This window comes from Thalassophryne amazonica, chromosome 2 (genome assembly GCF_902500255.1).
Source record: "Thalassophryne amazonica chromosome 2, fThaAma1.1, whole genome shotgun sequence".
Lineage (NCBI taxonomy): Eukaryota > Metazoa > Chordata > Actinopteri > Batrachoidiformes > Batrachoididae > Thalassophryne > Thalassophryne amazonica.
Genome location: NC_047104.1, coordinates 24,175,049 through 24,319,227, shown reverse-complemented (window position 1 = coordinate 24,319,227; position 144,179 = coordinate 24,175,049). Strand labels below are relative to the sequence as shown.

General features: G+C 40.3%; 2 protein-coding genes across 3 annotated transcripts; one reads left to right on the top strand and one right to left on the bottom strand.

The window, feature by feature from the left end:
* Nucleotides 1-44,137: 44,137 nt before the first annotated feature.
* On the bottom strand, nt 44,138-82,465 carry pdcd7 (programmed cell death 7). Of its 2 annotated transcripts, none has more exons than XM_034184409.1 (6): nt 74,077-74,081; nt 69,473-70,354; nt 57,659-57,797; nt 51,159-51,389; nt 50,937-51,024; nt 44,138-44,645 (listed from the first exon to the last, which is right to left on the bottom strand). In XM_034184409.1, exons 2-6 carry the CDS (start codon nt 70,319-70,321, stop codon nt 44,513-44,515), a joined length of 1,440 nt encoding a protein of 479 aa, XP_034040300.1. In that variant the 5' UTR covers nt 70,322-70,354; nt 74,077-74,081; the 3' UTR covers nt 44,138-44,512. The 2 variants fall into 2 exon arrangements, with proteins under 2 accessions (XP_034040300.1, XP_034040294.1); XM_034184403.1 differs by lacking the exon at nt 74,077-74,081 and adding an exon at nt 82,457-82,465 and having other exon boundaries at nt 44,139-44,645.
* Nucleotides 74,311-131,984, top strand: spg21 (SPG21 abhydrolase domain containing, maspardin). Its single transcript, XM_034184417.1, has 9 exons — nt 74,311-74,444; nt 74,599-74,663; nt 107,597-107,758; nt 113,997-114,077; nt 118,522-118,667; nt 125,749-125,857; nt 127,179-127,286; nt 127,728-127,868; nt 130,825-131,984. Exons 2-9 carry the CDS (start codon nt 74,601-74,603, stop codon nt 130,948-130,950), a joined length of 936 nt encoding a protein of 311 aa, XP_034040308.1. The 5' UTR covers nt 74,311-74,444; nt 74,599-74,600; the 3' UTR covers nt 130,951-131,984.
* Nucleotides 131,985-144,179: the final 12,195 nt, after the last annotated feature.

Genomic DNA, 144,179 nt, shown 5'->3' with positions numbered 1-144,179 from the left:
GCTTGGTGGTTAAATAGTTTAGCCGTGTAACTGTTCCGAGCGAAAACCAGCGTGGGCACATTTGGGTATGTACGCATTCAAATGTTTTTTTTATTATTATTAATGTTTTTTTGTTGATGGTGGAACTAGAGATGAGCTTCTTAACAAGCCCCCGACTGTGTTCAGTATTTGTCAATAAACGCTTGTAATGTTAATGTCACACACTGTCAGCCGCCGTGCACCAAATACCTTTTCACTTCAGTGTCCCCACGGTGCTCTGGCCTCAGCATTTACACACACACACACACACACACATTTCATTTTACATTGCAGCGATCTGCATGAGAGACCGGCAACGTAACCACAGCTTTCATTGTTTTTGCACGTCGTCTCTGAAAAATTAAAATTTTTTTACACACAACAGACAATGGCGGAAGTCATCAAACACACAGCACCCCATACTTATGGTATCGTCAGCACGACAAACAAACGATCTGAATAAATGTGCATATTCAGATGGAAGCATGGCTAGGGAGGAGTTTTATGTGTGTGCACGTGTGCTCGATTCCACGTTCAGTGGGATGTACAAACCAAACGTGCATGTAACCATGACTACATACATTTTGGTAGATTGAATTTTTTTTGTGCTTACGCCAATTTCTGGGTTTTGGCATACGCCATGTTTCAGCAGGAAATCCATGCATGTTTTTTGTACATGAGGCCCCTGGTGAGATTCACTTCTGCCTGTCAACAAAATAACTTTCCTGGTCATAATTGTGCTTTTTTTTCCCTACAAATTTGGCACGAATGTTGTGAATGGCCTTGCCCATAAGCCATTACCTGGGACAAGCATTCAACCTTGACCTTCAGGGTTTGCCTTAAATTAAAGATGACCTACAAGTAGGTTTAAATTTCATATTTGAATAAAACATGTTGTGTAATACACTGAATGAAAGGGCTTGCTAAGAGGGTTCAGAATATAAACTGTTTTTCATTGCGATGTCATTTAGTGACGTTATGAGAAAAAGGTGAAAATTTTGATTTTTAAGGGTATTATAAAGCATGCAAATCATCTTGGATAGTCTTCAAAGCAGACAAGCAGACACTTGAGGAAGACTTCTTTTGGCGTGCGAAAAATGTAAGGTCAAGTTCAAGGTCACAAGAAGGACACATGCTAAAATCACTCAAAAAAAACAAAACAAAAAAAACCCTTTCCTGGTAGCAATTTGTCTTTTTTTTTTTTTTTTTTGCCTCCACATTTCTCATGAATGTGGTGAATGGCCTTGCCCATAAGTTATTACCTGGGATAAGAGATTCACCTTTACCTTCAGGGTTTACCTGGAGGTCAAAGAAGGACCTACAAGTAGGTCAAATTTCATATGTGAGTAAAACATATTGTGTAATACACCAAATTATAGGGCTTGATGGGAGGATTCAGAACATATCAAAGGTTCTGCGTTATGTGATTTAGTGAAGATACAACATGAAAATGCGCAGAAGTTTGATATTTAAGGGCGTGAAAAAGCATGAAAATCAAAGTTAGTCTTAAAAATGGGCTTGTAAAAACTTAAAGACAACTTCTCTTGACATGCAAAAAAAATTGAGGTCAAGGTCAAAGATCAACGTCACAATATGATCAAAGAAAAGTCAAAGAACAAACTCAGTAAATTAACATTTCTGACAGGATTTTATTTAGTTTTGGCATCGAAATATCAGGGAATTATAGGAGCTGGCCTTGCAAAAGTGCCGTTGCCTCAGAAAAGAAAATGACCTTCACCTTCAGGGCTTGTCATGAGGTCGAATGTGACCTACACGTAGGTCAAATTTCATTTCTGAGTTAAACATGTCATGTGGTACAACAAATGAAAGGCCTTGGTGAGTGCTTTCCAAAGATATGATTGTTCAGGTGTGACATCACTGAGTGACGTTATGATGGAAAGACTGGGTCAAATTAGGACATTAAAATATGTGGTGCGGGCAGTTCTTTTCACGGTATTGTCTTCAAAATGCACCTGTGGACACTTGGTGAATATCTTCTCGACACACAATGTGACTGTCTAATAAACTTGTCATACCCTCTTCATGGTGGTTGTTCCTCGTGGTAGTCTCTTTTGCTCAGCTTTTGGCAAGATACCTGTCCCTTTCAGGGGGAGTTTTCATTTTGGTTGTTGGTGGGACAAACCTCTGTCGTACCGTATTTTACGCTGAGAAACTCACCCGAAACACACAAATACCAAGGGACTTCTTTTATACTTTTTGCTGTTGTCTTGATGGATCAAATGAGATTTATTTTCATCACGAGCAGAACGCTGAAGATATGTCAGATGGCTTAACGCTAGCTGGAACAGCTTTCACCTTTTAAAATATATTTAGCAGCATGGTTGCTTAACAGCAAGAAGGCCATGGGATTGACTCCCACCTGTGGCCTTTCTGTGTGGCGTGTGCTTGTTCTCCCTATTTGCGTGGGTTCTCTCTGAATACTCTGGCTTCCTCAAACATCCAGACATGCAGGTTAGGTGAATTGGAAACTTTTAATTGTCTAGGTCTCCCTTGTAAAAAAGATCTCTATCTCAATGGGGCTAACCTGGTTAAATAAAGGTTAAATGACATTTCTTGTTGACGGGATAAAGCACTGGATTTCTCTGGTTCAGACTGTGAAACACACCCAGACCAGACAGAGGGACTTCTTTAAAAACACTGCATATATTCACGTCATTATTATGCTTTTTTTTTGTCTTGGTGGATCAAATGGGACTTTCATCGCGAGCAGAACACTGAAGATACGACATGATGGCTTAACGCTGGCAGGAATATATTTCAGCTTTTAAAAAACAATTCTTCTTGTTGACAGGACAAAGTGCTGGAGTTCTCTGGATGAGGCTAATGCACCTGGAGCAGGAAAATATTGAGCTGATCAATTTATTGGCAGCAGATTGCAGCAGATCTCTGCAACGCGGAGAACAACACAGGACCATGTCCATTAAAAAAAAAAAAAAAAATTGAAGTGGACATTCTTCTGTGAGCGGAAGAGGACTTACTTTGGCTATTTGTCCGGAAGATGCTGTAACTGGAGCATGAGAGAGTGCTGCGGCGGGGGGGGGGGGGGGGGGGGGGGGGTTTACAATTAGCAAAATTTGAAAAAAACGTGTCACGAAAATATTAAAAACTGAAGTGAGCCACATGATGAAGACATCACGATTGACCCAATTACAGCATGTTCCTGGACCAATCAGAGCGTGTCCTGGACAAATATCCAAAGTAAGTCCTCTTCCGGTCACAGAAGAATATCCACCTGCCTTTAAAAATACAAGAAACACATCGTTTTCACTTTAAATACACAATAAGTCTATTTCAGGTGATCAGCATGGAGCCATTTTCTCTTAAAGGCTTTAATTTACTCACTATCCCATTTTGAAAAGTTCTAGCTTCTGCTGCCTGTTAATGTATGCTCTATTGTCTTCTCTGTTTTTCGTGGGAGGGTTACAGCGCCACATACAGGTCTGGCATATACAGTGTTTTCAGTGTCCCACAGTTGGCATGGAACGTTCTTAACCAGTTAGGGAACAATGATATTTTGCTGGTTTGGGAACACCAACTTTGGGAAGAACCCAAAACCGGAAACAATAAAATACTGTTTGTTTGGAACGAACCAGTTGGGAAAAAATTCTGGTTCAAAGCCCTGGTCTGTACAAATCCTTTACATTTCCTGAATAAAGTTCAATTCACGCCCTACTGGCCGTCAAGCTTCACTACACTTCATGCACCAACTGTACATTCATCCAAATCCAAGTGTGCTGCTTCGTCACCAGCAGGACATGTCAGTGCACGTTTGTGCAATAGCACATACAACACCTGCTGGAAGTCATTCATCTGCTGCACATGAAGTGCAGCAGGCATCCCTCAGGAACCCTTCAGACATGGAGACAAAACAACACTTAAAAAAAAGGAAAAAAAAATGCAAAAAAAAAAAAAATTCACACTGAGGTGAACAATAAATGAAGTGTTATGGATAATAGTAAGAGTGAGATGAACAAGAAGACAGATGATTTTCTGTTGACAGCAAATGAGATTGAACAGAGGAATCTCTGAACTTGATGTCGGCAGGCGTGTCACGAGGCCAGCAGCTTTTCTGATCCGCCTCAGTAAGTCAATCAGAATCACAGATGGTCCACGGTTTAGCAATGCAAGAGGTCAGATGCTCAGTAAGCTTACCGTATGTTCTCACAAAGTGGAACAACATGAATTAGAACAGACCTACCTGTACATCATGTCATAGGTTCCAGTCCCACGTTTACACAGTAGGAATTCTACAATGATACTCACTTGTCCATAATTTGGCAACTTAACAAAAATTGTTGACTAACAAAAATCCTCTCCTGATAACATGGTAAATAAAAAAAATATATATATATATATCCTACAATCATTTAAACATGCAGTGAAACAATTTACACTCATAAAACACTGATATTTCTGTCAAAAGTAACTGTTTGACAAACCACCTCCTCCTTTTTAAATGTTATTTTTTAAAAATAAGACTTTGCTTCCAAAATTATTTCTTTGTGTAAGGCTCATCAGAAGAATAAATGACTTTTTCGTTTATATATAAGGTTTTTGTAAGGATAGAAAATATAATCAAAATATATCTTGTTATCCAGTGGGAGGTTTGTGTTTTATAGAGTCACAAATCAAAAACATCTGATTTGAACTCCACTGCAACGCAATGAACTGCTTGTGTTATGAAACATTAGGAAGCGTATAAAGCTACAGCAGTGCCAACAGAGGCTGTGTACAATTTTAGGAAACATAACTACTGTAATGCTTACAAACATGTAATGCATATTTCAAAGCACATAATTTAGCAGTAATGCTAGCAAACACCATATTAGAATGTTATGAAGTGTATATGTATTGTAAAGAGTGCAAAGTGTGCATAATGTTAGAAAGTGCCTATGTTTGAATGCAAAGTGTGGCGTGTTTGTGAATCCCAATCATTCTGCGCAAACAGGAGCTTCAATCTGCATATGACCACGCCTGTACGCCTGTGAGTCTGGGGTTCATGATGAGAGCCACTGTGTGGAAGAAAACTGAAAGGCCGCTGGTTATAAATATGAGATGGCTCCAAAAGGTGAACACAAAAATAATTCACAGGAGTGAAAAGTGAAATAACTGCGTCTGAGGTGGAAACCATTTGAAAGTGGTTTTCCATAGAGTTTGCTCTGTGAAAGTCTGGACTGACACAGTGAACGCTGAATGTTCTGTCCTCTGAAGTTTGTCTAGATTTTTCAAAATTGCTGCCAAAAAAAAACAAAAAACAAAAAAATGGAATTGCAGAGCAGGGTAAAAATAAGTACGAGGAACAGAAGATATCAAGAAGTGCCATTTGTTGAAGGAACATATAAATGGTCTGAGAAAGTTCTGAAGTAGCGCGTTGTCCTTGGCGATCCACAGATTCAAGATGCGTATTGTTTATAAAATAGGTAGCTGACATTTTTCAAGGGTGGCATAAATTATGCAAAGTTTCTGTAACGATTTAAACTGAAAATGCAGGAAATTAAAATGAATAGGTTTTGTGAATAATTGTATTTATTATTTGGCACATTCATTGAAGTCATGTTTTACAACTAGCAAGGTTGAGACACTTCCTTTGTTCAGAACTTGTCTGGTTACCAGGGACTGACTAATGGTGATAACAATGTCCATTGTGAGTGTTGTTCACTAATATCCCTAATTTCTCCAAAAATATTAGTCTTAACTTTCCATTTTCACGGCATTCATCCTTGACTCAAAATACATAAGCATACGAAACAGCAAATGTCAGCTCTCCCCAGTTTCTCTGTGATCGAAGGTGCACGCACACGCACACACACACACACACAACTTGGTTTTTAATATACAGATTGCTCGCAGGGTATAAACAAATTTAAAACATTTATGCCTATGCATGGTTTAAGCAGATGTGCACATATGGTCCATGAATAAGGCGCACTGCATAAAAAATGTTCGAAAGTGTGTATACACATATACACACACACACCACACACACACACCGAATGCAAATTGTGTAGAACGTAAAAAAAAAAGTGCATTCCCTTAATTCCTTAATGCATACAAAAGTGTAGAATGTTGAAACATCTACACCTATATGTTGAATGCAAACAAACTGTGAAGTTGAGTGCACCGTTACCTATATTTTGTTGAGATGCGAGTAGTTCCTCTGCGTCCTCACAGATGAAGCCAGGAAACAACACTGATGGAGGACTTTCAGTTTGACGTCCACAATCCCTAATCTGCGAATTACACTGCGTCACAGCAACTGAGCTCACATGCGCACATTACCCGAGAGAGGCCCACAAACATATCATCACACTCACAAGAGACCCCCAAAACGCATTATCACACACACACACAGACAGACACACACGGGAATGACACCCCCAATGTGTCTAGAAGCCTATGTGTTTGTTTGTTTTTTCTTTTTTTTTTTTTTTTGAGTGGTTCCAATGATATTTACCATTAATAACTGGGTCTAAACTTCACAGATTTTGCGGAAAATAAATGAAAGGCCACCTGGTGGCAGACATCGGAAGTACAGCTGCTGTGGTGGTCTTGGGGCAACTGTTGTTGTGATTTGGTGCTATATAAATAAAATTGATTTGATTTGAGTCGTTCAAGCAGGTGCACGTCAGGCTTCGGGGAGAGTTCGCATCCACGCAGAAAGGGGGCCTTGGTTCATCACGCCGTGTTGGGAAATTCTGCAGACTTTTCTGCCAAATGTATTTGATCCATGACCGAAATGTAATCAGTGTGCGGACTGCGAAAACTTATAACTTAAATATGACGGGAGAGGAAGGAGGGAAAACTTAAGTGACAACCACATCCTTTGCATATAGTAAGTCAAGAATTCCACAAATACACCACATTCAGTCACTTATCACCAAAAAAAAAAGTTTTATTAGTTATTGCGGCACGTTTTTTGCACCACTGACAGACAGTAGAAAGTGTCAAGACCCTCTGCGGGGCCGCTGGGTCTGTGAAACAGAAATATTCTTCTAGCTGTTTGTGACTTAAACAGCTTTTAAAAAAATGCATATTGTGTGGTAAAAAGCGGCGGCAGCGGCAGGCGAGCGGACATCACCGTTATCTCCATTGGGTCCCTCGCAGCCCTGACACGGACTGAGGGGGACAGCAAAGAGCAGATGTATTCCAGAGGACAGCAACGGCTTTACAGGTAGAGGGGCTTCTGCGCATCCTTCATTCAAATGCTTCAAGCAAAAGAACTTTCTCCACAAGATTGTAACAGAAAACAGAACAGTACCAGTGGCACTGTGTGCACTCTTCTTAGCTGCACCTGTACTCCAATCACCTGTGTTTTCACTGTCCCACTCCATAATTTGGTTAGCACTGTTACCTCACAGCAAGATAGTCATGGGTTCGATTCCCACCTGTGGCCTTTCTGTGTAGAGTTTGCATGTTCTCCCGTGTTTGCGTGGGTTTCTTCCGGGTGCTCCGGTTTCCTCCCACATTTAAAGACATGCAGGTTAGGTGAATTGGAAACTTTATCACTGTCCAGGTCTCCTTTGCAAAAGAGGTCTCGATCTCAGGGACTAACCTGGTTAAATAAAATTATGCTGGATTTATTTAAGTGAATTGTGGCGCTTTTTCACCGTAATTAGATAGCGCTGTTAAATGTGCCATAAATATGCAGTTTTTCATGCCGACTTGTCAGTGTACCACTAACTTCACATTTTGTATTTCACTCGACTGTCAACCTGACAATCTGAATATCCACAATTTCGAACCATGTGAGTACATTTGTCTGGTGCTGTTGTCTGGAAAATATTACTGTTGAACACCACCATGTTTAAAGAAAGTTAAATCTTCAACTCTCTGAATAATGTCAGTTCTCATGTGTTTGTTTGTTTTTTTAAACAGACTTTTAAAACAGCTTCCTGTGTGCGTTTGTATTATTATTATTATATATATATATATATATATATATATATATATATATATATATATATATATATATATATATATATATATATATATATATATATATATATATATATATATATATATTATATATATCTATACACACACATACATACACACACACACACACACACAGGAAGCACATAACCTTGATTTTACAAAGAATTCCTCTTCAGAAAACTGCCAGCAAAAGTGGGGGAGAAAAGGACAAGGCTATTTCAAAAATGTATTTAAATATTAGGAAAAAAATAAAAACAAAATAACAGGTTTAACAATACAATCTCAATGCCATTTCTACCATACTTTAGAAAATATACTTTTTTATAATTTCTGTGAAAATAAAAAATGTAATAAACTACATAAAAAAAACAATAATAAATCAACCCTAAAAAATAAGCTCTCTGTGAAAAATAATGTCCAGATCCTTCTTGGGTATAAAGTCAACTGTTTTGTACCAAAGCCTACTGATGTGTTTTCTGTGGCGTTAGCTTTGTTACCTGAACAGCATAAACCAACATAGTTAACACTTCATTTTCATGGAAGATGTTTGAATTGAGTCGCGGGGCTGCAGATCACCGGCGTTTAGCAGCACACCAACAGATGTCAAACAACTGAAACAAAACTGGGCTGAAAAAACATCCTGTGTGTTGATTTAACCACATTTGTTGCATCTCAGTCACTGCATGTTCATGAGCTACAAAGAGTTCTGAGAAGTGTGACACCCAAAAAGCATTTACAAATAAAAACAATTACATCACAGTGTCTCAGAGGCTTGCAGAGCAGATGCCCACACCTGGTCCGATGGAGCATCTGGCAGAACCCAACTGTCTGGAACCTCAGTACCATCAGGATGGTCTGCAGGAACCAGGAAGAAATCCCACTCCTCCTGAAAAGGACACACAGAAGACCAAAGGTTACGATGATAAACTTCAGCACAAAGGTCACTGACACATTCTGGATATTCATTTGGAAACCAATTAAAAATGTGTTATGTATATGCAAATTCTGGCACAAAAATCAATTAATCAATCAATTAATCAGCAATCGATTTCATACGGACGAAGTGACATTCTGTCACCCTGTTACAACCTCCTGTGGAACATGCAGTACTGTTCAGAATAATAGTAGTGCTATGTGACTAAAAAGATTAATCCAGGTTTTGAGTATATTTCTGATTGTTACATGGGAAACAAGGTACCAGTAGATTCTCACAAATCCAACAAGACCAAGCATTCATGATATGCACACTCTTAACGTTATGACATTGGGCTATTAGTTTAAAAAAAAAAAAGTAAAAAAAGGGGGTGTTCACAATAATAGTAGTGTGGCATTCAGTCAGTGAGTTTGTAATTTTGTGGAACAAACAGGTGTGACATCAGGTGTTCCCTATTTAAGGATGAAGCCAGCACCTGTTGAACATGATTTTCTCTTTGAAAGCCTGAGGAAAATGGGACCTTCAAGACATTGCTCAGAAGAACAGCATAGTTTGATTAAAAAGTGATTGAAGAGGGGAAAACTTGTACGCAGGTGCAAAAAATTATAGGCTGTTCATCTACAATTATCTCCAATGCTTTTAAAATGGGAGAAAAAAAAAAAAAACAAAGAGATGCGTGGAAGAAAACGGAAAACCATCAAATGGATAGAAGAATAACCAGAATGGCAAAGGCTCACCCATTGATCAGCTCCAGGATGATCAAAGACAGTCTGGAGTTACCTGTAAGTGCTGTGACAGTTAGAAGACGCCTGTGTGAAGCTAAGTTATTTGCAAGAATCCCCCGCAAGTCCCTCTGTTAAATAAAAGACGTGCAGAAGAGGTTACAATTTGCCAAAGAACACATCAACTAGCCTAAAGAGAAATGGAGGAATATTTTGTGGATGATGAGAGTAAATTGTTCTTTTTGGGTCCAAGGGCCCCAGACAGTTTGTGAGACGACCCCCAAACTCTGAATTCAAGCCACAGTTCACAGTTGAAGACAGTGAAGCATGGTGGTGCAAGCATCATGATATGGGCATGTTTCTCCTACTATGGTGTTGGGCCTATATATCGCATACCAGGTATCATGGATCAGTTTGGATATGTCAAAATACTTGAAGAGGTCATGTTGCCTTATGCTGAAGAGGACATGACCTTGAAATGGGTGTTTCAACAAGACAATGACCCCAAGCACACTAGTAAACAAGCAAATCTTGGTTCCAACCAACAAAGTTAATGCCTCGCAGATGTGAAGAAATCATGAAAAACTGTGGTTATACAACTAAATACTAGTTTAGTGATTCACAGGATTGCTAAAAAAGCAGTTTGAACATAGTTTTGTGTTTGTAGCGTCAACAGCAGAGGCTACTATTATTGTGAAAACCCCCTTTTCTACTTTTTTTTTTTTTTTTTTACTAATAGCCCAATTTCATAGCCTTAAAAGTGTGCATATCATGAATGCTTGGTCTGTTGGATTTGTGAGAATCTACTGGTACCTTGTTTCCCATGTAATAAGAAATATACTCAGAACCTGGATTAATTTTTTTTGTCAGATAGTACTATTATTCTGAACACTACTGTATCAAATGCAGCAATGTACAGACATTCTGGATGAAAACCTGCTCCAGAGCGCTCTTGACCTCAGACTGGGTCGATGGTCCATCTTTCAGCAGAACAACGTCCTTAAGCACACAGCCAAGATATCAAAGGAGTGGCTTCAGGACAACTCTGTGAGTGTCTTTGAGTGGCCCAGCCAGAGCCCAGACCTGAATCTGATTGAACATCTCTGGAGAGATCTGAAATGGCTGTGCACAGATGCTCCCCATCCAACGTGATGGAGCTTGAGAGGTGTTGCAAAGACGAATGGACAAAACTACCCAGAGATAGGTGCACCAAGGATGTGGCATCATATTCAAGAAGACTTGAGGCTATAATTGCTGCCAAAGATGCATCAACACAGTACTGAGCAAAGGGTGTGAATACTTATGTACACGTGATTTCTTTTTTTGGGGGGGGGGGGGGTTATACATAAATTACAAAAAATTCAAAACTTTTTCATGTTGTCATTATGGGGTGTTGGGAATAGTATTTTGAGGGGAAAAAATGAATTTACTCCATTTTGGAATAAGGCTGTAACATAAAATGTGGAAAACATGAAGTGCTGTGAATAGTTTCCAGATGCACTGTATGGTGAATTGTTTCACAGACATTAAAGTGCATTCAAAGTCAGTGTGATATTCCTCATTATAACACTAAGCATATTCGAGAGGGTTGAACGAAAAGTTGCTCCCGGTGTGCAGCTGAGCGCCTTGTTTGGCAGCATGCCAATATCAGAGCGAGTGTGTGTGCGCGCACGTACACCCAACAGGCAAGATGACGAGACAGAAATGTAGCATACCAATTGTAACCTGGCAAAACATTCTGTAACATCAGGTGTCCAGATGCGAGTTACAGCCAAATCCGTATCATATCACCTGTTGCACACCAGGACCAACAAACTGCAGTGCAGTGTGCTTTGAACCCTTGTTTGGAAAGAGGGTCAGCAGGCATGTTAGAGGCAAATAAAGCAGTTGGTAGAGCGGGCCGTCTATGACCGAAGGGTCGGCGTTTCAAATCCAGACTCCCAACCAGTCAAATATCTGCATATTGCCATTGTATCCTTGGGCAAGACACTTAACCCACCTTGGCTGCAGCTGAATGAGGTGGTGGTCCGAGGGGCACAGAATGGCAGCCACACTTGTCAGTTTGCCCCAGCGCAGCTGTGGCTACACCAGTAGCTTACCACCACCAATGTGTGAATGTATAATGCAACATTTGAAGCACTTTAGGTGTCTTCAAAGGTGCTCTATAATCCAAGTCATCATTATTATTAAAGAAAAAAAACGCCTTAAAATAGCCAGGGGTCAAGAACATTTTCTGCAGTGAATTGCAAGGAGAGATAGGGAGGATGGAGGCAGATGTTTATTCAACTCTTTACAGCCTGGACAAATCTATCTTCATATGCCAGCAACCTTCTGTGCTGTGTGAGAGGGTCTTCTCCCACACTGGAGAGGCAGCAACAAAGAAAAGGAACAGACTCAAACCTAACACCACTGAAATGACTTTGTGTTTAAATAAAAACCTTTGAAGTGCTCAAACCCCCATCATTTTGTGCAACTGTTTTCATAAGTCCCTAGTTACACAAGCATTTCTCAATTTATACCACTATTACATACAGTATTTTATGACGGCACAATCACTTTATAGTCACTGTAGTCAAAAATGTCAAGATGCCCATAGAACCTTTTTTTTTTTTTTTTAATTAAACATACATAACAGTGCCAGTTTCATGACATCTTGCTATGTTAAAGATTGGCCAGCAGATGCCACCATATTTATCATATCAAATGCTTTGAAACAATTGCTTCATATTGATTCAAAGGCTTCGGTTCTCCATTACTAATACATCAGCAAACACTAATTACTTCTACATGTGCACAGATAGACTTACAGTCATGAATACTTTGATGTTGTGTTGCTAAGCAGGACGTTAAATAACGTGTGACGTGCTTTGCACATGAAGAAGCAGAGAGCCACGCACCTGGATCTCACACAGGTCCAATCCCACAGGAGAGGGATGAAAGTGGTGCATAAAGATGAAACCCAAAATTAATAGGGGAGTCTGGCGGGAGTCTGGGGGCATTTCCCCCCCGAGAAAATGTTTGAATTCGAGAAACTCTCAGATGCAATCTGGGACTATTCCAGACAATAAATTAAAGTGAGTGCAGCATCCATTTTGGTGAGAGAAAAAAAATAAAAATTTCCTTCTTCAAAATCACTCCTCTTGCAGTGTTCTCACAAGAATTTACAAATATATATTTTCAACATAAAGTAAACAGAAACTAATTATACTTATAACGTAATGCACAACCACTTTACTCACCTACAGTAAAATAAATAAAACAGAATACAATGATTTGCAATATTCAATTGAATACACCAGAAAGACCAAGATATTTAATGTTCAAACTGATAAACTTTATTGGGTTTTTTTTTGCAAATATTTGCTCATTTTGAAATGAATGCCTGCAACACGATCAAAAAAGCTGGGACAGTGGTATGTTTACCACTGTGTTACATCACCTTTCCTTCTAACAACACTCAATAAGCGTTTGGGAACTGAGGACACTAATTGCTGAAGCTTTGTAGGTGGAATTCTTTCCCATTCTTGCTTGATGTACGACTTCAGTTGTTCAACAGTCCGGGGTCTCCGTTGTCATATTTTGTACTTCATAATGTGCCACACATTTTCAATGGGTGACAGGTCTGGACTGCAGGCAGGCCAGTCTAGTACCCGCACTCTGTTGTAACACGTGCAGAATGTGGCTTGGCATTGTCTGCTGAAATAAGCAGGGACGTCCCTGGAAAAGATGTTGCTTGGATGGCAGCATGTGTTGCTCCAAAACTGGATGTACCTTTCAGCATTGATGGTGCCATCACAGATATGCAAGTTGCCCATGCCATGGGCACAAACACACCCCCATACCATCACAGATGCTGGCTTGTTGAACTTTGCACTGGTAACAATCTGGATGGTCTTTTTCCTCTTTTGTCCAGAGGACACGACGTCCATGATTTCCAAAAACAATTTGAAATGTGGACTCATCTGACCACAGCACACTTTTCCACGTTGCGTCTGTCCATTTCAAATGAGTTCGGGCCCAGAGAAGGCAGCGGGTGGCGTCTTCTGGATGTTGTTGATGTATGGCTTTCACTTTGCATGGTAGAGTTTTAACTTGCACTTGTAGATGTAGCGACAAACTGTGTTAACTGACGATGGTTTTCTGAAGTGTTCCTGAGCCCACACAGTAAGATCCTTTACACAATGATGTCGGTTTTTTAATGCAGTGCCGCCTGAGGAATCAAAGGTCACGGGCATTCAATGTTGGCTTTCAGCCTTGCCGCTTACATGTAGAAAGTTCTCCAGATTCTCTGAATCTTCTGATTATATATTATGGACTGTAGATGATGGAATCTGTAAATTCCTTGGCAACCTGAACATTGAGAAACATTGTTCTTAAACTGTTGGGTTATGTTTTTCATGCAGTTGTTCACAAAGTGGTGATCCTGACTCCATCTTTGCTTGTGAAAGGCTGAGCCTTTTGGTGATGCTCCTTTTATACCCAACCATGACACTCACCTGTTTCCAATTAACATGTTCACCTGTGGAATGTTCCAAACAGGTGTTCTTTGAACATTCATCAGCTTTTTCCCATCTTTTGTTGCTCCTGTCCCAGCTTTTTTGAAATATGTTGCAGGCATCAATTCAAAAAAGTCTTTATATGCAGATTTATCCTAATAGATGAACTTGAATGGTTCAGCTTAACATGCAGGGTACACAGTAGCTGGAATGAAACATCCATAAACCACTGAAAGGTCTGAATAAATAGTTGGGATGAATGGATGAATAATGGTTTCTGCAAGACAGAAACACAGCAAATGCATAACTCACCCCCTTCACAAAGGTATTCTATTTTAAAAGCAGCGGTGTTGGTGCCAAAAATAACTCTGCTTCTCCTCCAACGTGACCGAAGCTAAATGCACACTGGTATGCTCAAATCGATGCCCTGACCTAAATAACATAATACAACAACTAAAGGAATTACAGCACCAACAGAATTGCACTGATCTCAAAAATGACCCAGGCAACTGGCAAAAAGTGGAAATGCGCCAGAAAGCGGAGATTTTTCATCTCTGCACAGTAGCTGATGCTTGCTTTTGTGTCAATGTTCCTGGAATCCAAATCACAGTTTTGTCCCTTTCTATTTTGACTCATTTTGTTTGGCTGTAGTTCGTATCATTACAAAGCAAGTGGGGTTTTTTTTTGGTTTGTTCTTAATTTGACCACTTTACGGCAATTTGTGCCCATTTATGTTAGTATTGTATAAGCATACGTCTAACGTGCGCCTTCAAAACAGACTGAGTTACATAGCAAAACACGCAAAACACTTTGGCAGAAATTTAAAAATGTGCAGTTCTTACATGCCTGGCTCAAGGGAAAAAATAAAACGTCTCATTTGGCAACAAACCAGATGACCCTCGGGTTTATGAGTTCCAGTCAAATGGTACCTCTTTCATTCCTCATGGGGACGATGTCTTTTATGTCTGACTACTGCTGTTAAGCAACAAAGACTAAAGTAGTAAACAAACCTGATGTGTACTAAAGCGTGCACTGAGCAGTCAGCCTGGGTGTAGTATTCCTTAAAGGGCTGCATTAGAGGATCGGCAGGCATCTCATCTATGAAAAGAGAGAAAATTCAACTCATTATTTACTCCAGACACCTGTAGCAATGAAATAACGTGTGAACTTGTTTAGTAGTTAAAGTGATCTCATGGGGTCACGATGACGCCGCAAAGGGTGGAAGGTGTTACCTCCAAACAGCATGGCGTCCACTTTTTGTTTCCTGTGCAGGTATCGCTCCTCTCCTTCTTCTGTTGTTTCTCCAGGTCTCTCCTGCGTTCTTCCTTGCCTCTTCCAGCATGACCATCAAGGCTTTCTCCTCTGCAGAGTACACGGCTGTCCTCCTCCTCATCAGACACCGCAGCTCCTCCAGCCTGCTGCTGAAGGCCTGGTCTGATTCTTGATCCACAGAGATACCTGTACGCAGGCTTCACATAATTGTTTTGCATTTGTATACTAACAGCTGACTGGTGGGAGAAAACGGAAAGCCAGCAAAAGTTAACCAAACATCCATCACCAAGCCCAATGCTGAACCAGCCCGAGGTCTTACTGTGGTGATCTTGTGTAGAAAATTTCACCATAATAAACTTAATATTTGTCAAGATATAACATACACAAGCTTTCAAAGACTCTGACTTGTGCTGCCCATAATTAGAATAGAAACACAGCCAACATCTATCTCTTCAGAGGTCACAGGGAGGTGATCTAATGTACTATATTCATTGAAATAAATATCATCTTTGTGACACACACACATAGTCCTGAAACTTGATCTGTAGTGGTGCAACTTAAAATTAACATAACAACTGAGCATTTTGTAATTAAAAGCATGAATTGGTACACACATAGGCAAAACAAACAAAACTGAGTTGGCCATCATGAATGTTGCATATGGTACCCATAGCAGCCATTTTTCAAAATTAAAATTGAAAAATACTCCAATTGTATTGAAAAATATACCACATTATGAGTCTGATTATAGCAGCCAGTCTGCTCCCGTCATACCTCAGAAGCTAAACAGTGTGGGGCCTGGTTAGTACTTGGATAGGAGACCTCTTCAGAATACCAGGGGCTGTGTGTGTTTCGTTTCTCCAGGTAGAACTGTAGTTGTGTCAGGAAGGGCGTATGGTGTCAAATACCAACACAGATCTAGCTGTATCTACTGTGACCATCCCAGAAGGATGACAAACATTAGCCTGATCATAAAGATTCTAAATAAAACCAAGTTAGTCCCACTGAGCTCAAGATCTCTTTACAAGGGAGACCTGGCAATGATAAAGTTTCCAATTCACCTAACCTGCATGTCTTTAGAGGTATAGTTTGGCTATACAAGCGAATGTTATGGATTTATGGGGTAAAAACAGCAAAAAGGATGATAAAAGTCAATTTCAGTTTGTACAGGCATCAAATGTTGAAGTTGCTCCAAATCTGGTTAAAAAAAAAAGGATGCAAATTATTGGTTGAGCAAATGGGGTTAATTGATAGAATAGTTTTGACTGTGCTGAATGTTTGATCTCCAAAACAAATGTCAAACGAGGCTGACATCCATAAGACTGACCAACTGACGGCATTGCTTTTTAAAACCCTATTAACTAAAACAATAATTTGCATCAGCTTTTAACAAAATTGGAACAATTTCAACAGTACCTGTACAAACTGAAATGGACTTTTGTCGCCCTTTTTGCCATTTGTAACCCCATAAAATTTACTCATACAGTTCAAAATGTACCTTTTTGGAATCTTTATGATCAGACTCATAATGTGGTATATTTTTTCAATATGACTGGAGCATTTTTCAATTTTCATTTTGTAAAATGCTGCCATGGGTGACATATTGAAAATTCATGATGGCTCAATATTCAGTTTTGTTTGGAAAACATTTGGCTATATGTGTACCAAATTTCATGATTTTAATCACAAAAATGCACAATTATTTTGCCTATCTGCTGCACTACTGTGCTTGGTGGTGAAGGCAAAAATACAAAGAATACAGCACAGTTCTGTGAAAATGATGCACATGTCAAAATCTCTAATTGGTCAATTCTGTTCATCTTGTATGAGAGATTTTTTTATTTTACATTTCACAATGACTACGTTTACATGCCGTTAATATTCGGGTTAAGGTCAATATTCCGGTTTCTGAATCATTAGGAATAACCCATTTACATGCTTAAGCAGACAGAGTTACTGCTGTATACATGGTCACTGGTATCATTTGGAATATCCCATCCAAAGAGACGACATGTACAACGTCCAGATGCACGGAGAGCGTCATGACGCAAATATGCGTCATTTCCGTTTTCTTTCTTTCTACCGTCAATAAGACATTATATTCATTCATTTCTTTGACGATACTAATGAAGTACTCGGTTCAAGAATCAGACCATATTTTGTCATGTTCCAGCCTTATTCCAAAATGGAGTAAATAAACTTTTCCACTCAAAATTCTACTCCATAACGAATTTATTTAACACAGTTAGCACAGTTTAGACGGGCGTCCAGCTCTTGGAAGAGTCTTGGCAGATCAGAACTTCTTCCATTGACGGATGGAAGCCACTGTGTTCATTGGGACCTTCAAAGCAGTAGCAGAATTGGTTCTGTACCCTTCCCCAGCTTTGTGCTTCGTAACAATCCTGTCTCGGAGGTCAACAGACAATTCCTTTGACTACATGCTTGGTTGGTGCTCTGACTGTCAAATTTATTAAAAAAACAAACAAACTAAGAAATCACATGTACTTAAGTATTCACACCCTTTGCTCAATACTTTGTTGATGCACCTTTAGCAGCAATTACAGCCTCAAGTCTTCTTGAAAACGATACCACAAGTAGTGGGGTGACATAGCTAAACAATTGTTCATTTTGTGATAAAAGCATGGAATCTGGAACACGCTCTAAATTAACTAATGTTCATTTTCAGATATGGAGGCATCCTGGAGCTAACATCCAATGAGCTACAGGGGTCAAAATTTAAAAATGCTCCAATCATGTTGAAAACTATACCACATTTGTCTGATCATAATGATTCCTAAAAATGTATAGTTTGGACAATCTATGACAATGTTCTGGAGTTATGGGGTAAAAACAGCAAAAATGTATAAAATAAAAGGATTAATAAATGGAATAGTTTTCACTGTGACAAATGCTTGGTCTCCAAAGTAAAGGTCAAACAAGGTCGACATCCAATGGATTCTATGACTTATGACATATGTTACCCCGTAACATGATAACTAAGCATGACAGATGGTGCAAACTATTCCTTTTTAAAATGCTATTAACTCAACCAATAACTTGCATCATTTTTTTAACCAAAATTGGAGAAATTTTAACTTCTGACCCCTGTACACACTGAAACTGACCTTTGTCACCATTTTTGCTATTTTTTACCCCATAACACCATGGAATTCAGTCATAGATACTCCCAACTATACCTTTTTGGAATCATGATCAGACAAAAATGTGGTATACTTTTCAACATGATTGAAACATTTATAAATTTTGATCCCTGTGTAATTCTTTACTGACCCCTGTAGCTCAAAGGTCAGCGCCAGGATGGCTCCATATCTGAAAATAAAGATTAGTTCATTTAAAATATGTGTGCCAAATTCCATGCTTTTATCACAAAATGAACAATTTTTATGGAAATTTTAACTAAGCTGCACCACTAAAGCTTGGTGCCCATATCTTTGGTCAGTTTTGTCCATTCCTCTTTGTAGCACATCTTAAGCTCCATCAGGTTTGATGGAGAGCATCGGTGCAGTGATTTTCAGAGCTCTCCAGAGATGTTTAGTCAGATTCAGGTCTGGGCTCTTGCTGGGCCACTCAAGGACATTCACAGAGTTGTCCTGAAGCCACTCCTTTGATATCTTGGCTGTGTGCTCAGGGTCATTGTCCTGCTGAAAGATGAACCATCATCCCAGTCTGAGGTCAAGAGCGCTCTGGAGCAGTTTTTCATCCAGGATGTCTCATTGCTCCATTCATCTTTCCCTCTATCTTGACAAGTCTCCCAGTTCCTGCTGCTGAAAGTCATCGCCACAGCATGATGCTGCCACCACCATGCTTCACTGTAGGGATGGTGCCTGGTTTCCTCCAAACAGGACTCCTGGCATTCACACCAAAGTTCAATCGTTGTCTCATCAAACTAGAGAATTATGTTTCTCATGATCTGAGAGTCCTTCCTTGCCTTTTGGCAAACTCCAGGTGGGCTGTCATGTGCCTTTTACTAAGGAGTGACTTCCATCTGCCCACTCTACCACACAGGCCTGATTGGTGGACTGCCGCAGAGATGGTTGTCCTTATGGAAGGTTCTTCTCTCTCCACAGAGGTATCCTGGGGGTCTGACAGACTGACCTTCGGATTCTTGGTCACCTCCCAGACTAACGTTCCCCCAATTGCACAGTTCAGACGGGCGTCCAGCTCTTGGAAGAGTCTTGGCAGATCAGAACTTCTTCCATTGACGGATGATGGAAGCCACTGTGTTCATTGGGACCTTCAAAGCAGCAGCAGAATTGTTTCTGTACCCTTCCCCAGCTTTGTGCTTCGTAGCAATCCTGTCTCGGAGGTCAACAGACAATTCCTTTGACTACATGCTTGGTTGGTGCTTTGACTGTCAACTGTGGGGCCTTATACAGTGAGGAAAATAAGTATTTGAACACCCTGCGATTTTACAAGTTCTCCCACTTAGAAATCATGGAGGGGTCTGAAATTTTCATCTTAGGTGCATGTCCACTGTGAGAGACAACCTTAAAAAAAAAAAAAAAAAAAAAAAAATGGAAATCACAATGTATGATTTTTTTTTATAATTTATTTGTATGTTATTGCTGCAAATAAGTATTTGAACACCTGTGAAAATCAATGTTAATATTTGGTACAGTAGCCTTTGTTTGCAATTACAGAGGTCAAACATTTCCTGTAGTTTTTCACCAGGTTTGCACACACTGCAGCAGGGATTTTGGCCCATTCCTCCACACAGATCTTCTCTAGATCAGCCAGGTTACTGGGCTGTCGCTGAGAAACACGGAGTTTGAGCTCCCTCCAAAGATTTTCTATTGGGTTTAGGTATGGAGACGGGCTAGGCCACTCCAGAATCTTGATATGCTTCTTACGGAGCCACTCCTTGGTTATCCTGGCTGTGTGCTTTGGGTCATTGTCATGTTGGAAGACCCATCCACGACCCATCTTCAATGCTCTAACTGAGGGAAGGAGGTTGTTCCCCAAAATCTCGCAATACATGGCCCCGGTCATCCTCTCCTTAATACAGTGCAGTCGTCCTGTCCCATGTGCAGAAAAACACCCCCAAAGCATGATGCTTCCACCCCCATGCTTCACAGTAGGGATGGTGTTTTTGGGATAGTACTCAGCATTCTTCTTCCTCCAAACACGGCGAGTGGAATTAAGACCAAAAAGTTCTATTTTGGTCTCATCTAACCCTAACCACCTTTCTCCCATGACTCCTCTGGATCATCCAAATGGTCATGGGCAAACTTAAGACGGGCCTGGACGTGTGCCGATTTAAGCAGGGCAACACTCCGTGCCATGCATGATTTTAATCCATGACGTCTTAGTGTATTACCCACAGTAACCTTGGAAACAGTGGTGCTAGCTCTCTTCAGGACACTGACCAGCTCCTCCCATGCAGTTCTGGGCTGATTCCTCACCTTTCTTAGGATCATTAATACGCCACAAGGTGGGATCTTGCATGGAGCCCCAGTCCGAGGGAGATTGACAGTCATGTTTAGCTTCTTCCATTTTCTAATAATTGCTCCAACAGTTGATCTTTTTCACCAAGCTGCTTGGCAATTGCCCTGTAGCCCTTTCCAGCCTTGGGGAGGTTTACAATTTTGTCTCTGGTGTCTTTGGACAGCTCTCTGGTCTTAGTCATGTTAGTAGTTGGAATCTTACTGATTGTGTGGGGTGGACAGGTGTCTATGCAGCTCAAGACCTCAAATAGGTGCTTCTAATTTGGAAAAATAAATGGAGTGGAGGTGGGCTTTTTAGAGGTGGACTAACAGGTCTTTGAAGGCCAGAATTTTTGCCGATAGGCAGGTGTTGAAATACTTATTTGCAGCAGTAACATGCAAATAAATTATTTAAAAAAATATATATCATACATTGCGATTTCCGGATTTTTTTGGGGGGGGGGATTATGTTTCTCACAGTGGACATGCATCTAAGATGAAAATTTCAGACCCCTCCATGATTTCTACTTGCAAAATCGCAGGGTGTTCAAATACTTATTTTCCTCAATGTATGTAGACAGGGGTGTGCCTTTCTACATCATGTCCAATCAACTGAATTTACCCCAGGTGGACTCCAACTAAGCTGTAGAAACAACTCAAGGATGATCAGTGGAAACAGAATGCACGTGAGCAAATTTGAGCTTTATGGCAAAGGCTGTGAATATTTATGTACGTTTTTTTTAAGATTTTGCAATTTATTAAGAATAAAAAACTAACTTTTTTCATGTTTTCATTATGGGGTATTGTGTGTAGAGTTTTGAGGGGAAAAATGAATTTCATCCATTTTGGAATAAGACTAAAAATGTAGAAATAGCGAGGCATTGAATACTTTCCAGATGCACTGTAAAAACAAAACACTTGCGCTTGCACCGTTAGTTCATCCAACGCAAATGACAAGAGACATAAACCAATTGAATGACTGTTACCTTTCCTGGAAGCTGCCTCTTTCCTCAGTTTGCGGAGTTTCTCCAGAGACTGAGGATGTCCTGCATGCGCTTCACGTCTGCCTGCTCTCCGCACCTCACAGAGAACAGAGTCTGCAGCCAGCTTTAGCTCCCGTTCCTGCAGGACACAAAATAAAAGTAATGACGCTGTGTTTACCATCTTGTCCTTCTGTAGTATTTCTCTCAGCACTCCAGCCTTATAGCATCATAAAGTAACTTCAGGAGTCTTGGACACTTCAACTCTCAGTTGTCCGTGGAGGTTTGTCTAACATTAACTGTTTAACCCTACTGGAGATTTGCCCCCACAGCTTGAAACCCAGGTTCCCTGGAACAAGGACAGTATTGTGACCGTGTGAATCCAGTTCAAAAAGTCTAGGATTTAGTTCTCTATTCAAATACACACAAGAACTCATACCTCAGTCTCTTGCAGTATCAAGAGGTAGTCAGGGACAACAACACATCTACATCTTGCTTAACTTCTGGTGAAGGGCTAATGAGTATCTTCAGCAGGATGTCCTCCATCACTTACTGAAAAAGGGCAAACACAAAATGTTTGATTCACAACAAAAATTACTTTAATGAATATCTGTTACTGTCTGCATTAGTGTACACCCACAGACCAGCACACCACTGACAGTAAAAACATTGTTTAGTTTCTCTGAACTGGAACTTTCCATTGGACAAGGATGACGTTCCAGCTTTATTTCCAGACTGATTTTCCGGTTTCCTTTTGAAAATTGGCAGCTTGTAAATGTATAAAGAATGCTTTGGTAATGATATATTTAAATATCTGAGAAAAATGAAAGTTAAATTATAAAACTCAAGTAAAACAAAGTCAAAACTAATCTCCATTGAAAGCGCTGTTAACACATTCTGATGAGTCAGTTTGTTTTTTTAATGGAGTAAAGGACATTTTTGTGACATGGAAGTTAGGAAGTTAGTTAGGAAGTTAGGGTTTTTTCAAACATTTATGGATATATTAAAGGGACAAGACATCTAGTTGGAACTGGTGGATTATTTAAATTTACAATACAGTCTTTTGACATACCAGGTTTCTATCTTGCAATTCCTAGCTGGTGGCACTGCTGCACTGCACAAAACATTTATTTGTATTTATTGATATATCGTTTTGAAAATTTTCATACATTGCACAACTTTTGTGACCTAAAATCTTTGGTAAATCCATTACTAACACCAATACATTTTGTCCACATGAATCTTAATATACAGTGAGGAAAATAAGTATTTGAACACCCTGCGATTTGCAAGTTCTCCCACTCAGAAATCATGGAGGGGTCTGACATTTTCATCTTAGGTGCATGTCCACTGTGAGAGACATAATCCAAAAAAGAAATCCAGAAATCACAATGTATGATTTTTTTTTAATATTTTATTTGCATGTTACTGCTGCAAATAAGTATTTCAGCACCTGCCAATCAGCAAAAATTCTGGCCCTCAAAGACCTGTTAGTCCGCCTCTAAAAGGTCCACCTCCACTCCACTTATTATTCCAAATTAGAAGCACCTATTTGAGGTCGTTAGCTGCATAAAGACACCTGTCCACCCCACACAATCAGTAAGACTCCAACTACTAACATGGCTAAGACGAAAGATGTCCAAAGACACCAGAGACAAAATTGTAGACCTCCACAAGCTGGAAAGGGCTACGGGGCAATTGCCAAGCAGCTTGGTGAAAAAGATCAACTGTTGGAGCAATTATTAGAAAATGGAAGAAGCTAAACATGACTGTCAATCTCCCTCGGACTGGGGCTCCATGCAAGATCCCACCTCGTGGCGTATCAATGTTCCTAAGAAAGGTGAGGAATCAGCCCAGAACCGCATGGGAGGAGCTGGTCAATGACCTGAAGAGAGCTGGTACCACTGTTTCCAAGGTTACTGTGGGTAATACACTACGACGTCATGGTTAAAATCATGCATGGCACGGAAGGTTCCCCTGCTTAAATCCACATGTCCAGGCCCGTCTTAAGTTTGCCCATGACCATTTGGATGATCCAGAGAGTCATGGGAGAAAGTTATGTGGTCAGAGTAGACCAAATAGAACTTTTTGGTTTTTTCCACTCGCCGTGTTTGGAAGAAAATGCTTAGTACCTTCCCAAAACACTGTCCCTACTGTGAAGCATGAGGGTGGAAGCATCATGCATTGGGGGGTTTTCCTGCACATGGGACAGGATGACTGCACTGTATTAAGGAGAGGATGACCGGGCCATGTATTGCGAGATTTTGGGGAACAACCTCCTTCCCTCATTTAGAGCATTGAAGATGGGTCGTGGATGGGTCTTCCAATATGACAATGCCCCGAAGCACACAGCCAGGATAACCAAGGAGTGGCTCCGTAAGACATATCAAGATTCTGGAGTGGTTTCAGACTCCTCCATGATTTCTAAGTGGGAGAACTTGCAAATCACAGGGTGTTCAAATGCTTATTTTCCTCACTGTATATTCAGAAAAAAATCTGAAGATTTTCTAAAAACATTTGATATTTTCAGATTTAGAGCCAATGTATATCTTTTACACAGTGTTTGAGACAAATGAATGTCTCACATTCAGAACCTGAAATTGTTCTGAACATTTTGATATGGAACACATGGGCATTACACTGTATGCACATACCTTAAAAGGAGAATTACTGAAGGTAAAAATCAAAAAAATGCCCTTAAACATCAAGATAATTCAATTAACACAATCCATTTTAAAGTGTTAGCTTGTAATTTTAGAACACTTACACTATGATAGTTCTGATATATCACCCATCAATATCACCAATAATCACCTTTTCCTTCCCAAGTGCAGGACCAACAGACTGAAAAACTGCTTTGTCCCTCAGGCCATCACACTGTACAACTTCTCAGTCCAGAGGGGTACAGGAACAGGAGATTGGGAATGAGAATACAGGAACACTTGCAGCCACTTTTGATACTCTGTGTGCTTCTTACCCTGTGTGCTGTTATACAAACTGCTGGAACCTCAATTTCCCTGAGGAGTCCCCAAGGAATCAGTAGAGTCTATCTAATCTAATAGTGCTAAATCAACTCTGTATTAAATTTAGACACCTTAGATAGTTGTAATCTTACCTCTCAAGTGTTAAATTACAGTGCATGTACAAAGTATTCACAGCACTTAACTTTTTCCACATTTTTTATGTTACAGCCTTATTTGACAATGGAGTAATTCATTTTCTTCCTCTCAAAATTCCACTCACATCCCCATAATGGCAACATGAAAAAAAGTTTGTTTTTTGCAAACAAGACATCACATGTACATCTATTCACACTTTGGTCAATACTTTGTTGATGCACCTTTGGCAGCAATTTCAGCTCAAGTCTTCTTGAATATCATCACCTTCCTAAAATAATGGCTTGTCTATTTCCCAAAACATGACTTAGGCCATTATTTTAAGAAGGTGATGATATGATGCCACAAGCTTGCTGCACCTATCTTTGGGAAGTTTTGTCCATTCCTCTTTGCAGCACCTCTCAACCTCCATCAGGTTGGATGGGCATCCAGGAGCTGTACAACCAACGCTCCCCATCCTCATCCATGGCTTCTGTCTGGCCACTCTACCACACAGGCCTGATGGTGGATTGCTGCAGATGGTTTCCTCTGGAAGGTTGTCCTCTCTCCACAAAGGAATGCTGGAGATCTGCAGAGTGACCATCGGGTTCTTGGTCACCTCCCTGACTAAGGCCCTGTTAACCCCAAAAACATGAATCATTGCAAATTGTGAATCCGCAAACTGTTAATTGCAAAACCTGAATACTGAAAAATATCCCCAAACGTAAACGCAGTCTTGCAAAACGTGAATATCATTCATAATGTATAGTTCATATAAGATTCAGTTTATCTCAATTACTGCAGGAAATCTGATCGGAACCCTATACTGCATAAATGATTTTTATGGGGGGGGGGGCTACAGAGGTGAGCCCAGAGCACGCTCTCACTTCTGGTGTCAAGAGCCCGGTCCCGCGGGCATGTTGCGCTCTGGGGACAGGTGTGGAGTTTGAATTGTGAATTTTATTGGTCATTTATTACTTATTTTAATGATTATAAAAAATAAAAAATCACCAAATTTTTCCATTCCATTTTTCAAACTGAGTGCTGTAGTATAACCAGCAGAACCCCTGATGTGTATAGTACATTTGTGTAACTACAACTTGATGCTATTGAAAATTTAAATAATGAAAAATTCTCTAAAGTTTTCACAACATTTTTCCAATTGAGTGCTGTATCAAACCACAGAGGACCAGTGATGGCGTGCGTGAATTTGGTGACACCCACACCTGAATTTTATTGGAATATTTTTCTGGTGTCTCGCTTTTCGTTTTTACACTTGTAACGGTCCCTACACTTCTGTATCTCAGCTGCTCAGCTGCGCGTTCAGATCAGTGGTTTTTTTCCAGCTCAGGGATGGCTCATATGGATAAAATAAGGTTGTAGCGTTTGTCTATGTTCCTGATGTTAGAAACGAGTGTTGTGTTTTTCTACATGTTTCTCGTAAGGTTGAGCCGTGAACGTTGGATCTGTGGTCTCTTTTAACTGGAGAATGGATGGGTATGATAAGATTTAAATCGCCAATACCATCATCAATTCTACTTATCGATCCGCCCCTTATCGATACCTCTTTGTAATTTGTGTACTAAAAGTAGGCTTTACAGGTTTACTATGTCACAGCATTTTATTTAGTCTTAGTAAAAAATATTAAAGGTCACTGGGTTCTTGATCTCTGACTTATAAAATCTACATGGTGGATCATGATCGATGGACATAATAGAAATAAATAAAATCTGTAGTTTTTGTCAAAAGCATTTCCTTTCAGACATTCTGGCATGAATGTCTCTCTATACCTCTGAGCTGAGCTCAGCCGGCTGCTGCATGTCAGCGCAGGATGTCTCATTTTGGGAGGGAAAAAAAAACGTTTTGATCGATTGCAGGTTATTGTTTGTATCACGTTTGGAAAGAGGTGTCATTTGATTTAAACGGTGATTCACTTTGAAGTTATTAATTCCGACCAGACGCTATCTTTCGAACTTGACTCAGCAGAGAGCCGCGCAGCGTTTGGAGCTGTGTGAACGGAAAGGAGGACAGTACTCGTTTCTTGCCTGCAACAAGACAAGAGTCGCAGTTAGTGACTTTAATCCGCACAAAAGTGACTCACAATAGACACATTTTAATGGCTTTCAGAGGGATTAAGAAGTGGATTTGTCACTTCTGAAAAGCAGCGAAGCAACAAAGAACAACAAAGCAGCGTGTCGGAGCACTGCTTCACTGCTTTAAGCTTCAAAGCAGAGCCGCGCGCAGAAGCGGTTGATTACAGACCTGCTGCAATGTCTGCAATCAACGTAGAGAAATTACATTTTCCTGACAAACACCCTTAAAAACAATGACCGCTCTAAAGGCTGATAAGAGAATCGTTAAGCAAAAAGGCTATTGATGTCAGTAGATCAAATAATTCTTAACGATTCTCAAGAAGAACCAGTTCCTGATACCCAACCCTAAACTTGAGTCTCCAGAGAGGTTTCTCTACTCTGGAGATGTGTCCCGCTCCGGGGACAGTGACAGGTGGACTGTTCCAGTCAAACTCCACACTGTCCCCAGAGCAGGACACGCCCAGCGTGACCGGCTCTTGACACCAGAAGTGAGAGCTGCTTGGGGCTCACCTCCCCACTTCACCTGCTGTAGTGACTCCCCCCACCCTGCAAAAACAAAAACAAAAATCATTTTTCCAGTGATAGGGTTTGCAATCAAGATTTCTGCAGTAATTGTTGCATAAATGAAATCCGTAAACTACTTAACTCACTCACTCACTCATCTTCAACCGCTTATGCCAATCAAGGGTAACTACTTAACTGAATATATTATGAATGATATTCATGTTCTTCAAGACCTGCATTCACGTTTTGGGAGATATTTTCAGTATTCACAGTTTGAAATTAATGGCTTAAGGATATTCACGATTTGCAGCTGATTCACGTTTTTGGGGTTAACAGGCCCTTCTCCCCGATCGCTCAGTTTAGATGGGCAGCCAGATCTAGTTAGAGTCTTGGTGGATCTGAACTTCTTCCATTTAATGGATGATGGAGGCCACTGTGCTCATTGGGGCCTTCAAAGCAGCAGAAACATTTGTGTCCTTCTCCAGATTTGTGCTTCAAGACAATTCTGTCTCATAGGTCTTAAAACAATTCCTTTGACAGGTGTGTGGCTTTACAAAATTCTGTCCAATCAGCCGAATTTACCCCAGGTGGACTCCAATTAAGGTGTAGAACATCTCAAGGATGATCAGTGGAAACAGGATGCACCAGACCTCAATTTTAAGCTTCATGGCAAAGGCTGTGAATACTTGTACGTAATTTCTTAGGGTTTTATTTTTTGTATTTTAAAATAATTTGCAAAAATGTAAGAAAAACTGGTTTTACATTGTCATTATGGGGTATTGTGTTTAGCATTTTAAGGAAAAAAAATTAACTTCACCCATTGTGGAATAAGGTTGTAATGAAATAAAATGTGGAAAACGTGAAGCGCTGTGAATACTTTCCGGATGATGATAACTCTCCCAGAGAACATTTGCACTATGAGTTTGATTTTTCACTTAATAGTGTTAAATCAGTACTATCAGTGTTAAATCAAATAGACCAGTTAGATTTACCACTCTAGAAGTGTTAATTCTATCAGTGTTAAATCTAACCTACAACATTTACACAATGGTTCTGATTTAACATATGCAATCCTTTTGGTGTTAATTTAAACACACAGTACCCCTGTAGTTTGTGGTTCCTTTTCGATTTTATTTTTGATGTAGAGATTGGCTTTCATGATTTAAAAAAAAAAAAAAAAAAAAAACCTCTTCTTGTGCATGACCACGGTATATTTACACAAGCAGCGCCGCCATGGGAACAGTGCAGCGAAGTATCGGACTAAACAAAACAAACCTTTCTTTCCATTGTTTCTAAATCTGGCATTGTGGAGTGACTTTTGTGGCTCTCTCACACAGCAAGAAGATTCTGTGGAACTTTTCCAAATATCAGAAAATACGCAGAGGTCATTTTGATTTTAAACACTTCCAAGTCATAGAGGCTGGTGCTCAGTATTGCCCAGCCACCACAGGTTAAAGATAAATTCTGCTTCATCATCTGCATTAATTTCTCTTTCATAAAATACAGTAAACTTCATAAATCTTAGGATGCTGACATGTTCACTTTCACAGCATAATAGAGTGTAAAACAAGAGCAATCAGAGATTTCTGATTCAGTGGAGTCTTCCATGCCCTAATATCTATGTGGTGAGAATCTGAAGTAGTTTTGATGTAAATCCTTCAAAGCATATTATATATACGAGGCCGTCGATAAAGTATAGGTCCTTTTTATTTTTTTCAAAAACTATATGGATTTCATTCATATGTTTTTACATCAGACATGCTTGAACCCTCGTGCGCATGCGTGAGTTTTTCCACGCCTGTCAGTGACATCATTCGCCTGTGAGCACTCCTTGTGGGAGGAGTCATCCAGCCCCTCGTCGGAATTCCTTTGTCTGAGAAGTTGCTGAGAGACTGGCGCTTTGTTTGATCAAAATTTTTTCTAAACCTGCGAGACACATCGAAGTGGACACGGTTCAAAAAATTAAGCTGGTTTTCTGTGAAAATTTTAGCGGCTGATGAGAGATTTTGAGGTGATACTGTCATTTTAAGGACTTCCCACGGAGCGAGACGTCGTGCAGCGCTCTCAGGCGCCGTCGTCAGCCTGTTTCAAGCTGAAAACCTTCACATTTCAGGCTCTATGATCCAGGACGTCATGAGAGAACAGAGAAGTTTCAGAAGAAGTTGGTTTCAGCATTTTATCCGGATATTCCACTGTTAAAGGAGATTTTTTTTAATGAAAGACGGGACGCAGCCGGCGCGGTGCGGCAGCACAGGAAAAACACCTCCGTGTTGATAACCATTTTTAAAATCCAGGCGGCTTTTGATGGCTTTCAGTGGAGTGAGTATATGAGAAATTGTTTAACAGCTGGACATGTTCCAACTTGTCCTTAAGGCTTCCAACAGAGGTGTTTTTCCTGTGACGGAGCGTCGCAGCGGCTGCGAGCCGACGCTGCAATCCGCCCGCACGTCTTTCATTAAAAAAAATCTCCTTTAACAGTGGAATATCCGGATAAAATGCTGAAACCGACTTCTTCTGAAACTTCCTGTTCTCTCACGATGTCCTGGATCAATAGAGCCTGAAATGTGAAGGTTTTCAGCTTGAAACAGGCTGACGACGCGCCTGAGAGCGCTGCGCGACGTCTCACACCGTGGGAAGTCCTTAAAGCGACAGTATCACCTCAAAATCTCTCAGCTGTTAAAATTTTCACCGAAAACCAGCTTAATTTTTCGAACCATGTCCACTTCGATGTGTCTCACAGGTTTAGAAAAAATTTTGATCAAACAAAGCGCCAGTCTCTCAGCAACTTCTCAGACAAAGGATTCCGACGAGGGCTGGACGACTCCTCCCACAAGGAGTGCTCAAAGGCGAATGACGTCACCGACAGGCGTGGAAAAACTCACGCATGCGCACGAGGGTTCAAGCATGTCTGACGTAAAAACATATGAATGAAATCCATATAGTTTTTGAAAAAAATAAAAAGGACCTATACTTTATTGACAGACCTCGTATACACACACACACACACACACAGTGGTGGGCACACTTCCACTAATTATCAAAGATAAGTTTTCATTATCAGATTAGCTTTTCAGATAACTTTGAAAACCATCATAGACCAATTATCTTCCGATAACTTGTGGTCCGCCATTTTGGTCCGCTAACATTTTTGCTGATGTAGCTTTTGTAGCTGATGCACAGTTCTTCCTCTATAAACAGAGAAGAGCTAGTTCTAGAATAAACCACTCTATTCTCTGCAAGGAAAGGAGAACTGGTCATACAAAAAAAAAAAGCTCATTTCTTTTGACCCCATAATAATACACTGGCAATATCACCTATGTCATCCAGAGGCATACAGTTTTAACTTATGGTTAAAATTTTAACCAAACTAATTTCGGACAAATTATTTAAATTAATGTCACGTCTGAAGTTTAGTAAATTGAAAATATCAGATATATGTTTTAGTTTTAAAGTACTGCACTACTAATTTTAAAGGTTTTAGTGTGGACGTGTGCACAGTGCATTCTGGGTAAAAGTTCATGACAGGATTAATGCATTTGAGACACTCTGATCAGGCTCCACACAGACAATAGCATCAACTCTTTGTATATTGCCTAAAACTCTTGTGAATATATTCTCTAGGTTTATAGATGTTGTTATTGTGTTTGTTTTATGTAAAAATGCCAGAAGAGGCCCAGGTTGCTTCCTCCAAAAGCTGAAAATTCTGTTAAATTGTGATTCAGGCCGTGTGATATAACCGGCATCAAAATGCATAGAACACTGCTATCTACTGGTGACCGGTTATATCACAGTGTTGTCGACCACAGGATTTTAAAATTATCTGTAGGTTTCCAAAACCTGAGAGACCCACACGTGACGATAAAAAAAAAAAAAAAATCATAGATCTAACAGGTTTAGTTGTACAGTGTGTGGTGTCAGCCACACGGTAAAAACAACACACACAAACAGATTTCACACACGAACATCCCAGGTCAGACACCTCGCTTTCTGATTGGCTGCATGTCACATTAACTCCTCACATCCTTCTGAGCAGATCAGAGCGCTCTTACAAACCACACACGGCAGGAATATCTGATAAGATTATATTTAATGTCATCACGATTGTCGGGGTGTCCTTAAGATTGTCGGAAGGGGAAGATTGGCTCCGATATCGGCCTAATTATCTTGCCATGTGAACCAGGTTTGATGTTATGACGCCTCGCGGAGCGACTGATTGATGCATTATGACACCGCACCGAACATGTTTTCACTATTATTTAATTTCTTTGTGCGACTGACATTGTTATTCAAGCATTCAAAAGGTGATTCCTATCGACACACAATTCCAACCACACACGAGAAAGTTTTTTGACAGTTCTTGCTATTGAAAGAAACCTTGTCTCCCTAACCGGATAGAGTTGTGATGTCATCATGCGTGCGCTTAGGTGCTATCTAGCGGGATCTTGAAATTTTCCATTCAACCTCTTCTACCCCATTTTTTACATAGAATGAATGAATCAACCAATCAGTATGAGCGGAGGCTTAGTTTACCCACAATCCCCTCTGGGCATCTGTGTGTTAATGTTCAAATCTTCAGAATTAGTGCATTATTTTAAAATTAACAGATATGTGTTATATATCAATTTGTACATTTTAAGAGTTTACTTTAATGTAGTTATTCTATCTGGTATAATTTTATTTTTAAAGCAAAACCATAATTCAAACCTGCTTTCCATTTCAAGACCTCTGCCTCATCGCAGAACCACTGTATCCTGTCAGGGTAAATAATGCTTCTCTACAGCAGGGGGCAGAGTGCACAAAGACAGAAGCACTGGCTTGTTGGCTGTTTGGGTTTGTGATCGCCATCTGGTTAAGTGCTGATGTAATGCATCATGTGATAAATCTGTTTCCAGGTCCAAAGAGCTCCAAGTTTACAATTGAAGTTACATCTGTTTGATCCTTTTAAGGATTTACAGTTTAAGTTTAGTTTGTGTTTACATTGTGCGCAAACCTCCCTACCTCCTTTCTCCGCCTCCACCTCTGTTACCCGCATTTGTCTGGTTCTATGGTCAGAACACTTAATAAAATTTTTTTTCTTTTACTTTACATATTTTATTATGCACAGGTAAAATATACATGTCTGTTTCTTAATAAAAAAAAAAAATTATTACAATAAACAGGACGTTAAAGTGCAAACTTCACTTTCTCCCCGAACCACATGAACAGGAAGCGATCGCAGCAACTCCCTTTGAAAATAACGGAGAAACAACCTGAGCGTCTGACATTTTTACATAAAACAAACGCAGTAACAATGTCTAAAAACCCAGTTAATATATCCAGGAGAGTTTTAGGCACAATATACAAAGAGTTTTATGTTGCGATGTTAATGCTGTTGTCCCGGTTTAAGTGCAGCCTGATCAGATCGTCTCAGTGCAGTTCTCAATGTTAATGACAGCGCACCTTTTTTGTTTGGAGCCGGAAGTTGAAAAATCACATGATGCGTTACGTCACACTTAACAACAGGATTGGTTCTATTAGAAGCTTTAGTGGTGTTTAAACTCCAAATCAGCTTTTTAGTAGCTGAGAGCGTATGGGAGTCAGAATTTAAAGTTATTGGTTATCTGTAGCTTCTGATATGCTTTTAGGTCTGTTAGTGTTAAAAAAAAGATAACTTTTCAGTTAGCTGATTACCAGTTTGAAGCTAACTTTTTGCTTAGCTGTGCCCACCACTGTGTGTGGTGTGTGAATATATATATATAATATATATATATATATATATATATATATATATATAATCACGCAAAATCACGCTGCGATTTTGCAAGTTCTCCCACTTAGAAATCATGGAGGAGTCTCAAATTTTCATCTAAGGTGCATGTCAACTGTGAGAGACATAATCTAAAAAAAAAAAAAAATCTGGAAATCACAATGTATGATTTTTTAATAATTTATTTGTATGTTACTGCTGCAAATAAGTATTTCAACACCTGAAACCTGAAAATCATTGTTAATATTTGGTAGAGTAGCCTTTGTTTGCAATTACAGAGGTCAAACATTTCCTGTAGTTTTTCACCAGGTTTGAACACGCTACAGCAGAGATTTTGGTCCACTCGTCCATACAGATCTTCTCCAAATCTTTCAGGTTTGAAGTTTCAGCTCCCTCCAAAGATTTTCTATTGAGTTCAGGTCTGGAGACTGGCCAGGCCACTCCAGGACCTTTAAATGCTTCTTACGGAGCCCCTTCTTAGTTGCTCTGGCTGTGTGTTTGGGGTCATTGTCATGCTGGAAGACCCAGCCATGACCCATCTTCAATGCTCTTATTGAGGAAAGGAGGTTGTTTGCCAAAATCTCGCAATACATGACTCCATCCATCCTTGACACTGGTTATATCAGATGGTTAACTAATTACAACTTGCCTTTTTTTTTTTTTTTTTCGAAAGTGCCTGTTTTTACAAATAAAAAAAATGGAATATTTTACAAAAGCACATTTATCTGTAAACACCAACACACAACACACGTCACATTAACATGTTGGTTTACATAATGAATGACTCAACCAAATCAGTGTTAGCGGAGGCACATTTTACCCAGAATCCTTTGCGATCTGTCTGTGTTTGTTACAAAACTTCAGAATTAGTGCATTATTCAACATTAAAATATATATATATGTTATATTTTAACTTTGTACAAATGACAGAATTGACATTAATGGAGTTATTCTAATAGTAGTGCTATGTGACTGAAAAGATTAATCTAGGTTTTGAGTATATTTCTTATTGTTACATGGGAAACAAGATACCAGTAGATTCAGTAGATTCTCACAAATCCAACAAGACCAAGCATTCATGATATGCACACTCTTAAGGCTATGAAATTGGGCTATTAGTTAAAAAAAAAAAAAAAAAAAGCAGAAAAGGGGGTGTTCACAATAATAGTAGTGTGGCATTCAGTCAGTGACTCTGTCAATTTTGTGGAACAAACAGGTGTGAATCAGGTGTCCCCTATTTAAGGATGAAGCCAGCACCTGTTGAATATGCTTTTCTCTTTGAAAGCCTGAGGAAAATGGGATGTTCAAGACATTGTACAGAAGAAGAGCGTAGTTTGATTAAAAAGTTGATTGGAGAGGGGAAAACTTATATGCAGGTGCAAAAAATTATAGGCTGTTCATCTGCAATGATCTCCAATGCTTTAAAATGGACAAAAAAAAAAAAAAAGACGCGTGGAAAAAAAAAACGGAAAACGACCATCAAAATGGATAGAAGAATAACCAGAATGGCAAAGGCTCACCCATTGATCAGCTCCAGGATGATCAAAGACAGTCTGGAGTTACCTGTAAGTGCTGTGACAGAAGACGCCTGTGTGAAGCTAATTTATTTGCAAGAATCCCCGTAAAGTCCCTCTGTTAAATAAAAGACGTACAGAAGAGGCTACAATTTGCCAAAGAACACATCAACTAGCCTAAAGAGAAATGGAGGAATATTTTGTGGACTGATGAGAGTAAAATTGTTTTTTTGGGTCCAAGGGCCCCAGACAGTTTGTGAGACGACCCCCAAACTCTGAATTCAAGCCACAGTTCACAGTGAAGACAGTGAAGCATGGTGGTGCAAGCATCATGATATGGGCATGTTTCTCCTACTATGGTGTTGGGCCTATATATCGCATACCAGGTATCATGGATCAGTTTGGATATGTCAGAATACTTGAAGAGGTCATGTTGCCTTATGCTGAAGAGGACATGCCCTTGAAATGGGTGTTTCAACAAGACAATGACCCCAAGCACACTAATAAACAAGCAAAATCTTGGTTCCAAACCAACAAAATTAATGCCTCGCAGATGTGAAAAAATCATGAAAAACTGTGGTTATACAACTAAATACTAGTTTAGTGATTCACAGGATTGCTAAAAAAGCAGTTTGAACATAATAGTTTTGAGTTTGTAGCGTCAACAGCAGATACTGCTATTATTGTGAACAACCCCTTTTCTACTTTTTTTTTACTAACAGCCCAATTTCATAGCCTTAAGAGTGTGCATATCATGAATGCTTGGTCTTGTTGGATTTGTGAGAATCTACTGGTATCTTCTTTCCCATGTAACAATAAGAAATATACTCAAAACCTGGATTAATCTTTTCAGTCACATAGCACTACTGTTATTCTAAACACTACTGTACATGCTATAAAGACACCATCACATGATGAGTTTGTTTTTAATAGGGAACATTTTCATTCCATCAATATTCAAATCTTATGTGATGCGCAAATGAGCATCAGTCTGGAGGCTGGCACGGTGCACGAGTGGCTGCTTGGTGGTTAAATAGTTTAGCCGTGTAACTGTTCCGAGCGAAAACCAGCGTGGGCACATTTGGGTATGTACGCATTCAAATGTTTTTTTTATTATTATTAATGTTTTTTTGTTGATGGTGGAACTAGAGATGAGCTTCTTAACAAGCCCCCGACTGTGTTCAGTATTTGTCAATAAACGCTTGTAATGTTAATGTCACACACTGTCAGCCGCCTGCACCAAATACCTTTTCACTTCAGTGTCCCCACGGTGCTCTGGCCTCAGCATTTACACACACACACACACACACACATTTCATTTTACATTGCAGCGATCTGCATGAGAGACCGGCAACGTAACCACAGCTTTCATTGTTTTTGCACGTCTCTGAAAAATTAAAATTTTTTTACACACAACAGACAATGGCGGAAGTCATCAAACACACAGCACCCCATACTTATGGTATCGTCAGCACGACAAACAAACGATCTGAATAAATGTGCATATTCAGATGGAAGCATGGCTAGGGAGGAGTTTTATGTGTGTGCACGTGTGCTCGATTCCACGTTCAGTGGGATGTACAAACCAAACGTGCATGTAACCATGACTACATACATTTTGGTAGATTTGAATTTTTTTTGTGCTTACGCCAATTTCTGGGTTTTGGCATACGCCATGTTTCAGCAGGAAATCCATGCATGTTTTTTGTACATGAGGCCCCTGGTGAGATTCACTTCTGCCTGTCAACAAAATAACTTTCCTGGTCATAATTGTGCTTTTTTTTCCCTACAAATTTGGCACGAATGTTGTGAATGGCCTTGCCCATAAGCCATTACCTGGGACAAGCATTCAACCTTGACCTTCAGGGTTTGCCTTAAATTAAAGATGACCTACAAGTAGGTTTAAATTTCATATTTGAATAAAACATGTTGTGTAATACACTGAATGAAAGGGCTTGCTAAGAGGGTTCAGAATATAAACTGTTTTTCATTGCGATGTCATTTAGTGACGTTATGAGAAAAAGGTGAAAATTTTGATTTTTAAGGGTATTATAAAGCATGCAAATCATCTTGGATAGTCTTCAAAGCAGACAAGCAGACACTTGAGGAAGACTTCTTTTGGCGTGCGAAAATGTAAGGTCAAGTTCAAGGTCACAAGAAGGACACATGCTAAAATCACTCAAAAAAAACAAAACAAAAAAAACCCTTTCCTGGTAGCAATTTGTCTTTTTTTTTTTTTTTTGCCTCCACATTTCTCATGAATGTGGTGAATGGCCTTGCCCATAAGTTATTACCTGGGATAAGAGATTCACCTTTACCTTCAGGGTTTACCTGGAGGTCAAAGAAGGACCTACAAGTAGGTCAAATTTCATATGTGAGTAAACATATTGTGTAATACACCAAATTATAGGGCTTGATGGGAGGATTCAGAACATATCAAAGGTTCTGCGTTATGTGATTTAGTGAAGATACAACATGAAAATGCGCAGAAGTTTGATATTTAAGGGCGTGAAAAAGCATGAAAATCAAAGTTAGTCTTAAAAATGGGCTTGTAAAAACTTAAAGACAACTTCTCTTGACATGCAAAAAAAATTGAGGTCAAGGTCAAAGATCAACGTCACAATATGATCAAAGAAAAGTCAAAGAACAAACTCAGTAAATTAACATTTCTGACAGGATTTTATTTAGTTTTGGCATCGAAATATCAGGGAATTATAGGAGCTGGCCTTGCAAAAGTGCCGTTGCCTCAGAAAAGAAAATGACCTTCACCTTCAGGGCTTGTCATGAGGTCGAATGTGACCTACACGTAGGTCAAATTTCATTTCTGAGTTAAACATGTCATGTGGTACAACAAATGAAAGGCCTTGGTGAGTGCTTTCCAAAGATATGATTGTTCAGGTGTGACATCACTGAGTGACGTTATGATGGAAAGACTGGGTCAAATTAGGACATTAAAATAGTGGTGCGGGCAGTTCTTTTCACGGTATTGTCTTCAAAATGCACCTGTGGACACTTGGTGAATATCTTCTCGACACACAATGTGACTGTCTAATAAACTTGTCATACCCTCTTCATGGTGGTTGTTCCTCGTGGTAGTCTCTTTTGCTCAGCTTTTGGCAAGATACCTGTCCCTTTCAGGGGGAGTTTTCATTTTGGTTGTTGGTGGGACAAACCTCTGTCGTACCGTATTTTACGCTGAGAAACTCACCCGAAACACACAAATACCAAGGGACTTCTTTTATACTTTTTGCTGTTGTCTTGATGGATCAAATGAGATTTATTTTCATCACGAGCAGAACGCTGAAGATATGTCAGATGGCTTAACGCTAGCTGGAACAGCTTTCACCTTTTAAAATATATTTAGCAGCATGGTTGCTTAACAGCAAGAAGGCCATGGGATTGACTCCCACCTGTGGCCTTTCTGTGTGGCGTGTGCTTGTTCTCCCTATTTGCGTGGGTTCTCTCTGAATACTCTGGCTTCCTCAAACATCCAGACATGCAGGTTAGGTGAATTGGAAACTTTTAATTGTCTAGGTCTCCCTTGTAAAAAAGATCTCTATCTCAATGGGGCTAACCTGGTTAAATAAAGGTTAAATGACATTTCTTGTTGACGGGATAAAGCACTGGATTTCTCTGGTTCAGACTGTGAAACACACCCAGACCAGACAGAGGGACTTCTTTAAAACACGCATATATTCACGTCATTATTATGCTTTTTTTTTGTCTTGGTGGATCAAATGGGACTTTCATCGCGAGCAGAACACTGAAGATACGACATGATGGCTTAACGCTGGCAGGAATATATTTCAGCTTTTAAAAAACAATTCTTCTTGTTGACAGGACAAAGTGCTGGAGTTCTCTGGATGAGGCTAATGCACCTGGAGCAGGAAAATATTGAGCTGATCAATTTATTGGCAGCAGATTGCAGCAGATCTCTGCAACGCGGAGAACAACACAGGACCATGTCCATTAAAAAAAAAAAAAAAATTGAAGTGGACATTCTTCTGTGAGCGGAAGAGGACTTACTTTGGCTATTTGTCCGGAAGATGCTGTAACTGGAGCATGAGAGAGTGCTGCGGCGGGGGGGGGGGGGGGGGGGGGGGTTTACAATTAGCAAAATTTGAAAAAAACGTGTCACGAAAATATTAAAAACTGAAGTGAGCCACATGATGAAGACATCACGCTTGACCAATTACAGCATGTTCCTGACCAATCAGAGCGTGTCCTGGACAAATATCCAAAGTAAGTCCTCTTCCGGTCACAGAAGAATATCCACTGCCTTTAAAAATACAAGAAACACATCGTTTCACTTTAAATACACAATAAGTCTATTTCAGGTGATCAGCATGGAGCCATTTTCTCTTAAAAGGCTTTAATTTACTCACTATCCCATTTTGAAAAGTTCTAGCTTCTGCTGCCTGTTAATGTATGCTCTATTGTCTTCTCTGTTTTTCGTGGGAGGGTTACAGCGCCACATACAGGTCTGGCATATACAGTGTTTTCAGTGTCCCACAGTTGGCATGGAACGTTCTTAACCAGTTAGGGAACAATGATATTTTGCTGGTTTGGGAACACCAACTTTGGGAAGAACCCAAAACCGGAAACAATAAAATACTGTTTGTTTGGAACGAACCAGTTGGGAAAAAATTCTGGTTCAAAGCCCTGGTCTGTACAAATCCTTTACATTTCCTGAATAAAGTTCAATTCACGCCCTACTGGCCGTCAAGCTTCACTACACTTCATGCACCAACTGTACATTCATCCAAATCCAAGTGTGCTGCTTCGTCACAGCAGGACATGTCAGTGCACGTTTGTGCAATAGCACATACAACACCTGCTGGAAGTCATTCATCTGCTGCACATGAAGTGCAGCAGGCATCCCTCAGGAACCCTTCAGACATGGAGACAAAACAACACTTAAAAAAAAGGAAAAAAAAATGCAAAAAAAAAAAATTCACACTGAGTGAACAATAAATGAAGTGTTATGGATAATAGTAAGAGTGAGATGAACAAGAAGACAGATGATTTTCTGTTGACAGCAAATGAGATTGAACAGAGAATCTCTGAACTTTGATGTCGGCAGGCGTGTCACGAGGCCAGCAGCTTTTCTGATCCGCCTCAGTAAGTCAATCAGAATCACAGATGGTCCACGGTTTAGCAAATGCAAGAGGTCAGATGCTCAGTAAGCTTACCGTATGTTCTCACAAAGTGGAACAACATGAATTAGAACAGACCTACCTGTACATCATGTCATAGGTTCCAGTCCCACGTTTACACAGTAGGAATTCTACAATGATACTCACTTGTCCATAATTTGGCAACTTAACAAAAATTGTTGACTAACAAAAATCCTCTCCTGATAACATGGTAAATAAAAAAATATATATATATATATATCCTACAATCATTTAAACATGCAGTGAAACAATTTACACTCATAAAAACACTGATATTTCTGTCAAAAGTAACTGTTTGACAAAACCACCTCCTCCTTTTTAAATGTTATTTTTTAAAAATAAGACTTTGCTTCCAAAATTATTTCTTTGTGTAAGGCTCATCAGAAGAATAAATGACTTTTTCGTTTATATATAAGGTTTTTGTAAGGATAGAAAATATAATCAAAATATATCTTGTTATCCAGTGGGAGGTTTGTGTTTTATAGAGTCACAAATCAAAAACATCTGATTTGAACTCCACTGCAACGCAATGAACTGCTGTGTTATGAAACATTAGGAAGCGTATAAAGCTACAGCAGTGCCAACAGAGGCTGTGTACAATTTTAGGAAACATAACTACTGTAATGCTTACAAACATGTAATGCATATTTCAAAGCACATAATTTAGCAGTAATGCTAGCAAACACCATATTTAGAATGTTATGAAGTGTATATGTATTGTAAAGAGTGCAAAGTGTGCATAATGTTAGAAAGTGCCTATGTTTGAATGCAAAGTGTGGCGTGTTTGTGAATCCCAATCATTCTGCGCAAACAGGAGCTTCAATCTGCATATGACCACGCCTGTACGCCTGTGAGTCTGGGGTTTCATGATGAGAGCACTGTGTGGAAGAAAACTGAAAGGCCGCTGGTTATAAATATGAGATGGCTCCAAAAGGTGAACACAAAAATAATTTCACAGGAGTGAAAAGTGAAATAACTGCGTCTGAGGTGGAAACCATTGAAAGTGGTTTTCCATAGAGTTTGCTCTGTGAAAGTCTGGACTGACACAGTGAACGCTGAATGTTCTGTCCTCTGAAGTTTGTCTAGATTTTTCAAAATTGCTGCCAAAAAAAAACAAAAAACAAAAAAATGGAATTGCAGAGCAGGGTAAAAATAAGTACGAGGAACAGAAGATATCAAGAAGTGCCATTTGTTGAAGGAACATATAAATGGTCTGAGAAAGTTCTGAAGTAGCGCGTTGTCCTTGGCGATCCACAGATTCAAGATTGCGTATTGTTTATAAAATAGGTAGCTGACATTTTTCAAGGGTGGCAATAAATTATGCAAAGTTTCTGTAACGATTTAAACTGAAAATGCAGGAAATTAAAATGAATAGGTTTTGTGAATAATTGTATTTATTATTTGGCACATTTCATTGAAGTCATGTTTTACAACTAGCAAGGTTGAGACACTTCCTTTGTTCAGAACTTGTCTGGTTACCAGGGACTGACTAATGGTGATATCAATGTCCATTGTTGAGTGTTGTTCACTAATATCCCTAATTTCTCCAAAAATATTAGTCTTAACTTTCCATTTTCACGGCATTCATCCTTGACTCAAAATACATAAGCATACGAAACAGCAAATGTCAGCTCTCCCCAGTTTCTCTGTGATCGAAGGTGCACGCACACGCACACACACACACACACAACTTGGTTTTTAATATACAGATTTGCTCGCAGGGTATAAACAAATTTAAACATTTATGCCTATGCATGGTTAAAGCAGATGTGCACATATGGTCCATGAATAAGGCGCACTGCATAAAAAATGTTCGAAAGTGTGTATACACATATACACACACACACACACACACACACACGAATGCAAATTGTGTAGAACGTAAAAAAAAAAGTGCATTCCCTTAATTCCTTAATGCATACAAACGTGTAGAATGTTGAAACATCTACACCTATATGTGAATGCAAACAAACTGTGAAGTTGAGTGCACCGTTTACCTATATTTTGTTGAGATGCTGAGTAGTTCCTCTGCGTCCTCACAGATGAAGCCAGGAAACAACACTGATGGAGGACCTTTCAGTTTGACGTCCACAATCCCTAATCTGCTGAATTACACTGCGTCACAGCAACTGAGCTCACATGCGCACATACACGAGAGAGGCCCACAAAACATATCATCACACTCACAAGAGACCCCCAAAACGCATTATCACACACACACACAGACAGACACACACGGGAATGACACCCCCAATGTGTCTAGAAGCCTATGGGTTTGTTTGTTTTTTCTTTTTTTTTTTTTTTTGAGTGGTTCCAATGATATTTACCATTAATAACTGGGTCAAACTTCACAGATTTTGGGAAAATAAATGAAAGGCCACCTGGTGGCAGACATCGGAAGTACAGCTGCTGTGTGAGTCTTGGGGCAACTGTTGTTGTGATTTGGTGCTATATAAATAAATTGATTTGATTTGAGTCGTTCAAGCAGGTGCACGTCAGGCTTCGGGGAGAGTTCGCATCCACGCAGAAAGGGGCCTTGGTTCATCACGCCGTGTTGGGAAATTCTGCAGACTTTTCTGCCAAATGTATTTGATCCATGACCGAAATGTAATCAGTGTGCGGACTGCGAAAACTTATAACTTAAATATGACGGGAGAGGAAGGAGGGAAAACTTAAGTGACAACCACATCCTTTGCATATAGTAAGTCAAGAATTCCACAAATACACCACATTCAGTCACTTATCACCAAAAAAAAAGTTTTATTAGTTATTGCGGCACGTTTTTTGCACCACTGACAGACAGTAGAAAGTGTCAAGACCCTCTGCGGGGCCGCTGGGTCTGTGAAACAGAAATATTCTTCTAGCTGTTTGTGACTTAAACAGCTTTTAAAAAAATGCATATTGTGTGGTAAAAAGCGGCGGCAGCGGCAGGCGAGCGGACATCACCGTTATCTCCATTGGGTCCCTCGCAGCCCTGACACGGACTGAGGGGACAGCAAAGAGCAGATGTATTCCAGAGGACAGCAACGGCTTTACAGGTAGAGGGGCTTCTGCGCATCCTTCATTCAAATGCTTCAAGCAAAAGAACTTTCTCCACAAGATTGTAACAGAAAACAGAACAGTACCAGTGGCACTGTGTGCACTCTTCTTAGCTGCACCTGTACTCCAATCACCTGTGTTTTCACTGTCCCACTCCATAATTTGGTTAGCACTGTTACCTCACAGCAAGATAGTCATGGGTTCGATTCCCACCTGTGGCCTTTCTGTGTAGAGTTTGCATGTTCTCCCGTGTTTGCGTGGGTTTCTTCCGGGTGCTCCGGTTTCCTCCCACATTTAAAGACATGCAGGTTAGGTGAATTGGAAACTTTATCACTGTCCAGGTCTCCTTTGCAAAAGAGGTCTCGATCTCAGGGACTAACCTGGTTAAATAAAATTATGCTGGATTTATTAAGTGAATTGTGGCGCTTTTTCACCGTAATTAGATAGCGCTGTTAAATGTGCCATAAATATGCAGTTTTCATGCCGACTTGTCAGTGTACCACTAACTTCACATTTTGTATTTCACTCGACTGTCAACCTGACAATCTGAATATCCACAATTTCGAACCATGTGAGTACATTTGTCTGGTGCTGTTGTCTGGAAAATATTACTGTTGAACACCACCATGTTTAAAGAAAGTTAAATCTTCAACTCTCTGAATAATGTCAGTTCTCATGTGTTTGTTTGTTTTTTTAAACAGACTTTTAAAACAGCTTCCTGTGTGCGTTTGTATTATTATTATTATATATATATATATATATATATATATATATATATATATATATATATATATATATATATATATATATATATATATATATATATATATATATATATATATATATATATATATATATATATATACACACACATACATACACACACACACACACACACAGGAAGCACATAACCTTGATTTTTACAAAGAATTCCTCTTCAGAAAACTGCCAGCAAAAGTGGGGGAGAAAAGGACAAGGCTATTTCAAAAAATGTATTTAAATATTAGGAAAAAAATAAAAACAAAATAACAGGTTTAACAATACAATCTCAATGCCATTTCTACCATACTTTAGAAAATATACTTTTTTATAATTTCTGTGAAAATAAAAAATGTAATAAACTACATAAAAAAACAATAATAAATCAACCCTAAAAAATAAGCTCTCTGTGAAAAATAATGTCCAGATCCTTCTTGGGTATAAAGTCAACTGTTTTGTACCCAAAGCCTACTGATGTGTTTTCTGTGGCGTTAGCTTTGTTACCTGAACAGCATAAACCAACATAGTTAACACTTCATTTTCATGGAAGATGTTTGAATTGAGTCGCGGGGCTGCAGATCACCGGCGTTTAGCAGCACACCAACAGATGTCAAACAACTGAAAACAAAAACTGGGCTGAAAAAACATCCTGTGTGTTGATTTAACCACATTTGTTGCATCTCAGTCACTGCATGTTCATGAGCTACAAAGAGTTCTGAGAAGTGTGACACCCAAAAAGCATTTACAAATAAAAACAATTACATCACAGTGTCTCAGAGGCTTGCAGAGCAGATGCCCACACCTGGTCCGATGGAGCATCTGGCAGAACCCAACTGTCTGGAACCTCAGTACCATCAGGATGGTCTGCAGGAACCAGGAAGAAATCCCACTCCCTCCTGAAAAGGACACACAGAAGACCAAAGGTTACGATGATAAACTTCAGCACAAAGGTCACTGACACATTCTGGATATTCATTTGGAAACCAATTAAAAATGTGTTATGTATATGCAAATTCTGGCACAAAAATCAATTAATCAATCAATTAATCAGCAATCGATTTCATACGGACGAAGTGACATTCTGTCACCCTGTTACAACCTCCTGTGGAACATGCAGTACTGTTCAGAATAATAGTAGTGCTATGTGACTAAAAAGATTAATCCAGGTTTTGAGTATATTTCTGATTGTTACATGGGAAACAAGGTACCAGTAGATTCTCACAAATCCAACAAGACCAAGCATTCATGATATGCACACTCTTAAAGTTATGAAATTGGGCTATTAGTTAAAAAAAAAAAAGTAAAAAAAGGGGGTGTTCACAATAATAGTAGTGTGGCATTCAGTCAGTGAGTTTGTCAATTTTGTGGAACAAACAGGTGTGAATCAGGTGTTCCCTATTTAAGGATGAAGCCAGCACCTGTTGAACATGATTTTCTCTTTGAAAGCCTGAGGAAAATGGGACCTTCAAGACATTGCTCAGAAGAACAGCATAGTTTGATTAAAAAGTTGATTGAAGAGGGGAAAACTTGTACGCAGGTGCAAAAAATTATAGGCTGTTCATCTACAATTATCTCCAATGCTTTAAAATGGGAGAAAAAAAAAAAAAAAAAAGAGATGCGTGGAAGAAAACGGAAAACCATCAAAATGGATAGAAGAATAACCAGAATGGCAAAGGCTCACCCATTGATCAGCTCCAGGATTATCAAAGACAGTCTGGAGTTACCTGTAAGTGCTGTGACAGTTAGAAGACGCCTGTGTGAAGCTAATTTATTTGCAAGAATCCCCCGCAAAGTCCCTCTGTTAAATAAAAGACGTGCAGAAGAGGTTACAATTTGCCAAAGAACACATCAACTAGCCTAAAGAGAAATGGAGGAATATTTTGTGGACTGATGAGAGTAAAATTGTTCTTTTTGGGTCCAAGGGCCCCAGACAGTTTGTGAGACGACCCCCAAACTCTGAATTCAAGCCACAGTTCACAGTGAAGACAGTGAAGCATGGTGGTGCAAGCATCATGATATGGGCATGTTTCTCCTACTATGGTGTTGGGCCTATATATCGCATACCAGGTATCATGGATCAGTTTGGATATGTCAAAATACTTGAAGAGGTCATGTTGCCTTATGCTGAAGAGGACATGACCTTGAAATGGGTGTTTCAACAAGACAATGACCCCAAGCACACTAGTAAACAAGCAAAATCTTGGTTCCAAACCAACAAAATTAATGCCTCGCAGATGTGAAGAAATCATGAAAAACTGTGGTTATACAACTAAATACTAGTTTAGTGATTCACAGGATTGCTAAAAAAGCAGTTTGAACATAGTTTTGTGTTTGTAGCGTCAACAGCAGAGGCTACTATTATTGTGAAAACCCCCTTTTCTACTTTTTTTTTTTTTTTTTTTTTTTTTTACTAATAGCCCAATTTCATAGCCTTAAAAGTGTGCATATCATGAATGCTTGGTCTTGTTGGATTTGTGAGAATCTACTGGTACCTTGTTTCCCATGTAATAAGAAATATACTCAGAACCTGGATTAATTTTTTTTGTCAGATAGTACTATTATTCTGAACACTACTGTATCAAATGCAGCAATGTACAGACATTCTGGATGAAAACCTGCTCCAGAGCGCTCTTGACCTCAGACTGGGTCGATGGTCCATCTTTCAGCAGAACAACGTCCTTAAGCACACAGCCAAGATATCAAAGGAGTGGCTTCAGGACAACTCTGTGAGTGTCTTTGAGTGGCCCAGCCAGAGCCCAGACCTGAATCTGATTGAACATCTCTGGAGAGATCTGAAAATGGCTGTGCACAGATGCTCCCCATCCAACGTGATGGAGCTTGAGAGGTGTTGCAAAGACGAATGGACAAAACTACCCAGAGATAGGTGCACCAAGGATGTGGCATCATATTCAAGAAGACTTGAGGCTATAATTGCTGCCAAAGATGCATCAACACAGTACTGAGCAAAGGGTGTGAATACTTATGTACACGTGATTTCTTTTTTTGGGGGGGGGGGGGTTATACATAAATTTACAAAAAATTCAAAAACTTTTTTCATGTTGTCATTATGGGGTGTTGGGAATAGTATTTTGAGGGGAAAAAAATGAATTTACTCCATTTTGGAATAAGGCTGTAACATAAAATGTGGAAAACATGAAGTGCTGTGAATAGTTTCCAGATGCACTGTATGGTGAATTGTTTCACAGACATTAAAGTGCATTCAAAGTCAGTGTGATATTCCTCATTATAACACTAAGCATATTCGAGAGGGTTGAACGAAAAGTTGCTCCCGGTGTGCAGCTGAGCGCCTTGTTTGGCAGCATGCCAATATCAGAGCGAGTGTGTGTGCGCGCACGTACACCCAACAGGCAAGATGACGAGACAGAAATGTAGCATACCAATTGTAACCTGGCAAAACATTCTGTAACATCAGGTGTCCAGATGCGAGTTACAGCCAAATCCGTATCATATCACCTGTTGCACACCAGGACCAACAAACTGCAGTGCAGTGTGCTTTGAACCCTTGTTTGGAAAGAGGGTCAGCAGGCATGTTAGAGGCAAATAAAGCAGTTGGTAGAGCGGGCCGTCCTATGACCGAAGGGTCGGCGTTTCAAATCCAGACTCCCAACCAGTCAAATATCTGCATATTGCCATTGTATCCTTGGGCAAGACACTTAACCCACCTTGGCTGCAGCTGAATGAGGTGGTGGTCCGAGGGGCACAGAATGGCAGCCACACTTGTCAGTTTGCCCCAGCGCAGCTGTGGCTACACCAGTAGCTTACCACCACCAATGTGTGAATGTATAATGCAACATTTGAAGCACTTTAGGTGTCTTCAAAGGTGCTCTATAAATCCAAGTCATCATTATTATTAAAGAAAAAAAACGCTTAAAATAGCCAGGGGTCAAGAACCATTTTCTGCAGTGAATTTGCAAGGAGAGATAGGGAGGATGGAGGCAGATGTTTATTCAACTCTTTACAGCCTGGACAAAATCTATCTTCATATGCCAGCAACTTCTGTGCTGTGTGAGAGGGTCTTCTCCCACACTGGAGAGGCAGCAACAAAGAAAAGGAACAGACTCAAACCTAACACCACTGAAATGACTTTGTGTTTAAATAAAAACCTTTGAAGTGCTCAAACCCCCATCATTTTGTGCAACTGTTTTCATAAGTCCCTAGTTACACAAGCATTTCTCAATTTATACCACTATTACATACAGTATTTTATGACGGCACAATCACTTTATAGTCACTGTAGTCAAAAATGTCAAGATGCCCATAGAACCTTTTTTTTTTTTTTAATTAAACATACATAACAGTGCCAGTTTCATGACATCTTGCTATGTTAAAGATTGGCCAGCAGATGCCACCATATTTATCATATCAAATGCTTTGAAACAATTGCTTCATATTGATTCAAAGGCTTCGGTTTCTCCATTACTAATACATCAGCAAACACTAATTACTTCTACATGTGCACAGATAGACTTACAGTCATGAATACTTTGATGTTGTGTTGCTAAGCAGGACGTTAAATAACGTGTGACGTGCTTTGCACATGAAGAAGCAGAGAGCCACGCACCTGGATCTCACACAGGTCCAATCCCACAGGAGAGGGATGAAAGTGGTGCATAAAGATGAAACCCAAAATTAATAGGGGAGTCTGGCGGGAGTCTGGGGGCATTTCCCCCCCGAGAAAATGTTTGAATTCGAGAAACTCTCAGATGCAATCTGGGACTATTCCAGACAATAAATTAAAGTGAGTGCAGCATCCATTTTGGTGAGAGAAAAAAAATAAAAATTTCCTTCTTCAAAATCACTCCTCTTGCAGTGTTCTCACAAGAATTTACAAATATATATTTTCAACATAAAGTAAACAGAAACTAATTATACTTATAAAGTAATGCACAACCACTTTACATCACCTACAGTAAAATAAATAAAAACAGAATACAATGATTTGCAATATTCAATTGAATACACCAGAAAGACAAGATATTTAATGTTCAAACTGATAAACTTTATTGGGTTTTTTTTTGCAAATATTTGCTCATTTTGAAATGAATGCCTGCAACACGATTCAAAAAAGCTGGGACAGTGGTATGTTTACCACTGTGTTACATCACCTTTCCTTCTAACAACACTCAATAAGCGTTTGGGAACTGAGGACACTAATTGCTGAAGCTTTGTAGGTGGAATTCTTTCCCATTCTTGCTTGATGTACGACTTCAGTTGTTCAACAGTCCGGGGTCTCCGTTGTCATATTTTGTACTTCATAATGTGCCACACATTTTCAATGGGTGACAGGTCTGGACTGCAGGCAGGCCAGTCTAGTACCCGCACTCTGTTGTAACACGTGCAGAATGTGGCTTGGCATTGTCTTGCTGAAATAAGCAGGGACGTCCCTGGAAAAGATGTTGCTTGGATGGCAGCATGTGTTGCTCCAAAACCTGGATGTACCTTTCAGCATTGATGGTGCCATCACAGATATGCAAGTTGCCCATGCCATGGGCACAAACACACCCCCATACCATCACAGATGCTGGCTTTTGAACTTTGCACTGGTAACAATCTGGATGGTCTTTTTCCTCTTTTGTCCAGAGGACACGACGTCCATGATTTCCAAAAACAATTTGAAATGTGGACTCATCTGACCACAGCACACTTTTCCACTTTGCGTCTGTCCATTTCAAATGAGTTCGGGCCCAGAGAAGGCGGTGGCGTTTCTGGATGTTGTTGATGTATGGCTTTCACTTTGCATGGTAGAGTTTTAACTTGCACTTGTAGATGTAGCGACAAACTGTGTTAACTGACGATGGTTTTCTGAAGTGTTCCTGAGCCCACACAGTAAGATCCTTTACACAATGATGTCGGTTTTTAATGCAGTGCCGCCTGAGGAATCAAAGGTCACGGGCATTCAATGTTGGCTTTCAGCCTTGCCGCTTACATGTAGAAAGTTCTCCAGATTCTCTGAATCTTCTGATTATATTATGGACTGTAGATGATGGAATCTGTAAATTCCTTGCAACTGAACATTGAGAAACATTGTTCTTAAACTGTTGGGTTATGTTTTCATGCAGTTGTTCACAAAGTGGTGATCCTGACTCCATCTTTGCTTGTGAAAGGCTGAGCCTTTTGGTGATGCTCCTTTTATACCCAACCATGACACTCACCTGTTTCCAATTAACATGTTCACCTGTGGAATGTTCCAAACAGGTGTTCTTTGAACATTCATCAGCTTTTCCCATCTTTTGTTGCTCCTGTCCCAGCTTTTTTGAAATATGTTGCAGGCATCAATTTCAAAAAAGTCTTTATATGCAGATTTATTCCCTAATAGATGAACTTGAATGGTTCAGCTTAACATGCAGGGTACACAGTAGCTGGAATGAAACATCCATAAACCACTGAAAGGTCTGAATAAATAGTTGGGATGAATGGATGAATTAATGGTTTCTGCAAGACAGAAACACAGCAAATGCATAACTCACCCCCTTCACAAAGGTATTCTATTTTAAAAGCAGCGGTGTTGGTGCCAAAAATAACTCTGCTTCTCCTCCAACGTGACCGAAGCTAAATGCACACTGGTATGCTCAAATCGATGCCTGACCTAAATAACATAATACAACAACTAAAGGGAATTTACAGCACAACAGAATTGCACTGATCTCAAAAATGACCCAGGCAACTGGCAAAAAGTGGAAATGCGCCAGAAAGCGGAGATTTTTCATCTCTGCACAGTAGCTGATGCTTGCTTTTGTGTCAATGTTCCTGGAATCCAAATCACAGTTTTGTCCCTTTCTATTTTGACTCATTTTGTTTGGCTGTAGTTCGTATCATTACAAAGCAAGTGGGGTTTTTTTTTTGGTTTGTTCTTAATTTGACCACTTTACGGCAATTTGTGCCCATTTATGTTAGTATTGTATAAGCATACGTCTAACGTGCGCCTTCAAAACAGACTGAGTTACATAGCAAAACACGCAAAACACTTTGGCAGAAATTTAAAAATGTGCAGTTCTTACATGCCTGGCTCAAGGGAAAAAATAAAACGTCTCATTTGGCAACAAACCAGATGACCCTCGGGTTTATGAGTTCCAGTCAAATGGTACCTCTTTCATTCCTCATGGGGACGATGTCTTTTATGTCTGACTACTGCTGTTAAGCAACAAAGACTAAAGTAGTAAACAAACCTGATGTGTACTAAAGCGTGCACTGAGCAGTCAGCCTGGGTGTAGTATTCCTTAAAGGGCTGCATTAGAGGATCGGCAGGCATCTCATCTATGAAAAGAGAGAAAATTCAACTCATTATTTACTCCAGACACCTGTAGCAATGAAATAACGTGTGAACTTGTTTAGTAGTTAAAGTGATCTCATGGGGTCACGATGACGCCGCAAAGGGTGGAAGGTGTTACCTCCAAACAGCATGGCGTCCACTTTTTGTTTCCTGTGCAGGTATCGCTCCCTCTCCTTCTTCTGTTGTTTCTCCAGGTCTCTCCTGCGTTCTTCCTCCTGCTCTCCTTCCAGCATGACCATCAAGGCTTTCTCCTCTGCAGAGTACACGGCTGTCCTCCTCCTCATCAGACACCGCAGCTCCTCCAGCCTGCTGCTGAAGGCCTGGTCTGATTCTTGATCCACAGAGATACCTGTACGCAGGCTTCACATAATTGTTTTGCATTTGTATACTAACAGCTGACTGGTGGGAGAAAACGGAAAGCCAGCAAAAGTTAACCAAACATCCATCACCAAGCCCAATGCTGAACCAGCCCGAGGTCTTACTGTGGTGATCTTGTGTAGAAAATTTCACCATAATAAACTTAATATTTGTCAAGATATAACATACACAAGCTTTCAAAGACTCTGACTTGTGCTGCCCATAATTAGAATAGAAACACAGCCAACATCTATCTCTTCAGAGGTCACAGGGAGGTGATCTAATGTACTATATTTCATTGAAATAAATATCATCTTTGTGACTACACACACACATAGTCCTGAAACTTGATCTGTAGTGGTGCAACTTACCTAAAATTAACATAACAACTGAGCATTTTGTAATTAAAAGCATGAATTGGTACACACATAGGCAAAACAAACAAAACTGAGTTGGCCATCATGAATGTTGCATATGGTACCCATAGCAGCCATTTTTCAAAATTAAAATTGAAAAATACTCCAATTGTATTGAAAAATATACCACATTATGAGTCTGATTATAGCAGCCAGTCTGCTCCCGTCATACCTCAGAAGCTAAACAGTGTGGGGCCTGGTTAGTACTTGGATAGGAGACCTCTTCAGAATACCAGGGGCTGTGTGTGTTTCGTTTCTCCAGGTAGAACTGTAGTTGTGTCAGGAAGGGCGTATGGTGTCAAATACCAACACAGATCTAGCTGTATCTACTGTGACCATCCCAGAAGGATGACAAACATTAGCCTGATCATAAAGATTCTAAATAAATTAACCAAGTTAGTCCCACTGAGCTCAAGATCTCTTTTACAAGGGAGACCTGGGCAATGATAAAGTTTCCAATTCACCTAACCTGCATGTCTTTAGAGGTATAGTTTTGGCTATACAAGCGAATGTTATGGATTTATGGGGTAAAAACAGCAAAAAGGATGATAAAAGTCAATTTCAGTTTGTACAGGCATCAAATGTTGAAGTTGCTCCAAATCTGGTTAAAAAAAAAGGATGCAAATTATTGGTTGAGCAAATGGGGTTAATTGATAGAATAGTTTTGACTGTGCTGAATGTTTGATCTCCAAAACAAATGTCAAACGAGGCTGACATCCATAAGACTGACCAACTGACGGCATTGCTTTTTAAAACCCTATTAACTAAAACAATAATTTGCATCAGCTTTTAACAAAATTGGAACAATTTCAACAGTACCTGTACAAACTGAAATGGACTTTTGTCGCCCTTTTTGCCATTTGTAACCCCATAAAATTTACTCATACAGTTCAAAATGTACCTTTTTGGAATCTTTATGATCAGACTCATAATGTGGTATATTTTTTCAATATGACTGGAGCATTTTTCAATTTTCATTTTGTAAAATGGCTGCCATGGGTGACATATTGAAAATTCATGATGGCTCAATATTCAGTTTTGTTTGGAAAACATTTGGCTATATGTGTACCAAATTTCATGATTTTAATCACAAAAATGCACAATTATTTTGCCTATCTGCTGCACTACTGTGCTTGGTGGTGAAGGCAAAATACAAAGAATACAGCACAGTTCTGTGAAAATGATGCACATGTCAAAATCTCTAATTGGTCAATTCTGTTCATCTTGTATGAGAGATTTTTTTATTTTACATTTCACAATGACTACGTTTACATGCCGTTAATATTCGGGTTAAGGTCAATATTCCGGTTTCTGAATCATTAGGAATAACCCATTTACATGCTTAAGCAGACAGAGTTACTGCTGTATACATGGTCACTGGTATCATTTGGAATATCCCCATCCAAAGAGCGACACATGTACAACGTCCAGATGCACGGAGAGCGTCATGACGCAAATATGCGTCATTTCCGTTTCTTCTTCCTCTTTCTACCGTCAATAAGACATTATATTCATTCATTTCTTTGACGATACTAATGAAGTACTCGGTTCAAGAATCAGACCATATTTTGTCATGTTCCAGCCTTATTCCAAATGGAAGGTAAATAAACTTTTCCCCTCAAAATTCTACTCCATAACGAATTTATTTAACACAGTTAGCACAGTTTAGACGGGCGTCCAGCTCTTGGAAGAGTCTTGGCAGATCAGAACTTCTTCCATTGACGGATGGAAGCCACTGTGTTCATTGGGACCTTCAAAGCAGTAGCAGAATTGGTTCTGTACCCTTCCCCAGCTTTGTGCTTCGTAACAATCCTGTCTCGGAGGTCAACAGACAATTCCTTTGACTACATGCTTGGTTGGTGCTCTGACTGTCAAATTTATTAAAAAAACAAACAAACTAAGAAATCACTGTACTTAAGTATTCACACCCTTTGCTCAATACTTTGTTGATGCACCTTTAGCAGCAATTACAGCCTCAAGTCTTCTTGAAAACGATACCACAAGTAGTGGGGTGACATAGCTAAACAATTGTTCATTTTGTGATAAAAGCATGGAATCTGGAACACCGCTCTAAATTAACTAATGTTCATTTTCAGATATGGAGGCATCCTGGAGCTAACATCCAATGAGCTACAGGGGTCAAATTTAAAAATGCTCCAATCATGTTGAAAACTATACCACATTTGTCTGATCATAATGATTCCTAAAAATGTATAGTTTGGACAATCTATGACAATGTTCTGGAGTATGGGGTAAAAACAGCAAAATGTATAAAAATAAAAGGATTAATAAATGGAATAGTTTTCACTGTGACAAATGCTTGGTCTCCAAAGTTAAAGGTCAAACAAGGTCGACATCCAATGGATCTATGACTTATGACATATGTTACCCCGTAACATGATAACTAAGCATGACAGATGGTGCAAACTATTCCTTTTAAAATGCTATTAACTCAACCAATAACTTGCATCATTTTTTTAACCAAAATTGGAGAAATTTTAACTTCTGACCCCCTGTACACACTGAAACTGACCTTGTCACCATTTTTGCTATTTTTTACCCCATCACACCATGGAATTCAGTCATAGATACTCCCAAACTATACCTTTTTGGAATCATGATCAGACAAAAATGTGGTATACTTTTCAACATGATTGAAACATTTATAAATTTTGATCCCTGTGTTTAATTCTTTACTGACCCCTGTAGCTCAAAGGTCAGCGCCAGGATGGCTCCATATCTGAAATAAAGATTAGTTCATTTAAAATATGTGTGCCAAATTCCATGCTTTTATCACAAATGAACAATTTTTATGGAAATTTTAACTAAGCTGCACCACTAAGCTTGGTGCCCATATCTTTGGTCAGTTTTGTCCATTCCTCTTTGTAGCACATCTTAAGCTCCATCAGTTTGATGGAGAGCATCGGTGCAGTGATTTTCAGAGCTCTCCAGAGATGTTTAGTCAGATTCAGGTCTGGGCTCTTGCTGGGCCACTCAAGGACATTCACAGAGTTGTCCTGAAGCCACTCCTTTGATATCTTGGCTGTGTGCTCAGGGTCATTGTCCTGCTGAAAGATGAACCCATCATCCCAGTCTGAGGTCAAGAGCGCTCTGGAGCAGTTTTCATCCAGGATGTCTCATTGCTCCATTCATCTTTCCCTCTATCTTGACAAGTCTCCCAGTTCCTGCTGCTGAAAGTCATCGCCACAGCATGATGCTGCCACCACCATGCTTCACTGTAGGGATGGTGCCTGGTTTCCTCCAAACAGGACTCCTGGCATTCACACCAAAGTTCAATCGTTGTCTCATCAAACTAGAGAATTATGTTTCTCATGATCTGAGAGTCCTTCCTTGCCTTTTGGCAAACTCCAGGTGGGCTGTCATGTGCCTTTTACTAAGGAGTGACTTCCATCTGCCCACTCTACCACACAGGCCTGATTGGTGGACTGCCGCAGAGATGGTTGTCCTTATGGAAGGTTCTTCTCTCTCCACAGAGGTATCCTGGGGGTCTGACAGACTGACCTTCGGATTCTTGGTCACCTCCCAGACTAACGCCCTTCTCCCCCAATTGCACAGTTCAGACGGGCGTCCAGCTCTTGGAAGAGTCTTGGCAGATCAGAACTTCTTCCATTGACGGATGATGGAAGCCACTGTGTTCATTGGGACCTTCAAAGCAGCAGCAGAATTGTTTTCTGTACCCTTCCCCAGCTTTGTGCTTCGTAGCAATCCTGTCTCGGAGGTCAACAGACAATCCTTTGACTACATGCTTGGTTGGTGCTTTGACTGTCACTGTGGGGCCTTATACAGTGAGGAAAATAAGTATTTGAACACCCTGCGATTTTACAAGTTCTCCCACTTAGAAATCATGGAGGGGTCTGAAATTTCATCTTAGGTGCATGTCCACTGTGAGAGACAACCTTAAAAAAAAAAAAAAAAAAAAAAAAATGGAAATCACAATGTATGATTTTTTTTTTATAATTTATTTGTATGTTATTGCTGCAAATAAGTATTTGAACACCTGTGAAAATCAATGTTAATATTTGGTACAGTAGCCTTTGTTTGCAATTACAGAGGTCAAACATTTCCTGTAGTTTTTCACCAGGTTTGCACACACTGCAGCAGGGATTTTGGCCCATTCCTCCACACAGATCTTCTCTAGATCAGCCAGGTTACTGGGCTGTCGCTGAGAAACACGGAGTTTGAGCTCCCTCCAAAGATTTTCTATTGGGTTTAGGTATGGAGACGGGCTAGGCCACTCCAGAATCTTGATATGCTTCTTACGGAGCCACTCCTGGTTATCCTGGCTGTGTGCTTTGGGTCATTGTCATGTTGGAAGACCCATCCACGACCCATCTTCAATGCTCTAACTGAGGGAAGGAGGTTGTTCCCCAAAAATCTCGCAATACATGGCCCCGGTCATCCTCTCCTAATACAGTGCAGTCGTCCTGTCCCATGTGCAGAAAAACACCCCCAAAGCATGATGCTTCCACCCCCATGCTTCACAGTAGGGATGGTGTTTTGGGATAGTACTCAGCATTCTTCTTCCTCCAAACACGGCGAGTGGAATTAAGACCAAAAAGTTCTATTTGGTCTCATCTAACCCTAACCACCTTTCTCCCATGACTCCTCTGGATCATCCAATGGTCATGGGCAAACTTAAGACGGGCCTGGACGTGTGCCGATTTAAGCAGGGCAACACTCCGTGCCATGCATGATTTTAATCCATGACGTCTTAGTGTATTACCCACAGTAACCTTGGAAACAGTGGTGCTAGCTCTCTTCAGGACACTGACCAGCTCCTCCCATGCAGTTCTGGGCTGATTCCTCACCTTTCTTAGGATCATTAATACGCCACAAGGTGGGATCTTGCATGGAGCCCCAGTCCGAGGGAGATTGGACAGTCATGTTTAGCTTCTTCCATTTTCTAATAATTGCTCCAACAGTTGATCTTTTTCACCAAGCTGCTTGGCAATTTGCCCTGTAGCCCTTTCCAGCCTTGGGAGGTTTACAATTTTGTCTCTGGTGTCTTTGGACAGCTCTCTGGTCTTAGTCATGTAGTAGTTGGAATCTTACTGATTGTGTGGGGTGGACAGGTGTCTATGCAGCTCAGACCCTCAAATAGGTGCTTCTAATTTGGAAAAAATAAATGGAGTGGAGGTGGGCTTTTTAGAGGTGGACTAACAGGTCTTTGAAGGCCAGAATTTTTGCCGATAGGCAGGTGTTGAAATACTTATTTGCAGCAGTAACATGCAAATAAATTATTTAAAAAAAAATATATATATCATACATTGCGATTTCCGGATTTGTTTTGGGGGGGGGGGGATTATGTTTCTCACAGTGGACATGCATCTAAGATGAAAATTTCAGACCCCTCCATGATTTCTACTTGCAAAATCGCAGGGTGTTCAAATACTTATTTTCCTCAATGTATGTAGACAGGGGTGTGCCTTTCTACATCATGTCCAATCAACTGAATTTACCCCAGGTGGACTCCAACTAAGCTGTTAGAAACAACTCAAGGATGATCAGTGGAAACAGAAGCACGTGAGCAAATTTGAGCTTTATGGCAAAGGCTGTGATATTTATGTATGTTTTTTTTAAGATTTTGCAATTTATTAAGAATAAAAACTAACTTTTTTCATGTTTTCATTATGGGTTATGTGTGTGTAGAGTTTGAGGGGAAAAATGAATTTCATCCATTTTGGAATAAGACTAACAAATGTAGAAATAGCGAGGCACTTTGAATACTTTCCAGATGCACTGTAAAAACAAAACACTTGCGCTTGCACCGTTAGTTCATCCAACGCAAATGACAAGAGACATAAACCAATTGAATGACTGTTACCTTTCCTGGAAGCTGCCTCTTTCCTCAGTTTGCGGAGTTTCTCCAGAGACCTGAGGATGTCCTGCATGCGCTTCACGTCTGCCTGCTTCTTCCGCACCTCACAGAGAACAGAGTCTGCAGCCAGCTTTAGCTCCCGTTCCTGCAGGACACAAAATAAAAGTAAATGACTGCTCGTGTTTACCATCTTGTCCTCTCTGTAGTATTTCTCATCAGCACTCCAGCCTTATAGCATCATAAAGTAAGCTGCAACTGTGCCACTGCTTTGGTGCATCTAATAGTGCAGGAGAGATTCACCCTGAAATATGTTTGATTCCAGACTGCGATAAAGCAGTTAATTTACCAGCAGCTTTATCACTGCTGGTAAATTAACTTCTCAGAATAATGACATGCAAACAAGCCTGATCCTATGAACTTAGCACCTCCTCTGAAGGCCTAAAGCCATCAACAGAAAAAATCTCCATATCCTCATATTTGGAAAACTGAAACCAGGAAACCGTTTATATTTCATAAACGGTCATGGGTTAAAATGAGGTGGGCTTCATAGCTAACTGGCAAAGCTTCTGGGGAAAACCTGGTCTTGTTAGGAGAGACGGCATCCATCCCACTTTGGATGGAGCAGCTCTCATTTCTAGAAATCTGGCCAATTTTCTTAAATCCTCCAAACCATGACTATCCAGAGTTGGGACCAGGAAGCAGAGTTGTAGTCTTACACACCTCTCTGCAGCTTCTCTCCCCCTGCCATCCCCTCATTACCCCATCCCCGTAGAGATGGTGCCTGCTCACAGACCACCAATAACCACCAAAAATCTATTTAAGCATAAAAATTCAAAAAGAAAAAATAATATAGCACCTTCAACTGCACCACAGACTAAAACAGTTAAATGTGGTCTATTAAACATTAGGTCTCTCTCTTCTAAGTCCCTGTTAGTAAATGATATAATAATTGATCAACATATTGATTTATTCTGCCTTACAGAAACCTGGTTACAGCAGGATGAATATGTTAGTTTAAATGAGTCAACACCCCCGAGTCACACTAACTGCCAGAATGCTCGTAGCACGGGCTGAGGCGGAGGATTAGCAGCAATCTTCCATTCCAGCTTATTAATGAATCAAAACCCAGACAGAGCTTTAATTCATTTGAAAGCTTGACTCTTAGTCTTGTCCATCCAAATTGGAAGTCCCAAAAACCAGTTTTATTTGTTATTATCTATCGTCCACCTGGTCGTTACTGTGAGTTTCTCTGTGAATTTTCAGACCTTTTGTATGACTTAGCGCTTAGCTCAGATAAGATAATTATAGTGGGCGATTTTAACATCCACACAGATGCTGAGAATGACAGCCTCAACACTGCATTTAATCTATTATTAGACTCAATTGGCTTTGCTCAAAATATAAATGAGTCCACCCACCACTTTAATCATATCTTAGATCTTGTTCTGACTTATGGTATGGAAATTGAAGACTTAACAGTATTCCCTGAAAACTCCCTTCTGTCTGATCATTCTTAATAACATTTACTCTGATGGACTACCAGCAGTGGGGAATAAGTTTCATTACACTAGAAGTCTTTCAGAAAGTGCTGTAACTAGGTTTAAGGATATGATTCCTTCTTTATGTTCTCTAATGCCATATACCAACACAGTGCAGAGTAGCTACCTAAACTCTGTAAGTGAGATAGAGTATCTCGTCAACAGTTTTACATCCTCATTGAAGACAAATTTGGATGCTGTAGCTCCTCTGAAAAAGAGAGCTTTAAATCAGAAGTGCCTGACTCTGTGGTATAACTCATAAACTCGCAGCTTAAAGCAGATAACCCATAAGTTGGATAGGAAATGGCGTCTCACTAATTTAGAAGATCTTCACTTAGCCTGGAAAAAGAGCCTGTTGCTCTATAAAAAAGCCCTCCGTAAAGCTAGAACATCTTACTACTCATCACTAATTGAAGAAAATAAGAACAACCCCAGGTTTCTTTTCAGCACTGTAGCCAGGCTGACAAAGAGTCAGAGCTCTATTGAACCGAGTATTCCTTTAACTTTAACTAGTAATGACTTCATGACTTTCTTTGCTAATAAATTTTAACTATTAGAGAAAAAATTACTCATAACCATCCAAAGACGTATCGTTATCTTTGGCTGCTTTCAGTGATGCCGGTATTTGGTAGACTCTTTCTCTCCGATTGTTCTGTCTGAGTTATTTTCATTAGTTACTTCCTCCAAACCATCAACATGTCTATTAGACCCCATTCCTACCAGGCTGCTCAAGGAAGCCCTACCATTAATTAATGCTTCAATCTTAAATATGATCAATCTATCTTTATTAGTTGGCTATGTACCACAGACTTTTAAGGTGGCAGTAATTAAACCATTACTTAAAAAGCCATCACTTGGCCCAGCTATCTTAGCTAATTATAGGCCAATCTCCAACCTTCCTTTTCTCTCTAACAGCATTAGTGAAGGTTACAAATGATCTTCTTATGGCCTCAGGACAGTGGATTCATCTCTGTGCTTGTTCTGTTAGGCCTCAGTGCTGCTTTTGATACTGTTGACCATAAAATTTTACTAAAGAGATTAGAGCATGCCATAGGTATTAAAGGCACTGTGCTGCGGTGGTTTGAATCATATTTATCTAATAGATTACAATTTGTTCATGTAAATGGGGAATCTTCTTCACAGTATTATTAGACAGCATTGCTTAAATTTTCATTGTTACGCAGATGATACCCAGCTTTATCTATCCATGAAGCCAGAGGACACACACCAATTAGCTAAACTGCAGGGTTGTCTTACAGACATAAAGACATGGATGACCTCTAATTTCCTGCTTTTAAACTCAGATAAAACTGAAATTATTGTACCTGGCCCCACAAATCTTAGAAACATGGTGTCTAACCAGATCCTTACTCTGGATGGCATTACCCTGACCTCTAGTAATACTGTGAGAAATCTTGGAGTCATTTTTGATCAGGATGTGTCATTCAATGCGCATATTAAACAAATATGTAGGACTGCTTTTTTGCATTTGCGCAATATTTCTAATATTAGAAAGGTCTTGTCTCAGAGTGATGCTGAAAAACTAATTCATGCATTTATTTCCTCTAGGCTGGACTATTGTAATTTATTATTATCAGGTTGTCCTAAAAGTTCCCTGAAAAGCCTTCAGTTAATTCAAAATGCTGCAGCTAGAGTGGTAACAGGGACTAGAAGGAGAGAGCATATCTCACCCATATTGGCCTCTCTTCATTGGCTTCCTGTTAATTCTAGAATAGAATTTATCAGGTCCCATCTTATCTTAGGGACCTCTTAGTACCATATCACCCCAATAGAGCGCTTCGCTCTCAGACTGTAGGCTTACTTGTAGTTCCTAGGGTTTGTAAGAGTAGAATGGGAGGCAGAGCCTTCAGCTTTCAGGCTCCTCTCCTGTGGAACCAGCTCCCAATTCAGATCAGGGAGACAGACACCCTCTCTACGTTTAAGATTAGGCTTAAACTTCCTTTTGCTAAAGCTTATAGTTAGGGCTGGATCAGGTGACCCTGAACCATCCCTTAGTTATGCTGCTATACACTTAGACTGCTGGGGGGTTCCCATGATGCACTGAGTGTTTCTTTCTCTTTTTGCTCTGTATGCACCCCTCTGCATTTAATCATTAGTGATTGATCTCTGCTCCCCTCACAGCATGTCTTTTTTCCTGGTTCTCTCCCTCAGCCCCAACCAGTCCCAGCAGAAGACTGCCCCTCCCTGAGCCTGGTTCTGCTGGAGGTTTCTTCCTGTTAAAACTGAGTTTTTCCTTCCCACTGTCGCCAAGTGCTTGCTCACAGGGGGTCGTTTTGACCGTTGGGGTTTTTCCCGTAATTATTGTATGGCCTTGCCTTACAATATGAGGCACCTTGGGGCAACTGTTTGTTGTGATTTGGCGCTATATAAATAAAATTGATTTGATTTGATTTTTTGGCCTTACTAACAATTAACAATGATTAACTTTGTGATGACTTTAGGGATGTACCCATCAACTCCGTCCATGATCACAGCCATAAAAGAGAGAACCTGCTGACAGAGTCCAGATTAAATTTGTCTCAGTAATACTTGCAAATGCACAGAGGGTGATTTACAAATATCCCTTGATTTGTACACGTGCTTTTGATCCACAAACAAATTTCTGATTTGTAACTTGTGTGTTGGGTTTTACAAATAAATGTCTATTTGTAAATACTATCATGTTTTCACTTGTAAAAAAAAAAAAGCATTTGCAAAACTGAAAATTATGTTTGTGAAGTGTGATTCAGCCTTTGTGGATGCAATAAGATATATTTAAAAAAAAAAAAAAAAAAACACTATGGCTTTCCTTAACATTTGGCTCTCAAAAGGCAGGCAGTAGTGTTTCAGAGGGATATAAATGTAAAATGTTACTTTGGCCTCAATCTCCCCTGCAATAATCGTGGCTGCAGACTGGAGGAGTGCTGAGACTGTGACACCAGGATAAGTTCTCCCTGACCTGATTGAAAGGAGGACATCTCATTTTGGGGGAAAACAGTTTTGGTCGGTTGTAGTTCGTTTTACGTTTGGAAAGAGGTGTCATTTGATTTTATATTTTAAATTGTAAATGGACTGCATTTATATAGCGCTTTTCCATCTGTACCAGATGCTCAAAGCGCTTTACAATAATGCCTCACATTCACGCCGATGTCAGGGTGCTGCCATACAAGGCGCTCACTACACACCAGGAGCAACTAGGGGATTAAGGACCTTGCCCAAGGGCCCTTAGTGATTTTCCGGTCAGGTTGGGATTTGAACCAAGGATCCTCTGGTCTCAAGCCCAATGCTTAACCATTAGACCATCACCTTCCCTAAAGTGGCAAGGAAAAACACCTTCCAGTGATTTCAGAAAGAAACCTCAAGCAGACCAGACTCAAAGGGGTGACCCTCTGCTTGGGCCATGTTATCAACACAGCTGACAATACAAATATACAGGAAGTTTTTGTCTTTTGTTTCTATTTGTACCTGCGCGAATGACTTATCAATCCAATGCGTGAGTGACAATCTATGCTGCATTTGTTGCTGTGTAGTGTGATGCCTGCTTGTTACTCAACAAGGCCTTGGTTCCTTGGTGAGCAGGAATGACTGATTGATAAGAAATTAACGACACTACCAACACATAAGTGTCAAACATTTGCCAAATATTCACCTGAAACATTAAACACAAAATACACCACAATATCCAAGGAGTAGGAATGAACATATCAAAAGGGACAGCTGAGGTGGGACGGTTTGGAGACAAGTCAGAGAGGTGAGACTGAGATGGTTTGAACATGTGCAAAGGAAGGACGCATGGTATATAGGGAGAAGGATGCTGAGGAAGGAGCCACCAGGCAAGAGGAGAAGAGGGAGGACAAAGAGAAGGTTTATGGATGTGGTGAGGGAGGGCATGCAGGTGGTTGATGTGACAGAAGAAGATACAGAGGACAGGGCGAGATGGAAATGACTGATCTGCTGTGGCGACCCCTAACGGGAACAGCCGAAAGAAGATAATGATTCTGGCAACTGGTTGTGACGTGACACCATGTGCTCCACCTGATGACCTTTTAAAAATTGTACAAACAAACCTCTGGCTGACTCACACCACTCATTAACAAGAAGCTGTGAGCCGGAAAATCCCCCATCCAGCTCTGAGTGAAGTTCACCACCTCATGACCTAAATTGTATGGCCATCTGGTACCAAGCAGGTGCCTTCAACTTAGCTGTAGTTCGTATTAAACTTCTGTGCCTAAGTAATGTAGTCTCCATCAGCCAAAATATGACTTAAATCAAGTCACTGTTGATCAGTGATCACTTTCCTCACTGTATCTACACGTGTCAAGTTTGGTTGGTCTGGGTCCCGAAGAGAAGAGAATATCCTATATAGGCCCTGGGGCCTATTGGTGCTGGTGCTTATCTCCAGATTCTGAAGTGTCAAGCGGATGAGAGTGTATAACTCCCTCTGGATGGGACGCCAGTCCGACGCACGTTACTTCCCCAGGCAACGCTGTTACCAGTTTACAGCTGAGCAGTGTTGCCACAGTTACTTTGAAAAAGTAATCCAATTATTCATTACTCCTTGAAAAAGTAACTTAGTTATTATACCGATTACTGAATTTTAAAAGCAACTAAGTTAGATTACTAGTTGCTTTATTACTTTCAGCAGCTGCCGACAACCACCCCCCCCACCCCCACGTCACCTCAACATGAAAATGATGACCCGTTTTGCCAATACTGACTTTATTGAAAGTGCATTTTTAACAGTAACGTAAAGTAAGCAATGTATGTCCTGACATTTTAAGTTGAACTTGCATATTCTTTCCTGAAATAAAGTTTTTGTAAAACATGACAAAGTCAGTCTTTCTTGACTTCAATGAACATAAATACTTGTTTTATTAAAAAAAAATAATAATAAAGACAGTCTTTCTGGACCTCATACTAAACTTTTTTGCATTACAGTTTTTGTTTAAACATGTTTATGTTTGGACTTACTTTGTACATAATTTTTTGCAGGGTTCTCCCCAGACAATGGAATGATGATGCCACACTGTTATATGGCCATCTAGCGGCGCTATACTGTGGTGTCATTTTGCGATGTTTTAGCGCGAGACTTGGTGGGAATCTGACCGTGCGCAAACCCAGTATTATGTGGGGGGCTCCACACTGTGGGACCCAGCAGGATACCCAGCCTTACTCAGTGTTCTTAGTTGTTATAGCCAGTGTTTTTAAGTAATTTATTTGTTTTTAAGTCAGATGTGTGGGTGAACCGGTCAGTGCTCCAGAAATGTGAATACCGGGAATATGGTTATGATTGTCGCACTGTTTTGCATGTCACTGCTACTTTTTCACTCTTACGTATGTCACGCTGTGAAGGGCCACAGCATGTCACAGAGAGTCTCTCTCAGTCGGGAGTTCATCCTATCTCTACGGACATCTTCTGCCAGCGATGTCCTTGCAAATATTCCGAATGAGCTTCGTAAGCCAGGTAAGGAAGTTTGAAAATGATGAAGAAGAGGTGGACTGAACAATTTTCAAGATCCCGCTAGACAGCGCCCATGTGCATGCGTGATGACATCACAACTCTATCCAGTTAGGGAGATGCGGTTTCTTTCAATAACAAGAACTGTCAAAAAACTTTTTTGTGTGTGGTTGGAGTTTTGTGGCGGTAGGAATAGCCCTTTGAATGCTTGATTAATGATGTCAGTTGCACAAAGAAATCAAATAGTGAAAAGATGTTTATTGCACCCAGAATGCTGGTATTTTGGTCGTTGAATTTTCCTAGCAACAAATGCAAAGCCCCGGTCACACGGCACTAACGAAGGACACCAAAGCCAAAACGAAACAAGAAATCTGGACCTACGTTGACTTTCGGAGACATCATTTAACCAGCGTCCACCTTCGGTCAATCAGCCGCTCTGTGAAGCGTTGTAACAGTGTCTTTCATTAGTGCCGTGTGACCGGGGCTTAAGATTGATATTCACACCACTTCAGCACTCCTTCTCATTCCTTGTGGGTTAACAACAACAAAATTACTTTCCGATACTGCGCGGAATTCGCCTCCAGTGGCTATTTCACTCCCTGGAAAGCTGACAGCTGTGTAGGTGTTTCTAATGACGCCTAAACACATGAGTAAGAGGCTCACTAACTGGAAGTCTCAGTTTCAAGATGGTGGCAGATCTTGAAAATTTTCCATTTGGCGAAGACTAAAGAATCTCCGGCTTAACAACCGCTGTAAGCTACCGCCCCTTCCCATTGCCTTGCTGTCAAATGTGCAATCTATCTGGCACAACATGGATGAATTTGAGGCGAGCACCAAGTTTCAACAAGGATACATGGCTCAGTGAATCAGTCCCAGAGTCTGATCTGGAGCTAAGTGGGTTGGAAGCCCGATTAACCTGGACCAGTCCCCAGAGACCACTGGGACCACTGGGAAGAGCCGTGGAGGAAGCATATGTTTCCACGTTAACCAAAAGGTAGTGTAAAACCATGATGGTTAGAAACAGGATATGTACGGCAGATGTGGAGCTACTCTCTATCTCTCTGCCCCTTTTACCTGCCTCGCGAATTCCAACAACTGAGCCTGGGTTTGAGTTTCAGCATCAGGTGAAATAAACAGCAGGTGTTCATGCATCACAGGTTAAGGCAGATCTCCAGGAGGGTAAGTTGAGTTAATTATAATGTATGAACTAATGTGACAGAATACATGTGAGCCTTCATTAAAATAAACTAAGCCATATTTTTATATCCCTCTAGGTCCAGTTGACAGTGATGTGCCTGCAAGTGGTCATCTGGACTCATGCTTCGAACATTAGGGGATGAATTTGTTGCAAAGAAGGTTCTGCTCTGTCCCATATCTGAATCTCTTAAAAATACAGTCACCACTTAATGTGTAATGTGTGTTACAGAAAACAAAGAGCACTGTGTGAAGGAAAATAAAGAAGGATGGAAATAAAACACTTTCAGTTGTTTATTTTTTATTGTTACACATCCTTCTGGGTTCCTCATCTCTCGGTTGGCGGTGGAAACTCTCTCAGTCTGGCTGCATGTTAAAAACATCGCTGTTGTAGCCGCAGATTTAACTTCGTCTGGTTGATAGTACAAAAGGGAACAGCGCAACCTGGTCCCGAGGTGCACAAGTGCATTTTTTAAATGCTACGGGAGCTGATCATCGTTTAGAAAAGAAAACAAACTTTAAAATAAACCAGCTCGGAAAACAAAAACCGCTGGATAACAATGGCTCACTGCTACTTCCAGTGTCTAATAGGAAGTTGCACCCATAATTGCTTCTACTGCAGCGCCCCCAGGAATAAGGTGGATACTGCAGAGCGACACTGGCGGAGTGCTAAACCTCTGTGCCCATGTGACGTCACACATCGCTGTTAAAGCAGATGGCATGGCTGCCTGCTGGTGGCTTTAGACCAGCCATACAAAAATGCTCTTAACTTTAACATAAATGAACACACATGCCTACAACGTCTCATGTGGGCTCTCAATATCATAATCTACCAATGCAATCTTAAATTAGTAGTGGATTTTCTTTTCCTTTAATCTGTGGGTGCACACTGCATCACTGTGCTGTCCAGCTCAGTGCCATGTTCACTCAGCTTTGTCAGAGGTGTGCTGACAGTGGTACGATTCCATTCTATTTGAAAAACAGCAACTGTAATTGTTGTGCCAACGTCAAACAAACTGAGGGATTTGAATGATTTTAGACCTGTGGCTCTGACATCCTTGGTGATGAAAACATTTGAAAAAAAAAATCTCGAAAGAGGAAGTCATCTTCTTAACTGAGGGCAAACTTGACCTGCTACAGTTTGCCTATCGGACCGGGAAAAGTGTGGATGATGCCAAGCGTTTTATTTTGCGCTTACACATAACGACAACAATTCACAAATGCCACGAAGTACACATTCCTGGCCGCTGATCATGAATGTGATGATTTGGGGCAGAGGCATCAGGTCTTCTCAGGAACTGCTGCAACCTGTTACCACACATTACGATTAATGGCACGTGTTGCTGGAGAATTTCGGAAAATCTAAATAACAAGGACAAGGTGAGATTTTCGACACTGAAGTGAATGCCCCCAGGCTGGTGACACTGTGACTTGGAAATGCAAACTTCTCAAATTGAAAATTATGCAGGGGGAAAGTGTAAAAAAAAAGTCTAGAATCTCCCACATTTTAAATAGTCTTTCTAAACATTCTTTTTTCTTTCAAATAAGTTGACTGCACATTTGTAACATGATACTGTGTATAAATAAAACACAAACATTTTAGATTCATTTTACTAATCAACATTTCAGCACAGAATCAGACCAGAAACAGCTAAAAGAGTTTTGTTTTGTCTTTGGACTTCAGGACACAAGGTCGATAGGACCCCGAGTGGAAGCGCTGTGATACGCTCGGGCTGCATTGCTTGTCTATTGAAATCAGTTGGTTTGGCTTTGTCTCTAACTTCCTTCTATCAGCCAGCTGACAGCACTCATTGCCTGGAACAATTAGATTTATACACCAAGCTGACATTAAATTGACTTTATTGACTCCTCTGACACCTTTGAAAAGTGACCAACTTAAAGACCCCGTTACAACTTGACAATTTAGCCAGCGTATGACAACCTATTAAAACACACTGCCATAAGTCTAATAAGTTAAGGGTAAGTTTGTTTTTACAAGTTAAGAGCATGATGAAGCTTGCTGATACGCGTCCTAATATGCTGAACTCCTTGAAAAATTTTAGGCACGCTGAAAATTTTCAAAGAGTGACAGCGTGCGACTCATACATCCCGCACATGCCGGACATAAGTTGTAGGTAAGTTATGCGATTGTTGGCACGTTTCTTGTAATTAACTCATAAGTCTAAATACATCCATGAAACCTGCAGTCTTCATGCGGACAGACTGTTTCATTCACACACAGTAAAAATTTTAAGTCTGACCTGTTTGTTTCTGTCCAATTCACCATCACAGAGCTCCTGATTTTCAAAATTGGTTTATCTGCTGCAGGTGCGTTTCTCAGAGGATGCCGGTGTTGCGTCAGTCAACCGCGATCAGGTGTGATCATCAGACGACCTGACCAATCAGTTTGATCAGAGCTAAATGAAGGGCTGTGTGTCTTTAAACTTTTAATGCACTGTCACTGACGGTGTGAGCTGTCAGTGATAACACAAACAAGTCACCAGATCACTTCATTCAGGTCTGGTCACACACCTGATTGCGGTCGACTGGCACTTTAAAAGTATAAATCATCACAGCGCTTCATTATTCAGGTCTGATGACCTGATCAGACGACAGCAATTTAAAAGTTTAAAGAATCACAGCACTCCATTAATTCACGGCAGCATTTACCACAGCCAGTCCACTCAGCATTCTGTACACAATGAAAATGGTCCACCAACACAAAAAACAAAAATAATAAAATAATGTTATTTCTGACCCGTGCCACACCATGTAGTATCGACCCAAACCACTCGGTGGAAGCGGGGCTGTCGGCAATGGATACACTGGCTAATCGTCAAGGTGTGACAGCTGCAATGTATTTGTACTGTTCGGCGATGTTTTCACTGACCAAAAACAGCCACCACAGGGTGCTGGGGTAATGCCCGACCGCAGCCACAGCATCCTGGTGGCTTCCCTCACCGGCTTCCTTTGTACATGGTCACTTTTGAGAACTGCCTACACTAGACAGACTAATCAGACATAAATGTAGTCCAAGACATATTCACTGACTTAAGGTGTCCATCCCCCTCACTTATCTAAAGAAAAGTGACTGTAAATGTGATGATTTTTTTTTTAAATCCCATTTTTATGCATCATCTGACAAGTACAAGCATAATGTATAAAAACGGCCATAATAGCTAAATGGCGAAGATTTTTTTTTTTTAAATGTGCGGAATATTTTCCCTTTGCCCATCCCATTTTTAAATGACTAACAAATCAGAAATTATGATTTCAGATGAGACCTAGCTGCTAAAAAATAAATAAATAAATAAATAAATAAATAAATAAAGTACTCTTACAGATGAATAAATCTGAAGCAAAGAAATGCATCACGATATGAATTATGGCCTAAATATACGTTTCTTAAAAACTTAAAATCACACAGACAGCCGTGAGTATTAAAAAAAAAAAATTTAATAAATTAGTTTATGCTTCAGTCAGTGACGCGCTTCTTCCTTTTGACCAGCAGATGCCACTATTGGACAGTTTTAAAGCATCGACTAATTTGTAAGAAAAGCCTTGATGCTTCAGAAAGCTTTGTTTCGTCATAGATGTCTTTTGCGATAGCTAGGAGTTTTGTGAGCTTACCTTCTTTTTCTCTTCCACCTCCTGTATCTGCCTCATCCTCCACTTGTCGATCATTGCTTCTTTCTCGGCGCTTCGAAGCTCTCTGTGGTTCGCCTCCGTTTGACGCAGCATCTTGGCTCGGGCTCGCCGAGCCTTCTTCTTGGCACCATAAGACAGTTTAGCCTTCAGCTGCTTTAAAGTCTCGGTGTCATCGAGGACACTCAGTTTGTCCTGCAGCTCTCTTTTAACGGACAAAGCCTTTAAAAACGACTGAGTCCAAACACCGTCGTTGTCCAGGTTGTGCTTCAGAAGTTGGCAGGTTTCAGACAGCTGTGAGAGCTGCTGAGCGGCTCCGTACAGAAGCTCTCTGAACTCACACACTGACACGGTGGTCCTGCGCTGCTGCGGGCGTTTCGCTCCCTCACACGGTTTGCCTCTACTTTGTAAGAAATGTCTCACCCACTGCTCGTCTTGTTCCCGCTGAACAGCTGCGTCGTTCTCAGCTGGAGTCTCCAGTGCTTCAGTCCGAGGTTCAAAGGGCGCTGGTTCACGCACAGCCTGCTGGGTCTGGAACGATGGCCTGTACGTGTTCACAGGAACCGTAGGCACCGGAGGGAAGGGGCCTGGAATCGGAAAGCCGAACGCTGGTGGTGGCACAGAGGGATCGAATCCGTATGGAGGGTTCGAGCCTCCGAAGCTCTGCGGTCCTGTGGACGGAGCGAAATCTGTTCTGAATCCGTGAAGACTGTTTCGTCCTTCTGAAGGCGGCCACGGAGGCGCGTACAACTCTTCTCCGAAGTTCCCGTGAAACACACGAGGCTGAGGCTGTTGCTGCTGCTCCGAAGGAGCCAAGTGAAAATTGCCATCCATTGTAGTGAAAAAAATTAAATCGTACAACGTGAACTGACGCCTGCGAATTTCTTATTCTTCTTCTTCCCTCCTTTGATTGGCGGGTGGCAACCATCAACTTAAGTCCATACCGCCACCTACTGTACCGGGTGTGTCAATGGATGTATAGACACTTCATGTTACATTCTGGTTTGTTAAGTGCACATACAAAATAACAATAATAATAAAACAAAAATAATAATGGCAATAATAAAAGGAGAACCAAAGCTGGAACGACAGTGAGGAAAATAAGTATTTGAACACCCTGCAATTTTGCAAGTTCTTTTCTTAGTAAACAGTACACATTTTCTTTTATCCACTGATATCCTAAAAACCCATTTAAGAGCCCACTCTTGGACTGTATTTATGGCTTCTTCTGCATTGTATTCATAATGTAAGGTACATTTCTCCCCCTTTTCCAGATTGCACCATCATCCGCAAACAGTGCCACACTAGCATAGCTTTGAATGTTCATGAACATGAACCATAATAGAAAATAATAAAGGTGTCAGGATTTCCCCTGGATCCTGGTTTTAACTGTTGAAAGTCCATGTTGCCCAGCGACAGCACCAAAACATTACTGCTCTAGAGGAGATCTGCATGGAGGAATGGGCCAAAATACCAGCTACAGTGTGTGCAAACCTGGTGAAGACTTACAGGAAACATTTGACCTCTGTTATAACCAACAAAGATTATGTTACAAAGTATTGAGTTGAAGTTTTGTTATTGACCAAATACTTATTTTCCACCATATTTTACAAATAAATTCTTTAAAAATCTTACAATGTTATTTCCTGGATTTTTTTCCATTTTGTTTCTCACAGTTGAAGTGTACCTATGTTGAAAACTACAGACCTCTCTCATCTTTCAAAGTAGGAGAACTTGCACAATCAGGGACTGACTAAATACTTTTTGGCCCACTGTATACAGATATGATCGAGACAATATTCACATTATTTACATCTCCCATGTGAAGGAATGGAGAAATATCTGTACTGTAAGGTCTATTGTGGATATAACAGCCTGTTTAGATTTGCGGCGGCGTGTGTGCAGTAGTGCACAGTGCTTTTGGTTTGATAGCCGCTGTTCACATTCACTGTACATGATAATAATTCATATCATATTTATTATCATGATGAAGCATGCCACATACATTGATTTCAACAGTTCCTTTGCGCTCTGGGGGAGTGGACATTATTATACGTGGCACAGGTCATACCGGAAGCTTTGCAGTGCCAGATCCATCTCAAGGTTCCCTCGTATGCGCTCAAATCATTTCGCATCCCGTTTTGCCACCATCGGAATATGTAAACTGCAGTCAGATGGTGGTCAGATTACACATGGACCACCGTCGGATAGGTGTCCCATCTCGATGGCGCCCGGAGGGTTTTGAACATGTGCATCACACTCAAGGCCGCTGGCGGATTTTGATCAACTGTGTGGCTGTCAAAACATCTTGAAACTGAACTCTGACACTTTTCAGATGTGCGCCGATTCATAATGCTGATGCCATTCTGTGTGATTCCGGCTATGTGTTACACGGGTATTACAATATTAAATTCAGATTAAGATTAAAATACTGCATTGTTGAACATTTTGTTATGTCTGTACTGGAATTATGGCATCTTTAGGTTCAGCAGTCCAAATGCATTTTACATTTTAACTGTTCAGAAAAGGTCTAATACATGTTGTTGGTAATGACTAATACTACAGGGATCACCCTGCTCAGAGTGTCGCTCTCATTTGGCCGACACCTCTGCTATTATGGAATTGTGGGATAGCTCACGCCCACAGATTGAGCTTGCCGGACTACTTACACCACACTGCTCAGAGTGCCGTTCTCATTGGAGTGACAACACACAGAATATGTCTCTTTGTCCCAGATAGATCTTTTTCAGTGCAGCTTCTTGTTCTGACTTTAACACAAAGTTAATACCCAAGTCTTTCATCGCCAACTGTAAATGGTAATCAAACCATTCCAATTGTATCTTTCCGAACTCTCCCACATCAAACTCCATCGTGTCAATGTTTACAATGTGCTTGAGCGATAACAGGTGAAGTTGCTCATAAACTTTAAGTTTCTTAAATATTTATTACGGCCACTCTTAAAACTTCAGTTATCTTTATAACATTATTACTGGTAAATTTTAGAATTGATTTAGATGAGATATACTCATTATCTCAAGGAATATATCACAATGATCTGGTAACTACGTTTTGTGCAGGAATTCATCAAGCACATCGGCCACGGGCACGTACTAACACAAAATACTCAGAAACTGGACAGCTGTTTGGCCATAACGAGAGCGTCCACTTTTAGCTTGCCATAAGCTAAGCTAGTGGCGGTTGTGAGAGTGTGTACAGGGATTTGTCCTCCAGACACATGAAATCATACCTGTTACTCATGTGACACTACTGTCAATCCTCGTTAGCTTCTGCGGTGTTCTGTCATATCCCAACCACAAAGTAGTAAGTGAAAAGAGCAAACCTATAACGTTTTAGGTGATCTTTTCAAGTTGATTTTTTTCAGCCATATCCTTCTGGGTTCCTCATCTCTCAGCCGGTGGTGGAAACTCACTTATTCTGGCTGCATGTTCAAAACAATGTTGTTGTAGCCGCAGATTTAACTTAGTCTGGCTGTTAGTACAAAAGCGAACAGCGCAACATGTTCCTGAGCTGCGCAAGGACATTTTTAAATGCTACGGGAGCTGATCATCATTTTGAAAAGAAAACAATAAACTTTCAAATAAACCGGTCTGGGAAACGAAATCCACTTGTAAACAATGGCTCACTGCTACCTCCGGTAGGTGACAGGCGGGTTAGTCAAAGACGTTTGGACACAAATGTGAGGCTTACACAAACAGCTCTGGTTGGCAAAAGACTTTAGTGAGGTGGAAAGCAATGGTCGGTACACAGAAAGGCAGTCAAAAATACACAGCAGAAGTACAAAATAATCAGGCTTTGGCGAGGTCGGAAAAACAGGCAGGAGGTTGAAAAACACACTGAGGCAGGCAGGACTACGGAACACAAGAACAATAAATTAGGATAAATTAGGCCTACGTGTCAACAAAATAGAATGTTTATGTTAGCTACCAGCCTGGATGTGTTATATTAACAGTATAGCATCTTCATAAATGATTAATGTCCACTCTTGAACGGAGTTTCCCAAAAAGTATTCTACAGAACTACGTTCAACTTCCTTGGTCTCACATCACCCTCTGCTGGACTCTGATGAGCATAACACTCACGTAGACATACAAACATGTCTATGATCTCTCCTCCCCCTTAAGTTAACAAGTTATACCTGTCCACATTTAAATATTACTTTTGTTAATACCTTATTTTAAATAACATTTTAAAAGTGTGTTTGATTTAGTTACTGTGCACATTTTTGAAGTATTTTGGATTTTGTAGTTACTACATAATTTGCACTCTATATTTGGTTATTATGGGATATGGTGGGGGTTTTGCAAATGTTCAAATGCACTGCTAAAGAAATATTTTATTGATATAAAGTGTGACCTTAAATGGTGTGTCTATACTGTGGTTCGTGTAGGCCAGTGGTGTCCAATGTATTACGGAAAAGGCCAGGAGGGTGCAGGTTTTCTCTGCAGCCACTGACTCCAGCAGGTGATTTCACTGATTAACATCACTTTGAGCAGATAGAATGAGTTATTATTATTACTGAATTCCAATTTAGCTGTATTTAGGTGAAATTGTTACAGAGTGGAGATGACTGTGAACAAGACTGAAGCAATGCGCCTTTATCTTCAGTATCAGTAAGTTTGGTCATGATTGCGTAACATATGTAAATGTTGTGCAATATGTCAAAATAACTTTCTCGGATCTTATTTGAAATACAGAATTGAAAAGGTCACAGCAAGGCTTTAGGCCATTTAATATGATTCATCTGTGAAGAATTTTCCTTTTGCGCTAATCTTATTTTGTGGGCGTGGCTGCCGTGTCACGCAGCGCGGCCGTGACGTCACGTCTTTGCGGAAGTCCTGCGGACTGTGATCACATGACTAGCAGGCCGTGCCTAACGAGAAGCGTCGGTATGGATAAAAATCAACTTTCACTGTGATTAAGAGCCACAAATGAAACGGTAACTGTACACTCGTTTTGTTTTTTAAAGCGACAGTAGATTTGACTTTTGTGGTGTGTAGTCAGCGGCTGCTGAGGAGTAAACGAGCTCTTTCGCTAACGGATTTTACTTTAGCTCAAATTGTATAAAAATGCTTTTCTCTAATGTGTCGCAGAGATGGAGGAGATTAAAGTGTCTCCTGACTACAACTGGTTCAGAAGTACAGTACCCCTGAAAAGAGTAAGTCTTTCATTTGTCTCGGTACTTTCACTTCCTTTTTTAAAAAAATTATTATTATTAAATGGTTTCACTTTTACTGCCTGAATTACAAAGTACAGCTAAAATACAGTCTGTATAACAAAACTTACACAACTGAACTGTTACAAGTACACAAAACTAGCATGGTACTAATGGGAGTGTGTATTTCTGCCTGAGGGGTGTGCACCTTCTGTCGTAATGTTTGAATCCTGTTGGGGGGGGTCATACTAAAACACGAAATGGAACCCAAAGTTAAGCTTCTGTCTTACCACATAAGCCATGAATAATGAGCCACACATGGGTGTCTCAGCGATTATTTGAAGAATGATCGTTTTCATCTGTTACGTATCCGTTATGAAGAAGCTTCTATGCGCCTCTAAGTACCTCACATGTGGCAGGTATCGGCCTCTAGTGAGCCATGACCGACCTGTCATTTGAGCCCCGCCCAGCCTCAAATGGCTCGTTTCGTTGCATATGATCCATGTCAAGCCAAATATGATTCAGGTAGCGCCATGATAACGCAACGTTGGTGCACGTTTAGGCATGGGTTTGGTCTAAACCTCCAGCCCTCCCACACTTGGTCCCTTTAAGTGTGGGTTTTCAATTCGCAGCATCCATTCAAGATGTCATATTTTTTAAATGCAGTCCAAAAATATACACTCCAGTACAGTCCAGTGGGTGTGCGCCGTGCGCCAGGCTGCTGTTCAGTGTCATTAAATGCACCAGACCGGCTAGAACTGAACCACGGGTCCCTGGACAGTCACCTCAGAGCTTCCTCTTGCTGGATTTATTTTTTTCTGCGGCTTAACAGGCATTTTGACACCGTGATCCAACTTTTAACTTTGTGTTCGTCTGTTAGTGTCTGCAAATTTGCTCTTTTGCGCACGCGCTTTCCGTGTTCTGGGACACTTGCCTCTGCTCTCCTTCTCACTGGCTTCATTTCTTCCGCAGCTTTAAAGACACATTTGATACCATGATCCAACTTTTAACTTTGTGTTTGGGTGTTACTGACTGCAAAATCGTTTTGGGTAAACGCTCTTTTTGAGCACAAGTCATTGCATCAGTGCACACAGAGCGCAGCTCATCTGATCCATTATAACTATGTTAAATCTATCATAAACATACCTTTACAGCAGCTCATAAAGACGGAATGAACATGCAGCTGTTTTACCAAACTATTACAATAAAAATTAGTTAACTTTTAAGCTGTTCCAAAATACGTTCTCCACTTCATGGAGCAGGAGAGAGAGGGACAAAAGGGTCCAGATGAAACAGTTCTCTGTCATTCCAAAAGCAATTAGAGATGTTTTCAACATCCAAAGTGACAGAAAATGATTAATCCGGTACAAAATTATTATTTTATGTACAGCATCCGGCACACAAAGCAGGTGGGATTGTGCGCAAGAGGGCTGAGCCTCTCCATAACGGTCCTCGTAGCTGCCAGGGGCTTAGATAATGGGCTTTTAGCAGCCTCGTCCTCACCACAAAAATGCCTCTATAATTCTTGTTAGTCCTCATAGTAACTCGTACACAAACTGCCCCACACTGTTGTTGCTAAATTTTTGAACATCTTGAAATTAGATCCACGCTCAAAGATGAACTTAATTAACTGAATATACTCGTACTGCTTCTAAGAGCCTCTCAGAGCCACTATTCTCCCACAGTAGTTGAATAAATACAACCCCTGGCAATAATTATGGAATCACTGGCCTCGGAGGATGTTCATTCAGTTGTTTAATTTTGTAGAAAAAAAGCAGATCACAGACATGACACAAAACTAAAGTCATTTCAAATGGCAACTTTCTGGCTCTAAGAAACACTATAAGAAATCAGGAAAAATAATTGTGGCAGTCAGTAACGGTTACTTTTTAGACCAAGCAGAGGGGAAAAAAATATGGACTCACTCAATTCTGAGGAATAAATTATGGAATCACCCTGTAAATTTTCATCCCCAAAACTAACACCTGCATCAAATCAGATCTGTTCATTAGTCTGCATCTAAAAAGGAGTGCTCACACCTTGGAGAGCTGTTGCACCAAGTGGACTGACATGAATCTTGGCTCCAACAAGAGAGATGTCAATTGAAACAAAGGAGAGGATTATCAAACTCTTCAAAGAGGGTAAATCATCACGCAATGTTGCAAAAGATGTTGGTTGTTCACAGTCAGCTGTGTCTAAACTCTGGGCCAAATACAAACAACATGGGAAGGTTGTTAAAGGCAAACATACTGGTAGACCAAGGAAGACATCAAAGCGTCAAGACAGAAAACTTAAAGCAATATGTCTCAAAAATCGAAAATGCACAACAAAACAAATGAGGAACGAAGGGGAGGAAACTGGAGTCAACGTCTGTGACCGAACTGTAAGAAACCGCCTAAATGAAATGGGATTTACATACAGAAAAGCTAAACGAAAGCCATCATTAACACCTAAACAGAAAAAACAAGGTTACAATGGGCTAAGGAAAAGCAATCGTGGACTGTGGATGACTGGATGAAAGTCATATTCAGTGATGAATCTCGAATCTGCACTGGGCAAGGTGATGATGCTGGAACTTTTGTTTGGTGCCTTTCCAATTAGATTTATAAAGATGACTGCCTGAAGAGAACATGTAAATTTCCACAGTCATTGATGATATGGGGCTGCATGTCAGGTAAAGGCACTGGGGAGATGGCTGTCATTACATCATCAATAAATGCACAAGTTTACGTTGATATTTTGGACACTTTTCTTATCCCATCAATTGAAAGGATGTTTGGGGATGATGAAATCATTTTTCAAGATGATAATGCATCTTGCCATAGAGCAAAAACTGTGAAAACATTCCTTGCTAAAAAACACATAGGGTCAATGTCATGGCCTGCAAATAGTCCGGATCTTAATCCAATTGAAAATCTTTGGTGGAAGTTGAAGAAAATTGTCCATGACAAGGCTCCAACCTGCAAAGCTGATCTGGCAACAGCAGTCAGAGAAAGTTGGAGCCAGATTGATGAAGAGTACTGTTTGTCACTCATTAAGTCCATGCCTCAGAGACTGCAAGCTGTTATAAAAGCCAGAGGTGGTGCAACAAAATACTAGTGATGTGTTGGAGCGTTCTTTTGTTTTTCGTGATTCCATAATTTTTTCCTCAGAATTGAGTGATTCCATATTTTTTCCCTCTGCTTGGTCTAAAAAAGTAACCGTTTCTGACTGCCACAATTTTTTTTCCCCATTTCTTATAGTATTTCTTAAAGCCAGAAAGTTGCCATTTGAAATTACTTTAGTTTTGTGTCACATCTGTGATCTGCTTTTTTTTTCTGCAAAATTAAACAACTGAATGAACATCCTCCGAGGCCGGTGATTCCATAATTTTTGCCAGGGCTCATTATTCATTCTTCATTATTTGGTGGGACCAAATATGGTGCATTTCGTTACATGCACTCACTTATGACAAAAGGAACTTTATAACATAGGTTACTCACATGGCGGGCACCCTGTTTGAAGCAGAGATGGCTATTTCCATCAGGTGGCAGCACTTTCTTCTGTCCTTAAAGGAGTATTATAGCGTGATAGAGTTTTATGGCCTTACGTGGGTTTGGGTGGGCTATTAAGGTATGTATTTAATGAAATTAACGTTTGTTGTCCCCATTTTTTGATTGTTTACCCCCATTTTGTGATTATCAGCTCCCATTTTTCTCCATTTCGTTGCATTTCATCCATTTTGTATTTTAGTATAGCCAGTGTCGCCGACTGAACAGCTCCCCCTAAAAATCAGTCCACCCTGCCTTCACTGCGCATGCGTCATTTCGGAGCTCAGCAGCGTCATTTCAGAGGGTCACCAGCGATTCACCGATTATCACCTCGTTTCTGCTTAAAACTGCACTCCAGTTATCATCTATCTCAGTGACAGATATCTGAAATTTTGTGCGACAATCATTTCCACATAAGTTCAGCACTATTTCATAAAAAAAGATGGGGGAGCGATCACAGCACCACAGACTCTGACGTGCTGCAATGCCTACGTCATTTCAGAGCATGAGTAACGACTCTCCGATTATCGCCTCATTTTCTGCTTAAAACTAACCTGACTTTAGAATTATTTAAGAGGTTTTACCTTGTCATCTGATGGTAATCACATTAATCCCTTTGAGCTCTTTGGGTTCAGAGAGTCAGTCTCAGATGTGCTGCTGTGGTCCAAAATGACGCATATGCAGTGAAGGCAGGGCGAACCATTTTTTAGTGGGGTCCATTCATTCTGTGATGCGGGTTCACATTAGACACCTTTTTAAAACAGTGGCATTCATCATGAAAACCACAGCATAAATACTGAGGTAATCAGTGATGAAAGTTTTCTGGAAATTACCGGAAATCAGGGTTTTTACTCACGTGGTGAATGTTTCCGGGTTATTTTTGACAACATACGTCAGAATCCATTCATTCAGTTCATTTCAGTTCCACACCCAAACAGATGGTGGCAGTAATACACTGTGTTGGTTTGCAAGCCACCAATAATTTCCAAAGAAAAAGGGTTCATTTGTTTTGGGCTTAAGAGTTTATACGCTCATATTTTTGAGGACTGCGTTGTTGTTTTCCTAACGGTTTACTTTGTTGTGGAGATTAAAAGTCATGACCTTCATTTGTCCTCCAGTAATCATACATTAAGTGGAGCTAACGGTGAAGCCTTCAGTTGCTAAAAATGCAAACACCGTTAGCATTCAGATGAGAGTTTAACTCTGTCTGCGAGTCCAAACGACAAGCTTAATGAGTTTGAGCAAAGGACAAAAATTTGTCTGAGATGAGTGAGTGAAAATAATATGTGACTTTAGTGCTCTGCTGAGGTTTATCAACTAAATTATTACCTTTTAGTTGCAGGATGCTAAATCAATCACTGTCAAGCTGAGTGTTTGACCTATTGTTATTTTACAAAATAAACCTACAGTTTTTATTGTTACTGCCGAAACTACAAGAAAAGTCTCAACTTTAAAAAGCTTAGATTTTGTTTTTAAAGTTTTTTGTTTTTTTTATCTATCAAGTAATCAAAGAAAATAGCACAGCGCTGTTTGATATTTATTTATATTTTAAGAAATATATTCTTGACCCACATCAGAAACATACATTTGCTGAATGACTGAGTCTACCATTACTATATGTACATGTTTGTGAAAAGATGAGTGGAAAAGTTGACCTTGACCCAACAAAAAAAATTAAAATTTTTGGAGATTTTTTTGGTGGGTAAATAGATGTGAAAATGCACCAGAATGCATCTGAGATCTAAAATTTTTCTGGAGGAGAACCCCCACACCCCCCCCGCCAGGGGCTTCGGGCCTTTGGTGCTTGCCAAAAATTTAATTTTTTTTTTTTTTCATGGCCCACTTTCATCACTGGGTGATATATCACAAAAAAATAAATAAATGAGTAAACCAAAAATGAACATCAGTCTGTAGGGATTTCATGGTTCGTTTCGTATCTCAATTTAGATGTCATGGTTCGGTACAAGTTTGGTTTTTGAAAATTCCTTAAATCTTTGTGCAGTAGGTTTTAATGTGTGAACATCAGAGAGCTGCTGTCAGACACTTGAGCACTGAGATGAAGTGTAAATGGAAACTTTTTTCATTAAATGTTTGAGTTTGATTACATCTCTTTTCATTCATGTTGGGATGAATTTAATGTGCAGAACAGTACAGTAAGTGTTTTGTTTGTCGTGCCAGACCACCTTCAATATTTATCCATTTTGAGTTTGTTTGATTTTTGTGTAAATGACACCATCTTGTAAAACCTTGCTCTCTACAGATTTGAAATTAATGTGCCCAGTGTCGCTATTCAGCGGCCATCACATTTTGTGAAATTTTTCACAAATTCATGTAAAACATCAACTTTTGTCATAAATTGGTGTCGTTGTCTGTCTAAACATGAATGATTGGATTTATCTAATCTGGAACACTGATTCAACACACATGCAGATTGGTACGCTGAGGGGGCTGACTGCGCCGCCTGCACAAGAGTACGAGACTAGAGGGACACAGTCTATGGACATGAGCAGCACAGCTCACTGAAATGTCGATGACTTATGGAAATAACTATACACACATGTACACTCAACAAAAATATAAACGCAACACTTTTGGTTTTGCTCCCCTTTCGTATGAGATGAACTCAAAGATCTAAAACTTTTTCCACATACACAATATCACCATTTCCTTCAAATATTGTTCACAAACCAGTCTAAATCTGTGATAGTGAGCACTTCTCCTTTGCTGAGATAATCCATCCCACCTCACAGGTGTGCCATATCAAGATGCTGATTAGACATCATGATTAGTGCACAGGTGTGCCTTAGACTGCCCACAATAAAAGGCCACTCTGAAAGGTGCAGTTTTATCACACAGCACAATGCCACAGATGTCGCAAGATTTGAGGGAGCGTGCAATTGGCATGCTGACAGCAGGAATGTCAACCAGAGCTGTTGCTCGTGTATTGAATGTTCATTTCTCTACCATAAGCCGTCTCCAAAGGCGTTTCAGAGAATTTGGCAGTACATCCAACCAGCCTCACAACCGCAGACCACGTGTAACCACACCAGCCCAGGACCTCCACATCCAGCATGTTCACCTCCAAGATCGTCTGAGACCAGCCACTCGGACAGCTGCTGAAACAATCGGTTTGCATAACCAAAGAATTTCTGCACAAACTGTCAGAAACCGTCTCAGGGAAGCTCATCTGCATGCTCGTCGTCCTCATCGGGGTCTCGACCTGACTCCAGTTCGTCGTCATAACTGACTTGAGTGGGCAGATGCTCACATTCGTTGGCGTTTGGCACGTTGGAGAGGTGTTCTCTTCACGGATGAATCCCGGTTCACACTGTTCAGGGCAGATGGCAGACAGCGTGTGTGGCGTTGTGTGGGTGAGCGGTTTTCTGATGTCAGTGTTGTGGATCGAGTGGCCCATGGTGGCGGTGGGGTTATGGTATGGGCAGGCATCTGTTATGGACGAAGAACACAGGTGCATTTTATTGATGGCATTTTGAATGCACAGAGATACCGTGACGAGATCCTGAGGCCCATTGTTGTGCCATACATCCAAGAACATCACCTCATGTTGCAGCAGGATAATGCACGGCCCCATGTTGCAAGGATCTGTACACAATTCTTGGAAGCTGAAAATGTCCCAGTTCTTGCATGGCCGGCATACTCACCGGACATGTCACCCATTGAGCATGTTTGGGATGCTCTGGACCGGCGTATACGACAGCGTGTACCAGTTCCTGCCAATATTCAGCAACTTCGCACAGCCATTGAAGAGGAGTGGTCCAACATTCCACAGGCCACAATTGACAACCTGATCAACTCTATGCGAAAGAGATGTGTTGCACTGCATGAGGCAAATGGTGGTTACACCAGATACTGACTGGTATCCCCCCCCCAATAAAACAAAATTGCACCTTTCAGAGTGGCCTTTTATTGTGGACAGTCTAAGGCACACCTGTGCACTAATCATGGTGTCTAATCAGCATCTTGATATGGCACACCTGTGAGGTGGGATGGATTATCTCAGCAAAGGAGAAGTGCTCACTATCACATATTTAGCCTGGTTTGTGAACAATATTTGAGGGAAATGGTGATATTGTGTATGTGGAAAAAGTTTTAGATCTTTGAGTTCATCTCATACAAAATGGGAGCAAAACCAAAAGTGTTGCATTTATATTTTTGCTGAGTGTATATAACCATACTGTGCAAGTCTTAAGGCACCTTGACACTTGCACGAAATTGATCCCTGCACTGAGTAAACACGTCATAAACTGTGAACTGTGTGCAAAGAAAATTTTGAAATGTCAAAAAACGTCTTGCATGCATTATTTCATGAACTAGTCTTTAACATTGCGCAACCGATTTCCAAAACACTGTGTAACACTGCGTGCCACTGTGTGTCAGTGCCCGTCCAGGACCAGGAAGTGAGCTGGTAACATCTCTGCAGACCCCCTCACACCCCGGACACACGCTGTTTAAACTCCTCCCCTCTGGTCGATGTGACAGATCTCTGTATGTCAAAACAACAACACACAGGAACAGTTTCCTTCCACAGGCTGTCACACTGATGAACAATTTAACCAGCCAAAAAAACTCACTAATTCATCTACCTCATGTACAACTTCAAACTGTTTGTCTGTTCTCCTTTGCACACATATTTATTGTGTTGAGTGTATATTTATACATGCTCGTACAGAGAGAGTAAAGTTCAAACCGGAGTCAAATTCTTTGTATTCTTGTAGCTACTTGGTGAATAAAGGCTATTCTAATTTTGATTCTGATGCATGTCATTATGTGCAGCACATGTGATTGATTAGAATAAGATGTTACATCTATAAAAAACATAATTTTACAGCTACATTATTTAACTTATAAGATGGAATGAAAATGCAACTGTTTTACCAATCCATCACACGACACACACGAGACAACCTGCAGCTGTAGATAATTTCTCTGTGATTCTGGGAGTGATGAGAGAATGGTTTCATCAGCCAAAGTCTGAGAGCAAATGCGTCATCAGCTATAAAATGATTATTTTATATACCGTGGCATCCAGCGGGACACACTAGCATGACGATTTGCATTGCAGTGCGGGCATCAAATTCGTATTCTGTGTACACTTCTCTGCACCAAACCATCACGTGTGTACTGTATGGTTCAGTGCTACCCCTACAGGTGTGTAAGAAATAACCCGTTTGTCCATCTGTCACTTTAAAAGGAAAGAAGAAACAGCTGTTGCATGTTAGCAGTAATGTATCAGCTGAAAAGTGAGACTGGTTCTAGTCATGTTGAAATGAACACATACTTTGATCTTACATAGAGGTTCAACATTTTTCATCCTGGAATCAATTTTTTTAGAAGTTGTGGGTTTCATCTCTTTACTCAGGGCAAAAAAGAATTTAATCAGTGTGGTGCACTAAAAACACTCGGTAAACATTTTGTTGCCAAAAATCTCATTAGAAGCATCTGGTCACATGAAGAAGGTCCCTACAGCGGAAAACGTTTACGTTTTCCTCAATGTTAAAAAAAAGACCTTTTTAGTATAACGTTATGCACCTTAGTGTCAGAGCCATCTGACAGCACTGCTATCCAGTGAATCATTATAAGTCGCAGGGATGCTCCTCTTTATAAAAACACTGGCCCCTTCCAGCACTGCATGTGCGTCCAGTTGCCATGCCTGTTACAAAATAAAGAATGATTACAGTATTTATGTATGGCGGCATTCCTGTTCATGCACTGCAGTGCACAAATCACGTACAAAACGGAGCATGCACACAAAATGATTATCTGTTAGGTGCATAATTGCAGCCCACCCACAATTTGTTAATTGTGGGTCGATAATCATTAAGGACTAAAATATTAATTCTCTCAAATATGAACTTTTTAAACTTTAATTTTTCCACACACACTCACCTCCAGACATCTCGTTGGGTCCCTTTCAGCCATATTCACTCTGTTGTTAAATGGGTGTTGGTGTACTGAACTTGCAACACGATGCGCCGCTAGAAAAGGGCTTTCTGGTGTTTATTTGAAGCACAGCACGAAGGTGCATGAAGACCCATTTGGGAGATGTTTGTGATTCAAAGGTGCAGTGGTATAAAGGATTCGAGTTGATTTGTGACCCATATGGACCACCCCTCATGGTTCAGCATGCATATGATCCGCAGATTAATTGCAGTGTTTAGAGAATAGTTTTTACTTGTTTTTAATGTAATATCCATATAAATTTCTATGCAGATTTCAGTGAAATCTGATTGAGTAGACAAGAAAGTTGCACGTAGACACGAAAACTAGACCGTCTGTCATGGCCACATTGTGCTGCTCATGCACCATTAGAGTTGGCCTGTGAAACCAGAGACACATCATCGCCCACGCACAACCCAGAATTTCGATAGCGTTGAGACTGAGACCTGTTCCATTACTAATAAAATGAATTTAAAAGGATAGGAAGCACAGTACCACACTATGTCAGTATGCTAGCCATACGAAAGGGAGAATAAATGCATCTTAAGTCAGGACTTGAATGTCTCAACAAAATCAGGCTGTTTTATTGATGCAGGAAATTTATTGCACAAAACAGGGGCACGGTAAGAGAAAGCTCTATGACCCGTAGACTTTTTATTCATCCTAGGGACACAAAGTAGTCCTGCAGTCTGAGAAGGCAAAGCCAGGGCTGGTACGTTTATTTAGGTCAGCTAACTAGGGAGGTGCTAGTCCGCGAGTCATTTTTCTAGGTTAGTAGCAGAATCTGACCTCACAGAGACAGGAAGCCAGTGAAGAGATGCCAAAATGGGTGTAATGTGGTCAAACTTTCTGCTTCCTGTCAAGAATCTGGCAACAGCATTTTGAACCGACAAAGTCAAATTTCTTCACATCTCCATGTCATCAAACTTCAGCAAGTACACCATGTTTGTTTTCGTCTCACACCACGCTCCCGCAGAGTCTCGTACATGCTCCACTGTGGAAACGAGAGTTCAGGTCAAAGAAATGTATGTTGTCCATGCGTGGAGCATGCAGTGAACAGGTTATCAAGATAATATAGTTCAATGTAATTTGTCCACCTTTTTTCTCCCCTCCCTCAACTCCACAATTCCTTATTAATATAGCATACGTCAGAATCCATTAATGTTCCAGACCCAAACAGTTGGTGGTGGTAGTGCACTCTGTTGGTTTGCAAACCGCCAATAAATTTGAAAGAAGAAGAAGTGGAGCGTGCATTCGGCCTGTTCAGTTACTGGTCTTTGTGAGCATCTTTAAGTTCTTGGCACAGGAAGCGAATGAAGAAAACGCAAACAGCAGGGCTTGACATAAACCAGTTTGCCCCACTGGCCCATAGGGCCAGTAGAACGTAGAAGTTAGTGGCCCACAGTCTAGGAGCACTGGCCCATTGTTTTGTACGCGAGAGTTTATGATATTCCACCTTGAAATCCTGCAAATAAAACTGCCTATATAATATAAAGTGACTCCCATAAAATTTAGAGGGCATTTTTTAGCAACCCTCAGAGTTGGCTAACTCAGTCAGAAATGTAAAATACGGATGTAGGTCCATATCAAAACTAAAAGTATGCCTTGTCTGGATTGGAGTTATAGATCTAAAAATTGAAAAAAAAAATATGCTTGGCTCCTTTGCTAATGTTGTCACCTTGGGGTTTCCACAAAGGCAAGCTGGTTAGACTTTTAAACTAGGATCAAAACAGCCAGGGTCAACCAGGACCAAGCATATACTTTACTTACTTGTCAGCATACGACGGATAGGCCCTACAGATTTGGCAGAAAACCTCATTCTTCTCTTGGTCATGACCAAGTGTCAGAGTTGAGCCTGTAAAGGAGAACAACTCAGTTAAAACAGAAAATAATCACGCAGGAGACACTGAATTGACTGTCCCGTCAGCTCTGAAGGCCCCCCCGCCCACTTGCCCCCTGTATTTATTTAAATAAAATTCCATACAGACATATGGAAGAGACAATATACAAAAACACAGTGGCGACTCGAAGTCTGTTCTCACATCTATGAAAATGGTTATGGCTTTAAGCCTCCAGTCTCACGGGTCTTCTCATAACATGAAGAAAACAGCCTTCAGCCTTGAGCTGGTGTGCAGGTCACACCGCTCTCTGCTCAAGGCTGGACTGTTAATTAAAATGTACATCTGTGCTTAGAAAAAAACTGCAAAGCGGCAATTCGTTTTGACTCTGTCTCGACAGAGAGCCGCACAGCGTTTGCAGCTGTGCCAACGGAACGGAGGACGATTCTCATTTGTTGACTGCAACAAGACAAGATCCCACTTAGCGACTTTAATCTGCACAAAAGTGACTCACGGTCACGATTGACATATTTTAATGGCTTTGAGAGGAGTTGCCGCTTCTGAAGAGTTATTATTACTATTATTGCTGTTATTGTTGTTGCTATTATTATTAATATATACATTTTCAAAACTTAACATTTTTAATACATTTGACTCTTTTACGACAACAAGCGCTGAGCCATTAATTATTATACAGAAAACAAATGCACACAAACGTGCTGAAATGCCAACAGCTAATGCAAACTTTAACATTGAAAACGCCATAGATATGTTAACGCATTAGCATCGGTCCCATTTTAAGTTAGAAGATACATTTATCAAACTGTCTCAGAAGACCATAACAGGTCGGTTTAACATAAATGGGTATATGTTACTCACAGGCATAAGCTCTTTAGCGTTTTAGCTGGGAAAAATTAAGATAAAGTCCAATGACTCAGCGGATCGAACCATTGCTTCGTTGGTTCATGCTTCTAAGTGCAGTTGCTCTGCACAAGCGGTTGATTAGACTCACTGCAGGGTCTGCAATCAACGTAAAGAAATGATAATTTTCCCGACAAAGACCCTCAAAAACAACGGCCGCTCTGAAGGACTGATAAGGGAATCGTTAAGCAAAAAGACTATTGATATCAGTGGATCGAATCATTTCTTAACGATACCCAACCTGAGATGTGAGATGTGGTCTGTGGTGCGAGACCAAAACAAACAAAGAAGAATACCAAAACAAACATGGCAGACTCGGTGAAGTTTGATGACACGAAGATGTGAAGAAATTTGACTTTGCCACCGTAAAATATGGTAAAATAAATAGAATTTTGCATATTTTTGTAGTGGCCCGAGTGGGCCATCATTCGATAAATTGTAGTGGCCCGAAAGTGGGCCAAATCGGCGCCGGGCCAGTGGGCAAATGGCTATGTCAAGCCCTGAAACAGAACAGAACACTTTGAATGAATGAAACGCTAACATGTTTAAATTACAACAGCCAGGAAACAGGTCAGTTACAACTTGGTGATGGTCTGGTAGTTAAAGCATTGGGCGTGAGACCAGAGGATCCTTGGTTCAAATCACAGCCTGTCCAGAAAATCACTGAGGGCCCTTGGCCAAGGTCCTTAATCCCCTAGTTGCTCCCGGTGTGTAGTGAGTACTTTGTGTGGCAGCACCGTCACATTGGGGTGAATGTGAGGCATTATTTGTAAAGCGGTTTGAGCATCTGATGCAGATGGAAAAGCGATGGAAAAATGGTAAATGCAGTCCATTTACCATTTTAAGTTCAAACATAAACATGTTCAAACAACAACTGAAATGCAGTATTATACCCCATCACACATACGCCGATTGAGGCCGAATGGTATCAGAATGACACATCCGGCCACAATCGGGAAGTATTGAGGTGCGGGCTGAAGACGGATGGATGGCAGTCTATGAACGGTCTACATATTTGGTCCCATTCGCTCGGCTGTCCCAAGTGTGTTGCACATGTTCAAAACACTCTTGGCGCCATCGAGATGGAACACACATCTGACGGTGGTCCATATGCAGTTTTTCCATCATCTGATCTCAGTCTACATATTCTGATGGCATCAAAACAGTATCTGAAATGATCTGATCGCAGTTGATTGAGCTCTGAGATTGATCGGTCACAGCAAAGCCTGCCAACATGTTGTGCCACAGATGTCCACCTCCACTGGGCCCCAGCCATGGAGGGCGAAGGAAATGTTGATATCTAATGACACGTATGTAGCAGGCATTCATCATGTGCAGTGGGTGTGAACAGTGCGCAATCAATCCGAAAGCACCGTGTGCTGTTGCGCCTCTCCATGGTCTTATGCGCAGTAATGCGTCATAGAGCACATCAGGCATGGAGCTGAACGGATCTCACCACTGTAATATACATATTATTACTTGATCCCGATCTAAACTCTGTAGGAGGTGTGATGTGGAACTGTATCGCCAGGCCGTGACAACGTTATTTAATATGAAATTCACCTCCAGCACGGAACCACGATCGTTTCGCAGCGCGCACAGGATCCAAACACAGCCTGTGGTGAAAAGCCTCTCACCCGGCTGCTGTGTGCTGCAAATAACCACGCAAAAATTAAATCCCATGTGATAATCCAACCACCATCACAGTGTACAGATTTGCGTGGTGCTTTTGAAGTGAGCAAAAAAGAAATTAAAGTTTGCTGGAAAGGCTGCGTGTGACGCAAGTTGTGACTGCTTGGCCCACTGCCAGCAAACTTTCAGCAAAGGTGTCCAGTGGCATGTGTGCACGCTTAGTGGCTCATGCAGCTGTTATAAACACACAGCTGACTGATCATTTCAGCCCCAGACGAGTGCTCTGCGCGCTGTGTACTCAGGTACCCAGATAAAGCTGGGTGATACCCAGCTTTATCTATCCATGAAGCCAGAGGACACACACCAATTAGCTAAACTGCAGGATTGTCTTACAGACATAAAGACATGGATGACCTCTAATTTCCTGCTTTTAAACTCAGATAAAACTGAAGTTATTGTACTTGGCCCCACAAATCTTAGAAACATGGTGTCTAACCAGATCCTTACTCTGGATGGCATTACCCTGACCTCTAGTAATACTGTGAGAAATCTTGGAGTCATTTTTGATCAGGATATGTCATTCAAAGCGCATATTAAACAAATATGTAGGACTGCTTTTTTGCATTTACGCAATATCTCTAAAATCAGAAAGGTCTTGTCTCAGAGTGATGCTGAAAAACTAATTCATGCATTTATTTCCTCTAGGCTGGACTATTGTAATTCATTATTATCAGGTTGTCCTAAAAGTTCCCTAAAAAGCCTTCAGTTAATTCAAAATGCTGCAGCTAGAGTACTGACGGGGACTAGAAGGAGAGAGCATATCTCACCCATATTGGCCTCTCTTCATTGGCTTCCTGTTAATTCTAGAATAGAATTTAAAATTCTTCTTCTTACTTATAAGGTTTTGAATAATCAGGTCCCATCTTATCTTAGGGACCTCGTAGTACCATATCACCCCAATAGAGCGCTTCGCTCTCAGACTGCAGGCTTACTTGTAGTTCCTAGGTTTGTAAGAGTAGAATGGGAGGCAGAGCCTTCAGCTTTCAGGCTCCTCTCCTGTGGAACCAGCTCCCAATTCAGATCAGGGAGACAGACACCCTCTCTACTTTTAAGATTAGGCTTAAAACTTTCCTTTTTGCTAAAGCTTATAGTTAGGGCTGGATCAGGTGACCCTGAACCATCCCTTAGTTATGCTGCTATAGACGTAGACTGCTGGGGGTTCCCATGATGCACTGTTTCTTTCTCTTTTTGCTCTGTATGCACCACTCTGCATTTAATCATTAGTGATCGATCTCTGCTCCCCTCCACAGCATGTCTTTTTCCTGGTTCTCTCCCTCAGCCCCAACCAGTCCCAGCAGAAGACTGCCCCTCCCTGAGCCTGGTTCTGCTGGAGGTTTCTTCCTGTTAAAAGGGAGTTTTTCCTTCCCACTGTAGCCAAGTGCTTGCTCACAGGGGGTCGTTTTGACCGTTGGGGTTTTACATAATTATTGTATGGCCTTGCCTTACAATATAAAGCGCCTTGGGGCAACTGTTTGTTGTGATTTGGCGCTATATAAAAAAATTGATTGATTGATTGATTGTACTCGCTCGCATGTGTGTGAAGGAACACAGCCCTGCTTCCCATTCCGGCCCCGTGTTTGCCATCCAGACGTTTGGACATCGGGCAGTCTTCACCGCCTTTTGTGGACATCTGACGGCAGTCTGTGCCAAAGAAACTGTTTACATGCGCTTTGGATGCCATCCTGCAGGTGTGAACGAGGTAATCTGGATGCGTTCTGACTCAGCTGACCACGCCTCTTTCCTTCCCGACTGCGTCCGATGATGGTAATATTTTCCGTTTCGCTATGTGTAATGGGGGCTTTTGTGTTTATTAAATTCAGCCTTAAAATGGACCAGAATGCATGAAATTGCATCAAAATTTAAAATTTTCACCGGCTGTAGTTTGCGTCATGCATGTGCAGCTGGGCCAGTAGAATTTTTCTGAGGCCAGTAGCTTCTCAAAGCTGCTAGCCCTGTGGGCCAGTGGCAGTCGTGGCCAGTGTCTTACCCTGCACTGAGACACCTGCAGCCTGGATCACATCCAGAGAAACACGCCACATGGCCAAAATGGCACAACTGATGTTCCCTGACAACTCCAGTGCTGCTCCTCAACGCTGTTCACATAAAATAAAACTAGAAAATAACTTAAGAAAAAATCATTAGGACCCACAAGGTTTGGAAAACTTGAGCTAACTAAAAATCCAGCTTCATGTGGGCTTTTCTGTGATCCACAAAAGGTACTGTGACAGTCAGCCCTCCACTGGACAAAATATTATGATAACCTCTAAATATTTGAATGTTTGTGCACAACTGAGTTTGTAAAGGGGCAAAATGAGAAGAAAAAGTTTGAGTTTCTGTGTGTCTGTGTGTAGCTTTTGATGCCTTTTCAGAACAAAAATAAGAATGAATATCATTATACTTAACTTGTGAATTACAGTAATGTTGTATTGTTGTTATTACCAAGAATCTGGAGCTGTAATTGTTGCTGTTTTACTCTTTGTATGTTGTTTATCAACATGGAAAAGCTTCACTCCACAGACCCACACAAGGCATTTTTAACAGACTGCGCTCACGACGTGCACACACTGCCCCTCCACTCACTGTGATTTTTATTTTTTTTATTTTTTCTGAAAATGCATCAGAATAAGTGCAGTTATCACTTTCAAAACAAGTTGCCATGACACAAAAATCACATTTATGTAAACTTTGCAAACAATCCACGGTTCACTGTGTGCTGATGCATGGGGCGTGGTCCGTCCTGATCACAGATCAGCCGTGATCTGTTACAGCGCTATCAGTGGCACAAAATGGTCTTAAAATACCAATAATGTCCCGATATTTTCTTAGGCAATAAGAAAATATGGCAAAATCTGTTACTGTGACAGGCCTACACAGATTGAGTGGTGGGATTCAGATTTCGAAATTAGGCAGCACAGTCTCGTTTGAGGGTGGGCATTAAAGGGTTAAAAGATGAGGCAATTATCCTATATCCAGGGACAGTTCTCATCAGAAACATGGCACTTTCTCTGAGTTTTTGGGAAAATTACACAGAAAAACAAAGTGAAAATGCAAAGTAAAAGTGACTATGTGGTAGAAAGTGGACATACATATTGCAGTTTGTTTATGACCCGGAACTCAGAAGTGTCAAGGTGGTTGTGCAGGCGAGAGAACACAGCTACTATGTCAAGGTGTGTTGGCTAAAACCTACTGACACGACCTCTCCTTTGTGATGCCTTGTGTGCCTTGTCTTCTACAGCTAGCCAGGCCCCTGTAGTCGGTGCGGACCAAGGTAGCTTAGCCGCCGTTAGTTACCCCCTGGCAGATCCCGAGCAGCCGGGAAAGCAGGCCGACTGGGTGACTGTGAGGAGGAAGCGTAGCCCTAAACAGAAGCCCCGTGTACACCGCCAACCCGTTCACATCTCTAACCGTTTTTCCCCACTCGACGACACACCCGCCGAGGATCAAACTCTGGTTATTGGCGACTCTGTTTTGAGAAATGTGAAGTTAGCGACACCAGCAACCATAGTCAATTGTCTTCCGGGGGCCAGAGCAGGCGACATTGAAGGAAATTTGAAACTGCTGGCTAAGGCTAAGCGTAAATTTGGTAAGATTGTAATTCACGTCGGCAGTAATGACACCCGGTTACGCCAATCGGAGGTCACTAAAATTAACATTAAATCGGTGTGTAACTTTGCAAAAACAATGTCGGACTCTGTAGTTTTCTCTGGGCCCCTCCCCAATCGGACCGGGAGTGACATGTTTAGCCGCATGTTCTCCTTGAATTGCTGGCTGTCTGAGTGGTGTCCAAAAAATGAGGTGGGCTTCATAGATAATTGGCAAAGCTTCTGGGGAAAACCTGGTCTTGTATGAGAGACGGCATCCATCCCACTTTGGATGGAGCAGCTCTCATTTCTAGAAATCTGGCCAATTTTCTTAAATCCTCCAAACCGTGACTATCCAGGGTTGGGACCAGGAAGCAGAGTTGTAGTCTTACACACCTCTCTGCAGCTTCTCTCCCCCTGCCATCCCCTCATTACCCCATCCCCGTAGAGACTGTGCCTGCTCCCAGACTACCAATAACCAGCAAAAATCTATTTAAGCATAAAAATTCAAAAAGAAAAAATAATATAGCACCTTCAACTGCACCACAGACTAAAACAGTTAAATGTGGTCTATTAAACATTAGGTCTCTCTCTTCTAAGTCCCTGTTGGTAAATGATATAATAATTGATCAACATATTGATTTATTCTGCCTTACAGAAACCTGGTTACAGCAGGATGAATATGTTAGTTTAAATGAGTCAACACCCCCGAGTCACACTAACTGTCAGAATGCTCGTAGCACGGGCCGGGGCGGAGGATTAGCAGCAATCTTCCATTCCAGCTTATTAATTAATCAAAAACCCAGACAGAGCTTTAATTCATTTGAAAGCTTGACTCTTAGTCTTGTCCATCCAAATTGGAAGTCCCAAAAACCAGTTTTATTTGTTATTATCTATCGTCCACCTGGTCGTTACTGTGAGTTTCTCTGTGAATTTTCAGACCTTTTGTCTGACTTAGCGCTTAGCTCAGATAAGATAATTATAGTGGGCGATTTTAACATCCACACAGATGCTGAGAATGACAGCCTCAACACTGCATTTAATCTATATTAGACTCTATTGGCTTTGCTCAAAATGTAAATGAGTCCACCCACCACTTTAATCATATCTTAGATCTTGTACTGACTTATGGTATGAAAATAGAAGACTTAACAGTATTCCCTGAAAACTCCCTTCTGTCTGATCATTTCTTAATAACATTTACATTTACTCTGATGGACTACCCAGCAGTGGGGAATAAGTTTCATTACACTAGAAGTCTTTCAGAAAGCGCTGTAACTAGGTTTAAGGATATGATTCCTTCTTTATGTTCTCTAATGCCATATACCAACACAGTGCAGAGTAGCTACCTAAACTCTGTAAGTGAGATAGAGTATCTCGTCAATAGTTTTACATCCTCATTGAAGACAACTTTGGATGCTGTAGCTCCTCTAAAAAAGAGAGCTTTAAATCAGAAGTGCCTGTTTGTTGTGATTTGGCGCTATATAAAAAAAATTGATTGATTGATTAATTGATTCCCTTCTCCACTGGGAGCTGAAAAAACTGCACTTTTTGTGACTGCTTCGGTGATTGCAGAACCAAAACAAAAACGTTTGCCATTTTTCCGTGTGAAGTGATGCTGCTTTTGTGTTGTGCAACAGCAGGCTGTCTCCGGAAGTGGTCAAATCCCACAATATCATGCCGGGGTTCAAATGAGACTGTGCTGCCATATTGGTCCAAATGTATTTTTCTTTACCTCGTAGCCAAAATTCATATGCGATCACACTTATTATTATTTTACTCACTCACTCACTCATCTTCAAATGCTTATTTCAATTAACTGTCATGGGGTGTGAGGCGGAGTACACCCTGGACAGGAGGCCAGTCTGCCACAGGGCCACATATAGATAAACAAACGCAGTCACACCTGCACGCACACCTACGGACAATTTAAAGTTTCCAACCGGAGCACCGGAAAGAACCCACACAAACACAGGGAGAACACGCAAACTCCACACAGAAAGGCCACAGGTGGTACTCATACTCGTGACCTTCTTGCAGTGAGGCAACAGTGCTAATCACTAAGCCACCCTGCTGCCTTTTCGTATTTCTGATTATTGCCAGTTCCAGCTGATCCTATTCAGTTTCCGTTATTCTTTTTTTCTCTTTTTTTGTGCATGGCCATCCTCTTACTGTGTTTTCTGTACATTTTTCCAAAAATCTAAAGTTTGCCTGTTAAAATCCCACAAATGTCTTTGGTGTGTGAATGTGAGGCATCACTGTAAAGTGCTTTGACCATAAAAGCACTATATATAAATGGAGTTAATTTACTATTTACTCTGACACAAGATCACCCCTGTTCTAAACCAGTTAAATCTGATTGTCCACATTTTTGGATCACAATTTATCCCGATGTCAGATTTTTTTTTTTCTTTCTTAAAAAAACGTCTTTTGAACTTTACCAGTTTTCATGATGTTCCCCAATGCCACTTTTTTTACCCATCGTTTATGCTGAATTTCAGGCCCTGATTGGGTATCTTATTCATTCATTCATTTATTTATTTAGTTTTATTTATTTTTGCTGAAAAATTAGACAGTCAGGTATAAAAAAAAAATCAGTAATGGGAAACGTGATACCTACAGTAGTGTTCAGAATAATAGTATTGCTATGTGACTAAAAAGATTAATCCAGGTTTTGAGTATATTTCTTATTGTTACATGGGAAACACGGTATCAGTAGATTATCACAAATCCAACAAGACCAAGCATTCATGATATGCACACTCTTAAGGCTATGAAATTGGGGTATTAGTAAAAAAAAAAAAAAAGAGTAGAAAAGGGGGTGTTCACAGTAGTGTGGCATTCAGTCAGTAAGTTCGTCAATTTTGTGGAACAAACAGGTGTGAATCAGGTGTCCCCTATGTAAGGATGAAGCCAGCACCTGTTGAACATGCTTTTCTCTTTGAAAGCCTGAGGAAAATGGGACGTTCAAGGCATTGTTCAGAAGAACAGCGTAATTTGATTAAAAAGTTGATTGGAGAGGGTAAAACTTATACGTAGGTGCAAAAAATGATAGGCTGTTCATCTACAATGATCTCCAATGCAATGGACAAAAAAACAGAGACGCGTGAAAGAAAACGGAAAACAACCATCAAAATGGATAGAAGAATAACCAGAATGGCAAAGGCTCACCCATTGATCAGCTCCAGGATGATCAAAGACAATCTGGAGTTACCTGTAAGTGCTGTGACAGTTAGAAGATGCCTGTGTGAAGCTAATTTATTTGCAAGAATCCCCTGCAAAGTCCCTCTGTTAAATAAAAGACATATGCAGAAGAGGTTACAATTTGCCAAAGAACACATCAACTGGCCTAAAGAGAAATGGAAGAATATTTTGTGGACTGATGAGAGTAAAATTGTTCTTTTTGGGTCCAAGGGCCGCAGACAGTTTGTGAGATGACCCACAAACTCTCAATTCAAGCCACAGTTCACAGTGAAGACAGTGAAGCATGCTGGTGCAAGCATCATGATATGGGCATGTTTCTCCTACTATGGTGTTGGGCCTATATATTGCATACCAGGTATCATGGATCAGTTTGGATATGTCAAAATACTTGAAGAGGTCATGTTGCCTTATGCTGAAGAGGACATGCCCTTGAAATGGGTGTTTCAACAAGACAATGACCCCAAGCACACTAGTAAACCAGCAAAATCTTGGTTCCAAACCAACAAAATTAATGCCTCGCAGATGTGAAGAAATCATGAAAAACTGTGGTTATACAACTAAATACTAGTTTAGTGATTCACAGGATTGCTAAAAAAGCACTTTAAACATAATAGTTTTGAGTTTGTAGCATCAACAGCAGATGCTACTATTATTGTGAACACCCCCTTTTCTACTTTTTTTTTTTTTTTTTTTTACTAATAGCCCGATTTCATAGCCTTAAGAGTGTGCATATCATAAATGCTTGGTCTTGTCAGATTTGTGAGAATCTACTGAATCTACTGGTACCTTGTTTCCCATGTAACAATAAGACATATACTCAAAACCTGGATTAATCTTTTTAGTCACATAGCACTACTATTATTCTGAACACTACTGTACCTTCCTACACACACACAAAGATGTCTTCGGCATCACAGACTGTGTGCAGGTCACTTCACTCTGTAATGTGAATGCAGCTTTTGTCACGGGTCATTGGCTGATTAAAGCTGCATAACTGAGGATAAAACTTAAGTTGTAAAGTATCAGGAACTGGCTTTGAGTTTCGTTGGAGTCCTTTTCAGATCGTTTACTGTGCTTTTATGAAGATAATCCTCCCTCTGCCCTTCTGAAAAAATAAAGACTTGTAATTGTTTTTTCCTGCAGCACATGCTGATCAGGAGGTATACTTGAGTCAGACACATCTGGGGGTGAGGTTCAGTCACATGCTTTTTACAACTCTGTCGGTAGCACTCACTTTGCTTTTAACAAATGTCTCAACTCGGACTAGTGGTTTCCTCTACAACTCACAAATACCATCAGATCAGGAGTCTCTTATGTGGTTTTCCTCTTACAACGCTATAAAAATGGCCAACAAAATTCAAAGAGTTACAAACCAACTTTGAGAGTTTCTCATGCATTAGTATGCTGGATGCAACATTGCAACATACTAGGCCATGTGTCATATTTATTACTGTTAAAGGAGTGTCAGAATAACTATTTTGGAATTGCACTCTATTTTCAAATCCCCTCACATTTGGCTTTGTTCTTATTTGACAACATGAAGAATTGACCATCATTTTAACATTTTTACTGTGTATTAGTACCCGACCAATACATCTGTTAACAATAATATCAGCCATTAGCCTTTCACAGACATGTTGGTATCGGCACAGTGCAGAAAAACAGTTTGGCTGTTGGAACTGGTGTCATTGCGTAGTTTCTCCTCCAGAGGGCACTCCCCAAAATTGATTAGAAGTCTGTTTTATGCCAAATGTGACATAACTGTTAATTCAAATGAAACCACTGTGAGGAGCAGTATGACATACGCTGGTTGGTTGCTCAAACAAAATCATCCAAGATCAATCAATCAATCAATTTTTTTTATATAGCGCCAAATCACAACAAACAGTTGCCCCAAGGCGCTTTATATTGTAAGGCAAGGCCATACAACAATTATGTAAAACCCCAACGGTCAAAACGACCCCCTGTGAGCAAGCACTTGGCTACAGTGGGAAGGAAAAACTCCCTTTTAACAGGAAAAAACCTCCAGCAGAACCAGGCTCAGGGAGGGGCAGTCTTCTGCTGGGACTGGTTGGGGCTGAGGGAGAGAACCAGGAAAAAGACATGCTGTGGAGGGGAGCAGAGATCGATCACTAATGATTAAATGCAGAGTGGTGCATACAGAGCAAAAAGAGAAAGAAACAATGCATCATGGGAACCCCCCAGCAGTCTACGTCTATAGCAGCATAACTAAGGGATGGTTCAGGGTCATCTGATCCAGCCCTAACTGTAAGCTTTAGCAAAAAGGAAAGTTTTAAGCCTAATCTTAAAAGTAGAGAGGGTGTCTGTCTCCCTGATCTGAATTGGGAGCTGGTTCCACAGGAGAGGAGCCTGAAAGCTGAAGGCTCTGCCTCCCATTCTACTCTTACAAACCCTAGGAACTACAAGTAAGCCTGCAGTCTGAGAGCGAAGCGCTCTGTTGGGGTGATATGGTACTGCGAGGTCCCTAAGATAAGATGGGACCTGATTATTCAAAACCTTATAAGTAAGAAGAAGAATTTTAAATTCTATTCTAGAATTAACAGGAAGCCAATGAAGAGAGGCCAATATGGCTGAGATATGCTCTCACCCAAGATGGAGGAATAAAGCCTGGTTCACACGACAGGATTTTAAAATTATCTTTAGGTTTCCAAAACCTGAGAGACCACACATGTAAATATAAAAAAATCATAGCTCTAACAGGTTTGGTCGTACAGTGTGTGGTGTTCAGCCACACGGTAATAACAACAACACCACACACGAACATTTACAGTTCAGACAGGAAATCTTGCAAAATCTCTCGAGATTAAACGTGACTTCAGAGTAAACAAACAGAGGTACTTTGTGGACTATTTAAAACAGAGGGAAAAACGACACAAAAAGAAAAGGTGTTCTTTAAAGGAGTGGATACAGCGCGACCACCGGACTTTCTGGTAAGTCAGAACAGCTGTTTTGATTTTATTTTCCTCTCCGTACGTCCGTCACCTCACTTTCTGATTGGCTGCATGTCACATTCAGCAGGCTGTGTGCTCGTTTGTGGTCAGAGGACACAACACACGCTGCAATATCGGGCCATAAAAATCCAACATGTTGAATATCCCCAATTTGCGATTGGAGCGCTCCTGACACCCTTCCGAGCAGATCAGAGCGCTCTGAACACACCACACACGGCAGGAATATCTGATAAAATTATCTTTGACGTCATCACGATTGTCGGGGCGTCCTTAAGATTGTCGGAAGGGGAAGATCGGGTCCGATATCGGCCTAATTATCCTGCTGTGTGAACCAGGCTTAAGCTCCCAGACAGCTGTGCTTCTCTAGAATCTAATCTGTTTGTATTTTTCTCTTATATTTGGGAAACCGTTGCAAGAAATAAACACTTTTATTTATCGGCATCATAATTTTTTGCTCCTTAATATCCATAAAAATCCACATTGGTCTGGCTGTGTATTGTTAATTACAGCAGTGTTTGAACTAGTGCACATACCGTGCATCCAGAAAGTATTCACAGCGCTTCACTTTTCCCACATTTTATTTTTACAGCCTTATTCCAAAATGGATGAAATTAATTTTCCTCCCAAAATTTTACACACAATACCCTATAATGACAATGCAAAAAAAATTCCAAAAAGTTTTAATTTTTTTTTTGTTGTTGTTTAGATTTCGTTTAGGTTTTTTGCAAATTTCTTAAAAATAAAAACACTAAGAAATCACATATACATAAAGGAGACCTGCATTGAAATAAATGTGGTCAGATTTCATAAAATAGCTGATATGTATTTATAAGACCCCTGTGAATGCAGTAAAGTAAATCTGTAAGCCCAAATTTGTAATTCAGCGGAGAAATATTCGTTTAAAAATGACAGATTTGCAGCTAACATTTAGCCCTCTGTGAAAACAGTTTGTACATCCGGATCATTTCCATGACGTCGGTGACAAGACGACGCGTTCCCGCCTTCAGTCCGATCCCGCATTGAAATTGATTTTATCTCTTAGTAATGTTACTGTTATACACATCCTGGTTTCAACATCCAAAAGTAAGCTGCAATGAATGTGAGATACAGCTCTGCTTGCTCAGATCCGGGGATCAGATCAGCGGCGGCATCGACAGCGGGCGACATTATTCCCCGACGCCTCGCTCTCACTGCCCCCCGATATGCTTACCGAGTGCATGCGCTCGTTAAATTCCGCCGCAGCACTCACACCCCCGTGTCTGCTGTGCAGCCAGCACCACCTCTCTGTCTACTGAATGGAGTTGCAGCCAACTTGGCACAAGCCCAGAGACTACGCTTGCCATTTTAATGCAGTGCGCACGGTGACACCTGTTGCTCGCAAGGACAGACTTATTGCTGCAAAATCCGCAGCACCGCACGTCTCGGTAATCGGAGCCGCAGAGCTCTGTGGCCGCTGAGAGAGGTTAATATATTTTTAATGACTTGAATTATTTGCGGGTCTCGCCTCCGTAGCCCGCGACGGTACACCGGAGGTGAAAGACAGTAGATTTTCAATGCGACACCACTCAATCAAACGGGCATATGAAAAAGTCCACAAAAATAATTTTCAAGCACAAATAAAAGAAATGTGTGCTCACCAAACGTGCCGCAAGACAATATGAAGTTTTAAAAAAAAGTAGATCCTTCCGTATAAGACAAGAAAAAGGTGCAGATGAAAACTGACGTAAATCCACAAATTACAATTGGCGCAATGCATGCTGGGAGAGGGTCTTGTCCGTGACGTCTCGGCAGCGTCCATGATGAGAGGGACAATTTGCGGAGGGCTAAATGTTAGCTGTAAATTTGTCATTTTCAAATGAAGATTTCTCCGTTGAATGACAGATCTGGGCTTGCAGATTTACTTTACTACATTCAGAAGGATCTCATGTGTAAATGTAAGTCATTTTTGTTCAAAAAATCTGACTGCATTTTTTTTCAATGCAGGTCTCCTACAACCCCTGGCAAAAATTATGGAATCACCGGCCTCGGAGGATGTTCATTCAGTTGTTTAATTTTGTAGAAAAAAAGCAGATCACAGACATGACACAAAACTAAAATCATTTCAAATGGCAACTTTCTGGCTTTAAGAAACACTATAAGAAATCAGGAAAAAAAATTGTGGCAGTCAGTAACGGTTACTTTTGTAGACCAAGCAGAGGGAAAAAAAATATGGAATCACTCAATTCTGAGGAAAAAATTATGGAATCATGAAAAACAAAAGAATGCTCCAACACATCACTAGTATTTTGTTGCACCACCTCTGGCTTTTATAACAGCTTGCAGTCTCTGAGGCATGGACTTAATGAGTGACAAACAGTACTCTTCATCAATCTGGCTCCAACTTTCTCTGATTGCTGTTGCCAGATCAGCTTTGCAGGTTGGAGCCTTGTCAAGGACCATTTTCTTCAACTTCCACCAAAGATTTTCAATTGGATTAAGATCCGGACTATTTGCAGGCCATGACATTGACCCTATGTGTCTTTCTGCAAGGAGTGTTTTCACAGTTTTTACTCTATGGCAAGATGCATTATCATCTTGAAAAATGATTTCATCATCCCCAAACATCCTTTCAATTGATGAGATAAGAAAAGTCCAAAATATCAACGTAAACTTGTGCATTTATTGATGATGTAATGACAGCCATCTCCCCAGTGCCTTTACCTGACATGCAGCCCCATATCATCAATGACTGTGGACATTTACATGTTCTCTTCAGGCAGTCATCTTTATAAATCTCATTGGAAAGGCACCAAACAAAAGTTCCAGCATCATCACCTTGCCCAATGCACATTCGAGATTCATCATTGAATATGACTTTCATCCAGTCATCCACAGTCCACAATTGCTTTTCCTTAGCCCATTGTAACCTTGTTTTTTTCTGTTTAGGTGTTAATGATGGCTTTCGTTTAGCTTTTCTGTATGTAAATCCCATTTCCTTTAGGCAGTTTCTTACAGTTCTGTCACAGATGTTGACTCCAGTTTCCTCCCATTCATTCCTCATTTGTTTTGTTGTGCATTTTCGATTTTTGAGACATATTGCTTTAAGTTTTCTGTCTTGACGCTTTGATGTCTTCCTTGGTCTACCAGTATGGTTGCCTTTAACAACCTTCCCATGTTGTTTGTATTTGGTCCAGAGTTTAGACACAGCTGACTGTGAACAACCAACATCTTTTGCAACATTGCGTGATGATGTACTCTCTTTTAAGAGTTTGATAATCCTCTCCTTTGTTTCAATTGACATCTCTCGTGTTGGAGCCATGATTCATGTCAGTCTACTTGGTGCAACAGCTCTCCAAGGTGTGATCACTCCTTTTTAGATGCAGACTAACGAGCAGATCTGATTTGATGCAGGTGTTAGTTTTGGGGATGAAAATTTACAGGGTGATTCCATAATTTATTCCTCAGAATTGAGTGAGTCCATATTTTTTTCCCTCTGCTTGGTCTAAAAAAGTAACCGTTACTGACTGCCACAATTTTTTTTTTTCCTGATTTCTTATAGTGTTTCTTAAAGCCAGAAAGTTGCCATTTGAAATAACTTTAGTTTTGTGTCATGTCTGTGATCTGCTTTTTTTTCTACAAAATTAAACAACTGAATGAACATCCTCCGAGGCCGGTGATTCCATAATTTTTGCCAGGGGTTGTATAAGTATTCAAAGCCTTTGCTGTGAAGCTCAAAATTGAGCTCAGGTGTATCCAGTTTCCACTGATCATCCTTGATGTTTCCACAGCCACCTGGGGTAAATTCAGTTGATTTGACATGATTTGTAAAGAAACACACTTGTCTACATATAAGGTCCGACAGTTGACAGTGCATGTCAGAGCACAAACCAAGCATGAAGTCAATGGGATTGTTTGTAGACCTCTGAGACCGGATAAAGGTTGCTCTATCCTGACTGTGCCTTATCAAGGTTTGGGTTAATCAGTGCTGTCCTGTAGGATTTTTTTTTTTTAACCTTTATTTAACCAGGATAAAAGAGTGTCCTGCCCAAGAGGCAGGGCAGAGTAATAATACACAGTTACATTTACATAGAAAACAGACACTTGAATGAGATAATACAATCGGGTAAAACATCTACAGGTCAGAGCCATCAAGAGTGATTTAAAAGTGTTGAGTGGCACTAGCTCTTTCAGTCTAAACTCATTTTGGAGTTAATTCCAAGAGTGGAATGTTGGAATGTTGAATGTCAGGGGAGGGGGGAAGATTTCCAGGGTGGGGTGGAAGCTATCCGGGGGGAAGCTATACTGTTACAACAGTCTATTGTCAGGGGAGGGCCGAGCTGAGCTTCTGACACTGGGAAAGATCCAAAACTTGTAAAGATGTGGAAAAAATATAATTACCCAGGAAAACAGAAAGGGATACACTAAATTTAATCTGTGTTGTGGCGCAGCGACATTGTGCCATTTCTTAGGGAGAGCCCTGTTGTTTAGAAACGCAAAAGTACTTTTTATCGATTAATCGCCAGAATAATATCAATTATTAAAATAATAATAGCTGCTGCCCTAGGTCACTCTGTCAGAACTTCAGTATTCCTCTGTGGACAGAGGAGAACCTTCCAGAAGGACAACCATCTCTACAGCAATCCACCAATCAGGCCTGTATGGTAGAGTGACCAGACAGAAGCCACTCTTCAGTAAAAGGCACATGGTAGCCTGTCTAGAGTTTGCCGGAAGGCACCCAAAGGACTCTCAGACCATGAGAAATAAAATTCTCTGGTCTAATGAGACAAAGATTGAAGTCTTTGGCCCGAATGCCAGCTGTCATGTTTCGAGTATTATACAGAGGATGTGAATACTTATGTACGCATGATTTCTGTGTTTTTATTTTTAATAAATTCACAAAAATTAACAAAAAAAACATTTTCATGTTGTCATTATGGGGTGTTGTGAGTAGAATATTGAGGGGAAAAAATGAATTTACTCCATTTTAGAATAATGCTGTAACATAACAAAAATGTGGAAAAAGTGAGGCGCTGTGAATACTTTCCAGGTGCACCGGCCAAACACCACACTGACTGAAACATTTGTTTTGAAACATTGATGTAGTGTGGCTCCAGTTAACACAGCGCATGATGTCTTCCTTTTAATTTGGACTCTGGAACAATAGTCGAAAACATGGGTATTAAAAAAGGTTTCAGAACATCCTTGAACAGTGTTTCCAGTTTGTCATCACTAATTTGAGGTACAGATGAAAGGTTTAGTGCCCCCAGCCTCACTTTCTATTGTTCTTTAATTCTGGTTTTATTTTCCTGTTCCCTTGTGCATTTCATCATATATTTGTTCACATAGTGAGCATCATGTTTCTCCCTGGTAACAACCGAGATTATTTGACATTAACGCAGAGTACACTGTGTGCTCATCAGATGGCATAAAAATGGCATGCGAGTTAAACTACAGCTGTTCATAATTTTCCATACAGCACGTGGCAGACACGTTTAGGGGATATTACCATACACAGGCAAAACAAAGTTGTTTTTTGGTTGATCTGATGCATCACATTTAACCACCAGTCACATCATCCTCATTATGTGTTCTTTTAATGTGGTGAGTTACAACTAAGGATGCGATCCATCTGATCTCGTATTGGTATTGGCTTCCGATACCAATGTAATTCAAGTATCAGAAAATACAGATACAACCTGCGGCATTTTCTGATATCGGACAGGAGCCACAGTGAAACCTCAAGTGCTGCTGGGTCTCTGCTCTGTTTGCTGCTGAGTGTGAGGGGGAAGTTTCTGAACTGAAGCCGAGCTGTTTGAGAGAGGTCTCTTCCGTAGTCGAGGAGCAGTGTTATAAGCCACGGGTAGCGACAAATTTCCTCCCGGCTCTCTGGTTCGAATTGTCTGTGCTGCCGAGCACGGATTTTCTGAAAAATGAACTGAATTGTTGCAGAAAATGTGTGCTTTAAAATCAGCTGCTTCAGTGTCCCTAGATTGTGAAACGCTATGAACCGGCAGCTCAGAGCTCAGCTCAGCAGAGTTTCTATCTGCCGAAAGGGAAAAAAAATCTCCATCAAAGTCCTTCAGTATTATTACGCGAGTTTCTCGCATGAGCAAATTTATGGTTTATTTTAAAGTTGAAAGGCTTCATGTTTCCAAAAAGTTCAAAGTTTGCTCAGCAGAGTGGCCTTTATTGTGGACAGTCTAAGGCACACCTGTGCACTAATCATGGTGTCTAATCAGCATCTTGATATGGCACACCTGTGAGGTGGGATGGATTATCTCAGCAAAGGAGAAGTGCTCACTATCACAGATTTAGACTGGTTTGTGAACAATATTTGAGGGAAATGGTGATATTGTGTATGTGGAAAAAGTTTTAGATCTTTGAGTTCATCTCATACAAAATGGGAGCAAAACCAAAAGTGTTGCGTTTATATTTTTGTTGAGTGTAAGTCTATAAAAAAAAAAATAAAAGTACTTAATTGTTTCACCAAAACATCAAATCTAGGCTTGCATCTTAGATTACCTTTTGGCAAATTGTAGCTGAACTTTCAGGTCTTCTTTTTAAGAAATCCCTCTTCTAAACGCTTCATCATGAAGGTGTATAACTGGGAATACAAAATATCCATATAAAATCAACAATAATGATAATAATTATATTAAAGGAAACGGAGCTTTGGTATCAGAATAGTATTGTATTGGCAGATATCCAAATTTAGGTATCAGGATCGAATTGGAAGTGAAAAATTGTGGATTGGTGCATCCCTAGTTAAAACATAAGAGTATTCACTGTTTTTGAGCTATTTTTTTTACACAAGCTGGCTGGAATGGACTTACCTACTCATCTATTCATCTACAGTTTTGCTGTACAAGCCCGACAATGTTACCACAGCACAGAATATTAAGGTGATTTTGACAGTAGCACAGCATTGATCATACCTAACCGGATAAATACATGTGATGGGTCTGCACGTTAGCAGAAAGCCATAAGTAGGTTCTGATTAAAAAAAAAAAACCCTTAATTTGAGTTTTTGATTTTTTTGAGTTTCAGTCAAGAGTCCAAATTGTTTAACATCACACCCTGCAACGTGAGTGCAAATTTACATCTGTAGAAGTTCCAGCTAACTGATTTGTGATGTCTCTTTGTGTCTGAGGATGCTACAAGATCTACGTAACTGATGGCCGCAAGATGTGACTTAGGAGTGTCACAGGGTCAGGCTGGCGTTCCGTGTCTGGGCACATGGTGTCCGCCCTTACCAGATTGCTTTGAGGAGCTGTGATGAACTGTGGATCAAAACACTGGAAAAAGAATTGCAGTTATAAAGAAGAAAAATTAAATGTGAAATAATGTTTGCAGAGATTTGGCAAAAATATCCAGCTTCTAGGTTTCAACCTTTCAATGCTTTTATTTCAGATTTACATTTGTACATTGATGTTGTTCACTTTCAGGCCTCCTCCTCTCCAACTGCCTCCGGGTGCCTTCTGAATGAATGAATTTATTCGGCACACACAGATCCAAAACAACAAAATACGAGGTCTATTAGAAAAGTATCCGACCTTATTATTTTTTTTCAAAAACCATATGGATTTGAATCACGTGTGATTGTGTCAGACAAGCTTGAACCCTCGTGCGCATGCGTGAGTTTTGCCACGCCTGTCGGTTGCCGCATGGCGCACAGCAACGCCGTGATGAAGCCTCACGGGACATGTTCTGGCATGTCCAGGCACATCCACAATTTCTCGGATAATCACTCGATGGAAAAACCACCGACAGCTGTCTGAACGCCATCTCAAAGCCGTCCTGTGAGACCAAAACGGAGGTGGTTTTGTCTCGCTCCAGTAGCGAATCCATCGTGACGCGCGAAGCCTCCGCTCGGCTTTCCATGACAAAATCTCTTGTTAAAAGTGAAATCTGCCGGAAAATGGTTGATGTCCAGCTCTTGTGATAACCAGAGAAATGGCACACGATGGTCACGGATCCAGACAGCCATCCGTTTAGAAATGAAATGGTCGTTCGGCCTGTTGATGGCGGCTTCGGAGCACGGCGCACCCCACAGCCGCTGGGGGCCGTCCTTAAAGCAACAGTAACACTCCTTATTCTCTACCAAGCCCGTAACATTTTCACCGAAAGCCAGATAAATTTTTCTAATGGTTTCCAGCTGCCAGTCTCTAACAGTTTCTGAAAAAATTCTGAAATTCTGATGGAAAAAAAGCCCAAATCATTCTGCCATTTCCTGACGACAATGAAAATCCGCCGAGGGGGTGGACCACTCCTCACTCAAAGCCTGCTCACAGGCGAATGACGCAACCGACAGGCGTGGAAAAACTCATGCATGCGCACCAGGGTTCAAGCTTGTCTGATGCAATCACACGTGATTCAAATCCATATGGTTTTTGGGAAAAAAAAAAAATAAGGTCAGATACTTTTCTAATAGACCTCGTATACAAAGAAAGAAAGAAAATAATCCAACAATGCACTCATGCACCTGAAAGGGTGTAGGCAGAAACAAAAGCTTGTAAATGCCTCCTACCCCTTTAGCCAAAAATAAAAAATATACAAAAATATTAATTATACTTTTCCTTCTGTACACGTCAGTAAGGCAGACTCCTCAGATACCCTGATGGGCTGTCGTGGTCATTCTTAGCCCAGGTCTGGATTGATCCCGTGTGCAAATCCAATTTGTGATCTGTGCATTTGATTTGGCACATTTTATGCTGGATGGTCTTTCTAACGTAACCATCTTCATTTATGCAAGTTTGGGATTTAGAAGGTACTGGTTTGTGCAACCCCCAGTCCTTGAGCTATGCTTTTGAATACTTCATGGTGGTGGTAGTAGTAGTAGTAGTATTAATCTGCCATAAATAAGTTTTATACTAACAGTCATAATTTGCTGGTTGATTCTAGGGTTAGTCACTCTGTAAATGAGACTTTAATGGCGTAGTTTCCAGAAGCACACGTCCAACATTCTGTATCCAAAACTCATTTTTATTGGTCCATTTTTAACATTGTGTTGTGTAACAGTGCTGCCTGCCCTCCTGTTGGTGTTTGGGTTCTTAAAATAATTTCAGCCTCTGCGTTGTTGAGTTAAATGAAACCTTCCACAGTTGTTTACTGCATGTTGCTACTGTCCTGATGTGGACCTACTTTTCGAGGTCACAGGCAGCCACTGCGTGATTGACAGGTGCACTTCTCATCTTGTTCTCGAGTTGAACATGGAGATGTCAGTGACGTGTTTTGTCATCAATGATAAACTGTCTCCAACAGATTATCGTTGATGACGATGACAGCAAGGTGTGGTCGCTGTACGACGCCGGCCCAAAGAGCATCAGGTGCCCCATCGTCTTTCTCCCTCCAGTCAGCGGGACAGCAGAGGTGTTCTTCCAGCAGGTTCTAGCTCTAACGGGCTGGGGCTACAGAGTCATCTCGGTGAGTTCATGACAAAGAGCTGCAGTGTCTGCAACACACCAAACTTAAAATGAAACGTTTACAGTAGTGTTCAGAATAATAGTAGTGCTATGTGACTAAAAAGATTAATCCAGGTTTTGAGTATATTTCTTATTGTTACATGGGAAACAAGGTACCAGTAGATTCTCACAAATCCAACAAGACCAAACATTCATGATATGCACACTCTTAAGGCTGTGAAATTGGGCTATTAGTAAAAAAGTAGAAAAGGGGTTGTTCACAATAATAGTAGCATCTGCTGTTGACGCTACAAACTCAAAACTATTATGTTCAAACTGCTTTTTTAGCAATCCTGTGAATCACTAAACTAGTATTTGTATAACCACAGTTTTTCACGATTTCTTCACATCTGAGAGGCATTAATTTTGTTGGTTTGGAACCAAGATTTTGCTTGTTTACTAGTGTGCTTGGGGTCATTGTCTTGTTGAAACACCCATTTCAAGGGCATGTTCTCTTCAGCATAAGGCAACATGAGCTCTTCAAGTATTTTGACATATCCAAACTGATCCATGATACTTGGTATGCGATATATGGGCCCAACACCATAGTAGGAGAAACATGCCCATATCATGATGCTTGCACCACCATGCTTCACTGTCTTCACTGTGAACTGTGGCTTGAATTCAGAGTTTGGGGGTCATCTCACAAACTGTCTGCGGCTCTTGGACCCAAAAACAACAATTTTACTCTCATTAGTCCACAAAATATTCCTCTATTTCTCTTTCGGCCAGTTGATGTGTTCTTTGGCAAATTGTAACCTCTTCTGCACGTCTTCTAACTGTCACAGCACTTACAGGTAACTCCAGACTGTCTTTGATCATCCTGGAGCTGATCAATGGGTGAGCCTTTGCCATTCTAGTTATTCCTCTATCCATTTTGATGGTTGTTTTCCATTTTCTTCCACGCGTCTCTGTTTTTTTTTTTGTCCATTTTAAAGCATTGGAGATCATTGTAGATGAACAGCCTATAATTTTTTGCACCTGCGTATACGTTTCCCCTCTCCAATCAACTTTTTAGTCAAACTACGCTGTTCTTCTTGAACGTCCCATTTTCCTCAGGCTTTCAAAGAGAAAAGCATGTTCAACAGGTGCTGCTTCATCCTTACATAGGGGACACCTGATTCACACCTGTTTGTTCCACAAAATTGACAAACTCACTGACTGAATGCCACACTACTATTATTGTGAACACCCCCTTTTCTACTTTTTTTTTTTTTTTTCTAATAGCCCAATTTCATAGCCTTAAGAATGTGCATATCATGAATGCTTGGTCTTGTTGGATTTGTGAGAATCTACTGAATCTACTGGTACCTTGTTTCCAATGTAACAATAACAGATATACTCAAAACCTGGATTAATCTTTTTAGTCACATAGCACTACTATTATTCTGAACACTACTGCATACTTGCTGTCACTGCATTAATACAAACACTTTAAAGTGTTTGTCCTCAGACTTGATTTGGGGGAATTGGTGTAGGACAATTTGTAATTTCATGTTGTTGTTGTTTTTCTTCACTTTCTAAGAGCCCGAAATCTAAGATGGCGTCCAAAGTGGCCTCCATTTAGCAATAATGCAATATCTTTGCTAATGCACAAGATATAATTACATAAAAGTATCTAAATATAGGTTTTCTGACGCAAGGAAATTGTTGAGGTCTAAGATTCTAAAAACATTTTGGACTTGCACGTCATTCCAACTCATAGAAACTTTGCACAATTTATTACCACCCTTAAAAAACGTCAGCTACTTATTTCATAAACACTACCCAATCTAGAGCCCGTGGATCCCCGCGGACAACATGCTAGTACTTTGTATAATCTGTTTGCTGCTCATCTGACAAATTAAGCAAAGTCCAAAATCCACAGTTTTTGAATTCTTGTTAGATGAAAGCTTTGCTATGTTGGTTAATATATGGATTCTAAGCAATGTTATAGTTGCTGTGGGTACTTGTTTCCTGGAAATACGAAGAAAGTATATCTTTGTATACATATATACATCAAATGCTTAAACCTTAACCTGGTGTGGGAAAATTACATCCAGCGACTTCATTCAAACATCAATTTTGGGCCCGCCATGTTTAATTCAGGATGGCAGTCTGTCTGAAACTTCACAAAATAAAAAGATTACTGGTTACAGGGACGTTGTTATCCATATGGGAATCACTAGATACAGTTTTAATAGAATAGATGCTGAAAAAAAATTATTGGAGCCAGATTTACATGGAATGTCACATTTATGCCATTTTTGTATCATGGAAGCCACCTTGGATTTCAAGGCATTAGAATGCAAAAAAAAAAAAAAAAGCACCCTATTTTTTTTTTTTTTTTGAAATGTTTAACTCATATACTAACAGAATGAGATGGGTTTTTGCTTTTACAAAAAAAATATACACAATTTTTTATTTCATGACAAATGAGCCGACAACAAATTTTGAGATGAGGGCAGGAAGATGAAGGAAGCCGATGACAACATGAGGCCGCATGTTTAGAATGAACTCCTGAATGAACTCCTGAATGTATAAAATGCTTCCATTCCATGACACTCGGTTACGTCAATCGGAGGTCACTAAAATTAACATTGAATCGGTGTGTAACTTTGCAAAAACAATGTCGGACTCTGTTGTTTTCTCTGGGCCCCTCCCCAATCAGACCGGGAGTGACATGTTTAGCCGCATGTTCTCCTTGAATTTCTGGCTGTCTGAGTGGTGTCCAAAAAATGAGGTGGGCTTCATTGATAATTGGCAAAGCTTCTGGGGAAAACCTGGTCTTGTTAGGAGAGACGGCATCCATCCCACTTTAGAGGGAGCAGCTCTCATTTCTAGAAATCTGGCCAATTTTTTGGGATCCTCCAAACTGTGACTGTCTAGCGTTGGGACCAGGAGGCAGAGCTGTGGTCTTATACACCTCTCTGCAGCTTCTCTCCCCCTGCCATCCCCCTATTACCCCATCCCCGTAGAGACGGTGCCTGCTCCCAGACCACCAATAACTAGCAAAAATCTATTTAAGCATAAAAATTCAAAAAGAAAAAATAATATAGCACCTTCAATTGCACCACAGACTAAAACAGTTAAATGTGGTCTATTAAACATTAGGTCTCTTTCTTCTAAGTCCCTGTTGGTAAATGATATAATACTTGATCAACGTATTGATTTATTCTGCCTAACAGAAACTTGGTTACAGCAGGATGAATATGTTAGTTTAAATGAGTCAACACCCCCGAGTCACACTAACTGTCAGAATGCTCGTAGCACGGGCCGGGGCGGAGGATTAGCAGCAATCTTTCATTCCATCTTATTAATTAATCAAAACCTAGACAGAGCTTTAATTCATTTGAAAGCTTGTCTCTTAGTCTTGTCCATCCAAATTGGAAGTCCCAAAAACCAGTTTTATTTGTTATTATCTATCGTCCACCTGGTCGTTACTGTGAGTTTCTCTGTGAATTTTCAGACCTTTTGTCTGACTTAGTGCTTAGCTCAGATAAGATAATTATAGTGGGCGATTTTATCATCCACACAGATGCTGAGAATGACAGCCTCAACACTGCATTTAATCTATTATTAGACTCTATCGGCTTTGCTCAAAAAGTAAATGAGTCCACCCACCACTTTAATCATATTTTAGATCTTGTTCTGACTTATGGTATGGAAATAGAAGACTTAACAGTATTCCCTGAAAACTCCCTTTTGTCTGATCATTTTTTAATAACATTTACATTTACCCTGATGGACTACCCTGCAGTGGGGAATAAGTTTCATTACACTAGAAGTCTTTCAGAAAGCGCTGTAACTAGGTTTAAGGATATGATTCCTTCTTTATGTTCTCTAATGTCATATACCAACACAGAGCAGAGTAGCTACCTAAACTCTGTAAGGGAGTTAGAGTATCTTGTCAATAGTTTTACATCCTCATTGAAGACAACTTTGGATGCTGTAGCTCCTCTGAAAAAGAGAGCTTTAAATCAGAAGTGTCTGACTCCGTGGTATAACTCACAAACTCGTAGCTTAAAGCAGATAACCCGTAAGTTGGAGAGGAAATGGCGTCTCACTAATTTAGAAGATCTTCACTTAGCCTGGAAAAAGAGTTTGTTGCTCTATAAGAAAGCCCTTCGTGAAGCTAGGACATCTTTCTACTCATCACTAATTGAAGAAAATAAGAACAACCCCAGGTTTCTTTTCAGCACTGTAGCCAGGCTGACAAAGAGTCAGAGCTCTATTGAGCTGAGTATTCCATTAACTTTAACTAGTAATGACTTCATGACTTTCTTTGCTAACAAAATTTTGACTATTAGAGAAAAAATTACTCATAACCATCCCAAAGATGTATCGTTATCTTTGGCTGCTTTCAGTGATGCCGGTATTTGGTTAGACTCTTTCTCTCCGATTGTTCTGTCTGAGTTATTTTCATTAGTTACTTCATCCAAACCATCAACATGCTTATTAGACCCCATTCCTGCCAGGCTGCTCAAGGAAGTCCTACCATTATTTAATGCTTCAATCTTAAATATGATCAATCTATCTTTGTTAGTTGGTTATGTACCACAGGCCTTTAAGGTGGCAGTAATTAAACCATTACTTAAAAAGCCATCACTTGACCCAGCTATCTTAGCTAATTATAGGCCAATCTCCAACATTCCTTTTCTCTCAAAGATTCTTGAGAGGGTAGTTGTAAAACAGCTAACTGATCACCTGCAGAGGAATGGTCTATTTGAAGAGTTTCAGTCAGGTTTTAGAATTCATCATAGTACAGAAACAGCATTAGTGAAGGTTACAAATGATCTTATGGCTTCGGACAGTGGACTTATCTCTGTGCTTGTTCTGTTGGACCTCAGTGCTGCTTTTGATACTGTTGACCATAAAATTTTATTACAGAGATTAGAGCATGTCATAGGTATTAAAGGCATTGCGCTGCGGTGGTTTGAATCATATTTGTCTAATAGATTACAGTTTGTTCATGTAAATGGGGAATCTTCTTCACAGACTAAAGTTAATTATGGAGTTCCACAAGGTTCTGTGCTAGGACCAATTTTATTCACTTTATACATGCTTCCCTTGGGCAGTATTATTAGACGGTATTGCTTAAATTTTCATTGTTACGCAGATGATACCCAGCTTTATCTATCCATGAAGCCAGAGGATACGCACCAATTAGCTAAACTGCAGGATTGTCTTACAGACATAAAGACATGGATGACCTCTAATTTCCTGCTTTTAAACTCAGATAAAACTGAAGTTATTGTACTTGGCCCCACAAATCTTAGAAGCATGGTGTCTAACCAGATCGTTACTCTGGATGGCATTTCCCTGATCTCTAGTAATACTGTGAGAAATCTTGGAGTTATTTTTGATCAGGATATGTCATTCAAAGCGCATATTAAACAAATATGTAGGACTGCCTTTTTGCATTTACGCAATATCTCTAAAATCAGAAAGGTCTTGTCTCAGAGTGATGCTGAAAAACTAATTCATGCATTTATTTCCTCTAGGCTGGACTATTGTAATTCATTATTATCAGGTTGTCCTAAAAGTTCCCTAAAAAGCCTTCAGTTGGTTCAGAATGCTGCAGCTAGAGTACTGACGGGGACTAGCAGGAGAGAGCATATCTCACCCGTGTTGGCCTCCCTTCATTGGCTTCCTGTTAATGCTAGAATAGAATTTAAAATTCTTCTTCTTACTTATAAGGTTTTGAATAATCAGGTCCCATCTTATCTTAGGGACCTCGTAGTACCATATTACCCCATTAGAGCGCTTCGCTCTCAGACTGCGGGCTTACTTGTAGTTCCTAGGGTTTGTAAGAGTAGAATGGGAGGCAGAGCCTTCAGCTTTCAGGCTCCTCTCCTGTGGAACCAGCTCCCAATTCAGATCAGGGAGACAGATACCCTCTCTACTTTTAAGATTAGGCTTAAAACTTTCCTTTTCGCTCAGGCTTATAGTTAGGGCTGGATCGGGTGACCCTGGACCATCCCTTGGTTATGTTGCTTTAGACGTAGACTGTGTTTCATAATTATTGTATGGCCTTGCCTTGCAATGTGGAGCGCCTTGGGGCAACTGTTTGTTGTGATTTGGCGCTATACAAGAAAAAAGTTGATTGATTGATTGTTGTGTTTTCGTGACACAGCGGACATTTGATGTGCAGAATGTGTTGATGACACGTGCACACTCTTAGGGTGATCGCTGAAATGTCTCTGTTTTCTTACTCGTAGCTACAGTATCCGGTGTACTGGGATCTGATGGAGTTCTGTGATGGATTCCGGAAGCTTCTGGATCACTTACAGCTGGATAAAGTAAGAATCTCTGCTGTTCGAGAGGTGTCCTTACATAACTCATTAAAGAGTCTCCCCGCTCCTGTAAAAACCTATGTTGAATTCAAACCACTCTACACACTCTATGGCTGTATTCCAAATACTTTTTTTAGTCTGGCTGAAACAACAATATATTGTGATTTTGTTTGCTTTTTGCAACATTAGACCATAGTATAGAAGCTTGAATCTTCGACTGGATTGGGTTGCTTGACGCGAGGATGTTTCGCTTCTAATTGCAGAAGCTTCCTCAGCTAAAATTCTTGCTCTCGTAGCCTGACTTCTGTCTTCTTGACTCTTGTAGAGAAACATCTTCTCTACAAGAGTCAAGTCAGAAGTTACCCCCTGATTTACACACTATTTCTGACCTACCACATTTTAAATCAAAGCCCAAGACTTACTTGTTTAAAATGGCTTTTAAATAACTCATGGCACTGTGACATGTTTTGCTTTTATTCCTGTGAATTTTCTTTCTTGATTTTTACTGTAGCACTTTTGTCACATTTTGGTTGCTGTAAAGAGTGATATAAGTATATAAATAAATATTGATTTATTTTTTTATTTTTTAATAAATATTGATTGATTAAAATGCTCCCTGCTCCACTCACAAGGTAGTTAAGTCACTCGGGTGCTCAGCCAGTCAAGGGCTGAGAAACACCAACTTAAAAAAAAAAAAATCAGGTGTGAGTAGAGCAGGTAGATATGCAGGTGTTGTCCAGGAAGAGGGCTGGAGACACCTGCTCTAAGCTGTACAACTTAGCTGGTGTCTTTACATTTTGTAAACCTTCCCTTTCACTCTTACAGATAGCGTTCTGTCACAAATCACTCCTGGCACCTTTCTCTACCCACTCCACTTGCTAATATTTATTGTGTTTTTATTGCTTTGTCTGCTCTTTTGCAAGGCTAACAATTGCTGGTTGACAGAAAATTAAATGGTTTATATAACTTCTTTGAATTATTAATGCATTGTACTTAGAATGAATGTTAACACTTAACAATGAGAGGTTTAACGTATTCAAGATGGTCCTACTAGGAGGAAATACGCAGTCAAAGTATCTTTAAATAAGTGGGATTTTCAATTTCAAAGGCATATTCAGCAAGATCTGTGGCACGCAAACTATTTTATGTTGGACCACAAAACCACTATATTTGATGGTACTGTATTAATACTAGGAATGTGAATCTTACAACTCACAATTCAATTCGATTCTGATTCTTGAGGTGACGATTTGATTCAGAATTGATTTTCAATTGAAAGAGCTCTGAGAAGTAGTTATATTACTTAAAAAATACACTCAACAAAAATATAAACGCAACACTTTTGGTTTTGCTCCCATTTTGTATGAGATGAACTCAAAGATCTAAAACTTTTTCCACATACACAATATCACCATTTCCCTCAAATATTGTTCACAAACCAGTCTAAATCTGTGATGGTGAGCACTTCTCCTTTGCTGAGATAATCCATCCCACCTCACAGGTGTGCCATACCAAGATGCTGATTACACACCATGATTAGTGCACAGGTGTGCCTTAGACTGCCCACAATAAAAGGCCAGTCTGAAAGGTGCAGTTTTGTTTTATTGGGGGGGGATACCAGTCAGTATCTGGTGTGACCACCATTTGCCTCATGCAGTGCAACACATCTCCTTCGCATAGAGTTGATCAGGTTGTCAATTGTGGCCTGTGGAATGTTGGTCCACTCCTCTTCAATGGCTGTGCGAAGTTGCTGGATATTGGCAGGAACTGATACACGCTGTCGTATACGCCGGTCCAGAGCATCCCAAACATGCTCAATGGGTGACATGTCCGGTGAGTATGCCGGCCATGCAAGAACTGGGACATTTTCAGCTTCCAAGAATTGTGTACAGATCCTTGCAACATGGGGCCGTGCATTATCCTGCTGCAACATGAGGTGATGTTCTTGGATGTATGGCACAACAATGGGCCTCAGGATCTCGTCACGGTATCTCCGTGCATTCAAAATGCCATCAATAAAATGCACCTGTGTTCTTCGTCCATAACAGACGCCTGCTCATACCATAACCCCACCGCCACCATGGGCCACTCTATCCACAACATTGACATCAGAAAACCGCTCACCCACACAACGCCACACACGCTGTCTGCCATCTGTCCTGAATAGTGTGAACCGGGATTCATCCGTGAAGAGAACACCTCTCCAACGTGCCAAACGCCAGCGAATGTGCATTTGCCCACTCAAGTCGGTTACGATGACGAACTGGAGTCAGGTCGAGACCCCAATGTGGACGACGAGCATGCAGATGAGCTTCCCTGAGACGGTTTCTGACAGTTTGTGCAGAAATTCTTTGGTTATGCAAACCGATTGTTTCAGCAGCTGTCCGAGTGGCTGGTCTCAGACGATCTTGGAGGTGAACATGCTGGATGTGGAGGTCCTGGGCTGGTGTGGTTACACGTGGTCTGCGGTTGTGAGGCTGGTTGGATGTACTGCCAAATTCTCTGAAACGCTTTTGGAGACGGCTTATGGTAGAGAAATGAACATTCAATACACGAGCAACAGCTCTGGTTGACATTCCTGCTGTCAGCATGCCAATTGCACACTCCCTCAAATCTTGTGACATCTGTGGCATTGTGCTGTGTGATAAAACTGCACCTTTCAGAGTGGCCTTTTATTGTGGACAGTCTAAGGCACACCTGTGCACTAATCATGGTGTCTAATCAGCATCTTGATATGGCACACCTGTGAGGTGGGATGGATTATCTCAGCAAAGGAGAAGTGCTCACTATCACAGATTTAGACTGGTTTGTGAACAATATTTGAGGGAAATGGTGATATTGTGTATGTGGAAAAAGTTTTAGATCTTTGAGTTCATCTCATACAAAATGGGAGCAAAACCAAAAGTGTTGCGTTTATATTTTTGTTGAGTGTATTTATGTTTAAGAAAGTGCAGCTTTAACAAGGTTAATCAAGTGATTCTAAAGATGTACTAAATTTACTTATCTGCTTTGCTCGTTCAGAGTTGGCTGATAGTTTAGTGCGCTGGTCAGTAGTCGGCAGATACCGCTGCTCTGCTTCTTTTAGCTCCGGGTGATGGCGTAGCATGTGGGCTTGCGGATTTGAAGTGTTTCAAAAGTACTTGACTTTCATTTTGCAGATTTTGCACACTGCACAAGTCATGTGAAGCTCCTTCTTACGCAGCAAATAATAAAATCCAAAATGTGCCCAAACATTTGCCTTCAGCAAAGATGGTGCTTGCTGAATTAGCTCTTCATCCGCCATGCTAAGCTGCAGCTCACGAATGTTTGAAGCACGCCGGACCCTCTCCTTGCGGGGACGCTGTAGTACGGATGCCTTTGCCTGACAAACAGTACACGCAGCGAGTAAGCAAGAAAATATTTTTAAAAAATGCTTTTTAAAAATTGAATCTTGGACATTTTAGATCGATTCAGAATCTTAATAAATAAGAATTGTGATTCGGATTTGAATCTTTTTTTTTTCCGGCGCCCCTAATTAATACAACACAACAACAAAATGTGGTTGTCAGTAATTGAAACTGGTGGACATATTGGTTGAAAAGTAAAGATTTTTTTTTTTATTCAGTAAAATAATTTAATTATTATATACTTATGTACATGTTATTTCTTAGTTTATTACTGTTAATAAATTTGCAAAAATCTTAATGTTTTTCACATTGTCATTATGGGGTATTGTGTGTAGAAATTTGGAGGGAAAAATTAATTTCACCCATTTTGGAATATGGTTGTAACATAACAAAATGTGGAAAAAGTCAAGCACTGTGAATTCTTTCCAGATGAACTGTGCACACAAACGGTAGATCTCAGGGTCAAACTTCAAAAATCCACATTTGAAAAGTTCTTTGGAATAGAAGTTTAGAATTTTTTTTTTCCTATAATTATAAGAAAATCAGTGACATGAACTGGGAGAACTGAATTCTGGGTTCGTTGGATGTCGTGACCTATAGCGCAGCTGAAATGATGCGTATCCTGTGTGCATTCTAACGATTCTTTGTGGACATCCAAAAGAATATCTCAGTGAATTGTTGGGGTCACAGCGATGATCTCAACAACCACAGTTTGAGTAGGTTTACTAGTGTAATATGAAGTGAACACTCTGCTCCACACTGACGATGTGCTCGTGAGAGTACCAGTAGTTAGCATGAGATCACCAACTGTGCTAATGTAAGTCGACGATGATTAAACTCGGACCTGCCCCCTAGTGGCAAGATGTTGATTCTTCAGGTACACGCAAATCACACAGAAACATATTGGAATGGAGATGAACAGAGATGCATGTGACAGGTGCATTTTGCATCTCTCACTGAAAGTGAGATGGAGTGTGAGCCTGTATTTTAATTTTTTTTTTTTTTTATCTCTGCTGTTTTTGCTCAGTCTCTGTCTGTTGCTGATCTTCTGTTTCTTGGTAAAGGTTCATCTTTTTGGTGCATCCTTGGGTGGATTCTTGGCCCAGAAGTTTGCAGAGTGCACTCATAAATCCCCGCGGGTACATTCCTTGATCCTGTGTAACTCATTCAGTGATACCTCCATCTTTAACCAGATGTGGACAGCTAACAGGTAGTCGTCTACCCACCTCCTCCTTTTACTTGTGTTCATATGATAGTTGGTGACTTCAAATTAAAAGTAAATCATTTAAAACTCTGTTATATAACTATTTAAAAAGTGCAGTTCGTAAGGATAAAGTGAAAATAAATGTTTAGAATCTAATCTAAACTTAATTTAAAAAGTTCCATTATAATCAAGTGAATCACAACTAGGGCTGCAGCTATCGATTATTTTACTAATCAAGTATTCTATCGATTATTCTGGCGATTAATCGAGTAATCGGATAAAAAGTACTTCTGCGTTTTTAAACATCAATAGTCCAGGGCTCTCCCTAAGCAATGGCACAATGCCACTGCACCAAAGTCTTGACATTTTGCTGAAATGGCGATGGGATGTGGCTTTCTGTTTTGTTTTCTCCAACTTGTAAAACGTAACCATTTTAATGTTTTTTTTAATAAAGGTTGATGGACTGGTCCCTGATTTTTTTTATTTATTTTTTTTATCCCTCGTTCTCTGCAATTCAGCAGATGCATTTCAGCTGGAGGTTGAACAAGCCTCAGTCAGTTTTTTTTATTATTATTATTTTATTTAAGTTACCGTGTTTGTGAAGTGTTGTGTGTTGCCCAAAAAAGCAAAAACTAAAACGTCCAGCAGTGTGAGTCTGAGGGAAACAGAAGAGTGGACTTCTGCTGTTTGTCAATGTAGCCGGGGACAGAGCGGTGACTCGCCTGCTCTGAGAGCCCCTCACACTGGGTAGAGAGAGACAGCAGCTGGCCACCGGGTCCGTGTGTTTTTTTTTTTTTTTTAAATACACAAACACACTGCTTCGCTTTAAATGCACAGTAAGTCTATTTCAGATGATCAGCGTGGACCATCTTTCTCTTAAAAGGCTTTATTTTATTCTGTGTCACGTTGGAAAGCGGTAGCTATCGTTGCTAATTTGATTAGCTGTTATGCTCCAGTCTTTTTCTTTTTTTTTTTTTTTTTCCTGCGGCCGTTGCAGCGCCACACACACGCCTGGCATATGTACTACAACGTTAAACGAAGCTTCGAGGCACAGAATTTGCCTCGAACATTTTTTGTAATCGAATTATTCGAGTTACTCGATTAATCGTTTCAGCCCTAATCACAACCACAATTAACTTACAGCCATTTGGCTTCAGAAATCATAAAATGTGCAAAATGAGATCAGCTGTGTTAAGTGGTTTCAGTTGATTATTGTGTTATGTATATGTCATAACTATTGGGCAGCACAGTCTCGTTTAAGGGCGAGCACTAAATAAGCACATGACATATATGATGTAATTTCTGTACTTCTGGGGACAGAAACACACTACTTTTTCTGAGTTTTTGGGCAAATTACACGCAAACAAAGTGAAAATGCCAAGAAAAAGTGACGATGCAGTGGGAAAGTGGACATGTGTTGCGGTTTGTTTATGACCCAGAGCTCAAAACGCGTCGAGGTGGTTTTGCAGGTGAGAGAACAGAGCTAATCTGGTTAGCTGTGTAGGCTAACACTTACCAACACGACCTCTCACATTGGCCCCGTCTTCACTTCTTCACTGGGAACTGAAAAAACCTGCACTTTTCGCGACTGCTTCGGTGATTGCAGCCGAAAACAAAACGGTACACTATTTTCCCATTACAGTTGGCGCTGTTTGTGGGACAAGACTAATCCCCAGGCGGAATGTGAGAGTGTCAGCCCAAACCTTTTGGAGGGTGGGGGATTTAAACTGGCATGTCCTGCTAGGTGGCAGCGAGTATGCTTTTAAATTTACTGAGCCGGGCTGAATGGTTTGTGCTGAAACTCCCACACTCAGGGATTCTCTGCCGTGTTCATGCCGGCTGTCCCCAGATGTGATCAAATCCCGCAATGTCATGCAGTGGTTCAAACAAGCTGCCCTATTGATATAAATTGAATGTTTAACTATGTATATACATGATCAGTTCCTTCATAAGAAATGTGCAATTAATATGCATGGAATTTCATACAAAATAAAAGATGTGATTAATTTTAATTTTTAATTTTGATTTAATTGTCACAACAGAATAACTCCTGATGTATTCTTTAATATTGGGATTAGATAAAAAAAAATCATTTTTTATTAATTGTTCCGCTCATGCACATATGTTTATGTCTTTATAATGATCTGCATTTATGTGAAAATATCAACACCTGATGTGGGATTTCCAGCAGCATCATGTGTGTCTTTGCAGTCTGTGTCTTGGTAACAGCTGACAAGCTGGGTACATTTGAAACAATGAACTGAACAAAAGAGGATTATCGGAGCAGGAAATGCATGCGGCCCTGGAGCTGCACCGTTTCAACTAACTATTCATGCTGTTGGATCAACAGCATGATGTTTCCTCTCATCATTTAAATGAGGACATTTCTTCAGTTTGAGGCTTCCTTATATTGAACATTGTGTCATCCTAATTTAGGGGTCCATACAGGATCATAGTATTATCGAAGTAAGATGTTCAATACATGTTCTTGTAATCCCAGGCTGTCCCCATATTTTCCATACATCAGTGCTGGATTTGGTGAGCTGTTAGTCCATTGTTCATGCACCATCTGAGAGCTGAAATAACAACAGTTTGCATTGACGTAACAAAGGAACAGCAAATCTGCAGTGAGTTTTACATATTTATCTTTTATTTTGTTGTTGTTTTTTTTTTTTTTTTCTTCTTTCTGTTTTCAAAGTTTGTGCACGTCCTCCAGCCGTGTTAGTGTGGCTAAAACAGAAGCTAAAAATAGAGAACAGCAGCATATCTGGGGAGTTTAAAAACAAACTTTGGTTTTTAACCCCTCAAACACTCAGTCTGTTTCTAAAGATGACAAATGCACAAATAAAACCTTCTTACCTGTCAGTTGGATCACGTTTTCCACATGACCATGAGTTCTCCATTCTTCCTGCTCACACCCTGTGCAAATCAGGGGCTGATCCAGACAAAAAGATCACGTGCAGCCCCCCCCAACACCCTAAGAGTAAAGGTCCACTTTTGAAGGCATTTTTTCATGTACTACTACTACCGATAATACTTTATATTTTTATCAACTAAAATCTTTAATCAGTGTTACCCAGTGCCTAGATTTTACTGCAGTTCTGCGCTAAGTGGAATTGATGAGTCACATGAGAATACAATGTTAACTTAATATAATTTTTCTGCATAACTAAAGTGAGACGTGAGGCTTCATGCAGTGACAGAAAATAAGTATCCTTCAGTGTCCCCAACTACAAAGAATGTAGAGGTCTGTAATTTTTATCGTAGGTACACTTCAACTGTGAGAGACAGAATCTAAAAAAATTGAAAGTCCCATTGTTTGATTTTTAAATAATTAATTTGCATTTTATTGCATGAAATAAGTATTTGATCACTTACCAACCAGCAAGAATTCTGTCTCTCACAGACCTGTTAATTTTCTTTAAGAAGCTCTCTTATTCTGCACTCTTTACATGTATTAATTGCACCTGTTTGAACTCGTTACCTGTATAAAAGACACCTGCCCACACAATCAATCAATCACACTCCAAACTGTCCACCATGGCCAAGACCAAAGAGCTGTCTGTGGACACCAGGGACAAAATTGTAGACCTGCACAAGGCTGGGATGGGCTGCAGGACAACAGACAAGCGGCTTGGTGAGAAGGCGGCAACAACAGTTGGTATAATTATTAGAAAATGGAAGAAACACAATATGACTGAATCTTCCTCGGTCTGGGGCTCCATGTAAGCAAGATCTTACATGGCCTTGTGGGGTAAGGATGATTCTGAGAAAGCCCAGAGCTACACGGGTGAACCTGGTCAGTGACTTGAAGAGAGCTGAGACCACAGTCACTAAGATTACATTAGTAACACGCAACGCTGTCATAGTTTTAAAATCCTGCAGGGCAGCAAGGTCCCCCTGCTCAGGCCAGCACATGTCCAGGCCCATTTGAAGTTCACCAGTGACCATCTGGATGATCTAGGGGAGGCATGGGAGAAGATCATGTGGTCAGATGAGACCAAAATACAGCTTTTTGGTATCAACTCTACTCACCGTGTTTGGAGGATGAGAATAACCCCACGAACACTGTCCCAACCATGAAGTATTGGAGTGGAAACATCATTTTTGGGGGTGCTTTTCTGCAAAGGGGACAGGATGACTGCACCGTATTGAAGGGAGGATGGATGGGGTCATGTATCTCGACATTTTGGTAAACAGCCTCCTTCCCTCAGTTAGAGCATTGAAGATGGGTCGTGGCCGGGTCTTCCAGTATTACAATGATCTGAAACACAGAGCCAGGCCTACTAAGGAGTGGCTCCGTAATAATCATTTCAAGGTCCTGGAGTGGCCTAACCAGTCTCCAGACCTGAACCCAATAGAAAATAATAGCGAACTCACAGGGACAGGAAGCCAGTGAAGAGATGCCAAAATGGGTGTAATGTGGTAAAACTTTCTGCTTCGTGTCAAAACTCTGGCAGCAGCATTTTGAACCAACTGGAGACCCCTAATGCTGGACTGCGGTAAACCAGAAAATACAAAATTACAGTAGTCCAATCTAGAAGAGACAAATGCATGAATCAGGGTCTCAGCATCAGCCATAGACAGGATGGGACAAATCTTCGCTATATTTCGCAGGTGGAAGAAAGCAGTCCTCATAACATTTCTAATGTGGAAGTCAATGGACAACGTAGGATCAAAAATTACCCCAAGGTTCCTCACTTTGTCAGTGTAATGTGTGACACACAAGCCTAGACCAAACGTTAACTGGACAGATTGATGTTGATGTCTCACTGGACCAAGAACCATCACTTCACTCTTATCAGAGTTTAAAAGTAGAAAGTTGGTAGACATCCAGGTTGATGCAAGGCAATCTTCTAAGGATTTTATGTGGATGAGATTACCAGCAGTTATTGGCATATATAACTGATTATCATCAGCATAGCAATGAAAGGTAATCCCAAAACACTAAAGGGAGATTCTGTCTCTCACAGTTGAAGTGTACTTATGATAAAAAATTAGACCTCTCCATTCTTTGTAGGTGGGAAAACTTGCAAAATTGACAGTGGATCAAATACTTAATTGCCTCGTATATCCTTTAAAGCAATGTCTAACCTAGGGTATAACTGGGTCTGTTTGGGGTTCTAGCTTTAAAATCAGATCAGTTAGCATTAGGCAAGCCATGAATATGAAAATGATTAAGGCTTGTGATTAAGTAATCTTATCAAACAAAACTGCAGTCAGTCTGCTCTGTGTTGGCCTGATTCCGTCAGATCTCAGAAGCTAAACAGAGCAGGTCCTGGTTCGTATCTGGATGGGAGACCTCTTTGGAAGACAGGGGTTCATGTGCGTTTCTCCAGGTAAAACTGGAGTTACGTCAGGAAGGGTATCAGGTGTAAAAACCTGTGCCAAATCCCAGTGTGGATCTGTGCTGGATCTGCTGTGGTGACCTCGTGCAAACAACCACGTAGGTTGTAAAGTTGATTTGGCATCGAGTAAATGTGCAAAAGAAAATAGTAATATGACACACATAAACAAGTATAACTAAAGTATTAAAAGCTGAGTGACACACCAACACTGCTGGTTATGAATGCATTTAAATAGAATTAATATAAGCAGTATTAAGCACATAAACATCAAATCAATTTTATTTATATAGCACCAAATCACAACAAACAGTTGGCCCAAGGCGCCTTATATTGTAAGGGACTGGTTGGGGCTGAGGGAGAGAACCAGGAAAAAGACATGCTGTGGAGGGGAGCAGAGATCAATCACTAATGATTAAATGCAGAGTGGTGCATACAGAGCAAAAAGAGAAAGAAACACTCAGTGCATCATGGGAACCCCCCAGCAGTCTAAGTCTATAGCAGCATTACTAAGGGATGGTTCAGGGTCACCTGATCCAGCCCTAACTATAAGCTTTAGCAAAAAGGAAAGTTTTAAGCCTAATCTTAAAAGTAGAGAGGGTGTCTGTCTCCCTGATCTGAATTGGGAGCTGGTTCCAGAGGAGAGGAGCCTGAAAGCTGAAGGCTCTGCCTCCCATTCTACTCTTACAAACCCTAGGAACTACAAGTCCCTATTGCTATTGATAATGTGATCTCTTGTCAGATGTACAGTGTATCGTATCGTATTGTACTTGATTGATTGTGTACATATCGTAATAGTGATATTTAGTGCCCCTGGTGTCTTGATTTTTTTTTTGTTTGTTTGTTTTTGTTTTTTCCTCTTTGTCAAGCAAATAAATTTTAGTTTTTTGTTGTTTGTTTTTGTTTTTCATAAGTGTTTTGCTCATACACAGTTAATGTAATACACACACACACACACACAAAAAAAAAAAAAAAAATATATATATATATATATATAATATAGATCCTTGTCATTTTATTGATGGATCCTGTGTCATGTGACCTTCATTATTTGTCCTATGGCATGTGTGACATCACGAGCCTACATTTTTGGTACAATCCAGGGTTGTTCTCCCATCTGTTTTTCACTATGCACAGCTCCATTAGCGTATCCTAAAAATGTAACTCAATTAAATGAAGAAAGCAGCCGTGTGTTTCCACACACATACACTGCGGACTTCAGCGACAGCAACTCTCGCTGTGTGTGTGTATGTGTGTGTGTGTGTGTGTGTGTGTATATATATATATATATATATATATATATATATATATAAACAAAATATAAATATTTTTACTGTTGCTGTTGAGTTCTTGGTGTACCATTAAAAACAATACAAATCCTCCAGCAGCAAAAAGTGCCACATTCATTTGCATTTCTGCCCCCCACCCAAAGGGTCCCACCCCCCACTTTGGAGACCACTGGCTTATTCAGTGTGCATATTATGTGTGTGTGTTGGGGGGGCTGTAAGGAAGGCTAAATATTTTGTGTAAAGACAAAGTGAGCAGTGGTTTCACTTTTGCGTCCTCCTCTGTTGAATTTTCATGTCTCTTTGTATTGAGCACAAATTCCACTGAGGTTTTCTGTGGATCTCCAAAAAAATTTTTCCATAATATGTTAAAAACCTGTGAACACCCAGGTGGGTGAGGACTTTTTTCAGTACTATTCTTGGTAATCAATGTTTCACTTCTGCTTTCTTTCTCAGTTTTTGGTTGATGCCAGCTTTCATGTTGAAGAAGATTGTTCTGGGAAACTTTTCAAAAGGCCCCGTAGACCCCAAAATGGCAAATGCAATTGACTTCATGGTTGACCGGGTAAGAATGACATGCGTTACTGATGTGGTTGATATGACAGTGCAGACAAACACCCATTGATTGTGTGTATACTCTAGTTAATGGAGCAAATTTATAACTAAATCTAAATTATACAGAAAGAGAACGGGATTGATGATTACTTTTGACATGTGGGGATAGACTGGTTGTCTGCCTGGGTGGTTGCCATCCAGTGCCCAATGTTTCGTGGTGTTGTGGATCCAGCGAAGCAAGACACCAGCACATGTTCCCAGACTTTACTAGACTTCACTTCCTATAATAATTATGAAGACAAACTAGCTGTAACCTGGAAGAAGCACCAGAAGAATTCTTTGGTCAGTTCATTTGAAGTCTGAGAAGACCTGCTCGCGCTGTGCATCACCACATCCTACCCGCTATAGAGACGCCCTGGTTCCTGATCGACAACCAGTCAGGCAGACAGTTGAGCCCTCTTGACGTCCTAAAAGTAACCATCCATCTGCCACAGCCAAGTGAAATGTGGCGGCCCCCTTGAACTTTTTCAGCTGTTGGGGTCTGCAGTATGGAGGCACCTGGTCCTACATCTCTGGATCATGTGCCACATGGCCACAATGTCATACCTGATGTTCCTTCACAGTTCAAGTGGTTACTTCAGTGATAACCAAGGATCCTCCAGAATAACCTAACACCAGACATCCCATTGTTACGATTTCACTTGAGGTGTTGTCAGTCATTTTAAGGCTTCTTGTTTTTGTTAGACGTCTGTTTTAGACATGCAGTCTGTCTAACCCTAACCCCTGGGATAGGCTCCATCCCCACGTGACCCCCAAATGGAATAAGCAGGGTTTTGAAAAATGAATGGATGAATGTGTCTGAACCACTTCTGAACAAAACCTTCTGTCAGTATTTTTATGTAAAATTCTAGCTAACATCAGGTAAGACTTGTTAACTTGCTAACTTTGATTTATTACGAGAGCGCTGTAGCTTTTACGTTAAAAATGTTTTACTCTGCTGCTGCTGTTGTTTAGATGGTGATATTATAAAACACAGTCAATATGAGCTATTGGCAGCAGCTTTGCACATTTCGCTTTCTGTCTGCAGTAAAAGAAAACAAATGTACAATGGAACAAAAAAAAAATGAAGCAACCCCATCTGAAAGCATAGCTGCACCTAAAAAGTTTCAGCCGATCGGTAAAGTTTAGCAATTGCGCTTGAGGGGAAACCCTGCTTTGTTATGGTGTATGTATTGTTATGGTTACATGGTCATAACGTCTCTGCTTTTGAATTTAAAGTTATGCATTTTGTCTCATATACATTTCTATTCCATGTTTTGTGTCCGCTGTAGTTGGAGAGCCTAAACCAAAGTGAGCTAGCATCACGGCTAACACTGAACTGCCAGAACTCTTACGTGGAGCCACACAAAATAAAGGATGTTGCTGTGACGATTATAGATGTAAGTGTTTAATGCATTCATATGTGGACTTGGTTAGTGATCCGTTCGTATGAGGTAAGCAGGAACATTGACAATGTTGATATACTAGCTGTGCAGCGTTAGCATAATGGAGGAGAAAGAGCTTTACCGTGAGGCTGGATATGTGATAGCTAAACTGCGTAATAATTGCAGCAAATTTTACATCTTTTTATATTCAGACAAACTTGCCCAATCATTATTGTCACTTTTAATATTTATCTGCACATGCTGCATAGCGTCAGGCTGGTTGTAATCTGACAGACTGCAGTCGTCTTCACTTCTTGATTGTTCTTGAGTGATTTTGCACTTTGAACTTATAATAGTTTGCTGTTCTGAGGTAGACGGCAAAATAATTACCATGGAAATATTTCTGGACTTGACCGGACAAAAGTGTTGAATGATGTGTCTGTTGATGTCGTGTAGGTTTTTGACCAGAGTGCTCTGTCAGCGGAGGCCAAGGAAGAAATGTACAAACTGTATCCAAATGCCAGACGAGCGCATTTGAAAACGGGTGGAAACTTTCCTTACCTGAGTCGCAGCGCAGAGGTCAACCTCTACATACAAGTAAGGAGGAGCGTGGAACGAAAAACACAGACATGAATTTGTTGCCGTCTAAACGCAGTAATCACTTTGGTGGGGAGGCTAAGGAACAACATCTTGCAAAATAAATCAAGGTTTGGAACTAACAACGAAAATGAAGACATCTAATCCAGAAGTGCATATGTCCATGTTATACTACTAAACCTCTGAGACGGTAACTTGAGTTTAATTAAAATTAGACGACCTATTACTTTTTTGTGTTTTTAACGTTTTTCTGTTCCAGAAAATGTCATAATTGATTTTTGTCTGCTGACATTTTTAAATGTTCATACAATGACAATTTCAATAATGTCTTTGATTTAAATTTTTTTTAAGTCCTTTCAAAATGTCACTTTGCAGCGTTGCCATGGCTTTCTGCATAACAACAAACAAATTGCCAGAAAGTAATAATACATTCTAATAAACCATAGGGTCATTCCGTGCTAACTCACCTAAATTTAAGGAGCTTCCCCGGGTCACCCCCTCAGATTTTGTTAGAAAAATTCCTAAATGTCGGCCTGTATGATATTACTCACCATGAAAAAAATAATTTTCAATTCTTCTTACTTTAGGTAATAGAGGCTTTTGAAATTTGACCCTAAAGTGCTCTATGTGAAAAGTAGCCTTTTTCCAAAATTTGGGAGCTTCTAATTTTATAATGGAACCACTTAGGAAGGTGTTATTGCACATATTTACGCAGCAATATCTATATTTTTAATTTTTTGCATCAGATAATTTCTGGGATTAATACGTCTTGCACTGTATGAGGCCAAAAATGGCTTTTTGGCCAAAATGGGAAAATGTGGTGGAACTGTAGGTGCTCCACTTAAAATATCAAACAACTCAGAACTTTCTCATCATAACTCAGCAATTATCCAGAAATTAGTTAGGCCCAGAAATATTTGGACAGTGACACGATTTCCATGATTTAGCCTCTCCACACCACCACACTGGCTTTGAAACAAAACAACTGGGATACAGTTGAAGTGCAGACTTTCAGGTTTAATTCAAGGGGTTGGAAAAAATGTTCTGTGAAACATTCAGGAATTACAACCATTTTTCTACAAAGTCTCCTCATTTCTGGGGCCCAAAAGTAATTGGACAAATTAACATTGCCATAAATAAGATGTTAATTTTTATTCATACTTTGTTGAGAATCATTTGCAGGCAGTGACAGCCCGAGGTCTGGAACCCATGGACGTCACCAAACGCTGGGTTTCCGCCTTTGTGATGCTTTGCCAGGCCTTTATTGCAGAGGTCTTCAGTTGTCACTTGTTTGGTCTTTCTGACTTACGTGCTTGATCAGGTTGAGATGTGGTGATTGACTCAGCCATTGCAGAATGTTCCACTTATTTGCCTTTAAAAAAAAAACTTTCACAGTATGTTTTGGGTCATTGTCCATCTGTATTGTGAAGCACCATCCAGTCAACTTTGATTGGACAGTAGATGGCAGTGTTCTGTTCGATGCATTTTGACCCATCTCCTTTTTTTTTTTCTTTTTTTTTTTTTTTTTAACAAATGACAAAAATGACATATTTTACAAACGCACATTTATTTGTAAACACCAACACACACGTTACATTAACTTGTGTTGGTTTTTACACAGAATGAATGAATCAACCAGTCAGTGTGAGTGGAGGCGCAGTTTACCCCTAATCCCTTTGGGCATCTGTGTGTGTTATTGTTCAAAACTTCAGAATTAGGGCATTATTTTAATGCCCTAATTGGGGGTGGGGGGGGGCGGGGCTTTATGCTAGACAGGTTAAAAAAGAAAATAAGATTATTTATAAAATCAAACCTTCATTGTGCCTTGTGATAGAATCACGATGGTGACTGGTCCAAGATGGCGGTCTCATTTCTTGCGCCTCAGCATCCAATGCGGTGTCTACTCCTTTTTATAATGTCTATGCTTCCGTCGGCCTTGTGATAGAATCACCACGATGAGTGGTCCAGGATGGCGGCCGCATTTCTTGCGGCATAGCAACCAATGCGGTGTCTACTCCTCTTTTTATTGTCTGTTTGTCTACCATTGGTTTATGGCTTTTCCCCAATGGTGGAGATTTTTTTATGCCATTTCTGGTTCATACCTCTGTCTACCATAGAGCGAGCTTTGCCCCACTGTGCGGCGCTCCGCTTGTATCAGAAGCGTTGGCGATGTTTAAGCTCAAAATCGGCTTGTCAGTAGGTGAGTGTACCAGAAACAATACTGAAAGTTATCAGTTAGCAGTTACCTGTAGCTTCCAATAATTTTTTTAGTGGTTTATCGGCTTAGCACTATAAAAGATAACTTTTCAGTTAGCTGATTAGTGGTTATCAAAGCTAACTTTTTGGTTAGCTGTGCCCACCACTGCATATAATACACACTTATGAAAGCTCACTTCACAGTTTATTACTTGTTTTTTTTATGTATTTAACCTTGATTTAACCAGTTCACAATCCTTTGTCAGCTGGGTGCTGCACCCGAACGCTGCACAAAACAGCATTTTCAGATCACTTTAACCCAAGTTTAAGTCAGCAAATAATCTATTTCCATTTAATCTAATGCCTGACGACGCATAACACTAAGCAATATGGCGGCTGCCTGGCAACAGCTCACGGGCTGCATCCGCCATCTAGTGGATTAAATAGAAATTGATGGACACAAAGATAATGTTTGTTTGACTTTGACTTTAGAAAATGATTCCATGTAAATATACTTGAAGAAGAACAAACATAATTTAAAATAAACAATCATCTGTTTTTTGCTAATTTGGAGAAGAAAGTGTGGCAGCTGTTTCATTTTATTTCAGGAATCTGAAACACAGCTTTGGTCTCTGTGTTTGCTGAGGATCTTTTTACTGCTGAACATTTCCTTCCATCTGGCGCTTTAGTTGTGCGACGCTGTGTCTGAGTTTTGTATCATTTTGACAGCAGCCTGGCGCTGCTCGTTTTGTGTTAACAGATTCATCTGCAGCAGTTCCACGGGACAAGATTTGCTGCCATAAGTCCCGACATGGTGAGCACCGAGGAGCTGGAGGTCCACCAAAGTCACCACAGCGACGACCACGACACTGACTGTGACCTATGAACTTTTCCCACTGCCTCACTGATCGGATAATTTTCAAGACATTTTCCGCATCATGGCTGTTGCAGCTTACTTTTGGGCCGTGCAACAATCAGCCTATCAGAGGAGTATATTTTTTATTGTACACCTAAAGCAATATTTTGATAATTGTACATAAGAACTTGGTTGCTCTGCTTTAAAGGTTTGACACTTTGCCTTATATGGAATGAACTTCAGGCCTGAATTGTCGGCCTCAAGCGTTTGTAAATATGTTGTTGTGCAGATCAGGACCAGGAGTTAACTGGTTCACTGTAAGCAGGGGGAAGGAAAAAAAAGTGAAGAAATGAACAGAATGTGGAGGCACAGCTTGTGTGATTAAATAACCACTTTTTCCATGTTTGAAATCATTTTCAATTTCAGTTATTTGATTAACGGTGGTTTATTTTTTCTTTAATATTTTACAATACATTTTTTTAATTTATTAATTTTTTTTTAAAGTCACTGACTGCAAATATGTTGTTCATCTCCTGAGTTTGTGATGTTAAGTGGAAATTGTAGCTTCAGTTTTTGGCCAAATTTCCACTAATCATCCAGCAGTTTTTATCCCCCCAGTATGAAATCCGGGGGGATATAGCGATCAGCGTGTCTGTGCGTCTGTCTGTTTTTGCATGTTAGCGTGATAGCTCAAGAACCCCAGTTGACAAGTTTCATTCATATTTAGCATAGGTGTATATTCACGTGATCCCCCAACACTTTTATGTTAGTGATTTGTGGGGACCGGGAAGCACAGGAAGCACGAAAAAATGGCAGATTGTATGAAAACAATGAAAATCAGAAACTCCTGCATGTAAGCATGAAAGAATATGTGTTGTATTATCAACAGATTACATGCTTCATACAGCTTGCACCTGAATAGTGGGCATTCGACCTCAGTTAGTACATACTACCCAATCATTACTGCAGTATACACAATGAGCAGTAGGAACACAATTCTGACATACACCGCCACATATTACTTGTGCCTTGACCCGGATGTTTACAGTTGATGCATATGTGGCATACTCCAGTGTGCCACAAAGTTTCTATTTTGGAATAACAGACTTTTAAAAAGAATAAATGATGCTCAGAATGTGTATTTGTACTGTTCCATGGCCCCTTGAACACCTCAACAGTTTTAATGCATGTCCGTGCAACGTCCCTCCATTTTCTAAACCTACGTATTCCAATCAAGGGTCATGGGAGGCTTGAGCCTGTCCCAGCAGTCACTGAGCAAGAGGCGGGGTACACCTGAGACGTGCCACCAGTCTGTCGCAGGGGCGAAACGCATTCACACTCTAGCGAGAACGAGTATGCAGATGCAGCCATTTGTGTGATCACAAACTGACCACATGATGCAACATGTAGCACTTTGAGCCATAAATATTGCTATTTTGAGCCAGTGTGGCTTACAGAAATTCAACAGCCCACTTAGTACTGTTGTACACAGGTCTACATTAGTGAGCATGATACTTGCCAAAGGTAATGGCTGTTGGTTCATATTGAATAAATGTTCATTCAGATTAATAATTAGGGGACACCGTGCTGTAATAAACCAGCCTTAGCAAAATCAGTCTCAACGCAGTGTTCACAGGAACTGTTAATGTCAGGATATTCCAGGTAAACACTGAAGAATTTAGAGTGTGTATCGCTGTCCAGCAAATGCTTTATATTTTTGTTTATTTTGCTACTCTACACCAATAAAAATAAAAGAAGCCAGAGTGCGTCTGAATAATGTAAAGCGGATCCACAGCTATTTTGATCCTGATTAAAGACGTCACAGCAGGGTCCAACTTTGACACTAATTTAACACAAAATTAAATCAGGTTAACACATTAACCAAAAAAAATTTGTCTGTGTATAAAACTGCAAGAGTACAATTCTGAGCCTCTCTGCACTGTGAGGTGTATTTGAAGATTATAATAATTATCAGGTGGGTGCCATAATCGAGCTATAAAGCAAGATGCTTCTGTGTGCGTGTGGCTCACAAATCTCTGTCAGATCGGCCTCAGCTTTTGGATGTGGCTTGTGCATGGCACCTTGATGTACAGTAGTGTTCAGAATAATAGTAGTGCTATGTGACTAAAAAGATTAATCCAGGTTTTGAGTATATTTCTTATTGTTACATGGGAAACAAGGTACCAGTAGATTCAGTAGATTCTCACAAATCCAACAAGACCAAGCATTCATGATATGCACACTCTTAAGGCTGTGAAATTGGGCAATTAGTTTAAAAAAAAAAGTAGAAAAGGGGGTGTTCACAATAATAGTAGTGTGGCATTCAGTCAGTGAGTTTGTCAATTTTGTGGAACAAACAGGTGTGAATCAGGTGTCCCCTATTTAAGGATGAAGCAAGCACCTGTTGAACATGCTTTTGTCTTTGAAAGCCTGAGGAAAATGGGACGTTCAAGGCATTGTTCAGAAGAACAGTGTAGTTTGATTAAAAAGTTGATTAGAGAGGGGAAAACTTATACGCAGGTGCAAAAAATTATAGGTTGTTCATCTACAATGATCTCCAATGCTTTAAAATGGACAAAACCAGAGACGTGTGGAAGAAAACGGAAAACAACCATCAAAATGGATAGAAGAATAACCAGAATGGCAAAGGCTCACCCATTGATCAGCTCCAGGATGATCAAAGACAGTCTGGAGTTACCTGTAAGTGCTGTGACAGAAGACGCCTGTGTGAAGCTAATTTATTTGCAAGAATCCCCCGCAAAGTCCCTCTGTTAAATAAAAGATGTGCAGAAGAGGTTACAATTTGCCAAAGAACACATCAACTGGCCTAAAGAGAAATGGAGGAATATTTTGTGGACTGATGAGAGTAAAATTGTTCTTTTTGGGTCCAAGGGCTGCAGACAGTTTGTGAGACGACCCCCAAACTCTGAATTCAAGCCACAGTTCACAGTGAAGACTGACGCATGGAGGTGCAAGCATCATGATGTGGGCATGTTTCTCCTACTATGGTGCTGGGCCTATATATCACATACCAGGTATCATGGATCAGTTTGGATATGTCAAAATACTTGAAGAGGTCATGTTGCCTTATGCTGAAGAGGACATGCCCTTGAAATGGGTGTTTCAACAAGACAATGACCCCAAGCACACTAGTAAACCAGCAAAATCCTGGTTCCAAACCAACAAAATTAATGCCTCGCACATGTGAAGAAATCATGAAAAACTGTGGTTATACAACTAAATACTAGTTTAGTGATTCACAGGATTGCTAAAAAAAAGCAGTTTGAACATAATAGTTTTGAGTTTGTAGCGTCAACAGCAGATGCTACTATAATTGTGAACACCCCCTTTTCTACTTTTTTTTTTTACTAATAGCCCAATTTCATAGCCTTAAGAGTGTGCATATCACGAATGCTTGGTCTTGTTGGATTTGTGAGAATCTACTGGTACCTTGTTTCCCATGTAACAATAAGAAATATACTCACAACCTGGATTAATATTTTTAGTCACATAGCACTACTATTATTCTGAACACTACTGTACATCCTTTTATGAAAATTTTGTGGATACATTTTCAAAACTTTTATTTTTTGAAGTCAGCATCATTATTGGCACAAGGCGGAACGTTCTCACCTGAGAGCTTCGACAAAGATCGTCAACAAACCACCCACTTTTCTATGAGAATACATATTTCCTACAGCCCGGAGTGCCAAAAAAGTGAGAATAAGGAGAAGGATTCTCGGTGCCCATGAGTCACAGGGGCTCAAAGAGGCCACTACTACAGTTATGGTGGTGGCCCAGTAAGATTTCTTTTAATGGGGCTCAAAATCCTCGGCAGTGCCCCTGTCTACTGGTACTACACTAGTGCCTCAAACAACAATAAGGAGCTAAATTATGTTTTACGGGCAACTGGTGAGGACCCCTGTTCGTCTCCCTACAGAGGTCTTCCAGGGACGGGCATCTGGGCGGAGGACCAGGGGAAGCCCCAGGACACACTGGAGGAATTATTTTTTCCAGCTGTCTTGGGAACAACCTGGATCCCCCAGGACGAAGTCGAGGACTTGGCCGATAATGGTGAAGTGTGGGATGATATCCATCTTCGTCTGTCATCCCTCGACTTCTCTTGGGGGGGGATGTAAACCTTATGACTTTCTATGAATTCAAAGCTTCCTAATAACTGACACAGATATTTCATGTCTGTAATTTTTATGTTGGCATCTGAAAGCTTTTTCATGGCTGTTCGATAACTGGACATTTTACTAAATATTCATATTTTGCAAAATTAGTTCATTTGCATTAATTTCTTAAACTATTTTAAATAGCGTCTGACCAGGATTATAAACTACAGCTGCCATGTTGAACAGGAATAAATGCAGCAAATGTTACTTCCACCTCTGGTGTCATAAAGTGCACAATAAATGAAAAGAGACTCAAGTGACTGAAATACAAAGATTCATTTATTATTTAGAAACGAGCCGACTGACCTCCTGCACCGTCACCTCTGCTGTGGTGGCAGGACGTCTTTGGTGTACAGCTGTCTCACCTCATGGATGGACAGAACTTTGTCATCCCTGTCGGAGCAGGAGAATGTCCAAAACCGCCTCGGTGACACACACGGCCGTGTCGCTGAGGTGCAGTAAGGGCATGATGATGATGATGATGTCCTGAAGGATGAGGCCAGAAGCTCTGCAGGAACCTCCCATCACCGCTTCCTGCACGCCGAAGAGTTTGGCGCTGAACTCCTCCTGAGGCATCTCCATCGGACTACTGGTGATGTCCTGAGCCATCCTGCTCGTCTCAGCATCTCTGAAGGCTAAAGTTGTATTTTAAAACACTTGAGAATCCCAGTGATGGACTTTATGAAGACATGACTTGATGTGACTCACTGGTGAGTTGAGTCTCCTTTGAGCTTCAAGCTCAAGGTCTCATTTTCATGCTGACGTTGACCTGCCACACCTGAAACAAAGAATGAAACATGCAGACATGTGACAAATGTATTTACACAGTCAGTCCACTTTCATCCAAACCACTGGAAGCTTTTTGGAGTCTGGTTACCATGGCAAGAAGATGATAGACCTCAGTGTCCTGATAAATGGCCAGTTCCTCCCTCCACAGCCTTCAAACATGGAGATGTGTTAGATCTTTACTCTTGCTCTTGTGGTCATTAGAGACACGTTGGTGTGTCGTGAGCAGAGTTCAGGTGCGGTGCAGGAGTGTGTTTGCTTCTCACTAACTCACCCCTTTCCCCTCTGACCTGCCGACTCGCTCCACCAGGAGCTCTGTCAGGTCTTCAGCAGTCACTTCAGGTGAGAGCTGCTGTTTCTGCTGGAGCTTCAGAAGTTATGCCTCTCATTTTCATTTCATTTGTTTATTTCATTCATTAAAAAGACAAATGCAACATCAGCATTCATCATGAATGAAAAGGAGCAGAAAGAAGCAACAGCTTATATCTACCACCCTTAAAGACACAAAATCGACAGCTCCAATTCAGAGCTCTTCACACAGACATCTGATCAGTTTCAGAATATTACAACATAAAATGACAAGTAATCATAATACATAATAATAAACAACAATACTATTCTAGAGTTATATTTTTGCAACAAAGAAGACTTCAAATTTTTTTAAATACATAAATGGACATGGAAGGTTTAATTTTACAAGCGAGACTGTTCCATAAACTGACACCTTTGATTGAAATAAATCATTTCTTTAAAGTTGTTCTAAATCTGGGTTTGGTAAAAACCTCAGTTCCTTTTAGTTGATATTTATTTTCTGTTTTAGCAAATTTATTTTGCAAATTGTCTGGTAATTTTTCTTCATGAGCTTTATACATAACTTTTAAAAGGTTGTATTCAACCAGTTCATTAAATTTCAAAGTCTTTAATTCTTAAATAATGAATTTGTTGGGTCTCTATGTCCACTTCCACTGATGACTAATGACTCTTTTCTGTAAAAGGAACAGTGGATTAACGCAGGTTTTACATGCACTTCCCCACACTTCAATACAATAGGTCACATATGGAACAATCAATGAGTTATACAATAGAAACAGTGTACTTTTATTTAGAGAATCTTTAACTTTATGTAACACAACTATAATTTGGGATACCTTTGACAACATCAATGTGGAATTTCCATGACAAGTGTTCATCGATCATAGCACCTAAAAACTTTATCTCATGTATTCTTTCAATCTGATCCTTGAACCAATAATCCCTCGATTTCTTTTTTTATTACAAAAAAATCATAAACTTAGTTTTACTAATATTTAAAGACAATCTACTAACATTAAACCATTTCATAGTTTTCTGAAATTCTTTCTCTACTATTTGCATCACATCTTTTATATTTTCTCCAGAATAAAATAAAGTAGTATTGTCTGCAAACAGAATACACTTAAGTAATTTTGAGACAGACACAATATCATTTACATAAAGCAAAAAAGGTATTGGCCCAAGGACTGATCCTTGAGGTACCCCACAAACAGTATCACATTTTTTGATTTTATGTTGTTAACTTCGACAAACTGATTTCTCTTTGTTAAATAGCTGGTAACCCTCGGATGTGCCACACCTCTCATACCATATTTATACAATTTATGCAACAATATTGTGTGATCCAAGGTATCAAATGCTTTTTGTAGGTTTATAAATATACTTACAAAATAATGCTTTTTATCCATAGCATTTGAAATTTCCTCAGTCAATTCCATAATTGCTGTAGCAGTTGAATGATTAGAACAAAATCCATGTTGACAGTTACTTAAAGTATTGTATTTATTTAAAAATTTATTCAGCCTATTCACAAATAACTTACCGAGAATTTTCGAGAACTGTGGGAGTAAAGATATAGGTCTGTAATTTGAAAAATCATGCTTATTTCCCTTTTTAAAAAGTGGGATTACCTTGGCAGTTTTCATGACATCCAGAAATATCCCTGAACTAAATGATAAATTACAGATATATGTAAAAAGATCAATAACTTAGCCTATAATTTGCTTTATCAGTGATATATTTATATCTGTATAATCAGTTGATTTGTTTTTTTTTGTGTGTGTGTGTGTTTGTTTGTTTGTTTTTTGGCACATTTCTGGACAACAGTCAAAATTTCATTCACCTGTACTTCTTCCAGAAAAACACTGCTTCAGTTTGACCTTCAACAATGCACAAGACATGAAGAACATATTAGACATTTGACTCAAATCTCTGCACATGAACTTCATTCATCAGAATGAACAAAGTGTTTAATTTGAACTTGATGACAGAAATGTTAAGTTTGAAATAAGTGTTTTACCTGATTGGAAAAAAGACTCTTCTTCCCAGCAGAGTTCCAGAGCTCGTTCATACACACAGCTGTGGAACAGCAGAAAAGAAGAAAACGGCATCAATTCAGTTATTTTATTTTAACTGTATTTGAAGTTGTTTTTACATCTGATATCTTTGGGTTTTTGTGTTTGATTCACCTCTGGGTGAAATGGAAAATAATTTATTTGCCAAATAAACCAAATTAAAGTACCAAAATAGAACTCCAACCAATCAAACTTGCCCTGGGATTTTCTGAAGATGCAGGAGAAGCTGCTGGACCTGGTTCTTCAGCTGGTTCTGGTTCGTCCTCCAGATCAGACTCCTCACTCACATCCTTATTGGTAATGATCGTATCCTCTCCATCATCTCCACTACATCTTCTGACTGTGTGGAATCACCCTGACCCACTTGAGAAAAGGAACAAATGTATGTTTAATCCTGAACAGTTATTTTTATTCTGTCTACTGGTTGTCTCTGATCACAATCAGCGACTTCATCGATGTATTAAACAGATAAAGATCAGGTAATATCAGGCCCAAGAATCACAAACTGTCCCTCAGTCAACCGTTTCAATTAGCTGGCTGATGAAGAAAATAGTTGAGAAATGTTTTGACTTTGACTGACTGGTCCATTCATATCATATTGGTTCTAACTTGTTTGTTGAGTTCATGAGTTAGAATGATTTTGCTTTCACACCAGAACAACCTCAGTTTCTGTTATTATCTGAGGAAAACTTCTCTTCTGGAAACTTTCTCTATTTCCTTCTTCACCTCCATCTCTAATAAGACGTTCCCGGTCTAACAGTTCTCATGTGTCCTTCGTTCCTCTTCTGTTGGCCGGACATCAGCTACACTCTCTCATCTCTGCTTGTCTCTCTTTGTTATTTGAAGTGTTTGAATGCCACAAAGACAACGGCACATCCCAGAACAGCTTCAGTCAATCAATCAATCAATCAATTTTTTTATATAGCGCCAAATCACAACAAACAGTTGCCCCAAGGCACTTTATATTGTAAGGCAAGGCCATACAATAATTATGTAAAACCCCAACGGTCAAAACGACCCCCTGTGAGCAAGCACTTGGCTACAGTGGGAAGGGAAAAACTCCCTTTTAACAGGAAGAAACCTCCAGCAGAACCAGGCTCAGGGAGGGGCAGTCTTCTGCTGGGACTGGTTGGGGCTGAGGGAGAGAACCAGGAAAAAGACATGCTGTGGAGACCTTTCTGATTTTAGAGATATTGCGTAAATGCAAAAAAGCAGTCCTACATATTTGTTTAATATGCACTTTGAATGACATATCCTGATCAAAAATGACTCCAAGATTTCTCACAGTATTACTAGAGGTCAGGGTAATGCCATCCAGAGTAAGGATCTGGTTAGACACCATGTTTCTAAGATTTGTGGGGCCAAGTACAATAACTTCAGTTTTATCTGAGTTTAAAAGCAGGAAATTAGAGGTCATCCATGTCTTTATGTCTGTAAGACAATCCTGCAGTTTAGCTAATTGGTGTGTGTCCTCTGGCTTCATGGATAGATAAAGCTGGGTATCATGTGTGTAACAATGAAAATTTAAGCAATACCGTCTAATAATACTGCCTAAGGGAAGCATGTATAAAGTGAATAAAATTGGTCCTAGCACAGAACCTTGTGGAACTCCATAATTAACTTTAGTCTGTGAAGAAGATTCCCCATTTACATGAACAAATTGTAATCTATTAGACAAATATGATTCAAACCACCGCAGCGCAGTGCCTTTAATACCTATGGCATGCTCTAATCTCTGTAATAAAATTTTATGGTCAACAGTATCAAAAGCAGCACTGAGGTCTAACAGAACAAGCACAGAGATGAGTCCACTGTCCGAGGCCATAAGAAGATCATTTGTAACCTTCACTAATGCTGTTTCTGTACTATGATGAATTCTAAAACCTGACTGAAACTCTTCAAATAGACCATTCCTCTGCAGATGATCAGTTAGCTGTTTTACAACTACCCTTTCAAGAATTTTTGAGAGAAAAGGAAGGTTGGAGATTGGCCTATAATTAGCTAAGATAGCTGGGTCAAGTGATGGCTTTTTAAGTAATGGTTTAATTACTGCCACCTTAAAAGCCTGTGGTACATAGCCAACTAACAAAGATAGATTGATCATATTTAAGATCGAAGCATTAAATAATGGTAGGGCTTCCTTGAGCAGCCTGGTAGGAATGGGGTCTAATAAACATGTTGATGGTTTGGATGAAGTAACTAATGAAAATAACTCAGACAGAACAATCGGAGAGAAAGAGTCTAACCAAATACAGGCATCACTGAAAGCAGCCAAAGATAACGATGCGTCTTTGGGATGGTTATGAGTAATTTTTTCTCTAATAGTTAAAATTTTGTTAGCAAAGAAAGTCATGAAGTCATTACTAGTTAAAGTTAATGGAATACTCAGCTCAATAGAGCTCTGACTCTTTGTCAGCCTGGCTACAGTGCTGAAAAGAAACCTGGGGTTGTTCTTATTTTCTTCAATTAGTGATGAGTAGAAAGATGTCCTAGCTTTACGGAGGGCTTTTTTATAGAGCAACAGACTCTTTTTCCAGGCTAAGTGAAGATCTTCTAAATTAGTGAGACGCCATTTCCTCTCCAACTTCCGGGTTATCTGCTTTAAGCTACGAGTTTGTGAGTTATACCACGGAGTCAGGCACTTCTGATTTAAAGCTCTCTTTTTTAGAGGAGCTACAGCATCCAAAGTTGTCTTCAATGAGAATGTAAAACTATTGACGAGATACTCTATCTCACTTACAGAGTTTAGGTAGCTACTCTGCACTGTGTTGGTATATGGCATTAGAGAACATAAAGAAGGAATCATATCCTTAAACCTAGTTACAGCGCTTTCTGAAAGACTTCTAGTGTAATGAAACTTATTCCCCACTGCTGGGTAGTCCATCAGAGTAAATGTAAATGTTATTAAGAAATGATCAGACAGAAGGGAGTTTTCAGGGAATACTGTTAAGTCTTCTATTTCCATACCATAAGTCAGAACAAGATCTAAGATATGATTAAAGTGGTGGGCGGACTCATTTACTTTTTGAGCAAAGCCAATAGAGTCTAATAATAGATTAAATGCAGTGTTGAGGCTGTCATTCTCAGCATCTGTGTGGATGTTAAAATCGCCCACTATAATTATCTTATCTGAGCTAAGCACTAAGTCAGACAAAAGGTCTGAAAATTCACAGAGAAACTCACAGTAATGACCAGGTGGACGATAGATAATAACAAATAAAACTGTTTTTTGGGACTTCCAATTTGGATGGACAAGACTAAGAGTCAAGCTTTCAAATGAATTAAAGCTCTGTCTGGGTTTTTGATTAATTAATAAGCTGGAATGGAAGATTGCTGCTAATCCTCCGCCCGGGCCCGTGCTACGAGCATTCTGACAGTTAGTGTGACTCGGGGGTGTTGACTCATTTAAACTAACATATTCATCCTGCTGTAACCAGGTTTCTGTAAGGCAGAATAAATCAATATGTTGATCAATTATTATATCATTTACCAACAGTCAGTACCAGAATGGATTTTACTGGCAACTTTGACACTGAAATACAGTATAATAATTATAAAAACAGTGAATTCATATTTTAATACTGTAAGAAGAAAGGGTTAAAGGTTTGACCTGCAGATGACCTTTGTGGTCATAAAACATTCGGCTTTACAGATTGATAAATTATTCCAAACTGATGTAGGGGGTAAAACATATGACATAAAATCTGTGTACCCAGCTGCCTAGTGCAGTATTAAAAGTGTATCCAAAAGAACCCAATATATCCCCTGTGCGTGGGGGGTGAGACCAGCTTTCTCTTTAATCCCAAATTAATTTAACAAACATCACTGAGTTGACGACTCCAAACTCAATTAGACTGTCTTCAAAGATTTTGCCAAAGTAGATATCAGAAAAGACAGCACATATTTAAATTAGGATCAAATTGAATTGAACATAGAACAGATTACATCCACTTAGGCCTTAGAATCCAGTTAAAAAGGAGCATTCAGCAGAGAATAATCTAACAGACAAGACAGGCACAAAACTACAGTAGTGTTCAGAATAATAGTAGTGCTATGTGACTAAAAAGATTAATCCATGTTTTGAGTATATTTCTTATTGTTACATGGGAAACAAGGTACCAGTAGATTCAGTAGATTCTCACAAATCCAACAAGATCAAGCATTCATGATATGAACACTCTTAAGGCTATGAAATTGGGCTATTAGTAAAAAAAAAAAAAAGTAGAAAAAGGGGTGTTCACAATAATAGTAGTGTGGCATTCAGTCAGTGAGTTTGTCAATTTTGTGGAACAAACAGGTGTGAATCAGGTGTCCCCTATTTAAGGATGAAGCCAGCACCTGTTGAACATGCTTTTCTCTTTGAAAGCCTGAGGAAAATGGGATGTTCAAGACATTGTTCGGAAGAACAGCCTAGTTTGATTAAAAAGTTGATTGGAGAGGGGAAAACTTATACGCAGGTGCAAAAAATTATAGGCTGTTCATCTACAGTGATCTCCAATGCTTTAAAATGGACAAAAAAAAAAAGACGCGTGGAAGAAAACGGAAAACAACCATCAAAATGGATAGAAGAATAACCAGAATGGCAAAGGCTCACCCATTGATCAGCTCCAGGATGATCAAAGTCTGGAGTTACCTATAAGTGCTGTGACAGTTAGAAGACGCCTGTGTGAAGCTAATTTATTTGCAAGAATCCCCTGCAGAGTCCCTCTGTTAAATAAAAGACGTGCAGAAGAGGTTACAATTAGCCAAAGAACACATCAACTGGCCTAAAGAGAAATGGAGGAATATTTTGTGGACTGATGAGAGTAAAATTGTTCTTTTTGGGTCCAAGGGCCGCAGACAGTTTGTGAGACGACCCCCAAACTCTGAATTCAAGCCACAGTTCACAGTGAAGACAGTGAAGCAAGCATCCTGATATGGGCATGTTTCTCCTACTATGGTGTTGAGCCTATACGAGGTCTATTAGAAAAGTATCCGACCTTATTATTTTTTTCAAAAACCATATGGATTTGAATCACATGATTGCGTCAGACAAGCTTGAACCCTTGTGCACATGCACAACTTTTTCCACGCCTGTCGGTTGCATCATTCGCCTGTGAGCAGGCTTTGAGTGAGGAGTGGTCCACCCCCTCGGCGGATTTTCATTGTCAGGAAATGGCGGAATGATTTGGGCTTTTTTTTCCATCAGAATTTTTTCAGAAACTGTTAGAGACTGTCAGCTGGAAACCATTAAAAAAATTTATCTGGCTTTTGGTGAAAATTTTACGGGCTTCACAGAGAATAAGGACTGTTACTACAGCTTTAAGGACGCTCGGCACGCCGCGCTCCATGCCATCGAGAGCCACAAACCACCGGCTCATTTCTAAACAGATGGCTCTGTGGAGCCGGACCGTCGTGTGCACTTTCTCTGGTTATCACAAGAGCTGGACATCAACAATTTTCCGGCAGATTTCACTTTTAACAAGAGATTTTGTCATGGAAAGCCGAGCGGAGGCTTCACGCGTCATGACCGATTTGCTGATGGAGCCAGACAAAGGAACACCTCCGTTTTGGTCTCACAGGACGGCTTTGAGATGGCGTTCAGACAGCTGTCTGTGGTTTTTCCATCGAGTGATTATCCGAGAAATTGTAGATGTGCCTGGACATGCCCGAACATGTCCCGTGAGGCTTCGTATATCACATACCAGGTATCATGGATCAGTTTGGATATGTCAAAATACTTGAAGGTCATGTTGCCTTATGCTGAAGAGGACATGCCCTTGAAATGGGTGTTTCAACAAGACAATGACCCCAAGCACACTAGTAACCAAGCAAAATCTTGGTTCCAAACCAACAAAATTAATGCCTCGTAGATGTGAAGAAATCATGATAAACTGTGGTTATACAACTAAATGCAAGTTTGATTCAC

Excerpts from the sequence above, each read along its gene's own strand:
- spg21 (XM_034184417.1), top strand. The coding sequence starts at position 74,601 with ATGGAGGAGATTAAAGTGTCTCCTGACTACAACTGGTTCAGAAGTACA. Across the intron at positions 74,664-107,596 it reads GTACAGTACCCCTGAAAAGA|ATTATCGTTGATGACGATGA; the intron begins GTAAGTCTTTCA and ends TGTCTCCAACAG. Across the intron at positions 127,287-127,727 it reads TTGCTGTGACGATTATAGAT|GTTTTTGACCAGAGTGCTCT; the intron begins GTAAGTGTTTAA and ends GATGTCGTGTAG.
- pdcd7 (XM_034184403.1), bottom strand. The coding sequence starts at position 70,321 with ATGGATGGCAATTTTCACTTGGCTCCTTCGGAGCAGCAGCAACAGCCT. Across the intron at positions 57,798-69,472 it reads AGGTGGAAGAGAAAAAGAAG|GAACGGGAGCTAAAGCTGGC; the intron begins GTAAGCTCACAA and ends TGTGTCCTGCAG. Across the intron at positions 51,025-51,158 it reads GGACGCCATGCTGTTTGGAG|ATGAGATGCCTGCCGATCCT; the intron begins GTAACACCTTCC and ends CTCTTTTCATAG.